We start from the raw sequence: 144,179 nt of genomic DNA on the forward strand, positions 1-144,179 counted from the left end.
TATGTACTTGAAACGCTGTTTCAAGATGTAATTTGATAGAAAAACCAATTTTGAATAGTCGTTCAGCGCCAAAAATAAGGGCAATTTTTAACGAATAGAGAAGAGCTCGGGAAAGTTCGCGAAAATTTCAATCTTCTTGATATAAGAATTATCAACGGCTATGTGGAACGAAGCAAAATTTAAAAATATTTTTTATTATGCAAAAAATATTACTGGACTACCAAGTAGTATTTTTTAGAAATATTTTTAAGCTATAAAATTGTGTACCACGATATTGTAGATTAGATTTCCCTTCAATTAAGTACTCGTTTTGTGAATTTACGTGATTTTAATTTTCTTGCTTTAGTAGATTCCTCGAAATTTCCAGAATATGCAAACAAATTTCCCGAAAAATCGTTTGAATGTTTATTAAAATGTATGCAAACGTTTTTGAAATAGATAGATTGAAAAACGAACTTAATATTTTGTACAGAGACGAACAATTTCGTAATTTAGAAGTTAAAAAACCGGTAGAAATATTATACAAAGAATAAATGGTATTTTCGGAAACATACAAATTGTTTTGTCTAGTTTTAACAATTCCTGCAACAAGTGTCTGGGTAGAAAGAATATTTTCGAATCTTAAGCGCATTAAGACTTACTTAAGAAATACGATGACACATGAGCGCTTGAACAACTTTTAGTGATAGCGATAGAAAAGTCTTATTGCTGATCCCCAATTTTATGGAGATTATAAGTAAATTTGCAAATTTAAAAGACCGACGAATAGACCTGTTTTAGAAAAGTAATGTAATTTTGGAAATTGATGTTTACAGTTTTCTTTCTTTTAAATTATTTTTTAACTTATTTTTATGTGTAAAGTTTGATTGTCAAATTTTGTTAGTGAAAATTACATTAGCACACAGTAAGATTTTCTAGGCTCTTGTTTTAAAAATACGTACGCTTCTAACATAGTTATTAAGTTATTTACTTATCAAATAGGGCACCAATTTTGACAATAATAATTGAATATTGAATATTTTGTTTGCATGGCTACCATGATTATTTACCTATCTTATACTAAAATCTTATTGACACATATTTTTTGTACTACATATTAATTTAGCGTAGGTGTCAAAAATTTTATCCACTTTTCAAATTGTTTGATACACAGTTACGAAGTCATTCTTATATTCTTACATTCGCGAATGTTTTTTTACGCTCCATTATTGAATACAAAAACGATAGTAGATCCTAGAAGTAACAATAACTATTTTGAGACAAAATAAAAAATGTTGTAATACAAATAACTGTTCCATAATTCCATTGTAGTATTTTAAGAAAGGAACATTATACTTCTAGCGAATTTTTCTTTCTAAGTTCAGCCTTCGGAGACGTGGGGTTGCTTATATCACCCTCTATTCTCCTCAAGCAGCAAATCTTGCCCCTGAAAGCACGCAACCACCTATACCCAGCGACTGCTGCACGAGATTATCCGGAAATTATGCTCGTAAACTTTTTTATTTCGAATGACAGACTGTCGTGTCCGCGCCGTTTCTGTCGGGGAAAAGAATTCTTTTATGTTCTCTGTTATGTATGTATGTTTTGTTGTATTTCCCCTTTTTAATAAGATTTGTACGTGTGCTAGCTTATGACATTTTTTCGTTCCCGCGTAATGAATAGGTACGTTCACTCTAGGGACGATGAATATTAAAAACTGTCACAGTTTTTCTTTGTAGAAAAAGGCATGAGAAACGTGCATAGCGTGGCTGAAGGCCCTGAAAGGCGAAATGGAAAATCAGCATTACTTTTCCCCCAGGACGGGTCTGAGATGGAGAGTATTGTTTCTTTTCAGGAATGCTTTATGGAGCAGACAAAACGTATGAAATAATATAAATTATGTTACAAAAAAATTAATTTAACATGACACGCAAACCCTGATCGAAATTTTAATAAATCTATCATTTATTAAACACAACAGAAAAATAAATACAGTATGTATATATTTTTTGAGGTAAAATGCTCAAGGTAGACATATAGAGGATATCCCGAAATCGACAACTCCTTATAGTGAGTCGTTTTTGAGAGAAATTTTTAAACCTATCCAAAATAAAACAATAAAATTATAAACTGAATATCATTATTCTATTGTGAAACTATTGGTCAAAATATAATTTCCAAATATTAGTTCGCATCATTCCAAACTGAAGGGAATGAAGAATTTGGCTAAATTTTGCTTTAAAAGTTTTACATGTATATACTTTTAAGATACAAGTGTAAAAAGCCATTCTTTATAAAAGCTGCCAAAGTGTCTTACCTTTTAATCTTCCATCGTGCAAATTGTTATAAGAAATGGTCATGGAAATGACATTACCATTAAAAATTTTAAACAGTCAAATACTAAGAAAATAATATTGTAAATACACTGATGTAATTTGTGTCATTTGGCTGCTCCTATAAGTTGCAATTCAAATAAAATTTTACTCAGAAAGCCAGCTATAAGGAAGCAATATCAGTACCATTTCCCCTGCTTATACAGGGTGTTTTTGAATGGAGTAGCATAAATGATACCAGTGAATCTACATTTTAAAAGAACACGATCTGCAAAAAATCGCCTTAATAAAATGTTCACCCCTGAAGAGATATGGGCCATCAAAGTTTCCAAAAAAATTATGAAAATTGGCTGAAATTTGAAAACCGAACGAGGTACAAATAACAAATTTTTTACAGGTTGTTTACTAACACAGATGCGAGTATTCAACTATTTTTCGAAAATTTTAACCCCTCGAAAGGGGTTGAAAAAACCACCCCTCAAGCCATTTTTTGCCATAACTTTTATATTTCGTAAAAACTCGATATCCAAAAATACGCATTAGATAAACTGGTTCTTTTAGAAACTTTTACATCTAGCAATTTTCCTTTAAAACTTTTCGTTTATTAATAAAAAATAAAATGTATCACCATTCACCTCACACCGTATATGATTGCAATCAATCAAAGAAAAACTAAGTGTGCTGCTGTCATGCCAGTTGTCACAATTAACTCTTCTGTAAGTTGTCACTGTTATCAACTAAATACTTTTTTTTACTTAAACAAAAATTATGCCAAATTTTACTAATGATGAATATGTGGACATGCTACAAGTGTATTTTGAATGTCGCAAAAACTGTGCTGCGGCAACAAGAGCGTATAATGAGAGATATCCAAATCGTCAAGTTCCCCACAGACAAACTTTTTCGGCGGTAGAACGAAGACTTCGGAAAACTGGAAAAATACAGCCGCATATTGAGAGCACCGGCCGAAGACCTACTGTTCGTACTATTTATCTTGGGGATGCAGTACTTGAAGATTTGACGAAAATCGTCAGACTAGTACGAGGAAAACAGCAATGCACTCAAATGTGTCCCACAGTGTTGTTTCGAATATTGTCCATGATAATCCTTTTCACCACCGGCCAGTTCAAGCTCTACTTGAACCAGACATGCATAAGCGAGTTGTTTTTTGCTAATCGTATCTTAATATTCTAAGAAATAATTTGAATTTTGCCTCAAAGATACTTTTCACAGATGATGCAACTTTTCAAAGACATGGTTTAACCAATATGCACAATCTTCATTCCTGGGCTCATGAAAATCCTCACGAAGTATCTATGACAACATTTCAACATAATTTTAGTTTAAACATTTGGGCAGGAATTGTAGAAAATGTGCTTGTCGGCCCTTTTGTTTTACCTCATCGACTTGGTGCTGTTGAATATTTGCAGTTCTTAAATGAGCATCTACCACCACTTCTGGAGGAAGTACCATTAAATGTACGTCAGGCCATGTGGTACATGCATGACGGGGCTCCTGCTCACAGCACTGTAGTAGTTAGGCGGTGGCTTAATTTAAATTACCCGAATCGTTGGATAGGTCGCGGCAATGAGGCACCTATCTCTTGGCCTGCACGTTCTCCCGATCTAACGCCCATGGATTTTTTCTTTTGGGGACATATAAAAAGTATTGTTTATGCGACCCCAGTTGACAGTGTTGAAGAGCTACAGGAAAGAATATTCGCGGCGGCTGATGAGATTCGCAACAATCCCATAATTTTTGCTCGAGTCCGTAACAACTTTGATAAACGTGTTAGGTTGTGTTTAGAAAGAAATGGCAATTATTTTGAAAATGTCCTTTAACTAAGTTTTTTGTTTTTTCTCTTTTTGATAATAAATTATTTCTTAGTTTCGTTTTCATTGTACTTCTATTTAATAAAAGTTTCTGCGACATTCAAACAGTTATTTGTGCAACTACTGTAAAGAGTGTGTATTTGTTGTACGATGCATGAAGTTTGCAGCTCGAGACGAAGTTGAGAGCTGCAATCATGTTAAGTGCAACAAATATGCTTTTTGCACATGTTGCACGCAACATTTTTTCTACGATTGTTTTTATTTCAAATTTTATTTAACAGTATTTTACATAATATTAAAATTTTAACTGACAACTGGAAATTAATTGCGCAAATTGTCAATGTCAGACGTTAGGTACTTATGGATATGCTTAGATTAAACTTGTAATCAATATTTTTTTTGTACTACTGTAAAAAAAGTTAAACTTTTGGCACAGTAGGTAGTGCAATAAGTAGTAAATTTTGCACGATCGTAGAAAAAAACACTTGTAGCATGTCCACATATTCATCATTAGTAAAATTTGGCATAATTCTTGTTAATTTACACCCAAAAAGTATTTAGCTGATAACAGTGACAACTTACAGAAGAGTTAATTGTGACAACTGGCATGACAGCAGCACACTTAGTTTTTCTTTGATTGATTGCAATCATATACGGTGTGAGGTGAATGGTAATACATTTTATTTTTTTATTAATAAACGAAAAGTTTTAAAGGAAAATTGCTAGAGAGGTAAAAGTTTCTAAAAGAACCAGTTTATCTAATGCGTATTTTTGGATATCGAGTTTTTACGAAATATAAAAGTTATGGCAAAAAATGGCTTGAGGGGTGGTTATTTCAACCCCTTTCGGGGGGTTAAAATTTTCGAAAAATAGTTGAAAACTCGCATCTTATTAGTAGACAACCTGTAAAAAATTTGTTATTTGTACCTCGTTCGGTTTTCAAATTACAGCCAATTTTTATAATTTTTTTTGAAACTTTGATGGCCCATATCTCTCCAGGGGTGAACATTTTACTAAGGCGATTTTTTGCAGATCGTATTCTTTTGAAATGTAGATTCACTGGTATCATTTATGCTACTCCATTAAAAAACACCTTGTATACTGTCACTTTTGCATTCCAGAATGTTTTCCCTCCACTCTTGAATATAAAGGCCATACTTCACAAGCTAGAACCAAAAGTAACTATTAGAAGCTCTCATTTAAAGGAGTGTATACCATTTATCCGTCTATGTTTATGGAAACTTTTTCTCCTATTTTGTTACAAGGGGAGAATCCGACTGTAAAATATTAAAAGCTAAATTCGGAACTTCCTGTGCGAAACGGCAACTTATAGAGCCCAATAAATAGACCAAACAATTTATTAAAGAAATAATTTATTATTGAGAAGATTACAAACATCCTTGCTTTAGAAAATTGTACTTATTGCTGCTAATATTCCAGTTACCATCCATGGTATAACCCTCCATAGCCTCCATATCCGTGGTAGCTGTGAGAAAAGTACGGATAGTACCCATATCCATGCCCCGAGCCATAATAACCATGCCCGCCATAACCTTTATAGTAGAGAGGACTGTAGTAGTATGAGCTGTAATATGACGGGTAATGGCCGTAGCCATGTCCGTAGCCGTGACCGTAGCCGTGGCCGTAGCCCAGTCCGCCGTAGCCCAATCCGTATATGCCACGTTTAGTTGTCTTTTTCGCTTCGGGGGCAATCGCGTTTTCTTCTTCCTCCTCTGCGAAAGCCAGAACGACGATGGAGATCAACACTATCTGTGGAAATTTCCATCGGTTAATAGTTTTTCTAGTATTACCAAAATAAAGAAATAATGTTTTTTTAAAACGATGTTTATAAAAAGGAATAACAAGTTGGCTACGCCACTGGTAAAATATTTCGATATTGAAGCCAAGATAAAATGTTTAAAGCCATTAGTTTTCGAGGTACAGGTTGTTGAAGTTTAAAAAATATGTCGTATTTATTTAAATATATCCGAAGATGTTAAACAAAATTATTGAATTGATAAATCTTCCAACCGACGCGACGGAGACACTAAATTCCTAAATTTCGACGTCACTAACTGTTTTTGAAATTAGATATCGGCATTTAAGATAAAATGTATCTTCTATTTTACTCGAAAAAAAGCTATTTTCTTAATTTTGAAGTAAGTCAAATAAACCTCACTCATAACCCATTTAAAAAAAATATATGTAGAAATTTTCTGTTTGAAATATAATTTTAAATACATAATGTAACCGTAAAATGTTAAATAAAATCATTGCATATTTTTTTTAGTTTCTAAGCAATAATTCCTTTAAAACAGAAAATAAGAGAGCTGATAGTGGACAAATAAAAATAATATAATTAAATATTGTCTGTAAAATAATCAATTAATAACATATTTAGTTGTTTTCCATAATAAAATAATGCTTTGTTTTTTTTCACAGCCTAAAAATATTTAAAATGAAATCCAAAAAGATTAAAACATTTCCTATCATTCTATTTGAAAAACATTTAAATTCTAAATAAAAATTACTTTATTTATTCAAATGTAAAAAAATACTACTACTATTTTTATTTAAAGATAAAATATATTTTTTTAATTAGTTGTCATTCTTCATTATGAGAAAAGTAATTCAACTTTATCTTTTTTATTATATTACAGACACTAACATATATTTTTTAAAGTTCTGTTATTTTACTAATAAAATTTGAGTTTTGATATTATTCTCATATGGGCCATACTAATATATACACTTAAATTCGATTAAATAAAATTATTTCAATAATCTATTTTTATCACATGTATACGAAGAAAATCCACAGAAGTCACTTTACACACCACCACTCACCATGTATTTGAAAAACCTCATGGTGGTACGACTAACTAAGTACTAATTTTTAACTTAACTATATCGTTATGACTGACAGTTCCAGTCGTTCCTGCGGTATATATAGATGGACGGTTATATGCAAAAACAAAAGATGCAGATCCCCAACCACCCTGTCAAGGTTTGAGGAAATTACAAAATCAGCTTAGCCACGGTTATAGTTCGAGAGCAACTGTCCGAGTAAGCCGTAATAGTGAGCCAGAGTGATGAAGACCATAATTTTCTGTAATGTAAGTAATTATATTTTTTGTAATTTGAAGTTATAGTTTTCTCAGGTATGTTAAAATCAGTCAAATATCCTGGCACAAGAGCTAAGAGCTAGAGAATAAAGAAAAGGACCTTTGAGAAATTTATCGCTTTTAAAAAAACGGAATATACTTACAAAATATACCAGTTTACAGTTAACCTAGGAAAATAGAGTTTTACTATGTGAAGTTTTTGCACTGAACAATATATACAATTTTTTTATTTACGCGTAGAAATAATTCTGTTATCCACCAAAAATTGATAAAGAAAAGTTGGTTCTTTTGTCATAGAGTCATTTCTATAACTGGAATTGTATCCAAAATATTTAGATTAACATAAAATAATAATCATAAGCACTAAAGTGTAGAAAATAAAAAATGAAATAATTTTCTTATTTTATAACCCTTGTGTCAAAAGGACCAATCAAGGATTGGTTTTGTGAAGCTATTTTCTCCTAACCAAAAAATTATAAATAAATAAATAAATAAATAAATAAATAAAAAATAACATAGAGACTACTTATAGTATAATTATTTTTGTATTATCTTGTGTAACTTCCGGATAATTATAATTTGAAAAAAACCTGTTTTTTCAATAAAATCCAGGTTATAAAGAGCTTTAACTAATATATTTGCGACCATAAATAATATATTATTATGTATTTAACTCTGAAAATCTTCCTTTAAGTAAAGTTGCAAAATATTTTTTTACTGAATTCGGCTTTTGCATTTATCTTGGATGAAAAAAAAAAAGGAATTTTTTCCGAATTATTAAAATTCTAATCCAGTATTGTCGGAAAAATTAAGGAGGATAGGTAACATTAGCACAGGTTGCCAGATGACATGAATAATATAATAAATGCAATTGTCACCCCATTGCGCCCGGACTATAAAATTAAGGTTAAATCGAAGGAAGTTTTACTTATTTCCATTGTTCCTCACCGTTGTACTGACATGTACTTCGCGTGCGGTAGCTAAAATAATTATAGAGTTCTTGAGCTATTTCTTAATTTCATTTTTTTATTTTCGAATATACCTAGTCATTGACAGTATTCACGATTAATAGGCATTTTGCAATTTACTAATTGCCTACTAATTTACATGTGGACAACAACTATAAAAGTTACATGGTTTCTAAAGACGTAATTGGTTTAAAATTGAATTGTCAGAGGAGTAATTTTCCTGCAAGTCATTTATATCCGCTGAAATTGATATTTGTGTACAACATTGACTTTCTTTGGCAAACGATACACAATTTTAACAGACATAGTCACAGTTTTGATAAGTTTGGAAAAGTTAAAGTCAGAGTTTCAAGAAATCTTCATTACGCTATTAATACAATACAGTTTAACTACGAAGTTGCGAAATCACAGTCAAATGGGGACCATCATGCTAATTACTTAATAAATACATTGTGGTGATGTCCCATTTTAGGAATTCCGAATAGTATTTCGAAGTAATTATACTACTCGTAAATTCTAGTCCAAAATGACCAACTACTTCATATTTCTTTTATTCTGATCAGAAATATCCATTCTTCAATTCACGATACATTGCCACAACATCGTTAATTGTTTTCAGCATCCGTTGTACGACCCTGACATTAATTTTTTCCCTAATAATGAAAATTATAATTAAGACGTTCCTCACATTGTGTTTTCCCAACTTTTTTTATCGCAATAAAGGGTATTGTTATGGGCTACGAATGAGTAATCACCATAATATGCACAGCCTTCTATTATTAACCGTGTCAGAATTAATGAAAAGTCTAGGTTCGTTTTAGGACAATTGTCTTAAGAAACGTCGTGCTGTAATGATAATTGACAGGTTGCTTATACTTATTCGTTTGTAATTAATTTTTTGTCGACATTTTTTATGGTTGCATAGGTATGAAATTGCTTTGAAGACATCTAAATTGAAATTTATAATCTACAGACAGGATATCAGAAGTTAACAAAAAATGAATATGGACAAATTCAAATTATAATAAGTTACAATATTTATTTTTTTAAGCACTTATTTGCCTTTTTTTGGGATCCTCGAAGTTGAGATACGAGTAGAACAAATTTTAAATATTAATTTAAGAGGGCCACATTTGTACAGAAGATTTTTTTTGCCTAATACTGCAAGGAAAAGTGTCCAAAATCTAAATAAAATCAATCGTGAATTTTGAAAATTGAAATAAACCCTTCAAGGGTATTAAAGAATAATTTTTGTTAACACAGTAAAAAATACAAGAACTAATAATAAAACATATGTATTTTTAAAGTTTCTATTTAGTACGTATATTATATTGTAATGACACTAATTTCAGATAAACCTTTACACAGTATACGGATTTAATTTTGTAAGAAAAAATCAACTTTCAACTTTAAATACACTGTGAAATCCATCTATCTCCATCTATAGCTGATTGCAATATACACAATGATATCTAAAATATTAAAGACCACGTGATCAAAATTTACCTATACAGGGTGATTCAGTCATAGTGTCATTAATTTTAAGGGAAAATAGTGAAAAATGAGTGAAATACGCGATTAAAACCTGCATATTTTATATGTATATTGATTGTATACCCTGTATATTTTACCGCAAGAATATATCGTCAGTAGTAATGATATGTACCATATAGACGACTTTTACAACTTATCGACTTTTCAAACTTTTCCCATCGGCATTAATATTTATAGCTAAGTGATCACACACATTAGTTGCTAAAATCTACCACAGTAGAGTGTATTCTAGAAAATATGAAGCAAAACTACGACTTTTACGGTTATTTCACATCCAATATTATGATATACAAAATAGTAGGATTTTGGAGACCTGACGAAGATATGAAATTCAAGAAATTATATAACTGTTACACCGCCTTCTGTACCTTAGCTTGGATGGCATTTTTATTATCCGAAATAATCTACATTACTAACAACAGAAAAAATGTTCAGGAAATTACAGCTGCTTTATATGTGACAGGAACATTCACCATTGACTTTATACAAATGATTTTCACTTACAAGAACATGAATCACTTGAAAATATTAATGAAAGAAATGAACAGGACCCTGTTCCAAGTAAAATGCAGAGAACATTATCGTATTGCTGAAAATACCAAAAGGACATATAATGTATTATTTAAATCATGTCTCTATCTGGCACTTCTGACTGCTGTTTTCGTTATGATTGTGCCATTAGTCGGGAAAGAAAGAGCAACTTCTATAAAAGGATGGTTTCCTTACGACTGGACTAAACCTCTGTATTTCGCTTTAACTTATATTTTTCAAAATTTGGTTTTTATCTGGAATGCGTTAATATGCTCAAATTTTGCTACGTTTACCTCAGCTTTGCTGATGCAAGTTGGCCTGCAGTGTGACCTGCTTTGCTGTACATTAGATTCTTTGGATGATTTCTATACTGAAGACGACGTTCTGTATGAAATTAGTCTGGAAAATAAGAAAAAATTGAGGAAAGATGAAGAAAGATTCTCCGAAGCCATGACAAAAAATTTAGTGGTATGCATAGAGCATCATAGGCAAATCATGAGGTATGTTTCTGTGTAGAATTTTATGTTTATTATTTTTTTCTATAAAGTTATGATAGTAAAATACATTTATTGAGCTCTATCATAGAAAAAAATTTAATATTCAGAAAAAAAAACACTTACTACATATAATTAAAAATAAAACTGCAATAATTTAGGGATTTTAGTTTTAATCACCGTTTTGCAGATAATTTATGAAAACATATAATTAATTCGAATTAGCCAAGTACTCATAAAATAGCATAGGAGCTAATAACAAAACTGTGCAATTTTAGAAAAACTTTTGTCGGCTCCAAATTATAGATTAAATTTTGCTGGGAAAAACAGCTGCCTACTTCAAGTTAATAATTTAAAGAAATTGATATTCTATATCTACATTTGACTTCTCAAAGGCAATTACAAAGGCATTACCTAGTTTTCCACAAGCATTATTTATTTTATGTTTAAATTATGTGAAACACTACCAATAATTTGAATTTTCATTAAATCAGCGCTGAATTAAAAATGATATGCATGCTTTTATTTGATCTTCATACGAAAAATTTTTAGGATTTACGATTTATTTAAATGCTTACAATTCTAATGACTAATTTTATATTTTTCTATACTTGATGGGTTTCATAGTAGTCCTACGACAAATATTTAGTAATAGTAAAACATTAGTTTTATTAAGTTGGAAGAAACCTATGATGACTGAAATGATATTTTCTTCCGCATGTTTGGCAATAAATCACTATTAATTCTAAAATTGTTCGTCGAATGAAATCATATACATGGTGTTTATGACTTGGGAATCTACTTTTAAAAGGAGGTAGACCCTGATAAAAGAAGCCGATAGAAGAATATTACTTTGTACACGGTGTACAATTTTGTAATTAAAATTATGTTGCCAAGCCGTCAGACGCGACAACATTTATGATTTCTTGACGAATAAGTCAACTTCTAATATAATGTATCATGTGAGAATACAATGTGTTATTCCCTCTCGACTTCAGCAGTTCTCAACATGTTCGCATTTGTTTGTCAAGTAAGATCTACGTTGTTAAACTTTTTTTAGTTGTCTTTAGAAAATTATTTCCAAAGGTTTGTAAAACCCGGTATATTATTTAATAGCGAACACCGAATATGCTAAAAGCACATTAGATACAACTTTCCCAACATTTTTATTATTATAATAGTACTGGCACAAAGAATTACTTTGTACCTACTGCCAGAGAGTAACCTACTAATCTGTACTATGAAGGCGTGACTAGGCAAAATAACCTTTATAACTAATGTACCCATAGAAATACGTGCTTACAAGGTGTGTTATACCATTTAGTGGACTGTTTTCAGCATCTAGAAAAATCAAGGGATATAAAATACTTTAAATGAAATTACAAAGTGCCACTTCTATGTTTTTTGTTTTGTTTTAAAAAACGCATGACTGAAGAATAATGTAGGCGTTTCGTAAGAAACTGTTTTTTAATTAGGCGTTACAATTTAAATACAAATCATTACATTTAATAAATTGTTCCAGAGTTACCAAAAATATAGAACAAATATGTGGAACTTCTATATTTATCCTTTTCATTGGAGGTACGCTGATTTTGTGTTCTTCGTTATTCCAACTATCTGTGGTGAGTAGATCTTGATATGTTTATGAAAATTCAACTAAAGAATCCTTTATTTTTTTTAATCTTAAAAACTCCAACTTATAATTAGACATTGACATTCAGAGATTTAAAGTGCAATGTTTTTTCGGGTTATTATACCGTGGCCTATATACCTGGCCATCACCAATTACACAATTACATTGCACATCCTTAGTCATAATCAGGAGTCTTTGACCCTTTGTTGTCCTCGGGCTGGGATCTATGGAGATAGACCCGTCCCGATTTTTATTTCAGTTCTTGTTAGTTCTAAAACCGCTATGGACGGAACCACTCCTCAGATGATGGTGGTTCTCTTGGATGCCCTGCAGTGGCTTCTGTATTTGGTCGTATCCAGTGTTTCTAAACGTTTTGCCGTTCTTCATTAACGGCATCATCACTGGCGAATTTGGAAATGCTTCGCCGTTACCTTAGTGGAGTAACATATACTGAAATGAATGTCAGAGAGGACCAAGGGCTTCTGATAACAGGTTCAACAAGGGTAGGGCAAAGATAAAGATTCCTACCTAAACCTAAGAAAGCGTAATGTAATTATGTAACTGGCGACGACCAGGTACCTAAGCCACGCGTAGCAATCTGAAATATTATCGTACCTTAAATATCAGCACTGACCGTGAAGACTTTAAAACCACTACACCATTGTATAAATTAATGTTTCTTTTATTAGGTTAAAGTTGGTAGCGTTGAGTCCGTCATGCTCCTATTGTATTTAATCTGTATGATTGTTGATCAACTCTGCTATAGCTGGTTTGGAAATGAAGTAATATGCAAGGTAAACGTTATTTATTACCATTAAATGTTTTTTCCATGATAAAAATTGACATTAACAATTTCAAAGTTGCAACAAATGAAAGATTAATGTAAGGGATAACTTTTGATGTAATTGTATTATTTTTTCTCTATTTATTAAGAAAAAAGTTCAATCGTATAACGAAAAAATATAACATTAATTGTAACTGAAGTGCGTTATATAGCGATGTGTATTTTTTATTTCTCATTTTTTTTAGTGCAAGACTTTTAGTTAGACAAAAATAACTCAAGGATTTATTTAATTTTTAAATTTAAAATAACTTTTAACAATACAATACATATTATATCGCGTGTAAAAAACCGAATTCTTAATAACTTTGTCCGTGATTTTTAGAGTTCGTTAATATTACAGTCGGCTTATAAAACACCCTGGGTGGATTGTAACATCAAATTCCGAAAAATATTGTTACAGTTCATGACTCAAACTTGTCAGCCGATCAGCATACTCACAGGAGGCCTGTTCACAATGTCTGTGCAGGTTTTCGTATCTGTAAGTTGAAAGATACTTAGCTAATTAGTAAAATATATTAAAAACTTTAGTTGTCCTGTATGTCAAGTTGTCCCAAGTAGAAGTTATAGCGGTTTAGTAACAACACCTCAGAATTAGCCAAATTAGTCCTGTAACATCCTGTATATTTATATAATCGTTTGCTTATTTGTTACAGATAATGCGAACAGCTTATTCGTATTTCACACTGCTCAAAAATATTCAATGAGGCCTTAGGAAGAACCAAAAATCACCAAGGAAATATAGTGCAGCTATTTTATTCACAATAACAATATTCATGTAGTTTAAACTGTATTTAACACATGTCAAAAATGTTAATTAGCAACGTTTCGAAGTCATCCGATTATTTTTTTTCTATAAACATTTCACAATACTGCTTTTATAGCAATCATACTGCTTTGAAACCATCATCAGTAGAACTGACTCAGACCGCTAAAGTAGGAATGAATTGACTTTATTGATTTTCGAACGCAAGTAGTGTGGATACTTTTGGTCAGTAACACAAAACCAACTTACCACAATTTCAGCCCATTTCACCGAGCCCATATAAATACCGTACGGGGCCCTTTAAATCCTCTGGTATCAAAGAAATCTAGTATATATAGTATCTTGCTAAAACAAAATTGAATAAAATTTGGAAACGTTCTTTTTCCATGCTGGTCGATTTTTACCATGAAAATTTAATAATGTTGTTATTTCTATACTCCACACATTGTTATTAATTATTAGTTATTACAGTTATCTGCGACTTTTTAACGGAACAACCCTGACATAATTTTAATAATCTATCCGTGATTATCATTGTTAGAATGATATCGTATATAGCTTTCAACGGGGATTTCAGCAGAAAGCAACTCAACAAGTAGGTACACTGAAATATCGCTTCCAAACAGACGCTTACAGCGAAATCAGCGGTTTTGTAGCTAATCAACTCCTCCACAAGCCTCTGGCGTGCATCACTGCAAAATATCGATCACGAAATCTGCATGCCCTATATTGGATATGTTGATATAATTAAAATTCCTCTGCGAAATTGTTCCGCGAAACTTACGAGCTACTGAACATAGCACGAGAAAACTTTGAGGAAATTCTGCAGATTTCTCAGAAATAAGTTTAAAGTAACAAAATAAGTCTAAGCGTGACAAAATATTGTCTGCAATTATTTATTTGTGGCGTTTTCAGTTACTCTTTGTATTTGAGTATTTCTTTCTTAAAATTTTTTCTTAAATAAATAACCTCTTGTTGATTTGAATATTTAGTTTTGTCTAACCAAAAAGATTTAACAATGACGAAGATTACTTGATTATAACTTATGATAAACTATATAGATCTTTGAATTCCTGAATATTTCAACATGGTTTTGTTGAAAAAACATCTACGGTGACAGCAGTTTATATTGACAAACGTAAAGCATTCAACTATAGATCTGAAATGAAAATCAGAAGTAATAACTTCTGTTGTTGCTAAATATATCAACAACTATCTATGACGACCGACGCTAACAACCAAATCTTCACCTGATGCTTTTTTTAAAATAAAAGATATCTTCGAGTTTGTTTTTGTTAAAAAACTGCTACTGTTAAACAATATGTCATCACACGTGATAGAGAAATACTATTATAAGTTCGTGACTCACTCAAACGCTCGTTCGTCAAATATGTACTAATTTATTTATGAGATACTTAATCATAAACTACTGTTGGCGAACTACTTAAATCGCTATTCACGTGATACCATGCTCCAAGCGAACCGATTTTAGTTCAAGACAATATCGTATCTCCTGGTCTTTATATCATATATACTGCTTTCCGAGCAAATCAAGCTATTGAAGACCACCCTGACAAGCGGTCCGTAGTCGGTCATAGGTATCTGTCAGTTCCCGTATACTAACCACACCTCTTCTTCAAATAGTCCACAAGACCAGTAACACGTGTTAGCTGATGGTAGCCACCGACATCGTTTGTAAGGAAGTCAGAATTGTAGAGTGGACTTTGGAGCAAAATATGCAGCAAAACTATGATTTTTCTAGTTATTTTAGACCCAGCATTATAATGTTGAAAATATTCGGATTTTGGAGGCCCGAGAGAAATATGAAATTCAAGGGAATATACAACTGCTACACGGCACTCTGTTCCTTAATTTGGATGGCATTTTTATTATCGCAAATAATCTACATTATTAATAATTGGAATGATGTCCAAGAAGTTACAGCTGCTTTATCCGTAACAGTGACATTCACCATTATCTTGATACAAATGATGTTCTTTTACAAGAACACGAATTACTTGAAAATACTAATAAAAGAAATGAATAGACCCCTATTTCAGGTGAAATGCCAAAAACATTATCATATTGCTAAAAATACCGAAAGGATGTATAAATTAATGTTTAAATCTTGTCTTTACTTGTCAGTACTAACTGATGTCTTAGTTACAGTTGTACCATTGATGGGGAAGGAAAAGAAATCTTCGATAAAAGGATGGTTCCCGTACGACTATACTAAGCCTTTGTACTTTATTTTAACCTATATATTCCAAAATTTAGTTTTTATATGGAACACATTCGTAAACTTGAGTATTTTTATGATAATTTTAGCTTTGTTGATTCAAGTTGGGCTGCAGTGTGATCTGCTTTGCTGTACGTTAGATTCTTTGGACGATTTCTGTACGAAAGATAATGTCCTGTATGAAATCGGTTTGGAGGATAAGTTAAAATTGAGGAAAGATAGAGAAAGATTTTCGGAAGAAATGACAAAAAATTTGGTGATATGCGTAGAGCTTCATAGGCAAGTCATAAGGTATGTTTTCTTTTTTTTAATTCAATTCCATATTTAAAGGTTTTCACTTTTTTTAAAGTACAAATTCAATTTTCAGGAAAAATTTGTATATACTTTTTTGTACATTGAAAAAATCCTCATCATTAGTTTCTATAAGTGCACATATGTATAATTCTGTTAAAAATATTACCAAATGGCTACTAAAATTTTCAAACTTCTGCCCTCTTCAAAAAACAGCTTTTAATGGCGGTGCAATATTTGTTATCTTCTAACTTCATGTTTATAATACGAGAGAGGACTTGCTAAATAATATAGCCACTACCCTCAACATTAGATTGAGGCTACTTATAATAAATAATCCCTAATCTACCTTTATTTTATAATAAAAATGAAAACAGTCGAATCTTCCACCTCAAAAAAAAAGACAGTAACTTAAGAAAATGTATTAGAGAAGAGGTAATGAGATTTTAAAGCAGCAAAAATTTAGCAAACCCGTTTAGATGTATGAATTGCTTTTACCAATCCAGTTCCAACGCTTCAAATGAATTGTTTCCTTTTAATTGTGTATTTTTTAATTGGTAGGTAGCTCTTATACTTTTTACTTTGCTTTAAAAAGATGTTAAGGTAATTCAATTTAATTGTAAAAGGTTTCCTAAAATTCTTATCAGATGAAGTTATGTATGCTTTTTGACACCAAGTATCATCTACGTGTTAAAAAATACAAACTAGTATTTACCTAATAATTGTCAATTAATTAATATTGCAAAAAAATATTTCATATCCTTGTTTCTAACAGCTTTTGGCAAAGAATCATGATCTTTTTTAAATGAAATTAATAGATATCTAATATTGAAATTTTGAAATCGTAATGTTAGAAGTTTGATAAAATCTGCGTAGATTAATATGAATTATTTTATTTTATCTTCTAATATTTTTACATAGTTCTAGTTTTCTTTACCCAAATATATTTTCTATGTTTAAATTTACTCATTAATATCAATTATTACAATAATATAAGTGATTTCATTTTTATTCAAATATTAAAACCAGTTCAGTTTAATTGATATTAAAAGCTCTCTTTGATATACATATAGGAAAAAGGTAAATTTCAAATAAACGTTTGAAATTTTGATGATCCTGATTTCACAGTTGTTTGTACTAGATAAAGTTTGTCGTTTATAAGTGCAGTTTTATGAAAAAAAGTATTACATGTGAAACGTTGCTGAAATCGGTTTAAAATAAATCTTTAACGATGGTGATATTGGAAAATAGTTTAATATGAGGACATTATATATAATTTGAATACGGACCGGCAACTACAATCACTAGGTGAAACTTTTTACATTTATTATTAATAATATGATGCAGGGAATTTAACTACCCAATACATTCTGCTGCAAGTATGAAATAAAGTTACCACTTTTTAAACTCCACAACCAACATTATAATATTAAAGCTAATAAGATTTTGTGACCCACATAAATACGTAAAATTTAAAAATATATATTTTCTTGCTCTATGTCGAAGGTATTAAGCTAACTCAAACAAAATTTTCTAAAAAATATTATCAAAAGAAGTCAAACGTTCTTTGATACCAGAAATCTATGCAAAAGATATATAACCCCACATACAAGACTCATAACCAACCGTTGATTTTGCAGGAAACAACTATTCTTTGGATTACATGCCAAAACTGGCATCGAATTACACGACCAACAACTAGTAAAGAGCTAGTAATAAATAATTNAATACGGACCGGCAACTACAATCACTAGGTGAAACTTTTTACATTTATTATTAATAATATGATGCAGGGAATTTAACTACCCAATACATTCTGCTGCAAGTATGAAATAAAGTTACCACTTTTTAAACTCCACAACCAACATTATAATATTAAAGCTAATAAGATTTTGTGACCCACATAAATACGTAAAATTTAAAAATATATATTTTCTTGCTCTATGTCGAAGGTATTAAGCTAACTCAAACAAAATTTTCTAAAAAATATTATCAAAAGAAGTCAAACGTTCTTTGATACCAGAAATCTATGTAAAAGATATATAACCCCACATACAAGACTCATAACCAACCGTTGATTTTGCAGGAAACAACTATTCTGTGGATTACATGCCAAAACTGGCATCGAATTACACGACCAACAACTAGTAAAGAGCTAGTAATAAATAATTATCCAAAATAAAAACTAAAAATGATGTCTAAATATAATTAACGTATCAAGGTACTAGATATACTGAAATTATTAAATAATATTTTTCATTCAAAGAAATATCTTGTATCTAATAATACAATCACCTCACCTTTGAAAAGATCTCCCAGTTAAAGCAACTACTACAAAGAGATCTTTTTGTTTCCACAGTTTGGATGGAATTAATGAACATTAATGGGACAAATTTACTTTTATAAAAAATTACATTTTGAAATGATATTCAATATTTGTTTGAATTAGCTTAATATCGTTAAGATAGAGTTAAAACAGTAGTAAAGCAAACAATAGAATATATATTTTTCAAAATATTTTTCAAAAAAAAAGTATCACTGCTATACAACTTCGCTTAGTTTGGGTAGCAGTTTGGTTTGCAGACTTGACAGTTGTCAATTTTCGTGTTGGTTGGTAGTATTTCTAATTGTAAGTCACATTAATGGCATTCATCCAGAAATGACCTTCATCATAGACACAGTAGTGGAATTTATAAAAGACTCGTAAGACAAAAATCAAGGACACAATTAACAGATTTCAAACCTTTCACCAGTACAATATACACAACGAATGTAAATACTTACCAGAGCAAAAGAAGAGAAGGATATGTCCCTCGAAATGTCAAGAAAAACTGAAAAATATTGCTGATGTTCATCGTCAACAAAAACACAGTGACCAAGGAGTAACTATATGATGAACAAGTTAAATAGGTTTTTATTTCAAGTAAAATGTCAATACTCTTCAAAATAAGTTTTTATCTGGACTGGAATGATTGCAAGTAGCTCTTGTTGCCTTTTCTAGCAATAAATATATAATTATGGCGAAATGATATAGGACTATAAAAAAAAACCTTCAAATTATGTTGTACTAACCTATATTTCCCAAACCTTTGTGTTTACTGATCCAGGTTGGTGTCCAATGCTGCATGCTTTGCTATGCTTTGAATTACTTGGATTACTGTACTAAAAATGAGGTGCTTACTTTGAAAAATATGTTGGAGTAAAAAATGCATTGAAAGGTGCTGAAACTATGTCAGAAATCGACAATTTATTACGTTAATTTGAGAAAAATGGATATGCTAAAAAATTGAATTAGGTCCATAAATTTTGCACTTTGTTCATGTTTTGTGTTGTCATAAACTCTTTTTAAGCTAGAAAAAAAGATCTTTTACTTAATATATTTATTGATTTAATTAATAGAAATTATTTCAGGGTTATCAAGGATGTAGAACGAATTAATGGAACCGGTATATTTATTCTTTTTGTTGGAGGAGGACTGATTTTGTGTTCTTCCTTATTCTCAGTATCTGTTGTGAGTAAAACATATTAGTCCAAACTAGTTTTAATTTAGTTTATACCTTCACAAACAAAATTTCATTATAGATTAAAATCTCAGTACCTTTCCACTTTCAAATTTTAAAATACATTTACGAACAAATTATAATATTTCTTTTAACTTTTAGGTTAAGATTGGAAGCTTAGAATTCATCATGCTACTATTTTATTTAATCTGCATGCTTATCGAACAATTCTTTTATTGTTGGTTCGGCAATGAAATAATATTCAAGGTAATTCTAGCTGGTACCACTTTTAGCTCTGAGCAGATCGCTTTCTTTAAAGTAATTTGAAGAAAATGTATTGCTTGATGATGAAAGATTCCGTGATGAAAATAAGACAATTTAGACCAACTTATACAAAAGTCAACATCTACTAAGATGTATATATAAATTTTAATTATACTTTTTCTAAAAAACAATACAGTGCATTAAAACTTAGAACAAGTAAATTTTGAAGGATGCTAAATATATAAATGTTATTAGGAATATGTGATCAAGTCTCTAGTTTTAAGTTATCGGCGTATTTTAAAAACATTCTAAAAGCAGCGAATCACGTTAATTTATCTATTAATTTTTCATTTTAGAGTTCTTTAATTCTACAATCGGCTTTCAATACACCTTGGGTAAGCTGTAACGTCAAGTTTCAGAAAATCCTGTTGGTATTCATGCTGAAAACTTCTAAACCGATCAGTATACTCACTGGAGGACTATTCACAATGTCTGTGCCGGTTTTCGTATCAGTAAGTGCCTTTAATTGAAAAAATAGTTAACACAAAACAAAACGAATTCCTTAATTTGTTACAAGGTAAAAATTAAGATGTGGAAAGAAAAAATATTTCATATGTGGTAAAACGTTACTGTGATGGTTGAATGATTTCAGGGCTGGTTGCCACGTCGTCGATTTACAACTCTTGACGTTTCGAGAAACATATCGTTCTCTTCTTCAGAAGTTAATCTGAACCGACGTGGCAACCAGAAATGTAACCGCGAATGAAAAGCCTATTCCTATTTCCAAAATGTTCAGTGGCGATGCATAATTTTTTTTATTCCAACACCCTGTATTTCGAAATTAAAGCGATCAGTGACACGCATTCATATGAAACTTTTTACTTAAATTAAATTGTTCTATTACCTGGTCAGACATTTTCTAAATTCAGACTATTCCGTTTAATACTGTCACTATGTTTTTACTTATCCATTTTTTACTTTTCGTAGATACTGCGAACGACTTACTCTTACTTTACCCTGCTCAAGAATATTCAGTAAAACCGTGTGATTGACTGGAAATGTATCTCATCAATGTAAATGTCAACAAAGAAAAACGTAATTTCATTTCGACTTATAGTAGCACGCTTTACTATCTGCAAATACTTCACATTATTTTACATTGTTTCAGTGAATTAACGAGTGCTAAAATAGACTGATATAATGCAATTTTAGTTGTAGTTTTATTGTATTACTTAAATAAATTAGAATCAGAGCATCTATGGCGTTGTTGATATTCTGTGTTTATTTTTTTTTCCTTTAATATAGCTAAGCAATAAAAAATACGAAAAGTCACAAAGTTGAAAGTGTTAAAATTATATTTAGTTTAAATTCAATCAAATACTCTAGTTTTAAGTGCACAAATGATTTATGTCAAATGTAGCACCCATATACAGGGGATTCTTTAAGCCGTAGCTTTTCTTTTAACACTGAGTACAGTAGAACTCAAAAAAGTAAGTTTTCATATAATTCTTTTTCGAAAATTAAATTTCCGTTGGAAATGTGTTCAATATAAATGCAGCAATTTTTCATAGCACAGATTTCTCGAAAATTATTTATTGCATAGTAAGTAAAACGTCACCAGCCGCAAGACGAAAATGGAACATTCTGAAATAAAGAATATTATCAGCACATAAGATTCGCAATTTTATCAGACATAATCTAACCATGAAATTTAAATATTGTATTTAAAAATGCATTTCATGATTATTATAATTAATGAACCTTAGAGCGGTACACTGTAAAAAAATCGGTGTGAGTGAAAGCAATAAAGGTTCGGAGTGAATTCGTTGAGTGAAATTATTGAGTAAATTTTCACTTAATATTGGGCATTTTGATAATTTTACTCATTTGTGATCATATTCAAACTAAATCTGAGTACTTTCACTCAAATATAGGTACTGCTTAAACAAATTCTTTAAGTAATCTCGTATTTGGTGCACTTGTACCTAAATCAGAGTAATTACTGTGTGATCCCACCCTTTTTCATATCCAGATGCATTGTCTTTGTCTATTCCCGTCGTCACATTAGGTTATCTCGTGACCGTAGCGTGGTGGATGGCGGTATAGCGTATGGTGTGCTTTGGAGTTCGACAAGTATCGATACATCTGATTATTCTAGTGAAAATTGTATTTAAATGCAGTGATTTAATTACAATAATTAAAGACAATATATTAAGTCTCGATTAATTTTTGGTTAAATAAACGGATAGTTCAATTGTTATTTATAATAGCGTATTTGTAACGTACAATATAGAATATGGCAATTTATTTATCCGATCAGTGAACCAATCGAGACTAAAACAAATCTGTGTTGAAACCGCCATGACTGTTTAGTGGTTTATGACAATGATATTTAAATTAAAATTTCAAGAAAATATAAAGTGATGCAAAACCATTCCAAACGTAAATAATATGGAATCATTTATTAAGTAAATTGTATACATTAGTCGACCTATTTTCAATAACATGGTTGTTACACAAAAATTATACAAATTTAAATTACAAAAAATATCGATTTTCATCTCTTAACTTCGATGGATAATATATAGTACTATCAAAGAAAAATGTAGATTTGAGACATTAATTTTACAATATCTCTCCTAATTCGAAAGTTCANGTTTTATTGTATTACTTAAATAAATTAGAATGAAATCATCTATGGCGTTGTTGATATTCTGTGTTTATTTTATTTTTTCCTTTAATATAGCTAAGCACTAAAAAATACGAAAAGTCACAAGCGATATTTACTTTAAATTCAATTAAACATCCCAGTCTTAAGTGTAAAAATGATTTATGTAGTACACAAATTTAACAAATTAGTTGCAAAAGTCCACTATTCATTGTATATCTTAACAGATTCCATTTCTTTTTAAACTAATTGCGCCAATCGAAAGAACGGGAAATTTTACATGAAAAATGTATATAAAGTTATTTTCTGAAATGAAAACTGTAGGTTGTAGAATTTTTTTAAATCGTACGAAAATGTAAAGCGTCGGGACTTGCGCGCAGGACTCGACTCCACTAATTTTACTAATTCCACAAAAATTTAAATGAAAGGGGAATCTTATAGCTAACAAGTTATCATGATTTTAAAATCGAAAAAAGATATTTACAGGAATAGTGTATAAATAAAGTTAGTAGCGGTAGAATTTTCTACAAAATTAATTAAAGATCTGATATTTTTTTCATTTTCAAGATAAAAATCTAATTGTAAAACATTCAGAGATTACTCTTGAAAAAGCATTTAAAACAGTGAGTAATATAAAAAAATTCTTAAAATTTTAAATCGAAAAATACAACGCTGGAAATATTCAATAATTTAAAAAAGGGCAAATTTGATTTTTTAGGTCACGTTGCAATGTCCAATAACTTTAGTTCAAAATATGATATTGCAACTTTACAGGAGCATTTTTTGAAGCCGTACTTTAAGATGGACCATTTTGTTTTATTTAAAACAGTGAATTTATAATAAAATTTAAAGAAAAACAAACAAATTTTGTTCTAAAACGATGAAATTTGTTATTAAATAAACGTTAATAAAGTAAAAAACATTTTTTTTGCTTGTTTAACCAATATATTTTCAAACTATGATCTTAAAAAAGTATAATCAACGAAAAAAAATGTTTTTTGTTACTGTAATATTGTATAAAATACTTACACTGATTCAAGAGAATGAAAATTGAATATTGTTATTTTTATATATTTCTATTTTTAATATGCAAATACTTTTCTCATATTTAATAAATTTTTTAATTAAGAATCCCATATATTGACTTTTTGCAGAACTCTGAACGTCATACCCAAATTCAATGATCTGAAAAATCCTAAAAATATAAATATTAGTAAAATTGCTTTAAAAAAATGTAACTTTTAAATAAATTGTTTATAAAAGTTGGTCATATTGGATCAGCCATTTTGAATTTTCATTTTCTGATATAATATTCTCGTTCAGCGACTTCGAAAACCCCTATAATATCAATTGGATTAAAATTGCTTTGAACATTGTAATTTTTTAATAAATTGTTTTAAAAAAGTCGGCCATATTGGATCAGCCATTTTGAATTTTTATTTGTCAACATTATATTCTTATTCAGGATTTGGTATTCAGTTGGTTTGAAATTTTTTGATTTATTTAAAATAATCTTTGAAAACCATTTTTTATTGTTTAAACAATTAAATAATAATTAGCGTACAAATATAAGTTTATAACTTTTTTCTATAAGCCATTTCAAGGCGATTGCAAAAGGTTTTATGAAAATTCAAGGCTCTGCTAATTATTCCGAAGTAATGCATATTTTTAAGCTACCTTTACTCCATCTACTATATTATCAGAATATAAGATTCACAATTATAGACATAACCCAACAATTTTGACATGCAATTTAAATATCGTTAATCGTATCGTATTTAAAGATACAATTCATGATTACGTTGATTAGACAACAATTACAAGTTATGTCATTTAGAGCGATACACTGTAAAAAAATTGGTGTGAGTGGAAGCAATAAATGTTCAGAGTGAATTCATTGAATGAAATTATTGAGCAAATTTTCATTTAATATTGGGCATTGTGATAATTTTACTCATTTGTGATCATATTTAAACTAAAACTGAGTACTTTCACTCAAATATAGATAGATACTTCTTAAATAAATTCTTCACGTAAACTCGTATTTGGTGCACTTGTACCTAAATCAGAGTAAATGTCCTCATTACTGAGTGATCCCACCCTTTTTCATATCCAGATGCATTGTCTTTGTCTGTTCCCATTATCCCATTTAGGTTATCTCGTGACCGTGGTGTGGTGGATGGCAGTATGGCGTATGGTGTGCTTGGGAGTTGGACAAGTATCGGTTTATGTGGTTATTCCAGTGAAAATTGTATTTAAAAGCAGTGATTTAATTACAATAATTAAAGACAATATATTAAGTCTCGATTAATATTTGGTTAAATAAACGGTTAGTTCAATTGTTATTTATAATAGCGTATTTGTAACGTACAATATAGATTAGGCAATTTATTTATCCGATCAGTAAACCAATCGAGACTCTAAAACAAATCTGTGTTGAAACCACCATGACTGTTTAGTGGTTTATAATAATGATATTTAAATTAAAATTTCAAGAAAATATAAAGTGGTGCAAAACCATTCCAAACGTTAATAATATGGAAGCATTTATTAAGTAAATTGTATATATTAGTAGACCTAATTTCAATAACATGGTTGTTACACAAAAATTATACAAATTTAAATTACAGAAAATATCGATTTTCATCTCTTAACTTCGATGGATAATATATAGTACTATCAAAGAAAAATGTAAATTTGAGACATTAATTTTACAATATCTCTCCTAATTCGAAAGTTCATCATTTGCAGAACACGCTGTATAGCATCTAACAAATTTGTATATCCTAATTAATCGTTTATGAGTGATTTATTTTTGCACTCAATATTTAGTTAATTAAAATTAAGTCTGAGTAAAAATGACTCAATAATTGTTAAAATTTAAATCATATTAGAGAAAAACTCTAAATTGGTTTATATACTCAGAATAGAGTCAAAAGTCACTCAATTGATACTTAGCAGTAATTCGGATTTGAGTAAAACTCATTCATTTCTGATGCAATAGTTTCACTCAGTCAGATGTGGACAGAAATTGATACATTATTGAGTAAAATTGAGTGAAATTTGAGTGAAATTTTTTTACAGTGTAAGTTGAAGAAGTGGCGCTCCGTTTTCACGTTTCCGTTCATAATAGTTTACTAATAACCCCACCATTTCTTCAGCCCCACCCGATAAAGGTTTCACATTTAATGCTTCCCACGAAAAGAACTATTTGTACGCCTTCAGTATTCCACACAAAAATCACAGGGAGCTGCTATCGAAAGTAATGACAACGTCAAATACCTGTCAACAGTCTTTCGATTAATTTTAATGATATCTTGTTAATCATTAGTTTTATAAGCTAAGCTAGTTTATCAAACCATTGGCATTGGTTTTATAAGCTACACTATCACCTAACGCAAATTGTGGTAAACTTAAAACAATAGAATTTCCTATGTTGACGAGAGTTAAGACGTACAGGGCAGGTATTTAGAAACTATTATATCGGCTGCACTTGACTACTAATTGTGACGTCATTGCAAACTTATCGTAAATAGGTTTTACCTTGCATAATTTTCGAAATATTTATAAATATTTAAAATGTCTGTGTGACTTTTTGGATCAGAATATTGAATGTTATAATAATAATGTAGGAAAATATAATTTATGCTTTCTTAACATTAATTGAGTGTAATTGATAGTCCATACGTTGCCTGTCATAGTCTATTAATATGAGTTTTCTTTAAATAATAAAAATGTGTACGAATGACATTCAATTCTCTGTATAGGACGGATTCTGTTATTTGTACACGTTGTCAATATTAAAAAAAAATTCTGTAACAGATCGTAACCGCTTCCTAACTAATGGTTGATTGAAAGCGTTGATACAATAATTAAGAGCCTTGAATTATTAGATGAATAACTGGTTGCGTATAACAGAACATTCTTCTTCTTTGTCTTTTAAATTTAAAATTTTCAATTAAGGAGGATCGGAGGGAAAATTCAGCCAATTTCGTATTAATGAAATATATTATGTTTGCAATGCGAAATAAAATTCTGTGAATTATTCTCGAACTATCTATCGATTTGTTTTTGTTTTTTATTAATGCCAAAAATTAGAATATTTAACATAGATTCTCATGGGAAATGCTATGATGCATTAAAATCGAATTATGAATGAAAAAATGCAAATAGTATTTTTAAATTTATTAAATAAACGTTTCGATACATAAATTAGTCATTAGAAATGGATTAATTTGCATTTTTGTAATTCAATTTGGAATGATATAATAAAATGGGAAACTTCCAAATGAAGTATGTTTTTTGAAATCTTCTTTTATTTATAAAGTACGATCAACTTTCAATTCAAGAAGTAAAGAATACAGCAGCATATGAATAATGAAATATTTATACTTTGCATCACAATCTTATGTATTTAGATAAACTATGATATTTTTAATATTATTTTTCATTTTAAAATTAACATGTGCCTAAAAATTCATAGTAAAACACACCTTACACTTCTTGTTTCAATATAAGTGTGTTTATGCCCTTTTTCGTCCTATTTTTGCCCTAAAATTGGCCGTCCACTCAAGTTTGGACATCAGATTCGTGTTCAGCACCCAAAAATACATGGAAAATCTATAAGGTTAAAATCGGGATAGAGTCGGTATTCTTCATGTTGTGGTGGTATTAAGATAACTGCATATTCAATATAGTCCTGCGATTACAAAAAATCTAAATGATGACATTTTTTACTCTTCAAATTTGGTTTGAGCACATCAAAATACCGGGGCTATATGAAACAGATTTAAAATACTTTATATACTAAAGATATTATTAACGATTAGGACATCCTTTACAATGTGAATGACATATGTTAAATTAAGCTTTCATCCAGGTAGTTATTAAAGACAATTCAATACAACCATTAATTAATCAATCAATACAGAAAACTAAAACTGTGTCAGTCTTATGCGTTCCAAGACAGCAAGATGAACATGACATCCAATGTAACCATTAACTAATCAATCATTACAGACAACTAAACTGCGTCAGTTTTATACGTTGCAAGACATGAAAAAGAACAAAACTTTCGACTATACTCAACTTATGGCCCATACCATCAAAATATATAAGTTTTTAGGATTTTGGAGACCTGATCCAGACATGAAACACAAGAATTTATATCACTGCTACACCGCCTTCTGGTTGAGTTTGTCACTCATTTTTATATCGTCACAAGTAATTTATATGTACAACAGCAGGAAGAGCTTGAAAGAAGTTTTAGCTGCTCTATACATAACATTAACATTTGCCTCGATTTTAGCAAGACAGTTAACTACCTACAAGAGCATGAATGAATTCAAAGAAATAATAAAGGAGTTGAACAGGCCTCTGTTTCAAGTTAAGTGCCAGAAGCACTATGAAATCGCCGACAAGACAACTCGGAACCAGAGATTATTGTATAACATTTGCCTATTCCTAGGCTTAAGTACTGATATCTTTGCAGCTATTTTTCCGCTGTTGGCAAACGAAAAAGTAATCCTAGCAAAAGCTTGGTTCCCATACGACTGGACCAAACCTTTCAACTATTTTATGACTTATATTTTCCAGAACGCCGTATTAATTTGGCATACCTTAGTGTGTTATTCTGGTGATATGTCTACATTTACCTTATTATTACACATTGGCATACAATGCGATATACTCTGCTACACTCTGAACCATTTGGATGATTTTTACTTTAAGGATGGGATGCTGCATGAAATCACTCCGAGAGATAAATTAGAGTTCAGAAAGGACATGGAGAAATTCTCTCAAGCTATGGCTAAGAATTTAGTTGTATGCGTACGACATCATACAGAGATTATAAAGTAAGAATTTCTTATTGTTTTTCACTTAAAATGTACTGTACTCTATTTATTTTAATGGTGTTGAGCTAATACAAATAAATTCAGAAAAATTCCTTGAAAATCATGTCAAATACAGGCAAGCAATGTTCTTCGAGACTTTAATACGACAGTATTATTTTATAAAATTTTATAAATCACTAAGCATTCTTGAAATATTAAAGATATTTTTTTATTTAAATACACATACGTCGAAAATCATGTGTTCTNCACCATTTCTTCAGCCCCACCCGATAAAGGTTTCACATTTAATGCTTCCCACGAAAAGAAATATTTGTACGCCTTCAATATTCCACACAAAAATCACAGGAAGCTGCTATCGAAAGTAATGACAACGTCAAATACCTGTCAACAGTCTTTCGATTAATTTTAATGATATCTTGTTAACCATTAGTTTTGTAAGGTAAGCTAGTTTATCAAACCATTGGCATTGGTTTTATAAGCTACACTATCACCTAACGCAAATTGTGGTAAACTTAAAACAATAAAATTTCCTAGGTTGACGAGAGTTAACACGGTACAGGGCAGGAATTTAGAAACTATTATATCGGCTGCACTTTACTACTAATTGTGACGTCATTGCAAACTTAGCGTAAATAGGTTTTACCTTGCATAATTTTCGAAATATTTATAAATATTTAAAATGTCCTTAGACTTTTTGGATCAGAATATTGAATGTTATAATAATAATGTAGGAAAATATAATTTATGCTTTCTTAACATTAATTGAGTGTAATTGATAGTCCATACGTTGCCTGTCATAGTCTATTAATATGAGTTTTCTTTAAATAATAAAAATGTGTACGAATGACATTCAATTCTCTGTATAGGACGGATTCTGTTATTTGTACACGTTGTCAATATTAAAAAAAAATTCTGTAACAGATCGTAACCGCTTCCTAACTAATGGTTGATTGAAAGCGTTGATACAATAATTAAGAGCCTTGAATTATTAGATGAATAACTGGTTGCGTATAACAGAACATTCTTCTTCTTTGTCTTTTAAATTTAAAATTTTCAATTAAGGAGGATCGGAGGGAAAATTCAGCCAATTTCGTATTAATGAAATATATTATGTTTGCAATGCGAAATAAAATTCTGTGAATTATTCTCGAACTATCTATCGATTTGTTTTTGTTTTTTATTAATGCCAAAAATTAGAATATTTAACATAGATTCTCATGGGAAATGCTATGATGCATTAAAATCGAATTATGAATGAAAAAATGCAAATAGTATTTTTAAATTTATTAAATAAACGTTTCGATACATAAATTAGTCATTAGAAATGGATTAATTTGCATTTTTGTAATTCAATTTGGAATGATATAATAAAATGGGAAACTTCCAAATGAAGTATGTTTTTTGAAATCTTCTTTTATTTATAAAGTACGATCAACTTTCAATTCAAGAAGTAAAGAATACAGCAGCATATGAATAATGAAATATTTATACTTTGCATCACAATCTTATGTATTTAGATAAACTATGATATTTTTAATATTATTTTTCATTTTAAAATTAACATGTGCCTAAAAATTCATAGTAAAACACACCTTACACTTCTTGTTTCAATATAAGTGTGTTTATGCCCTTTTTCGTCCTATTTTTGCCCTAAAATTGGCCGTCCACTCAAGTTTGGACATCAGATTCGTGTTCAGCACCCAAAAATACATGGAAAATCTATAAGGTTAAAATCGGGATAGAGTCGGTATTCTTCATGTTGTGGTGGTATTAAGATAACTGCATATTCAATATAGTCCTGCGATTACAAAAAATCTAAATGATGACATTTTTTACTCTTCAAATTTGGTTTGAGCACATCAAAATACCGGGGCTATATGAAACAGATTTAAAATACTTTATATACTAAAGATATTATTAACGATTAGGACATCCTTTACAATGTGAATGACATATGTTAAATTAAGCTTTCATCCAGGTAGTTATTAAAGACAATTCAATACAACCATTAATTAATCAATCAATACAGAAAACTAAAACTGTGTCAGTCTTATGCGTTCCAAGACAGCAAGATGAACATGACATCCAATGTAACCATTAACTAATCAATCATTACAGACAACTAAACTGCGTCAGTTTTATACGTTGCAAGACATGAAAAAGAACAAAACTTTCGACTATACTCAACTTATGGCCCATACCATCAAAATATATAAGTTTTTAGGATTTTGGAGACCTGATCCAGACATGAAACACAAGAATTTATATCACTGCTACACCGCCTTCTGGTTGAGTTTGTCACTCATTTTTATATCGTCACAAGTAATTTATATGTACAACAGCAGGAAGAGCTTGAAAGAAGTTTTAGCTGCTCTATACATAACCTTAACGTTTGTCTCGATTTTAGCAAGACAGTTAACTACCTACCAGAGCATGAATGAATTGAAAGAAATAATAAAGGATTTGAACAGGCCTCTGTTTCAAGTTAAGTGCCAGAAGCACTATGAAATCGCCGACAAGACAACTCGGAACCAGAGATTATTGTATAACATTTGCCTATTCCTAGGCTTAAGTACTGATATCTTTGCAGCTATTTTTCCGCTATTGGCAAACGAAAAAGTAATCCTAGCAAAAGCTTGGTTCCCATACGACTGGACCAAACCTTTCAACTATTTTATGACTTATATTTTCCAGAACGCCGTATTAATTTGGCATACCTTAGTGTGTTATTCTGGTGATATGTCTACATTTACCTTATTATTACACATTGGCATACAATGCGATATACTCTGCTACACTCTGAACCATTTGGATGATTTTTACTTTAAGGATGGGATGCTGCATGAAATCACTCCGAGAGATAAATTAGAGTTCAGAAAGGACATGGAGAAATTCTCTCAAGCTATGGCTAAGAATTTAGTTGTATGCGTGCGACATCATAGAGAGATTATAAAGTAAGAATTTCTTATTGTTTTTCACTTAAAATGTACTGTACTCTATTTATTTTAATGGTGTTGAGCTAATACAAATAAATTCAGAAAAATTCCTTGAAAATCATGTCAAATACAGGCAAGCAATGTTCTTCGAGACTTTAATACGACAGTACTATTTTATAAAATTTTATAAATCACTAAGCATTCTTGAAATATTAAAGATATTTTTTTATTTAAATACACATACGTCGAAAATCATGTGTTCTTCAACCATGGTTTATATAAACTCCTTATTTTTACATGGCGAATATCTCGCTTTAGCATTTCCTCGTCGAACACACTCTATGAGCAAAAGTGACAATTTTTTTCTTGTAACCAGTGGTATTTTCGACAATAAATAATTAAATAATTCTTTCAGGTTCGCCAAAGACATACAACGAATTAAAGAAGTTGACATATTTATTCTTTTTGCAAGTAGAGCTTTAATTTTATGTACCTGTTTGTTTCAACTGTCAATGGTAAGCATCTGCACTTAATAAGTTCATAAACTTTTGTTACTTTTATTTATTTTCATTTCAGGTTCAGTTTGGTTCAGTAGAATCCATGATGTTGCTGTTCTTTTCAATGTGCATGCTTACTGAGCAATTTGTGTTCTGCTGGTTTGGAAGTGACATAATATACAAGGTAATTCATACATTTTTATACATTAGTTATTAGTTTAAAAAAAAAACAATAATTCAGAATATTTTTAATTCATTAATTTCCTCTTTAGGGTTCCTTAATTCTGCAGGCAGCTTACAATACGCCCTGGACAGACTGCAACAACAGATTTCGTAAAATTCTGTTGCAATTTATGACACAAGCGTGTTGTCCACTTAATATTCCAGTAGGGGGGTTGTTTGTAATGTCTCTACCTATTTTCATATCAGTAAGTAAAGAAGATGTGAAATTTATTAAAATAAATTCCATGTAAGTTTATCTTCGATATTGAAATTTATTTCAAAACATTTCACTCTCCAACATGTATTTATTTATTTATTAAACAGACCCACAAAAAATGGGCTGGATCAGACCATGGTATTTTTATCCGTTGAATCCGAATCTAAAGTCCCGAGTCAGTTCATATTTTGATCCTAAAATTAAGACACTTCTCTAGAAAACGGAAAGTAATTAGTTATTGGAAAAATATTGGAATTCATGGTCGTATTGTACCCCTGTGTGTGACGATGTATAACTATGAAACTCTGAGGTATTGAGTCTGCAGTCTTGCTGTAACTCCGTAATCTCTTAACCTGAGACATGCAACTCCTGAGACAGAAGCATACATATTTGTGTTACAAAGTTATTAATACTTCCTTGACTGTACAGTGAGTGTGAAATTTACAAATCAAAATAGTTCAAATAACAATTTAAGGGGTTATATCGTTCGGAGTTATAGAGCTATGGGGTTACGTGCAATAAAGCCATTAATTCCATTTTTTTCCAAGCGCTGACTACCCCACTCGCACAGTGGGGCAGAATCCCAAAAAGCTGGCCAAAAATCAAAATCTTTAAAAATCGATCTAAAATTTGTTACTGGGGGGTTTTGGGGTCGCTGATAACGAATTTGGAGTCAGAATTACAAAATTCAATGTGGAGGATTTAATATAGCCATATCAGAAGTAGAAATATTTTGTAAATAGGGATTTTCCGAGTAGATTAAGAATTAAAAGATTATGAAATACAAAATGTCACATTTATCAAGCATGAAAAAGATGTAAAAATGACAAATGACATATTAGACTGTTCATATATTTCGTTAAATAAGTATCCGGAGTAATTTATTTGAATCCCGTGAAAAAGTTGTAATATAAAATTCCAGTTTTTTCTTAAAAGAAAAGAATCATCATCAGATGAAAAATCTTCATTTGTAGCATCCGTCGAATCTTCTGAAGTTGAGACAATTTCGTCTTTATCTGCAATCTTCCCATGTCTTCATTTTACTACATTTTACAAAAACATATACTAAAAGTTGTTAGGCACTTATAGGCAGCTGATTTTTTTTAGTTTACAGATAATTGTTTTGTCTTTTTTGTCCAATAAGTTAAATGACAGAATTCTGCAGAATTATTAAACTTTTGTTTTCAAAACTAAATTATTATTTCATTTTATAACGTAAAATCCACATAAGTTTGGTAGCCAATGACTATTTTTTGTAAAAATATTGAGTATTTTAACCTACATATTCATAATCTACATACATTTATGAGTTGATTCCATTTTGTTAGAGATAAATCGGTGAACTCTATGAAATTTTATAACCACTTAAACACAACTATTATTTCTGTTCCTACGCGCGAGCCAGGTGTTGCTCGAGCAGCGGTAAGGTGGCCATATTCCTGGCCGAGAAATAGTGAAATTTCTGGCGTTTTTAGGTAATGAAATCTTTAAAAGTAAAACGTGTAGAACAAAAGTACGCATAAAAATAAAATCCTTGATGTTTTATTTATTCATTGTTACCATTTAAATTTACCCAAATAAAATAATAACTAAAAAAAAGCGTTTGTAAAACATGCGTTTGCTGTTATTCTAACCCCACATTTTAAGAATTATTTTCACGTACTTATAAATAAAAGTAAACAATTTTATATGTAGGACTAAGCAAGTAAATGTTATAGGAATATTTACATGTGGAATTATATATAAAAAAGTTTGTATTTTCGTAGATTTCAGTACCTAAAACATTGATGGTTTGATTGTTTTTTGCACCTGGTTATTCGTTTTACTGCGGCGTCTTTGAAAATAACCAGATGGCATGACATAACATTCCTATTATCTGATAAGCTTTAGATTATTCAGTTATTAAATGTTTGAAATTATTTGTCTTTGCGGAAAACACTATTTAAAGAATATGGGGCCCTTAGAAGCAGGTATACGGAATTTGACCCTAATAGTAATGGATTCTGAGATTTGGGATATTACTCTAGCCAATCCAACAGTAAAAAATTCCGAATGAGAAACTTTATTTTTTGACTTTTGGCCAGCTTTTTGGGATTCTGCCCCACTATGAGTCGATTTGAAATCTCGAAAACCACTTTCTAGAGAGGTTTCCAGACGTTAGGAACAAAACGCGACGGTCCAACTCACTTTTTTTATGGCGCTGTGTTATTAAATTTATTATATTTTTTAGGTGCTCCAGACAGCTTACTCTTTTTTGACACTACTTCATTCAATTCAGTAGAAACAAAAAGCATTTGAAGATTAACCGGAACGATGATATTACAAAGAGCAAGATTTAATTTAATTCACAATAGCACATTTTAAGTATTATCAATTATATTCTGCTTTAGTATAAACGACACAAATAAATTTAACATGTCAGACAATTGAAACAATAAACACAGAAGCATATATATTTGTTTCGATTTTGCATGTGATGCCAAGCCACTAGATTCTAATGTTTTCCAGTGAGTCAAAAGAGAAAAGCTATTTTAAGTGTGTGCCGACATGAAACAGCAAAGGGCGTTCTTTGTCCAAATAAACATGTGTTAAAAAGCGTGTGTTTTTAAATTTCTCAAGTCTGATTTAAAATGCTCATACTAAAACATATATTACAAGTAATCAGAAAAATAAGTATATTTTATTAATAAGTGTGCTGGGGTAAATCTACTACGGAATAATTACCTTCAATGTGATTATTACAATATAACTAAAATTGAATTTAGTCGTAGGTACTTAGGGCTCAAATTAAAAAAGGGATAAATTTAATATAATATGTAAATTGAATAAACATCTTTAAGAATGTACAAGAGTGTAAAGCAGTATAAATGAAGGCAACTGATTATCAATCTAAGTATTGATATTAGCAAGGTTTAGCAGAGCTTAAAAGAGCACAATATAGAACTTTTAGGCCAGAAATATTCATAATTTGATGATGATGGTTTTAGAGGTCTAAAGTTAATATAAAGCTGCGATAATAAATTAATGGCACAATTTTGACTCGGAACTGTAGGTTTTGGGTCTATGAAAATCTCACTGAATAAAGTGACTCTAAATTAAAAATGAAACTAAATGTTTACAAGCCCTAAACTTGAGAACTAGAATATATCTCGAACGTAAACGCAACGGTTTGACATTGTTCATTGCAAATGAACTTTTAAAACTACTGTCTCCTTTAACAAATTATAAAGAACCTCGCACGAGGTTATACTATTCCATTTTTTGATATAACTAACTTAATGTTTCCATGTGCTCCATGTTTTATTAAATCCTCGCCATAAATTTCCATACAACACAATACAGACCAGAAATAAAAAAAGTATCTCCACTACATATTTCGCCGGCTGTTTTTACTACTTTTCCAAACACCCTGTATACCTCACTAATTCAATTAAAACCGTATTCTTAAATGGAGTTTTGTTTGCTCCTCCAAAATTTATGCTTTATTAGGGACGCGAGTAGAAATCAGTTTTGATTAATTTTTTGTATCGTTAGGATTAAATAAAAATATATTCTGGTACAACGTCTCGCTCTCTCTTAATTGAAACGGAGCTAATTTATCAGTCGTACCTACAGATAAAAATGTTAATGAACAACTGACCATAATTTAAATTTCGTATTTTATTATTTCACTGATCTGAAAGAAAGATCAATGACCTCTTTCTTCACCCGTCATTCCTATCCAGCAATGGTTTTTGGCAATACCATATATGTCCTGTTATTCACATTTACCTTATAAAGTAAATGTTCCATCACAGATAAAGATTTCAATTGTTCACATAATTTTCCAGACGATCGTTGTAGTTTGCGGTAATCCAAGTCAGCACTTTATAAATCTTTTTGTATATGTACTTAATTTTTTACTTTATTTAATGCATATTGGTACAAAATTAAAATGCCTGTTTATCACCTAAAAGTTAATATTCATTCTTCGAGTATTGCAATCTATTTTTAAATTAATTTTTGTTGTTTTCTTCTAAATTAATTACTTGTAGTGTACTTAAAAGTTTGAGTTGTGAACATTTGATAACGTAACGATAAGAAAGAAACGTAAACATCAACATATCGCATAGAAAAGCTGACATTTCAGGAAGAAAGTTACAAAATTACCTAACATACTACAAAATCTCTATAAGCGAAAAACTGAAAACTAAAATAAATGTACCAATTCAAGTCGTGACATATTCGACAATTCTCGTTTCGCCGAATTAACGTTGGTCATTTGTTTTGTGACTGCCTAGCGCCCTGTTGTCATGTAACAGAAGTATTAATATTGCAGTTCACCTTAATTAGTCAATGTTACAGATTGCGTTTTATGAACGTATTAACAATAATTTGATAAGCAACATTGTGTAACAAAAGAAAACTTCTTCCGAGTTTGTTTGTACTGCATTTTCTATTTTCCGAGCTTAGAATAACAAATACTCCTTGTCGTAAATCTTTTTAGGCTTTGGTGGAGTAATGTCAAAGATGTAACTTCGGCTTTTGGTCGGATATATTCTGGTAAAATGACAATCGGAAAATTTGTTATTTAATAACAGCTATCAATGACGGCAAACGTTAACAACCAAGACTATTTTAAAATATCTCTCCAAGTGTGGTTTTCATTAAAAAACTACAAGGGTTGAACAAAACATCGTATATCACACGTGAGAGAGAAATGTCATTATAAGTAAGTGAGAATTTGCCACACTCAGTTAAGTGTTCGTGCGTCAAATATTTCACTTGCTTATAATGACTTATTCCACTAACTTGTACTTATATAATGTACTATTTTATTTACGACTTAACGATTACCCACATAAAACGCTAGCCACAAGACGTTCGTAATGGGTTACATCTGTCTGTTTCCACATACTAACCACACCTCTTCTTCAAATAGTCCATAATAGCAGTAATACGCGCTCATCGGTAGCTGATGATAGAGACTGGCACCGGTTGTAAGGAAGCCAGAATTGTAGAGTGGATTCCAGAACAAACTATGCAGCAAAACTACGATTTTTCTAGTTATTTTAGACCCAGTATTATAATTTTGAAAATATTGGGATTTTGGAGGCCCGAGAGAAATATGAAATTCAAGGGAATATACAACTGCTACACCGCCCTCTGCTCTTTAATTTGGGTGCAATTTTTACTATCGCAAATAATCTACATTATTAATAATAGGAATGATGTCCAAGAAGTTACAGCTGTTTTATCCGTAACAGTGACATTCACCATTAACTTGATACAAATGATGTTCTTTTACAAGAACACGAATTACTTGAAAATACTAATAAAAGAAATGAATAGACCGCTATTTCAAGTGAAATGCCAAAAACATTATCATATTGCTAAAAATACCGAAAGAATGTATAAATTAATGTTTAAATCTTGTCTTTACTTGGCAATACTAACTGATGCCTTGGTTACAGTTGTGCCATTGATGGGGAAGGAAAAGAAGTCTTCAATAAAAGGATGGTTCCCGTACGATTATACTAAGCCTTTGTACTTTATTTTAACCTATATTTTCCAAAAGTTAGTTTTTATATGGAACACATTCATATGTTTGAATACTGCTATGACAATTATAGGTTTGTTGACTCAATTTGGGCTGCAGTGTGATCTACTTTGCTGTACGTTAGATTCTTTGGATGATTTCTATACGGAAGGCAATGTCCTGTATGAAATCAGTTTGGAAGATAAGTTAAAACTGACAAAAGATAGAGAAAGATTCTCGATAGAAATGACAAAAAATTTGGTGATATGCGTAGAGCATCATCGGCAAATCATAAGGTACAATTTACGCTAAGCTAATTCAATTTAATTGTAAAAGTTTTCCTAACTGACTACATGGCAACCAGCTCGGAAATCGATTAGCCAAAACTGTTGCTGTTGTAATATTCTGAATAAAGCTTTTCCAAATGGAAGAATTTTTAAGTATCTCTCTTAGTAACGACAATTTTTTATATTAATTTGAGCAAAAATGGAAAAAGTAAAAAAAATTAGGTCCATAAATGTAATTTATACATGTTCTATGTTGTCATAATCTCGTTTTAAGCAAGAAAGTAAGAGCTTTTACTTAATATCTTTACCAATTTATTTCAGGGTTGTCAAGGATGTAGAACGAATCAGTGGAACTGGTTTATTTATTCTTTTTGTTGGAGGAGGGCTGATTTTGTGTTCATCCTTATTCCCATTATCTGTTGTGAATAGTTTTTCCATATAACTATGAAACGGTTTGAATTAAAAACTTCTTTTGATATTTAATATATGCAGAGACCGATGGATAAAAAGTAAGACGATTTTCTCCTATGAAGATGAAGAAAATCGTTTGAGATGGTTCTTTTAATTGAAATTTTAATTATACCTTTTCTAAAAAACAATACAACGCATTAAAATTTGAAAAAAGTAAGTAAAATATGTCAATGTTATTAGTTTTTTATCATCTGCCAGAGGTTGTTAGCTGGGATCTTATTCATTCATGGGATCATTATATGAAAAAAAAAAATACTGTCAAAACTAATTTAAAACGCAATATCATTCCAAATTCTGTTGAAAACAGATTTTCGAAACTTTAAAGACTTATTGAAACGCACGATATAATGATGTCCATTTTGTATTTTTTATATGACTGCCTTTTTCAGTGTGAGATTTTTATTAGGCAAAACTGGCAAAAGGTCGCAAAATACCCAAAAAGTAAAGAGGCATCACTAGTAATTTTCAAATATTTTCCATACCTACTTGTAATTTTAAATCATGTTCGTTATTCAATGAATTTGGTTTCAAATTAGTAATTTGGAAAAAATCAATAAGAAAAACTATAGTAAACAAATGTAACAAAACTAAAACTATGGTTTTGAAACCAAATTAATTGAATAACACATATACATGAGTACTAAATAATAAAATTATTTGAAACGCTAATTCCATTTCAAAGTTATAAGAAAATTTGATATAAAATACTCTCTTCAACCAAAGGAGTATCTGGTCGAGTCTCTAGTCTTACATTGTTGGCGTATTTTGAAAACATTCTATATACAAGGGATCCCAATAATTTATTTATAATTTTTCATTTTAGAGTTCGTTAATTCTACAATCGGCTTTCAATACACCTTGGATAGGCTGTAACGTCAAGTTCCAGAAAATCATGTTGTTGTACATGATGAAAACTTCTAAACCGATGAGTATACTCACAGGAGGACTGTTCACAATGTCTGTGCCGGTTTTCGTCTCAGTAAGTGCCTTTAATTGAAAAAAATAGTTAACACAAAATAAATGCCTGGTTGCTGAGTACCCACAGTAATTTTACTTTGAAACTGGGTTTACTGTGCAATGAAGTCAGACTCAAGTCAATCTGAAATTTTGAAAACCGCTTTCTAGAGGACTCTCTTGATGTCAGCGAGTCAAAGTACTGTACGATACACTAATCTGGTCTATGTACAGATACACAAAATATACTGAATTTTACTGCTTACAGAATTAAACGATTAGTTTGTTCTCTTGACCCATTGATTTTAAATAGTGTGTCAAATAAAAAATTACCATAATCGTAGAACAAATGAATGTAGACATTATATACAATTTGTTACAAATACGAGACGTCTGTTTTTTTTTTGCTAGAAATGCATCGGCGAATGTAAAGCCTACTTGTATTTCTAAAATCTTCAGTGGCGACGACATTCTGAAGCTTCCAGTGGTGTTAACTCCCCGTGCTTTCGCCACTGGTTGACGTATTTATTAAATCTTAACGAATTTTTATTTCTAATTAAATAAATAAATAGATGAACGAAGGTTTATCAGGCTGCGTCAAATGATCTCTTCCCAGAGGTATTTCAGTAAATGTATTACATTTATTTTTTTTATTTTAACACCCTGTATTTCAAAATTAAAGAGTTCTATGACATACATTCATATGAAACTTTTTGCTTAAACTAATTTGTCTTATTACCTGGTAAAATATATCAAAATTTGAATCATCCATTCAGGTTTGTCCCGTTTAAAACTGTCACTTTGTATTTACTTATCCATATATTTATTTTTTGTAGACACTGCGAACGGCTTACTCTTACTTTACCCTGCTCCAGAATATTCAGTGAAAAAGTGTGAAAATCACATCGATGGAAATATGAACTAACAACAGTAGCTAATTTAAATTCGATTTATAATAACACGCTTTACTATCTGCAAATATTTCACATTATTCTATATTGCTTTAGTAAATTAACGAGTATTAAAATAAAAACAAAACATAAAACACACCACAGAAATGAGACAACCCCCAAATCCAAAGCCAAAGGCTTGTGCGGAAGGGGGCTACACTTGAAAAAACGCGGACAAACACCCATTATCCATCGACATTGCCAGTGCCGACACCGGGGATCGAACCCGGACCAGAGTAGGAAGCCTAGCCGAGAAATGCTTGCCACCGCACTCTCGACCGACTGCGCTACCGTGGCGAAAATAGAGTGACAATGTAATTTTAGTTGTAGACTTATTGTATTACGTAAATAAATTAGAAAGAGAGCATCTACCTATATCATTGTTGATATTCTTTGTTTATTTTCCTTTCTTTTAGGAAAACTAAAGTACAAAAGTTTACAAAGCTGAAAGAGCTGAAATGATATTTAATTTATGTCAAATGTAGCATCCATATACTGGGCATTTTTTAAGCCTGAACTTTCCTTTTAAACCTACAGTAAAACACAAAAAAAAGTAAAAACAATTTTAGTAACATTTCTTTGAAAAATAAATTTCCGTTAAAATGTGTTCAGTGTGTAATGAAACAATTTTTCACAGTATAGTCACTATAAGCTGACAATTTATTGTAAGTTTGTTATTGAAATTACAAAAAATTTTTAATACAAAAGTTTTAACTTTTTTATGAATTTTTATTATTAAAAAAAAACTATTAGTACCTATTAGAAAAAAACAATTGAATAATGGAAATCACGAAGTTAAAGAAAAAAATGTTTTTAATGCGACACCCTATATATTAGTGCATACTTAGCTTCGTTAAATTTTTCTCTTTTCAAAAATATATATAATATGTTACTGTTTGACTCAGGACTTTTCGACAATTTAAAACAATTTTTGAAAAAACAGTAAATTTATCTTCGATACTTAAAATTTAATTCAAAACATCTCAGTCTCCAACATGTATTTATTTATTTATTGAACAGCCCCGCAATAAATGGGCTAGATCAGACCATGGTATTTTTTCCCGTTGAATCCGAATCTAAAGTCCCGAGTTAGTTCATATTTTGATCCTAACATTAAGACACTTCTCTAGAAAGTGGAAAGTAATCAATTATTGGAAAAACATTGGAATTCATGGTCATATTGTACCACTGAGTGTGTGACGATGTATAACTATGAAACTCTGAGGTATTGAGTCTGTAGTCTTGCTGTAACTCCGTAATCTCTTAACCCGAGACATGAAAACTCCTATAGACAGCATACATATTTATGTTACAAAGTTATTAATACTTCCTTAACTGTAGGTACAGTCAGTGATTGTAAAGTATTGCAATCAAAATAGTTCAAATAACAATTTACGGGGTTATAGCGTTCGGGGTTATAGAGCTATGGGATTACGTGCAATGAGGTCATTAATTCCATTTTTTCCAAGCGCTCACTACCCCAGTTGGTTTGAAATCTCGAAAACCACTTTCTAGAGAAGTTTCTAGACGTTAGGAACAAAACTGACTTTTTTATAGCGCCGTGTTATTAAATCATTTATTATATTTTTTAAGTGCTGCAGACAGCTTACTCTTGTTTGACTACTTCATTCAATTCAGTAGAAACAAAAACAGCTGAAAATTAACTAGATCACAATAGCACATTTTGAGTATTGCCTATTATACTCTGCTTTAGTAAATGTATAAACGACACAAATAAATTAAACATGTCAGACAATTGAAACAATAAACACAGAAGCATTATATATTGTTAAGTTTGTGTCGATATGAAACAGCAAAGGGGATTGTTTGTCCAAATAAACATGTGTTAAAAGGATGTGTTTTTAGATTTCTCAAGTCTGATTTAAAATGCTTAGAAAAATAAATATCCTAGCATAGTGACGAAATAATATTACCGCAGTATAAATAAAGGCAAGTCTCTATCAATCTCAATACGAGTATTAGCAAGGTTTAGCAGTGCTTAAAAGAGCACAACATAGAACTTTTAGGCAAGATTATATAATTTAAAGGATAATGATGATATGAGAGGTATAAAGTTATGCTGTAGGGAAATTTTCTGAAAAATATATTTTATGACGAAGCTACTTTTATAACCAATAGTACAGTTTTGACTTAGAACTGTTGGTTTTGGCCTTATGAAAATTTACCTGAAGAAAATGACTATATAATAAAAATGAAACTAAATGTTTAGGGGCCCCAATCCTGATAACTCTTAAAAATATAATATTTAGATATATAGGTAAGTTTTGAACAAAAAGGATTACAAGCCACGTGACCAGTAATTTCGTTTTGGAACAGTAATTTTATTTCCTTCAAGTTGGCGTTTAAATTTCGGTAACATTAAAAATTATTAAAACAGTAAGATCACGATTACATTAAAATCAGCGATCGCTTTATTTCGAGCGTAAACGCAGCGGTTTGCCATTATTCATTGTAAACGAATCATTAATAATCACGCTCTTGAACAATGAAATAATTTTTTTATTATCTTTTAAAACTACTGTCTCCTTTAACAAATTATAAAGAACCTAGCATGATTATTTATTAAATCCTCGCCATAAATCTACGTACAATACAAGCCAGACCAAAAATAAAAAATTGTATCTCCACTGCATATTTCGCCGGTTGGAAATAGGCATAAATTAGTACCGACGGAAATAAGTTATATATCGCACTAATTCAATTAAAATCGAATTCTTAAATGGAGTTTTGTATGCTCCTCCAAAATGTATGCTTTATTAGGGATGCGAGTAGAAACCAGCATTCAAAGTTTTGATTAATTTTTTGTTTCGTTAGGATTAAATAAAAATAAACAGAACAGCTGATACCATAATTTAAATTTCGTATTTTATTATTTGACTGATCTGAAAGGAAGATCAACGACCTCTTCCTTCACGCGCCATTCCTATCCAGCAATGGTTTTCGGCAATACCATATATGTCCTGTTATTCACGTTTATCTTATAAAGTAAATGTTCCACCATAGATAAAGATTTCAATTGTTCACATAATTTTCGAGACGATCGTTGTAGTTTGCGGTAAACCAAGTCAGCACTTTGTAAATCTTTCTGTATATGTAGGAACTTTTTAACTTTATTTAATGCATATTGGTACAAAATTAAAATGTGTGTTTATCAACTAAAAGTTAATATTCATTATTCGAGTATTGCAATCTATTTTTAAATTAATTTTTATTGTGCTGTAGTTAGCCATTATGTCTTTTCTACAGAGCCTTTATGAATGTTTACACACCACGTGACCATTGTTAAGAACAGTAATTTTAATTCCTTCACGGTGGCAAATAAATTTCGGTTAAAACAATAAGATCAAGATTACATTAAAATACAATATTCTGTTTCATAGGTTGTGACTGATAAAATATTTCACGAGAGTGATGTACCCCGTATAATATATTTGTTGTTATTGATAATGTAATGCTTAGATCATAATAATAAATGTTATGAAGCTTAGAGATAAAAATAATACTAGAGTCAGCTTTTTAAATGAAAATATAAACTCTTTGCAAATCTTAACATTTTAATTGTAATATTGTCACGAAGTGAATAAAGCTTGTTCTTACAAACAACATACTTTGAGTTAATTATTTGATATATAATTTCACAAGTAAAACTCGAGATGAATCATTAATATTGACGCCAAGATGTATGGGATTTTCGTTACTAGTAGGTACCAATGTTGGGTTGCCTAAAATCGACAGTCACGTGGCTTGTAAACATTTATGAAGGCTCTCTAAATAAACCAGTGAAATAGTCACTTTTGGGTTTTGAGTTATCAGTTTTCTTTCTAAATTAATTACTTGTACTGTACTTAAAAGTTTCAGTTGTGGACATTTGATAAAGTACTAACATACCGCATAGAAAATCTCTTAAACCGATAAACTGAACACTAAAATAAATGTACCAATTGAGGTCGTGACATATTCGGCCATTCTCGTTTCGCCGAATTATCGTTGGTCATTTATTTTGTGACTGCCTTCACATAAGAGAAGTATTAATATTGTAGTTCACCTTAATTAGTCAATGTTACAGATTGCGTTTTATGAACTTATTAACAATAATTTGATAACCAACATTGTATAAAAAATGCGCCAAGCCCCAGCTAGCAAAATAGTTCTATAAATTTAGAGTAATACGAGTTTTAGATTCTGTTAATGTTTTATAGTTGTATCTAGAACACTGAATTGTTGCATTAAAGTGGCACATGAGACTATTTTGCCTTCAGAAACTGAATTGTTTTATAAATTTGTGGCAAGAACGTTCTTAGAGCATAATTTATAGAGCATTTATAAAATAACTGCTAATATAGCCCTATAAGTGTGTACAGTAACACAATTTTACAGCAACGGTGCTTATAGAATTAAATAATTGTAAAACCGATGCAAAATTGTGCCTTATAGAATTATACCATCTCTTGTGACACTATTATAAAATTATTCCGTAATGTCGCTTATAGTTTCTTTAGAGAACTATTGTTACCATTCTGCTGCGGATAACAAATTACAGATATGGAAGCTGCTATCGAACTTAAGAGAAAAAGCTCTTTAAGGCAATTATAGATAATAATAATACAGTTGTTATAAAATTATTATAGAGCAAATAAGTAATACAAGCCTTTTTGTTCCATAAAAACGCTATATAGAACTATCATACCATATAGGTAACCATACTTTATTTGACGCCATGTTGCAAGTGTTTATTTTGATGTGTTGGGTGTACGAATTTTGTGCAACATATCTTGTTGAAAATAATAACACTATTATACCTACATATAAAAATTATTTTCTTGAGAAAATGTTAATACGTGAAAATAATAACGTTAAAAATTATTTGCTTAATATATACATTTTTTTTAAATTACCAATTTTAATCCCTTATTTATGAACTTCTTTAAATAAGGGATTAAAATTGGTATAATACATTGACTTTTTCAATCTATTTTTGAATGTAAACTTGATTTATATTGACGTATTTTTTTTTTAAATGTCATTACATATATCAAGCAAGTAAATAATTTTTAACGTTATCATATTGAAGCTTAATTATTTTGGCGTATTAACATTTTCTCAAGAAAATAATTTATCTATGTAGATATAGATACTAGGCCCCCATCTAACAAGACCTGCCTGTAAAAGGACGAAATATTTTGATCAAAGCATAACGGGGAAATATGTATAATATGGTCGTGACGTATAGAAATTATCTGATTGCTGAAAGATAATTTCATTACGATAGATGAGACTTATTTGATTACTAATAGAAATTGATTTTTCCTTATAGAAATTTAGTAACATATTTAATTTCGACCACTCCAAACCTTACTCTTTTACACTTCTAGATGCTGAAGTTAAATAATTTTATTAGCTTTATTAAACAAGATTAAAATAATTGAAATTACCACAATACAATTTTTTCAACCTACTGTTAGAATAGAATAGTTTCAAGAAAATCCCAATAAAACAAAAAAAAACAAATATGAACAGTGAACACGCCTCAAATAAATTATAACTAGAACTTATTTTCGATATTGTGGATATTAAATGGCATAGATCTGTTATAGTAGCTGCTTACGATGCATATTTGCTTTATAATCATTGCAATCGACACAAAAATGTCATATTAGTGAGAATCCATATTGAAAGTACAAAATAAAGCCTTTCTTTCTGTCGCCATATTGTGAAGAAAGAAAAAAATCATAATTAAAAATATATACAATATAATTAGGTGATATGAAATGATATCAATAATATGCTAAATTCATCAATTTAGAAAACATTTTTTTTTTATTAAATTTCCAGCATCGTAGGAAATATAAGGTAAACTGGGTGCGCGTAAAAAAATTACCATTATGTACCAGATATTTCACGATAAAGCTTTTTCCGCATTAAAATGTACCGCTCCATGATGGACTCTATACAAACCAACTAAGCAATTCTTAATGACATGAGTACTCTTATGCAGGTTGATTAGGTCCATGTTGGTATTATTTCTGACATGTACAGCGTTGTGATGCGATACAGAAACATTTTGTTTTTAAAAGATACAATTAAACGATTTTAAAGTTCTCTAAATAGAATACCATGCAACACAAATTGTATAACGAAATAATGTGCGCTGCTAAAGAATAATTATATAAGAGTTTTTTGTTAGTACTATTCAAGAATTCTAAGACGGCATTTTAGAACTGCTTTGTAACTGTGTTATAAAAATTCTTTAAGACCTGTGAGAACGTTTATTCAACAACTCTATAAATATTTGCTGCAGACCTTACAGAACAGTTTAAAGAATAAAAAAGTTCTATAGAACGGCGCCCATTTTTATGGTATAAGTGTTGTAAGAACGTTTTGAAATTGTTCTTAGAACAAACATTGCTCTATAAAATTTGCTCTGGAAACGTTCTTACGATTTTTATAGAACATGAAATTGTTAGCTGGGAGAAAACGTCTTCCGAGTTTGTTTGTACTGCATTTTCTATTTTCCAAGCTTAGAATAACAAATACTCCTTGCCGTAAATCTCTTTAGGTTTTGGTGGAAGTAATGTCAAAGATGTAACTTCGGCTTCTGGTAGAATATATTCTGATAAAATGAAAATCAGAAAATTTGTTATTTAACAACAACAACCAAGACTATTTTAAAATATCTCTCCAAGTCTGGTTTTCATTAAAAATCTGCAAGTGTTGAGCAAAACATCGTATATCACACGTAAGAGAGAAATGCCATAAGTATGTGAGACAGTCAAATATCTTACTTGCTTATTTCACTAACTTGAACTTATATAATGTACTATTTTATTTATCACTTAATGATTACCCACATAAAACGCTAGTCACGAGGCGTCATGTCACCCTGACAAGCTACCATTCGTAATGGGTCACATCTGCCAGTTTCCACATACTAACCACACCTCTTCTTCAAACAGTCCATAATAGCAGTAAGGTACGCGTTCATCGGTAGCTGATGATAGAGACTAACATCGGTCGTAAGGAAGTCAAAATTGTAGAGTCGATGCTAGAACAAAATATGCAGCAGAACTACGATTTTTCTAGTTATTTTAGACCCAGCATTATAATGTTGAAACTCTTCGGATTTTGGAGGCCCGACAGAAATATGAAATTCAAGGGAATATACAACTGCTACACGTGCCTCTGCTCCTCAATTTGGGTGGCATTTTTATTATCGCAGATAATCTACATTATTAATAATAGGAATGATGTCCAAGAAATTACAGCTGCTTTATCCGTAACAGTGACATTCACCGTTGACTTGATAGTAATGATGTTCACTTACAAGAACATGAATTGCTTGAAAATACTGATAAAAGAAATGAATAGGCCCCTGTTTCAAGTGAAATGCCAAAAACATTATCATATCGCTAAAAATACCGAAAGGATGTATAAATTAATGTTTAAATCTTGTCTTTACTTGGCAACACTAACTGATGTCTTCGTTATGGTTGTGCCATTGATGGGGAAGGAAAAGATGTCTTCGGTAAAAGGATGGTTCCCGTACGACTATACTAAGCCTTTGTATTTTATTTTATCCTATATTTTCCAAAAATTAGTTTTTATATGGAACACATTCATATCTTTTAATATTGGTATGATAATTTTAGCTTTATTGATTCAAGTTGGGCTGCAGTGTGATTTGCTTTGCTGTACGTTAGATTCTTTGGACGATTTTTATACGGAAGGTAATGTCCTTTATGAAATCAGTTTGGAGGATAAGTTAAAACTGACAAAAGATAGAGAAATATTCTCGAAAGAAATGATAAAAAATTTGGTGATATGCATAAAGCATCATAGGCAAATCCTAAGGTACGTTTTAAATGTTAAGCTAATGATTGTAAAAGTTTTCCTAAAATTCTTATTAAATGAAGTTATAATGATTTTTGAAACCAAGTATCCCCGTGCTAAAAAATTACTCATAGGCAAGCTAGTATTTAATAATTGCTTAAAAAATAAATAATCGTTAATGAAGTGTAAAAAAATATTTCATATTCTTGATTCTAACAACTATTAGCATTAATTATTATTTTGTGAGCTCTTTTTAAAATTAAATTAATGGATATCTAGTTTTAATACTTTAAAATAATAATAAAATCAGTTCAGTTTAATTGATGTTCCAAGTTTTCTTTGACATACATGTAGGAAAACGGTACATTTCAAATAAACGTTTGAAATTTTAATGAGCTTGATTTCACAGATGTCCGTACTAGTTAAAGCGTTGAGTGAGGAAATAATTCTCAGTCAACAATTAAAGTTAATCGTTTATAAATGCAGTTTTATGAAAAAAAGTTCAGTGTTACATGTGAAACGTTGCTGAAATTGGCTTAGAATAAATCTTTAATCGTGGTGATAATGGAAAATAGTTTAATTTAAGGATATTATATACGGGGTGTTTCAATTAAAACCTCCTACTGGAAAATATCGGAATTAAAAAAAATAGCAACGACAAAAATTTTTTATATTAATTTAAGGAAAAATGGGAAACTAAAAAGTAAAATTAAATCCATAAATTTTGCTATCTGTACTTCTTTCATGTTGTCATAAACTCGTTTTAAGCAAGAAAGAAGAGCTTTTACTTAATCATTACCAATTTATTTAATAGAAATTATTTCAGGGTTGTCAAGGATGTAGAGCGAATTAGTGGAACTGGTTTATTTATTCTTTTTGTTGGAGGAGGGCTGATTTTGTGTTCATCCTTATTCCCATTATCTATTGTGAGTAGACAATCACGCAGTTTATTCAGTAAATTCAACGTTTTGAAAAGACAAATGCATTTGTAGCTTCTAGTCCAAACTATGTATAAGTTTATATAAAGATTTATACCTTCACAAATAAAATTTCATTAGAGATTAAAATCTCAGCATTTTTAAATCCTCCTGTTGCATTTAGAAACGAATTGTAATACTTATTTTAACTTTTAGGTTGAGATTGGAAGCATAGAATTCATCATGCTACTTTTTTATTTAATCTGCATGCTGGTCGAACAATTCTGTTATTGTTGGTTCGGCAATGAAATAATCTTCAAGGTAATTCTGGTTAGTTTGCTACACGTTTCTTAAAAATAATAGATAAAGATATATTGATTTGATACATTGACTATGAAAGACTAGAAGCAATAGTTTTTCCACATAACTATGAAACGGTTTGAATTAAAAACTACTTTTGATATACATCTATATACAGAGTACCTACTTTTGAAAAATATTTAATAAATTCAGAGACCGATGGAACAAAAATAAAACGATTTTCTCCTATGAAGATCAAGAAATTGTTTGAAGTGGTTCTTTTACTTAAATGAAAGTTTAATTCCACCTTTTCTAAAAAACAATTAAACACATTAAAATTTGAAACAAATAAGTAAAATATATCGATGTTATTAATTTTTTGTCATCTGCCAGAGGATGCTAGCTGGGATCTTATCTAGTGACATTATATGAAAGAAAATACTGTCAAAACTAATTTAAAACGCAATATCATTCTAAGTTCTGTTGAAAACAGATTTTCGAAACTTCAAAGACTTATTGAATGATGGCCATTTTGTATTTTTTTATTTGACTGCCTTTTTCAGTGTGAGATTTCTTATTGGCAAAACTGGCAAACGGTCGCAAAAAAATAATGAGGCATCACTAGTGATTTTCAAATATTTTCCATACTTGTAATTTTAAATGAAATTGGTAATTTTGAAAAATCAACAAGAAAAACTATAGTAAACAAATGTAACAAGACTAAAACTATGGTTTTGAAACCAAATTAATTGAATAACACATATACTGAGTACTAAATAATAAAATTATTTGGAACGCTAATACCATTTCAAAGTTATAAGAAAATTCGATATAAATTACTCTCTTCAACCAAAGGAGTATGTGGCCGTGCCTCTAGTCGTACATTGTTGGCGTATTTTGAAAACATCCTATATATAAGGGATAGCATTAATTTATATTTTTCATTTTAGAGTTCCTTAATTCTACAATCGGCTTTCAATACACCTTGGATAGGCTGTAACGTCAAGTTCCAGAAAATCCTGTTGGTGTTCATGATGAATACTAAACCGATGAGTATACTCACTGGAGGACTGTTCACAATGTCTGTGCCGGTTTTCGTCTCAGTAAGTGCCTTTAATTGAAAAAATAGTTAAAACAAAATGAATGCCTGGTTGCTAAGTACCTACAGAAATTTTACTTTGAAACTGGGTTTCTGTGCAATGAAGTCAGACTCTAGACAATATAAAATTTTGAAAACAGCATTCTAGAGTACTCTCTTGCTGTCAGCGGGTCAAAGTACTGTACGATACACTGATCTGGTCTACGGCCATGTCCACTTTTTTATGTACAGATACACAAAATATACTCTTGACAGATTGTTTTTAAATCGTGTGTGAAATAAAAAATTACCATAACTGTAGAACGAATAGATTTAGAAATTATATACAATTTGTTACAAATATGAGACTCCTGTTTTTTTGCTAGAAATGCAATGGTGAATGTAAAGCCTACTCGTATTTCTAAACTCTTCAGTGGTGACGACATTCTAAATCTTCCAGTGGTGTTAACTCCCCCTGTTTCCGCCACTGGTTGACGTATTTATTAAGTCTTAACGAATTTTTATTTCTAATTAAATAAATAAATAGGTGAACGATGATTCATCAGGCTGCGTCAAGTGATCTCTTCGCAGAGATATTTCAGTAAATGTATTATATTTATTTTTTTTATTTTAACACCCTGTATTTCAAAACTAAAGGGGTCTACGACATACATTCATATGAAACTTTTTGCTTAAACTAATTTGTTCTATTACCTGGTGAAATTTTCCTATCAAAATTTGGAACATCCATTCAGATTATCCCGTTTAAAACTGTCACTTTGTATTACTTATTATTATTACTCATCCATTTATTTATTTTTTGTAGATACTGCGAACGGCTTACTCTTACTTTACCCTGCTCCAGAATATTCAGTGAAACAGTGTGAAAATCATATCGCTTTAATTTAGATTCGATTTATAATAGCGCACTTTACTATCTGCAAATATTTCACATTCTTCTATATTGCTGTAGTAAATTAACAAGTGCTAAAATAGAGTGACAATGTAATTTTAGTTGTAGTCTTATTGCATTATTTAAATAAATTAGATAGAGAGCATCTATATCATTGTTGATATTCTTTGTTTATTTTCCTTTCTTTTGGGAACACTAAGCATGTACAATACAAAAGTTTACAAAGCTGAAAGAGCTGAAATGATATTTAATTTAGGTATGTCAAATGTAGTACCCATATACTGGGCATTTTTTAAGCCGGAGTTTTCCTTTTAAACCTACAGTAAAAGTCAAAAAGTAAAAACAATTTTAATAATTTTAGTCACATTTCTTTGAAAATTAAATTTCTGTTAAAAATATGTTCCGTGTGTAATGAAACAATTTCGCATAGTGCATATGTATGATTATTTGTTCCATAGTGGAAAAAGAAGTCACCATCTGCAGGACAAAATCGCAAAAGAAAATGTTAGGTATACAATTGTGATGGTAGGATAGCATTTTACTGACAATCTCTGTATTACCTGTAAATTAATCATCTTAATAATCATACGGAAGTTACCGGTATAAGACAAAAAGCTGCAAAACGCGATTGCTTTACTATAATAACGTAATTAATTACTCAAAAGTTATGGAACTTTTATTATTAGTATAAGAACTGAATCATAAAACTTTTCACCAACTATGAATTTGAATTATTTAAGTGATTCATCAACAGTTCAGTAAATACAATGCTTCCAAACAAAAACTTGTATTGAAATTAGAGATTTTCATAAACACAACTTCCTTACGAGTTAATTATTGCAATATACCTATCATGAAATTTCCCTGCATGTGTTTAGACAAGATAGGTAATAACAGTTCCTTCACGATTTTCTTCTGCAGAACTTTGAAGCTATCAAACACTGAGAGAACTTGCTGGGGATCTATAAAAAAATTACAACATAAATCCTCAAATACCTAATAAAATGCAAATCATCATTAATATTAACGAAAGAATGCTTTTCAGAAACTTTTAAATTTTCTAAATAGATGTACCTACACAAATACAAATTCAAGAACAAAATCCAAACTTTTCAGAAACAAGTTTTTACTACTTTTTGTTAATATTTTCAAATAATATTTCAAGAAAACTGCAACTTATATTCCTATATACCTATATATACTGCTCAAAAAAAGATTAGAGATATTTTATTAAATTGAAACTTCTTTGTTGCAATGTTTTTACGATAAGTTTGCAGTGACGTCACAGTATGAAATGGTACAGTGTTTCCAGGTTGCAATTTTCTGGGATATTTAAAAAAATTAATTTTTAATATCGAATCCAATTTATTAAAATTTTAGCCTAGAACTAAGGATTATGAAGAATTTTTAAATAATTTGAGAAACAATCAAAACTGTGCAATGTGATTAGTGCAGTTAATATTTTCTGAAGTTCTTCAAGAAAACAATAGTAGGAATACAAAACAATATACAGGGTGTTTGGGATACCGGGTTTTCGGGCATGCCCTTCTCAACTAAACTAATGACGTCCACGTACCACTTCCGGTTATACCGGAAGTCGCCATCAATTTGCTTATTTTAAAAGGAACACCCTATATATTATTGCAATTTTGGATTCTACGTGTTATTTTAGGTGGACTTTTATGAAGTTTCCCTATTTCTAAAATTAACCGTTTTCGAGATATTTAAGTTTTTTCAAAAAAATGGAGAGAAACAGTGACTAGCTTCAAACCATGTGTATTTTATAGTAAGAAAGATAAAGCAACAATATTTATAGAGAGGATAGCTAGACCCCTAAGCATTCCATCCATACTTTCAAAGTGGCTTAATTGCATACAGGATGCTAGAAATTTAATGCCGAGTTTAGTTAACACAATTTTATTCTCTTTCGAACGGTATCAGGGTTCACTATACCTATCTCTTCTAGTTTTTAAGTTATCTACTATTTTTTGTGGAATCACCTAAAATCATGTAACTTCTTGCGAGGATAACTGGAATTTTTAGTAAAAATTGAAAACAAACTTTACCTTATATACTTTTAGGAATATGTCTAAATAGGTATTTAAAATGTCCCTAGACTTTTTGGAGCGGTATATTCAATATAGTTAAGAATTTAAAACTTCAGTAATATAGAAAAATATAATTTTATGCTTTTTAATATTAACTGAGTGTAATTGATAATCCATATGTTGCCTGTCATAGTCGATTAATATGAGTTTTCTTTAAATAATAAAAATGTGTACGAATGACATTCAATTCTCTGTATAGGACGGATTCTATTATTTGTACGCGTTTACAATATTAAACAATTTTCTGTAATAGATCGTAACCGCTTCTAATTAACGGTTGATTGAAAGCGTTGATAAACATAAGAGCTTTGAATTCAAATTAGATGCATATCTGGTTGCATATAATAGAATCTTTTTATCCTTTTCTCATTTTAAAATTTTCACTTAATAGAACCTGTTAATTGTTACATACTTTTTGCCAGATAAAAATTAATCTTTGGGTAATTCATATCGTCAACGATTTGATTTATTTGTTATATCTTCAAATAACTAATATTCACGTAATGTCCGAAGAAATTTATTTGCGCCATACCTACTTTTAGTATCTCCTTTGCCTATTGGATATCTTGTGAAAAATTTTATTAAAAAACCCTAAAATAATTAGATTTTATATTTAAGTTTTTAACATGCTTTGAAGTTCAAAATAATCCATAAAATATTATCAAATGATAATGAAAACTTCTAAATGGCTGCTGAGTCATATACTTAGGAAAATTAATCCATGTTAGCTACAAATATTAAAGAAAGAAGTGATATATCTAACTATGGAATAGACAAAAACAATTCAAATTTGAACTGTCAATCCTTAAAAAAGAAATGTTAACTTAATTGAAGTGGGTGGACATGTATTTGATTTGTTTTTCTTTTCACTGTATTTTTGATTAGGTAAAATTTGTTTAATAAAAAGAAATGTTGAGTGATTCTTTTGGCGCAAGGGGCAAAATACCCAATAAACAGAAAAAGAGAGCTAATATTATTCGTAGTTAAAAAAAAAAGTCTTTCTGACACATTAATATGTAATAGATTTAAAATTAAAAATTAAATTACAAATTTTTACATGAAAGATGTTATTAACGCTTAGGACATCCTTTACAATGCAACAGTGCTGTCAACGACACATGTTAGATTAGGCTTTCCTCCACGTAATTATTACAGACATCCAATGTAACCATTAACTAATCAATCATTACAGACAACTAAACTGCGTCAGTTTTATACGTTGCAAGACATGAAAAAGAACAAAACTTTCGACTATTCTCAACTTATGGCCCATATCTTCAAAATATATAAGATATTAGGATTTTGGAGACCAGACCCAGACATGAAACACAAGAATTTATACCACTGCTACACCGCCTTCTGGTTAAGTTTGTCAATCACATTTATGTCGTCACAAGTAATTTATATGTACAACAACAGGAAGAGCCTGAAAGAAGTTTTAGCTGCTCTGTACATAACATTAACATTTGTCTCGATTTTAGCAAGACAGTTAACTACCTATAAGGCCATGAATGAATTAAAGGAAATAATAAAGCAGTTGAACAGGCCTCTGTTTCAAGTTAAATGCCAGAAGCACTACGAGATCGCCGAGGAAACAAATCGGAACCAGAGATTACTGTATAACATATGCCTATTCCTAGGCGTCAGTACCGATATCTTCGCAGCTCTTTTTCCGCTGTTCTCGAAAGAAAAAGTAATCCTAGCAAAAGCTTGGTTCCCATACGACTGGACCAAACCTTTCAACTATTTTATGACATATATTTTCCAGAACGCCGTATTAATTTGGCATACTTTTGTGTGCTACTCTATTGATATATTTACATTCATCTTACTCGTACAAATTGGCATACAATGCGATATACTCTGCTACACTCTGAACCATTTGGATGATTTTTACTTTAAAGATGGGATACTGCATGAAATTAGTCTGAGAGATAAATTAGAGCTAAGAAAGGATATGGAGAAATTCTCTAAAGCTATGGTTAAGAATTTAGTTGTGTGTGTACAGCATCATAGAGAGATTATAAAGTAAGAATTTTTTATTGTTTTCCGCTTAAAATGTACTGCATTCTTTTTATCTTAATGGTGTTGAGTTAAACCAAATAAACTCATTTTCTTTGAAAACAAAAGAGTAAGCTTGCAAGATATTTAAATATGTTTTTTAGAACACAAGATTCTTGTGCGACTAGCATTGATTATGTACAGTATTATAGCTAGTAACTAATAATTTATAATTAGAAAACATATCTGATATATTGACCATTAAATAATAAATTTAATTTTTTTCTGAATGTTTTGTGTTTTATATATTATTTTGTTCCAACTTTTATTAGTTCCATTTAGAATGAGATCACTCGAAAAGGCAATGCTCAAAATGCAGAAATACTTAGGGTCTATCTACAAGTGTATAGGTATATGAAGAACATTTTTAACAATGTTTTGAATTGTAAAATATGAGTTTATTGGAAATAATGTATATAGGTTTGTAATATATAAAGAGCGTTATACAAGGCAATGATACATGAGCTTATACGTCTACTGAATACTGGCTAGATTTGCATCTTGCGTGACGATCTTCGGCTTATGTTCAGACTTTGCTTGATTAGTACTGCTATCTTAGCTATTGTTCAGTGTGGTTACTTATCGTCTTAGTTCGAATTTAGATGTATTTGGAAAACTTTTTATTCCCCAAAATTCGAAATTGAGGCGGTTTTTCTGGACGTTTTGCGCAATTACTTTTGCCGAGGCTTCTCTCGCATAAGGCTCAGATGGCTTCGTAACTCAGAATCTAAAGTTGAGTGAAAATCAAAATTCATTTGAGACTTTATATTTGAAATATTATATTATAAAATTTTATGAATCATTAAGCATTCTTGAAATATCAATTTTTATTTAAATATCCATTTATCGAAAACAATGCGTTTTTCAACCTTGGTTTGTATAAACCTTTTTGCTTATATTTATTTATATAGCGAATGTCTCGTTAAATGACTTGTATTTTCTCGTGAGCCACCCTGTATATATAAAAGTGGTAATTTCTTTCTTTTAACCAACGGCGCATCCACCAAATAATTAAAATTTGTTTCAGGCTCGCCAAAGACATACAACGAATTAAAGAAATTGGTATATTTGTTCTTTTTGCAAGTGGAGCTTTGGTGTTATGTACCTGTTTGTTTCAACTGTCTATGGTAAGCATCTGCACTTAATAAATTCATTGTTTATTTTTACTTTTTCATTTTAGGTTCAGTTTGGTTCAGTAGAATCCATGATGTTGCTGTTCTTTTCAATTTGCATGCTTACTGAGCAATTCTTGTACTGCTGGTTTGGCAGTGACGTAATATACAAAGTAATTCATACTTTTCTATACATTAATTTAGCATTCTCTACAAATAATCCACAAAATAAACAATAATTCACAATAATAATTTTTTTTCTTAAACTATTTGATATTATTTATTTGTTTTGCTTTAGAAACTATTTATTATTTTTTTTTTTTTGATTCAAGATTTCCTCTTTTAGGGTTCCTTAATTTTACAGGCAGCTTACAATACGCCCTGGACAGATTGCAACAGCAAATTTCGGAAAATTCTATTGCAACTTACGACACAAGCGTGTTGTCCACTTAATATTCTAGCAGGGGGATTGTTTATAATGTCTGTGCCTGTTTTCATATCGGTTAGTAAAGGAGCTGATAAATTTATTAAATACCATGTAATTTTAACATCGATACTCAAATTTAGTGATTACAAAGAATATTACTCTCCAATATGTATTTATTTATTCATTAAACAGAGCCACAAAAAAATGGACTGGACCATATCAGTATTAAATATATTCCATTGTATAGTCCCGGGTCATTTCGTATTTTGACCATAGCATATACTTAGATACTTCTCTAGAAAGCGGTTTTCGAGATTTTAAACTGACTTGAGTAGTCAGTTATTGGAAAAACATTGGAATTCATGACCCTATTGCACCATAACCACGAAACTCTAAGGACTTCTGTAGACCCATGATCTGGAGCATACAGATTTGTATTAATGAAATCATTAATTGCAATGTTTTTCCAATTGCTGCTCCAGTCGATTTGAAATCTCGAAAATCGCTTTGATAGGAATATTCTTGATGTTAGGGTCAATCAATACACAACTGTCCAGCTCATTTTTTTTATAGGACTGTGCTATTAAATCATTTATTATATATTTTTAGGTGCTACAGACATCTTACTCATATTTAACGCTACTTCATTCAATTCAGTAGAAATAATAACCCGCTGAAAATAAACCGAATTGATAATATTACACAACACAACAAGATTTAATTTAGTTGAAAATGGCACATGTTAAAAATTACAAGTATTCTGCTTCAGCAAATGAATAAACGATACAAATGTCAGACAATTGAAACAATAAATACAAAAGCATTTATATTTGTTTCGATTTTGCATGCGAGGTCCAGCTACTAAATTCCAATGATTTCCAGTGTCAAAAGAGAAAAGCTATTTTAAGTTTTGGCTGATATGAAACAGCAGATAAAAGTATTTATAGATTTTTCAAGTCTTTCATTTAAATGAGCTCATATTAACATACATTACACGTAATTGGAAAAATAAATAGAAAAACATATTATACCTATTATTAAGTGTGATGGGGTAAATTTAGTGCGAAATAATTACCAAAGTAGACATTGATAAATGCTATAATACATACTAATCATATGGCGTTCTACGGGTGAATGAATGGGAAACCCTAAAATATCCAAAATGATTTTAAAGTATGTAAATATTGATTTTTGTATTATTGATATTACTAGAACTTCGTAAAAATCCGTTAAAAATAGGCACATATTCCTCACTAACAATGATTTTTTAGATTAACTTTTAAAACTACTGTCTCCATTAACAAATTAAAAAGTACCTAATACGAGATTTTGTTATTCTATTTTTGGATATAATTAACTAATTTCTTCCATGTGCTCCCGCTTTATTAAATCCTCGCCATAAATTTCCATACAACACAACACAGACCAGAAATAAAAAAAGTATCTCCACTGCATATTTCGCCTGCTGGAAATGGAATAGGCATAAATTAGTACCGCGCTGTTCCACCGGAAATAAGAGTTATATATCTCACTAATTCAATTAAAACCGTATTCTTAAATGGAGTTTTGTTTGCTCCTCCAAAATTTATGCTTTATTAGGGACGCGAGTAGAAACCAGCATTCAAAGTTTTGATTAATTTTTTGTTTCGTTAGGATTAAATAAAAATATATTTTGGTACAACGTCTCGCTCTCCTAATTGAAACGATGCCAATTTATCATCCATAAAGTCCTACAAACAAAAATGTTAATGATCGACTGCTCCCTTAATTTAAATTTCGTATTTTATGAATCAAACATTCTTTTTTTTTGTAATATATACAGTGAATCTATGGTATTTATGTGTATCATGACCTATTCGTTTTCAAAGCACATACCAAGAATAAAATCACTTACTCTGAGAAACAATTTGCTTCCAATTTTGCAAGATAGCTTTGTTGCAAATAATGTACATAATCAGTTTACTATAATAAAATTATTTGTATACATTTAAGTTCGAATTAATACTAATAACGAGAAAGCGTGATTCTGAAATAACTGCGTTCCTTGACGGCAACTTCGATATCAAAAATACAGCTGCCTCACCAGAGACGGCTTTAAATTCGTTTAAACTTACATGTGAAATTTTTTTTCAATTTAAAACGTAATGTTTTGGAGCATCAGTTGCTTGATAAAACTTCCCCATTTTCATATCTTTACTTCTTCAATTCTTCTAAGGTTTATAGGAAATATGTGGCCTCATCCTGCCCCATCCATTATGAAAACAGTAAAAGTAGTCGAAAAGTATTTTTTTATTCTGTTCCACAGTATATTTCAGGATTGTACATCATTATCCACAATTTACAATTCTAAAACTAATTTAATAATTCAACCTAACACGAATTAGTAATTCAAAATGTCATTGATTAAAAATAATTTGAAATCCGTGCCCTGCTCCTTGACCCCCTGAATAGGTACCCACCCCGTAGCCTCCATAGTGTCTTGGATAGAAGTAAAGGTTTTCCGGAGGTTTCACCAATACTGTTTGGAGATCCCTAGTTATCAATATGGGCACGTAAATATGATGGATATGAGCTGGTATGAAGGAATGGTGGCGGACTTGACCTAAAACAATGTTACAAACGATAAATCTTCAAAAGTTATTTGAATTCATCAAACAATGACTGATCAGAACATCACATCTCTTTAATTAATGAAGCCCTATTTATATTAAACAGTATCATCAGATTTTCAAGACAGAAGGCAAGGCTAATAGCAATAAGAACAGATGTTTTACATCTCTGTATGAGAAAAGTTTATCATCATCAATTGTTCCCAACAAAACTACACAAAAAATTGATAGCGAATCAATTTATTAGGGATTAAATCTCAGGTAGAGAAGACAAAGCAGTACAGTACAGCTCTAACAAAATTTTGGTAGTACTTTATTGGAAGAATAAACGTTTACAATTCTGGTAGCCTAACAAAGAGTACACCAAAAGAGCACCAAAGTGCAAATGAAAATTCCTTTGCGTGGCTTAATCAAAAAATTTCAAAAATACTGTCTCTAATATTAAGATGGGAAGGTTGAAGAGAGGACTGATAACTCAGGCTGAAAGTACCAATATTTAACAATGTTAGGTAAACTTTCAGGATGGTAGGAAATATATGCATCTCTAAATTAACAACTTAAATTATTAAGTAAAAGTGCTACCTGTTTTATCGAGCACTCCGTGGTGCGGGGAAACGACCATAACCGCAACAATTTGTTGAAAATAAAGGTCACAGTATTTGAGACGTGATCGCTATTAATAGGTGTTTAATTTATTAATGTTCTTGTGTAACAAAAAACGTAGGTGATTGACAACCACAAATTAACATAAATTTCGCATTTACGACCAGAGTGATTGATTGTTGAGTTATTTTGTGGCTGCTGTTACGGATCGTAAAACATGTGCACTGCTATGTACGTGGGAGAATAAATAGAAGTTGATGTTTTTGCATTAAAAAATATTTAAAAAATTAGGGCCTCATTTCATTTCTAGTCAATATTGCACTTTAATATTTTTTTAATTAAAGTAGGTACATATGAACCGTGGAGATCTCCAGAATATAACTTTGTTGCAACAGACTTAAATCCATTATATTTACCATTCTCTTATGCTTCAAAGTGACACAATTTATTTATTTCCATTCATTCTAATACCATAAACTTACTCTACCTGGCACCCATTCCTGTGTGTGACGCACTTTATTAACGCCGGAAGATATAGGATTATCCCCATCTTTATCAATATCTTCCTCTTCAGTTATTTTGCTCACAATGGGGACATGTTTGTGTTTTACAATTTCATTGGGAAAGGTGGCGTAGCCGAGTTCCAAAGGAGACCTTTTTACGGTAAGGCAGTGAGCTTGTAACACAACTTTACAAGAGAAAAATAGTAATAGCGATTTCTGAAACAAAAGTAGTGATAAATGTTTACTAAAAACAATAAAATTCAATTAATAATACATATCCGCCCCTTCACATAATTTGACTGATATTATGGTCCATATGGTTGAAGAACTAAAGATTTTTAGCTTAGGAGTAATATCCGTGTGGCAAGAATGACTGCACTTAGAGCTAAAGCATATCTAATTATCATAGAAAGGGTGTAAAGAAAAATGACCAACAAATTTTAAGGACATTGAGCTTACAAAAATAATGGGAATATCTCCCAAAGAACTTTATCGAAAATCTTGAAAGTTAATATGCTACGTTTTTCGTAATGTATTATGTTTTTGTGATATTTGATTTTTTATAGAAAAAAATACAAGAATATATATATTTTTCTTCCAAATATAACAAACAATCTTAAAACTTTGTCAGTTTCATCTTCCCCCCATTATTTTTGAGAGTTCTACATATTTACCCACAAAGTTTGGTGGTTCCTTTTGGTTACACCTTGTATAATACGAGTGGAATCCTGATTATTGGCAGGTCGACAAAATATGACTTCTTCAGAAACCGGATACTTTCCCGAAGGTTTTGGATGCACTGATTACAGACATGCTAACCTAAAGTTAACAAAAAACACGTTTTTTCGCTATATTTGAAGTTATATTACACCAAGAAGTAATTTTTTTAACTCATCATGGTATCTGAAAATGCCACACTTCTTCATAATCAATTTTGATTCGTTCCAAATATCGTCTATCTTCTCCGAAAAATCGTCTATTGAAAGTGGTTAGGAGTATTCGTCAATATTTGAAAATTAAGTTAAATTCCACTGTGCTTCAGGTTTCTGAAATTTTATTTAATCCATCCGCCATTTTGTAATGCTGTCTTCAAATTCATACTAAGCAACCCCGAAAATCTGAAAAACCATTGGAAATATGGGTGTTTGTAATTTCATTCATCTCTTTTTGATCGATTCAAAGTGGATTTTGAAGCAGAAGAGCAGTGTTTTCAGAGATGCCTAACGCATTTTGTGGAGAAAAGTTACCTCAAGGTGTAACATAACCCCAAATCGAGAAGAACGTCTTTTTTGCACTTAGGATATCTCAAAAGCTCAACTCAACTTCGGGTATAGAGCGTAAGAAACTTTCACAAAGTATGGCCCGGTTTCTGGTTTAATATTTTATAGGTCGGTGTAATCGGAGAAGTTGTCGAAATATGTCAATAATTATCTATTTACAACATGTTGAATGCATCGTATTATGCGATTATACAAAGTCATAATTCCAAGAGTTATATTCACTAGATTGTATCACAAACATTTTTAATATTTAACAACCTAATAATTCACAATGACAGTAAAAATTCGATGACATGAAAATATGTCTACTTAGATGTTTATAGAAGTGAATGGAGCAGAAACAAAATTAAATAAGGACTAAACGTAGTAATAATAAAAATTATAGGCAATTACTTTACTATGAGTGATACAATCATTACTGGCATTCCAGAAACCATCAGAGATACAGAGAAGCGTGTAAAATTTGATAACATTTCGCTTAGAAAATTTCTGTTTATTCGGATTTTATATAAAAATTTTACTGAAATAACTCTGCCACCCCATATTCTTATGGACATGTCAGCAACACTCAACCGAGTCATTGTTACAAATTTTCCCCTTTTTTGCTTTTGAAAATTATATATTAATTTGCCGCCTCTACACACAAATTCACCCCCTACCCTACAAATACGTTGGAAAAATAGTTTTCACGCTAAATTCACTTAAACGTCAATAGTTTTTAAAAAATAACCAAAATGTAGATGTTCACTATTTTTCTTTATCCCTTATGTAATCGTTCTCTTCAACGCAGAAAGGTCCAACCTACACAACAATACCAAAATCACTCCGATCGGACCAACCCTGCGCTCAGCGGTCGCGACCGAACATTTATTACTTTGAATGTTCATACTCTCCTATACTGATATTTTCATAACATCTAGCGTTACTTTCAATGATAGTAATAATAATAAAATTTTTTGTTCAGCATTTAGGTCTAGTTGCTTTTTAAGTAATAATTAATTGTCCTTCAAAGTACAATCTTCAAGTATCAAATTTTTAAACATGCCTATTTCTGTTCCCATTATAAAATTCCTGATTTTCCTACAATATTTCGAAAAATATGAAGTTATAACATTTGATTTATTTTACATTGAAATATGGACCATCCTATGAATCCCTAACAGAGTAGGAACAACTGACAAAAGTAATCTTGGAAACAGAACAATATTTTTTGAGAAAACTAAAGATTTAATTTAAAGGAAACTACTTATTTTCTACCATTACAGAAAAGCATTTCCCTCATAAATTTTTCCCTCCGCCACTGTAAGAAGCAAGCCGCCCGAAATAAGCACCTAAACCCAAAGACCTACATGCCCATACAGTGTGAGAAAATACAAACAATATCTTGCGTGAGCATGTTCTTTTACGCACAGTTATTGGGAGGATAACCATGGGAAGCAAGCGTGTGATTAAATCGGTAGCAATTAAAGAAAATAATAGGCCTTATTATATAAGTGTGGCTGTGTACCTGCAGAAAGGAGACCCACATATTACGACTGGATCCAAAGTTGCTTTGACACCACGTAGCCAACTTCTCGTATCGCACACAGACTTATTATAAATATTCAGATAAATCTATAAATGGATTATTAACCTGAATGTTGATCGGCGTTGCACAACTCGTTACAGAGCGAATACGAACCACGGCAACATTCTACTTTTTCACGAGCTAATCCAAATCGGAATATGCGTTTACTCAGTAAGAAAATGCTCTGGTGAATAATTACATTCATTAAAAGCGTACCCACTCGTATATTTATACTTCGAACAGGCATGGGATATCTAAATTACATTTACATGGAAATATAGAAGAGGAAAAACATTTTACTTTTGTATATAAGTACTTTTTATAGGTATATGTATAAATATTCATATTTTTTACAATTACGTTTCTCAGTATAAGATTAAACATACATATTTGCAAATACATTTAAATCAGTAGTAAATGTTGAAACATATCATAAATACCTTTAATACATTCTTCCGTTGAATATTTTTTTTTGATAAAAATTATTCAAGGTCAAACGCAATGACATTGAGCAGACTTTTCTTATTGAAAATTATTCATTACAACTACGCTTCAATAAGTAAAATCATTCAGGTATGTAATACTCTACTCGTCCACAATTACGAAAACACGAAACAAAAAATCAAAAAACAAATTTTAATAGATTGGAACACGTTTTGTATCAATAATATCAACCTGATTATATTCAGTTACTTTTACTATCGTACCTGTTCTTAAATACTTTCTAAAACGTATGTATTAATTTCATAAAATAATCAAAGTTTTTCTTACTATTTCTAAATCTATTGTTATTTATTTATCAATGTATGCTTTTCCTGGCTTATTTGAATTCGAACTCTACGCGCCTCGAGGCGTAGCAGTGCCACCAACACAAGTTCTAGTTTATCCACAAATCCCTACTGCAATTCCAGTCCAGCACAGCTGATCGCCGAAGGTGAAATTAAAGTTAACCTAACTTTAAATGTGTAATTAAACTTTTTTTAGTGTTGTTTTATATTAAAATTTAACTAAGGTAAAAAGAAAATCTTTCTATTTTCAGCTAATACTGAAGTTGTTTTATTATTCTCTTTCAGTTATGAATTTTATAAGCCGAATAGTGAGGAGGATACCTCAGGCGCCAACTTTGGTATCTAATATCGTTAAAAACAAACCCCTTCTGGATCTTAGCTCCTTCTTAAGCAACAGATTATCATGTCTCACAATACAAGGTAATTTATTTCCCATTTTTGTATGTATGAATAGTTAAATTGGGCTGTGACGAGGTGCACTCGTCAGTAGATTTATTTCTTGTTGCTCTTTTTTTAAATATCCAAAATTGACAAATTAAATTTTATAAATTTTATGTATTGTCAATGAATATTAATTGTCTTTGAGAAAAATAAGCTATATATGTAACATGCCTATCCCTATATGAGTAACTCTGTATATAAAATAAAAAATGTTACTGCTGCTGAGAAAGATATTTGTTAGATACAAAAAGATACAATTTCATAAAAAAAGAAAAGATAAGTAATACTTCGTAAAATAAAAATCAATATCTAAAGAGGCATTATTTTAACATTAGCAAACTAAAAGCAATCGTACTTAATTCCTTGTAAAATTAGGTAAAAATTAACAGTGAATTTCATATTTTATATGTTATCGCATAGAATATGAATCGATTAACATTTAAATATTGCTTGGCTCTATTATTAAATTCTATTTAGTAGTGTTTATTATGTACATATTGATCAAATTATGGCACCCTTAGTACACTTAGTTTCATTCAATACAGGGTTGTATACCTGGTTGCATATGAATAATGAAATTTATTTCATTTAATATTAGAATTGAATTTCGAATTGCCTGTATTATGTCCTCGTAGTTATTTTATAGGATTTCCTACCAAAAATCATCACCCTGACAACTTTTTATTTTCCCATAAAAGTTGTATGATGGTTTGAAGGTTTCAACAATTCGTTTTAGAAAAACATTTGCAATTTTTAAAAATATAAATATATGATGTTTGCTTCAATATTTTTTTGTTAAATGAAACTTAATGTATACCGATATTGTAGATATATTCCAATCTTCTTCTCAATTGAACTCTTTCATATTACTTCTACATATTAAATAGTAATGAAAGGAAATGGAGATCACTTGAATTAAATATTTCTGGACAATGTTCTACCTACAAGGTGTTGCAAACTCGTTTATAATCTTTTAGTTTTTGTTCAATGTAATTTTTTTTCAAATGATAAAGTTAATTAGGTATTGTGAGAACTTGACTTACCACCTTCAAACGATGACCACTTAAGAAAAAATTATGGTATGCACACTACAATGAAACAACTTGTATGTTATCAGTCTGTTTTTAATGCAATTTAATTTAAATTTGATAATAATAACATGACAAAGATAGAGTTGTACATAGAATGGAATATTTATATTATGCTGTAATTAATTAACGACATATTGTTAAAATCAGAAAAACTTACAAATATCAAAATTATTAAAAAATGCATAGTGCCTATTCTATTAAGAAAAAAAAACATAATTTGCCTCATATATGTGACGTTCAATTGTTTTTTTCTAAAGAACAAATTTTTGGAAAAAAAACAATATTTTCCTATACATTAATGGTAATTAATGGTAAAAAAGTTGTTGGTTTTTGCTTTAACTTAAACATGGTTTCTTAGCTAGTAACGTAACCCCCGTATTTTGAAACACTTAGTATATTGCTAACAGAAATTTCCGTTATAATATTATGCATGAAATAGACAGTCTTCAAAATGATTACAAGCCACGTGACCACTGAGCTTAGGCAACCAACATTGCACGGCCGGTACTGTCAATTAAAAATCCCTAGATATTAGCGTCACCAATATTAATGATTCTTTTACATTGAAGAATGTAAAACCATTATGTCTACGCTACAAATAATGCCATCGATGATTAATAGAATAAAATATTTTGTGTGGCGACATCTATAGGAATATCGTGGTACTACGAAAGACGAGACAGGATTTCAATTTATAATCTTAACTTATAAAGGTAATATTTGTATGTAACATCACTAAACAATTAGAGTATTTTAAGTTTTCATTCCTAAACGTCTTCATTACTAATTTTTTAAATATAATTTAAGGTAATTCTTCATCTGGAAAGTTTGAAAATGGCTCTAATATTTATATAAAACGTCGAAATCAATTTGATATTGATACGATATTTTTAATACTGATCGAAAATTATTTTTAACTGAATTCATTCAAGTGTTACATATAAAATGGCGTTAAATGTGTTAAATTTCTAAGTTAACTACATACCCGTACCGAATATATTTTTCTTCTCAAATGGTCAGTAAGCCGCAGACCAGGACTGATAATAACCGAACCAACGGCATAATAGAAAATTATGAATGGGGGGATTAAAAATCTCAATTTAGGAAAATCGTCAGGCTGCGTAAATACGATGAGACAGCACTTTTAAAGAATTGTGACAGTTCAATACAATACAGTCAAATGCAATAACTAAATCTGTAAGATTACGATCTGGCCACACCACAGTCCCATTGTCGAATTGTCATTCCGACTGGACATTGATCAGGGCCGTACTAGAAATATTGGGAGGGATATAATGTAGGATAAATTGTAAATGATTAAAAACACATACCTACTAGCTATGTTAACATAGTGCCTACCTAATTATTTCCCTAGAAACAGATACAACCATATCGTAACCTATAGACTTTACAGGAACAGTATTAATTACTTCTGGACTTACCCTACTCCATTTTTATTGTTCATTAAAAACCTAAAATGATGTTTTTGCAAATCTTTCGGATATCATAGAAGTAGAGATAGTGTCACTTCATTTGTGACATGTATACTAAATGTTGGTCTCCAACTTAAGCCCTACAGTCCTCATCAACAAAATATTCCGGCGCCTCCATTAAATGTCGCATCTTATATGATGTGCTCTAATTGTGGCCTTTTTTAATACATTGACAACATTCATTGGGAGTTCACTGGCTTGGTTGGACTTTATACAAGGGGCATATATACTAAACAATATTAAAATAAAGATACGTCTTATCTACAAAGGACAACTGTTAGGCTAAAACTCCTTTCTAGAGAGGACACTTTGTATTCTCGGCTTGGATCTTGACTGTCGACTTCTTCACTTGCACCTGTTTCTCTCGACACCTTCTATTTTTGCATATACAGGGTGTTTCAAAAGATATGTCGGAAAATTGAGGGTTTGATTCTTTGGCTTATTCTAAGATAAAAGTTTTTATTAAGATAGGTCCGCAAACGCACTATTTTCGAGATATAGGGTGTCAAATAAAAGATTGTTTTTTAGTTTTTTGACGATACCTATCTCGGGAACTCAGACGTAGATGAGAAGCCCATTACCGTAGGAGGAGACCATTTTCAACAACTGTTGTGATTTTTGTTGTTTATTCGCTTAGTTTTGAAATACATTTTTTATATCATGTTGCCACTTTCATGTTTTCCATCATAAACGTAATTTATATTGAAAACGATTCGTGTTAGAGCTTTTGATGGTGTGTACCTTTTTGTGTAGAATACATCAGCGGTTTAAAATATGCTTTCAAAATACCAATTTTCCCAGAGCTGTAAAAATTAGGAGCAAAAGAACCTCATGTAATCCTAAAATCTCCGCCAGTGTCACATGAATAAAAATTGAATTAGCGCTCAAATGTAGTTAATATTAATCATAATAAGGAAATCACACCTTTCATTTTCCGACACATGTTTTGAAACACCCTGTAATACTTAATTATCAAAACGGGAAAGAAGATGGTGGGAATTATTCAAACGTGTATAGTCATCAAGGTCGAGAAAGAAGCAGACCCGATTGAATGTTTATTTTGCAAATAATGCAAGCTCGCAATGAATTAAACAAGTTTAATCGATGCTTTGAAATTGTTGTGCATTTGTAATCGAGAAAAATTAGTTGTGAAAATAACACATGCTTCTGTCTCTGAGATAAATCATAATTGTGACAATGCTTTTTACAAAAAAAAAAGTTATTTTACGATTTATCTGCACCGCATTTCAAAACAAATCTCCCGATACGGCCCTGTGCCGATTCCTCCCACGCCGCACACTTCACCCTTTGGGGACCCGGGGCAGGTGACGCATCTTCGACGTGGACATTGTCCATCGACAGATGAATGCGCGCACCACAATGCAGCGTTCGCATTCACGCCGTATTACACCAGGAAATGGAAAATACGGGGTTGGATTACTCCCTGGACGCGGGGGGCCACACGCATTTTTGCGTAGGGCCGCGCCACCGTGGCCGCAGAATACGGCCGTGGAAGCGAGAGGATCCGAAAGGGGTTTACGCCAGTGCTTTGTCGCAAGTGGACTCCGTAAGCCTTGCGAATTTGTTACGGCCGGGCTTGGATTCCTGTGGGAATTTCTCATAACTGATTTACTTACATTATTAACATGGCCTGTCTCACTAGTACGCCGAAGTGCAATGCCTGCCAGGTGCCAACTTTAACTTTTTTTTCAATATAACCATATGGTTTTATGTTCATTATAATTTTTTTTTTGAGAAAAATAAAGGATACCATGTATAATAGTCATATGCTAAAGATCATATTTTTTGAGATATTTAGCTTTCAACCATTTTTTTTTGCCTAAATTGCCACTTAGACTTCGAAATTATCTCGGTTATACGAGCAGTTACCGAAATCTTTTTTTAGGCAAAGACTCTTCAGACTCTTCCAAAAGTAGGCCAGCGTTCTATAGGGCCGCAAGCAAGTGATGTTAAAGATGTCAACAAGAAAAATGAAAAATTTCGTAAAATTCAAATGCAACACCCTATATATTTTTATATCAAGGGATCGACAATTAAATTCTCCACACTGTTATAGTTTGCTCTATAGTTTATATAAAATATGGGGTTTATGAAATATTCCAATTTTTTTTTAATTCGTAGTCGGTGCCTATCAATTATGAGCATTTTAGTCCTCAGCAGTTATAGTTAAGTAAAGTGGACTATTCTAAGAAAAATGTCATAGTTGAAGTTCATAGCAACTATTTATTTTGCATCTCTAGAATGACCCTAATCATATTCTAGTGATGTAACGAATGCCAGTTTTTAAGCATGAGAACATCTGTCGTTGACATTCGCGAATGCGAATGCGAATACGAATATTCAGTTTTTAAATCTAGCGCCGTTTATCTATGATTCAAAATATGCCGCACGCGACGCACATAATATTTCCGGTGACAGCGGCGCTAGAGGCTAAAGAAATTAGCGTTGTTAAGTTGGTAGAACGGTATTTTTGTATGATTGGAATTTTGTTTTGTTTTCGCTACCGGCTCAGATGAGTTTGTGAATTGTGAGGTTAGACTGTTGTTAGTTATTTCTTAACATGAGTAAATCAACTTCTTGATTATAGAAATATATAATTGTTTTAAGTAAGTTTTGTAATTAAAAAGAAAAGAAATGAATACTTTTTTGTTTAATTTACCTAATATTGTTTTCACATTCTGTATTTTTCTTTCACGTTCATATCCGCAAAATATTCAAAGATATTTGCGAATGCGAATGTCATAAATCAATCGAATATTCGCGAATGCGAATGCGGATATTCGTTACATCACTATATATACCTATTATATGGGTGTCTCTTAAGAGTCTACAATAAGTCGATTTAACTAAACTCGCCTTATATTATAGGCTATTGATGATATCCAAAAAAACAGCGTTAAAAGGAACTATGAAGTTCAAGCAATTTTATTGCATGAATCGTTCAAAGGGTAATTTTAGATGAAAAAACTGCGGAGTGCTATTAAATTAGGGGGTGGAAATTGGAGATAGGGGTGAAAATTCACGTTTGCAGTTTTTTAAATATAGCACGAAAACGAAGCAAAATTTGGGTATAGTTCATAGGAAAAATTTTGAAGAGAATTGAATTTTTCCATCGAAATGGATTATTTAAAAAATTTAAAACAAAAATTTTGTGCAGAAAATCGTTAATAAACAATTTTGCAAAAGGCAAAAAAAAAGATTTTTTTAGTAGAAGTAGGCAAAGAAAATTGCTGTAAAAAAAAATAGATGAGATTCCCTACAAAATGACGCGTTTTCAAAAAGTTTTTTGACTAATATTAACTGTTATGACCGGTCAAACTTAAATATTTTTTAGATTTTCGTCGTGTTTAACATAAATTAGAGTCAAAAAAGGTAAAAAAAAAATCAAAAAATCTTATTTTTTTGCTTTTTTAAAAATTGTTTATTAACGATTTTGTGCATACAATTTTTCATTTAAATTTTTTAAATAAGCCATTTCGATGGGAAATTCAATTCTCTACAAAATTTTTCCAATGAACTATACCGAAATTTTGCTTCATTTTGGTGCTATATTTAAAAAACTACAAAAGTGCATTTTTACCCCTATCTTCAATTGCAAGACTAATTTAATAGCACTCCGCGGTTTTTTTATTTTTAGTTACCCTTCGAACAAGTCACGTGATGAAAATCCTTGAACCGAGAATAAAAACGTATAAGGGTAAATACGACGAAAATCTAAAACTGGCTAATTGTAAGTTTGAGCGGCCATATCTCAGTCAATTCACATCTAAAAATTCTGTAGTCTTTTTTGAATGAAATATTATCTACTTTTTTTATGAAGTAAAAAAAGTAAAAAAAAAATTTTTGCTTTTTTCAAATTATCTTTCAACGATTTTTTGCATAAAATTTTCCTTTTAAATTTTTTAAATAAGCCATTTCAATGGAAAATTCAATTCTCTAAATAATTTTTCCTATGAACTATAGCGAAATTTTGCTTCGTTTTCGAGCTACAATTAAAAAACTAAAAGGGGTGCATTTTCACCCCTATCTCCAATTTCCACTCTCTAATTTAATAGCACTCCACGGTTTTTTCATCTAAAATGACCATTTGAACGATTCATGTAATAAAATATCTTGAACGTCTTAGTTCCTTTTAAAATCCTATAATCAATAGCCTATTAGTTCAAAAATTGATAATAACGGATCTACAGGATGTCAAAGTTGAAAAAATAAATAACAATTTCTTTAATATCTTTCGACTGTTCTGAGCTAATTTCGTGAAATTTCATATCTGGGGGTTTTTTGAGATGAGAACTTCGAATTTATCAACGACGATTTCATTGTATCTTCTAGAGGGCGCCACAAACGACCATTAGGACGCATTTAAACTGCCAACATTTTTTTGTGCCACGGTGTATTTCACTTTTGGTTGGAAAAACATTTCCCCCAACTTTTCTATTTAAAAAAAGGTATACCTTCTTACTATCTCTAAACCCACCCATTTTCAACAAATCGGATCATGATTGTTACCGTAAAGCAGTGGCCTCGGCAGTGGCGTACTATTTTATTTAAAAAAATATGCCACCGATACCCTGTATCTCCGCCACTGGAACATCTAAATTTTAGGGAAAGGCCTCAGATTTTGAACGTTTACATAAATAGTTGCATGAGACAATTTCAAATGATTTCACTTACTAGTTTTTAAATTATTTAAAAAATTTAAAAATATTTTCTAAATTTTAACACCCTGTATCTTTTTAACGAAGTATCCTAGATAAAAACTTTGTACGAAAGACTCCCCTTAAAATTCATCAAAGGATACGAGGTTTCATTTTTGGTCAGCGTTTGTGAATCACCCTGTATAATAAATGTAACAAACACATTAAAAAATTAAAGTTGACGTCTGGCTAGCAAAAGTGGAACAACCTGTATACAATTCAGGATACGAGAACCACTTTACTTGCCAATACAAATGCTATTATAATATATTAAAATAAAATGAATTATTTCTATAAACAAATTATCGACCATTTTAGAGGACTTTTTTTTGTAATCCTTAGGGTTATGTCCTTTTCAACTCGGTCCTATATAATTACGCCGTAACTCCCAACTGGCTGTAAAATCCCCAACCTGATTTTCACATTTCGGCGTCGAAATTATTTAACTAGTCCGTGGGTTGGCCACGACACGGGCAAAGTTTTTTCAGGACAAATTCATTTGAACCCGAATCCCGAATAATATTATTCGGCAAAGAAATTATTTTAATCTTGGGTAATGTATGCGAAAAATATTTTGAGTTATAATTCCCTTTTTATTGAAAAATATGCAGATATCTAGTGGGCGACAAGCTGAATAAACATGAAGGAATTTCAGAGTTTTCCCGAAAACTGTATTCGGGTAAGAGCAGACAAAAGTTATTCGCATATCCGTTAATTAATGTAAGAATTTGTCTTTGAGGTTATCGCTACTGTAGAAATAGTCAGTATCAAAATTTCAAGGTGAAGGTTTCATCAAGAGAGATTATTAGAAAGTGTTTGCAGGCTATTTGGTGGTTTATAGTAACAACATGGATGTATAGATAAATAGATACATTCACATTATTGGGCACTTGAAAATCCACGAGAAAAGGGAAACTCACTGGAAGTGTTTCTGTTGATTGGCCAACAAATTCATCCGATTTAAATCTCCTAAATTATTTCTCAGAAGACCGAATAATCTTGTTTATATAGAAAATTCTGAAAAAGAACAACTTATTGCTAGGATTATGGGTGCTGTAGAAAATATTCGTGCTATTCCTGAAACTACCAGAGCCACTTCTGTTTTGAGAAGAGCTCAAACATGTATATAGGAATTGGGTGGACATTTTGAACAATTCTCGCAATAAAACAAAGAAACAACTTATTTTTACCTGATTTTTATTTAAATATACCTGATTTATTTAAATTTAGAATTACCCTAGCTCAGTTACGGTTGAGTTCAGGGCATATGTTTCCACTTGACAAGCAATGGCCGTCATGTCATGGGTAACATGTTTACGCGGAGAAAACGGTATCCTGTATCTTTTAACCCAATGTCGTGTATTTGTATTTCCAACTCTATTTTACGCTGAAATCCTAATAACCAGTAGGCCCTGCAAATCTATGTGCGCACAACAATATACCATTTATTTTAGCAATAAACGATGTGTTGCAAATTTTACAAAATATTATATCACAAGAGGTGATATACAATGCAACAATATGGTAAAATTTGGAATTCCCATACGTTTAAATTCAGGTCATATACAAACACTGGTCAGAGATTTCAGATCTGGTAAAAAAATTGCAAGATATCAGAGTTGACGTTCCATCGCACTGCATGTCGACTCCCGCTAATTCTGGCGGACTGCTTTTCGGTATGGTTCCGACATGTGGCCCCTCAGGATTTGACCGATTCATGTTGACTTGCCCCGCCGTTGAATCTGGCTGTTATTTCAGATTTATGTAAGGCGTGTTACAGTTTGAATTTCATGGCATTCCTGGCGTTTTTTGCCAGGAAAAATTCGAAACTGAGGTGAAATTTTGGTCATCCCGTGAGGGTCATTGGCGATCGTTCTACCAACAGCATGGGGCTCTCCTGATGTCATGTCGTCTGCTATGGCTTGGGATGTCTAAAGTTTAAAGCGATTTGTGGCTCTGTGGAGAGTTTCACCAATAGATTCGAAAATGGGTAATTTTGATTCCAAACAAAATCTACGTTATAGATATAAACACATTTTTAAGTATAATATTTTTTAAACTATTCGATTTTCTGTCAAATTTAATATAATCAATAAACATTATTTGTTAAACTATAATTTCCAAGGTAAGTATTCTAATTTCGTCCCAATTCTATACAGAATTTATGCTTGGTAAAATATGCTAGTCTTGAGGGATATGAGGCAAATAACGGAATATCCGGACATGCAAAAGAATTCTCATTACTACTAAATATCCGCTTCCTCGCTTCAAAATATCCACAGTGAGAAAACAGGAAATGAATCTGAAGTTTTCAACTGTCGCCATTTTCACGGACAGCTTAGCTTCAAAAAAAGATAATAGAAAAGTATAAGTGTCAAAGTTTTGATTGTATCATCGTAGTAAAAAAAATGTGAAAACTTTTTCATACGCTCACAAGATTCGATAGCAGCATGTGTTGATATAATTTCTTTTAGAAATACGATCACACAGTTTATATAGGTATACAACTTGATTAAATAAAAAAATTGTATTTAGTACCTACATGAAAATCTCGGTTTTAAAAATTTATGGGTGTGGGTTATATATAGATAGAACAGAAAAACATTATTTCTGTGTCAAATTTTAGAGAAATTTAACTAAATTTGTAATAAAAACAAAGCAAAATTAATAATAAAAAATAGTCAAAATAATAAAAAATAATTTAATTTAAAAAATGGTTTAAAGTAATAATAATGAAACTGTGCACATTATTTTTATTAACAAAACAAAAGTACAAAACATGTACATAGTTCTGTTTTTGAAATTTCAAAACATGTTTTGTTTAAAAGGATTTTAAAATAAATACGTTTTCAGCCTTAAAAAACCGAATTTCTATTTGTTACTCTTTTTTTCTGTTACAGAAAGACCGGTGTCGTTGCTTCAGATGCACAGGCGTGGGCCACACATCAAGAAGAAGAAAAAACGCCAGCCCCTTGACGGGAAACCGTTCATGAAGGGCGTAGTGCTAAAGACTTTGATCAAGAAACCGAAAAAACCCAATTCGGCCAATAGAAAGTGTGTTCTAGTTAAACTGTCCAACGGCAAAGAAATGGTCGCGTATATACCAGGCATAGGCCACAATCTACAGGTATAATATTATAAAATCATCATAAGAAAATAAGATTTATCGTGCAAAATGCAAAATTCTGTAATTTTATTAATTTTACTAGCCTAGATTTTACAAGAAGTGAATATTTTAGCTGACTTAAATTTTACAACAAAATGTTTTAAGTGTGATTTACAATGTAGCCTAGCTTAGCTCTTAATCATTTAAATGAACTAAAACCCAATTCCACTTGATTTTATAACCGAAATCTAACATCAAATCTGACCCAGAAAGCTTAGCTGACGCGGGAAGTTTTTTTAACTCAATATTGGGATGATGTATAAATTCGTAGCGTTTTTGGTTTCCATGAAAATAATGGGTTGGAAATTAATTGTTGGGCATATGTCAAAATAATTTTAATGACGCTCTTATTTAACTGAATAATCTTCAAGCTTGTAGGTAAATTTTGTACAGAGATTGGGTATATTATTTGCAAAAGAAAATTGAGTGCCAAGTGGAAACAGGCATTTTCGACATATTCGTTTGTTTGAATTCCATAGAAGATATTGAGGCATCGATGCTGCTAGCACTATTACCGTTTATGGAGAGAACGTCATTGGGGCAACACGAAAATGGTTTTCCAGTTTTAAAGAGTACCATTTTGACACGACACCTGACTGATGAATATCATGATGATCCATGTCAATCAATGTAGACATTGGCCAGTATAATGGATTGCGACCAATCGACCATAGTACGTGATTTGCGTTTCATGAGCAAAGTACCAAGGTTGAGTGTGTGGTTGCCTCATGATTTGAGCGAAACCACAAAAATCGCTGTGTCAACATTTGTACCTTGATGTCACTTAGCTCACCAACAACATGGACCGAATTCGTCTTAGATTGTTACTGATGAGAACACCATTCACATAAATTAATTGTACTTCTGGTGGGACAAAGAAGGTGTCCTGCCGAGGATTATTGAAAACAGCTTCGTCATGGTGAGGCCGCAATTCAAGAAAAAAGACCGGGAAAACATCATCGAGTAATTTTGCATCCTTACAACATCGACTTCATTCTGCTGACATCACAAAAGCTGGTATTCGAGAGCCTATTTGGAAGCTTAATCTATATCAGCCCTGTTCTCGTCACATGCTCCTCTCTGTCGAACAATCTTCAAGGAATCTCCTTTAATGAAGACGTCGCGTTTCGAGAAACAGTCACATCATTGGGATGTATTTTGTTTATTAAAAGTTTATTAATTTATTGTTGTTTAAACGAAATACATTTTGAATTAAAAAACCGCTACGAATTTTGCATTATTCCAACAAGTTGGCGTTTCTCTGACTGATTCTGTGACTTCGTTTCAGGAACACAATATTGTCCTCTGCAGGGTGGGAAGGGTGCCCGATTGTCCTGGTGTAAAAATTAAGTGTGTCAGGGGAAAGTACGATCTTGGTCATGTGATTGTAAATAGGAAGTGAAAATGTAATGAGTTTTTTTTTTTTAAATAAATTAGTGGTTATAGTAGCACCTCTCCTACAATAAAGTTATACGTGGTGTTTTGTGAATTAAAGTTTTCCTTTTAAAACTACAACTAAGCAGTAAGCAAATTTTTTAAGTAGCATTTTTTCGAAATTTCAAAGATGTTCAAATTGTTGTTCAAAAAGAAATTGAAGATAGGAACAAAACACGTAATGTGTAATGCTCATATCAATAAAATTTCTATAAAATTTATTTAATCAAAACAGTTTTAGGCCAGTCAATAGATAAAAAAAGGCATATCTTGATAAAAATACTAACAGCATACCACCTGCGCCGTCATTTAAAAGACAGGCCGTCGATATACTCTGATGTATTTTCGACTCGCAACTTTCATTAATTAATTATTAACATTTTAATTCAAAAAACAGTTCTTTTTTTAGTTTTTTGCTTATAAAACCAAAACTACTAAAGCAATCTCAATTCCGTAGTCAAAAGTCGTAGGAAATTAAATTTCGAAAAAAAATGAGAGCCCGAGCGATTCTATCGGTTGATTAGAACCGGAGAAAATCCGGAAAAACTGTAAAATTCGGCATAATTTAAAAAAAATCATAATTTTTTCATTTATGAAAATTAAGAGCTGAAATTTGGCACAGAAGTAGATAATTATATCAACTTTAGGTCTGCGAAAGGCAGGCGCTGTCGGACCATTAGTTTTTGCGCAATTGCAGTTTCAAATTTTTTATGCATTTTTTGCCAGGACTCTGCTTGCGTTAAAAATGGTCCGATTTTAATTCTAATACCGGTTTTCAAATCTAGAAGTAAAATACTATTGAACGTATATTTCAAGTTTTCATTAAAATGCAGCGAAATGCGTTTTCCCTCCTTCCCCCACTACACGCGCGCTCTTTTTATAGTATTTTACTTCTAGTTATGAAAACCGATATTAGAAATAAAATTGGACCATTTTTAACGCAGACTGCTGGCAAAAAAAATGCATAAAACATTTGAAATTACAATTGCGCAAAAACTAATTGTCCGATAGCGCCTGCCTTTTGCACACTTAAAGATATAATTATCTACTTTTCTGCCAAATTTCAGCTCTTAATCTTCATAAATGACAAAGTTATGATTTTTTTAAATTACGAATTTTCCGATTTTTCCGGATTTTCTCCGGTTCTAATCAACCGATCGAACCGCTCGACCTCTCATTTTCTTCGAAATTTAATTTCTTACAGCTTTTCCATTTACGGAATTGACATTGCTCTAGTAGTTTTGGTTTTATAAGCAAAAAACTAAAAAAAACGCATTTTTGCACTAAAATGTCAATAACAAATTAATTAATGAGAATTGCGAGTCGAAAATACATCAGAGTATATCTATGCTACGGACTGTCTTTTAAATGATGGTACAGGTGGTGTGCTGTTAGTATTTTTGTCACACAAAAAACCTATATTGACTTGCCTATTTAAAGACATCATAACGAGATTGATAAAACCATGGAACTAACTAAATCTTTCCCAAATAATCTCTTAACTGAACAAAAAGTAATGACAAAATATTAACACAAAAAAAAATTAACTGATATTAGTTTTTCTAAAAAGCGTAATAGAAATTTTTAACATTATTTTAATGAGTAAAATCGCTCCTTAATTTTTTTACTTGTAGTTTCCGGACATCCTTTATTGCATTCTTAAACCTAAAATTTAAAATTTAAAATATTGTAATATATAATTCTCACTCCTAATAACATCAATAAGTAAAAAACTGTTAGCAACCAACAATGGTTTAGTATGAGAAACTTGCCAAAATTTAAAACATTTTTCTATGCTTCCTAAAATCAATAATGCTTTATTGTCTTTTTTTTTCAAAATTCGAAATATATTTAATGTGAACGATAGCCAAATCTTTTAAATAGCATGGTACACAAAATAGCCCCAAGGAATACATTTTTACAGACAGATAATTATATAATAAACCGTTGTTTTCTTGGACACACTTCTTAAACCGGAAATTACCTGCCAACCGCTGATAATACATCCGAACTTCCCCACTTTTCGCAAGTCCTAACAAAAATAACTCCCGACGGGGATTGGGGAACTTCCGTTTTGTCTCTTAATCCTTTCCATTAAAAGTTTTAAGGCATTTCAGGAATTGTATAAAATTCAACTTTTCTACACCAGTTGTTCCTCAAATCGGATTTGTCACAAAACCAGTTGGTGTCTAGCAAAGAATACAGACCAAAAGCGATTTCAGAGAACCATGTTCTCCGCATTCACCGGCCTGCTAAGGGTTAATAACCGGATGTTTTTAAATATCGCTCTAAATTGTACATAAATAACAGTATACTTTTTTTAATTATCATTCTACACTAAGAAAACTTGTTAACGTGATAAAGCAGATTTGGAACTGCACAGGGCGAATCTTAAATGTGTATATATATATATTTTAAACAACGGTACAGTTTCTTGTGTAGAACAAGTATGTAGATCATGATTTTTTTGCGGAAAAATGTGGAATAAAAATTTTTTTTANTTGTTAGTTATTTCTTAACATGAGTAAATCAACTTCTTGATTATGAAAGATATAATTGTTTTAAGTAAGTTTTGTAATTAAAAAGAAAAGAAATGAATACTTTTTTGTTTAATTTACCTAATATTGTTTTCACATTCTGTATTTTTCTTTCACGTTCATATCCGCAAAATATTCAAAGATATTTGCGAATGCGAATGTCATAAATCAATCGAATATTCGCGAATGCGAATGCGGATATTCGTTACATCACTATATATACCTATTATATGGGTGTCTCTTAAGAGTCTACAATAAGTCGATTTAACTAAACTCGCCTTATATTATAGGCTATTGATGATATCCAAAAAAACAGCGTTAAAAGGAACTATGAAGTTCAAGCAATTTTATTGCATGAATCGTTCAAAGGGTAATTTTAGATGAAAAAACTGCGGAGTGCTATTAAATTAGGGGGTGGAAATTGGAGATAGGGGTGAAAATTCACGTTTGCAGTTTTTTAAATATAGCACGAAAACGAAGCAAAATTTGGGTATAGTTCATAGGAAAAATTTTGAAGAGAATTGAATTTTTCCATCGAAATGGATTATTTAAAAAATTTAAAACAAAAATTTTGTGCAGAAAATCGTTAATAAACAATTTTGCAAAAGGCAAAAAAAAAGATTTTTTTAGTAGAAGTAGGCAAAGAAAATTGCTGTAAAAAAAAATAGATGAGATTCCCTACAAAATGACGCGTTTTCAAAAAGTTTTTTGACTAATATTAACTGTTATGACCGGTCAAACTTAAATATTTTTTAGATTTTCGTCGTGTTTAACATAAATTAGAGTCAAAAAAGGTAAAAAAAAAATCAAAAAATCTTATTTTTTTGCTTTTTTAAAAATTGTTTATTAACGATTTTGTGCATACAATTTTTCATTTAAATTTTTTAAATAAGCCATTTCGATGGGAAATTCAATTCTCTACAAAATTTTTCCAATGAACTATACCGAAATTTTGCTTCATTTTGGTGCTATATTTAAAAAACTACAAAAGTGCATTTTTACCCCTATCTTCAATTGCAAGACTAATTTAATAGCACTCCGCGGTTTTTTTATTTTTAGTTACCCTTCGAACAAGTCACGTGATGAAAATCCTTGAACCGAGAATAAAAACGTATAAGGGTAAATACGACGAAAATCTAAAACTGGCTAATTGTAAGTTTGAGCGGCCATATCTCAGTCAATTCACATCTAAAAATTCTGTAGTCTTTTTTGAATGAAATATTATCTACTTTTTTTATGAAGTAAAAAAAGTAAAAAAAAAATTTTTGCTTTTTTCAAATTATCTTTCAACGATTTTTTGCATAAAATTTTCCTTTTAAATTTTTTAAATAAGCCATTTCAATGGAAAATTCAATTCTCTAAATAATTTTTCCTATGAACTATAGCGAAATTTTGCTTCGTTTTCGAGCTACAATTAAAAAACTAAAAGGGGTGCATTTTCACCCCTATCTCCAATTTCCACTCTCTAATTTAATAGCACTCCACGGTTTTTTCATCTAAAATGACCATTTGAACGATTCATGTAATAAAATATCTTGAACGTCTTAGTTCCTTTTAAAATCCTATAATCAATAGCCTATTAGTTCAAAAATTGATAATAACGGATCTACAGGATGTCAAAGTTGAAAAAATAAATAACAATTTCTTTAATATCTTTCGACTGTTCTGAGCTAATTTCGTGAAATTTCATATCTGGGGGTTTTTTGAGATGAGAACTTCGAATTTATCAACGACGATTTCATTGTATCTTCTAGAGGGCGCCACAAACGACCATTAGGACGCATTTAAACTGCCAACATTTTTTTGTGCCACGGTGTATTTCACTTTTGGTTGGAAAAACATTTCCCCCAACTTTTCTATTTAAAAAAAGGTATACCTTCTTACTATCTCTAAACCCACCCATTTTCAACAAATCGGATCATGATTGTTACCGTAAAGCAGTGGCCTCGGCAGTGGCGTACTATTTTATTTAAAAAAATATGCCACCGATACCCTGTATCTCCGCCACTGGAACATCTAAATTTTAGGGAAAGGCCTCAGATTTTGAACGTTTACATAAATAGTTGCATGAGACAATTTCAAATGATTTCACTTACTAGTTTTTAAATTATTTAAAAAATTTAAAAATATTTTCTAAATTTTAACACCCTGTATCTTTTTAACGAAGTATCCTAGATAAAAACTTTGTACGAAAGACTCCCCTTAAAATTCATCAAAGGATACGAGGTTTCATTTTTGGTCAGCGTTTGTGAATCACCCTGTATAATAAATGTAACAAACACATTAAAAAATTAAAGTTGACGTCTGGCTAGCAAAAGTGGAACAACCTGTATACAATTCAGGATACGAGAACCACTTTACTTGCCAATACAAATGCTATTATAATATATTAAAATAAAATGAATTATTTCTATAAACAAATTATCGACCATTTTAGAGGACTTTTTTTTGTAATCCTTAGGGTTATGTCCTTTTCAACTCGGTCCTATATAATTACGCCGTAACTCCCAACTGGCTGTAAAATCCCCAACCTGATTTTCACATTTCGGCGTCGAAATTATTTAACTAGTCCGTGGGTTGGCCACGACACGGGCAAAGTTTTTTCAGGACAAATTCATTTGAACCCGAATCCCGAATAATATTATTCGGCAAAGAAATTATTTTAATCTTGGGTAATGTATGCGAAAAATATTTTGAGTTATAATTCCCTTTTTATTGAAAAATATGCAGATATCTAGTGGGCGACAAGCTGAATAAACATGAAGGAATTTCAGAGTTTTCCCGAAAACTGTATTCGGGTAAGAGCAGACAAAAGTTATTCGCATATCCGTTAATTAATGTAAGAATTTGTCTTTGAGGTTATCGCTACTGTAGAAATAGTCAGTATCAAAATTTCAAGGTGAAGGTTTCATCAAGAGAGATTATTAGAAAGTGTTTGCAGGCTATTTGGTGGTTTATAGTAACAACATGGATGTATAGATAAATAGATACATTCACATTATTGGGCACTTGAAAATCCACGAGAAAAGGGAAACTCACTGGAAGTGTTTCTGTTGATTGGCCAACAAATTCATCCGATTTAAATCTCCTAAATTATTTCTCAGAAGACCGAATAATCTTGTTTATATAGAAAATTCTGAAAAAGAACAACTTATTGCTAGGATTATGGGTGCTGTAGAAAATATTCGTGCTATTCCTGAAACTACCAGAGCCACTTCTGTTTTGAGAAGAGCTCAAACATGTATATAGGAATTGGGTGGACATTTTGAACAATTCTCGCAATAAAACAAAGAAACAACTTATTTTTACCTGATTTTTATTTAAATATACCTGATTTATTTAAATTTAGAATTACCCTAGCTCAGTTACGGTTGAGTTCAGGGCATATGTTTCCACTTGACAAGCAATGGCCGTCATGTCATGGGTAACATGTTTACGCGGAGAAAACGGTATCCTGTATCTTTTAACCCAATGTCGTGTATTTGTATTTCCAACTCTATTTTACGCTGAAATCCTAATAACCAGTAGGCCCTGCAAATCTATGTGCGCACAACAATATACCATTTATTTTAGCAATAAACGATGTGTTGCAAATTTTACAAAATATTATATCACAAGAGGTGATATACAATGCAACAATATGGTAAAATTTGGAATTCCCATACGTTTAAATTCAGGTCATATACAAACACTGGTCAGAGATTTCAGATCTGGTAAAAAAATTGCAAGATATCAGAGTTGACGTTCCATCGCACTGCATGTCGACTCCCGCTAATTCTGGCGGACTGCTTTTCGGTATGGTTCCGACATGTGGCCCCTCAGGATTTGACCGATTCATGTTGACTTGCCCCGCCGTTGAATCTGGCTGTTATTTCAGATTTATGTAAGGCGTGTTACAGTTTGAATTTCATGGCATTCCTGGCGTTTTTTGCCAGGAAAAATTCGAAACTGAGGTGAAATTTTGGTCATCCCGTGAGGGTCATTGGCGATCGTTCTACCAACAGCATGGGGCTCTCCTGATGTCATGTCGTCTGCTATGGCTTGGGATGTCTAAAGTTTAAAGCGATTTGTGGCTCTGTGGAGAGTTTCACCAATAGATTCGAAAATGGGTAATTTTGATTCCAAACAAAATCTACGTTATAGATATAAACACATTTTTAAGTATAATATTTTTTAAACTATTCGATTTTCTGTCAAATTTAATATAATCAATAAACATTATTTGTTAAACTATAATTTCCAAGGTAAGTATTCTAATTTCGTCCCAATTCTATACAGAATTTATGCTTGGTAAAATATGCTAGTCTTGAGGGATATGAGGCAAATAACGGAATATCCGGACATGCAAAAGAATTCTCATTACTACTAAATATCCGCTTCCTCGCTTCAAAATATCCACAGTGAGAAAACAGGAAATGAATCTGAAGTTTTCAACTGTCGCCATTTTCACGGACAGCTTAGCTTCAAAAAAAGATAATAGAAAAGTATAAGTGTCAAAGTTTTGATTGTATCATCGTAGTAAAAAAAATGTGAAAACTTTTTCATACGCTCACAAGATTCGATAGCAGCATGTGTTGATATAATTTCTTTTAGAAATACGATCACACAGTTTATATAGGTATACAACTTGATTAAATAAAAAAATTGTATTTAGTACCTACATGAAAATCTCGGTTTTAAAAATTTATGGGTGTGGGTTATATATAGATAGAACAGAAAAACATTATTTCTGTGTCAAATTTTAGAGAAATTTAACTAAATTTGTAATAAAAACAAAGCAAAATTAATAATAAAAAATAGTCAAAATAATAAAAAATAATTTAATTTAAAAAATGGTTTAAAGTAATAATAATGAAACTGTGCACATTATTTTTATTAACAAAACAAAAGTACAAAACATGTACATAGTTCTGTTTTTGAAATTTCAAAACATGTTTTGTTTAAAAGGATTTTAAAATAAATACGTTTTCAGCCTTAAAAAACCGAATTTCTATTTGTTACTCTTTTTTTCTGTTACAGAAAGACCGGTGTCGTTGCTTCAGATGCACAGGCGTGGGCCACACATCAAGAAGAAGAAAAAACGCCAGCCCCTTGACGGGAAACCGTTCATGAAGGGCGTAGTGCTAAAGACTTTGATCAAGAAACCGAAAAAACCCAATTCGGCCAATAGAAAGTGTGTTCTAGTTAAACTGTCCAACGGCAAAGAAATGGTCGCGTATATACCAGGCATAGGCCACAATCTACAGGTATAATATTATAAAATCATCATAAGAAAATAGGATTTATCGGGCAAAAGTGCAAAAATCCGTAATTTTATTAATTATACTAGCCTAGATTTTACAAGAAGTGAATATTTTAGCTGACTTAAATTTAAAACAAAATGTTTTAAGTGTGATTTACAATGTAGCTTGGCCTAGCTTAGCTCTTAATCATTTAAATGAACTAAAACCCAATTCCACTTGATTTTATAACCGAAATCTAACATCAAATCTGACCCAGAAAGCTTAGCTGACACGGGAAGTTTTTTTAACTCAATATTGGGATGATGTATAAGTTCGTAGCGTTTTTGGTTTCCATGAAAATAATGGGTTGGAAATTAATTGTTGGGCATATGTCAAAATAATTTTAATGACGCTCTTATTTAACTGAATAATCTTCAAGCTTGTAGGTAAATTTTGTACAGAGATTGGGTATATTATTTGCAAAAGAAAATTGAGTGCCAAGTGGAAACAGGCATTTTCGACATATTCGTTTGTTTGAATTCCATAGAAGATATTGAGGCATCGATGCTGCTAGCACTATTACCGTTTATGGAGAGAACGTCATTGGGGCAACACGAAAATGGTTTTCCAGTTTTAAAGAGTACCATTTTGACACGACACCTGACTGATGAATATCATGATGATCCATGTCAATCAATGTAGACATTGGCCAGTATAATGGATTGCGACCAATCGACCATAGTACGTGATTTGCGTTTCATGAGCAAAGTACCAAGGTTGAGTGTGTGGTTGCTTCATGATTTGAGCGAAACCACAAAAATCGCTGTGTCAACATTTGTACCTTGATGTCACTTAGCTCACCAACAACATGGACCGAATTCGTCTTAGATTGTTACTGATGAGAACACCATTCACATAAATTAATTGTACTTCTGGTGGGACAAAGAAGGTGTCCTGCCGAGGATTATTGAAAACAGCTTCGTCATGGTGAGGCCGCAATTCAAGAAAAAAGACCGGGAAAACATCATCGAGTAATTTTGCATCCTTACAACATCGACTTCATTCTGCTGACATCACAAAAGCTGGTATTCGAGAGCCTATTTGGAAGCTTAATCTATATCAGCCCTGTTCTCGTCACATACTCCTCTCTGTCGAACAATCTTCAAGGAATCTCCTTTAATGAAGACGTCGCGTTTCGAGAAACAGTCACATCATTGGGATGTATTTTGTTTATTAAAAGTTTATTAATTTATTGTTGTTTAAACGAAATACATTTTGAATTAAAAAACCGCTACGAATTTTGCATTATTCCAACAAGTTGGCGTTTCTCTGACTGATTCTGTGACTTCGTTTCAGGAACACAATATTGTCCTCTGCAGGGTGGGAAGGGTGCCCGATTGTCCTGGTGTAAAAATTAAGTGTGTCAGGGGAAAGTACGATCTTGGTCATGTGATTGTAAATAGGAAGTGAAAATGTAATGAGTTTTTTTTTTTTAAATAAATTAGTGGTTATAGTAGCACCTCTCCTACAATAAAGTTATACGTGGTGTTTTGTGAATTAAAGTTTTCCTTTTAAAACTACAACTAAGCAGTAAGCAAATTTTTTAAGTAGCATTTTTTCGAAATTTCAAAGATGTTCAAATTGTTGTTCAAAAAGAAATTGAAGATAGGAACAAAACACGTAATGTGTAATGCTCATATCAATAAAATTTCTATAAAATTTATTTAATCAAAACAGTTTTAAGCCAGTCAATAGATAAAAAAAGGCATGTCTTGATAAAAATACTAACAGCATACCACCTGCGCCGTCATTTAAAAGACAGGCCGTCGATATACTCTGATGTATTTTCGACTCGCAACTTTCATTAATTAATTATTAACATTTTAATTCAAAAAACAAGGTTTTTTTTAGTTTTTTGCTTATAAAACCAAAACTACTAAAGCAATCTCAATTCCGTAAATGGAAAAGTCGTAAGAAATTAAATTTCGAAAAAAATGAGAGCCCGAGCGATTCTATCGCTTGATTAGAACCGGAGAAAATCCGGAAAAACTGTAAAATTCGGCATAATTTAAAAAAAATCATAATTTTGTCATTTATGAAAATTAAGAGCTGAAATTTGGCACAGAAGTAGATAATTATATCAACTTTAGGTCTGCAAAAGGCAGGCGCTGTCGGACCATTAGTTTTTGCGCAATTGCAGTTTCAAATTTTTTATGCATTTTTTGCCAGGACTCTTCTTGCGTTAAAAATGGTCCGATTTTAATTCTAATACCGGTTTTCAAATCTAGAAGTAAAATACTATTGAACGTATATTTCAAGTTTTCATTAAAATGCAGCGAAATGCGTTTTCCCTCCTTCCCCCACTACACGCGCGCTCTTTTTATAGTATTTTACTTCTAGTTATGAAAACCGATATTAGAAATAAAATTGGACCATTTTTAACGCAGACTGCTGGCAAAAAAAATGCATAAAACATTTGAAATTACAATTGCGCAAAAACTAATTGTCCGATAGCGCCTGCCTTTTGCACACTTAAAGATATAATTATCTACTTTTCTGCCAAATTTCAGCTCTTAATCTTCATAAATGACAAAGTTATGATTTTTTTAAATTACGAATTTTCCGATTTTTCCGGATTTTCTCCGGTTCTAATCAACCGATCGAACCGCTCGACCTCTCATTTTCTTCGAAATTTAATTTCTTACAGCTTTTCCATTTACGGAATTGACATTGCTCTAGTAGTTTTGGTTTTATAAGCAAAAAACTAAAAAAAACGCATTTTTGCACTAAAATGTCAATAACAAATTAATTAATGAGAATTGCGAGTCGAAAATACATCAGAGTATATCTATGCTACGGACTGTCCTTTAAATGATGGTACAGGTGGTGTGCTGTTAGTATTTTTGTCACACAAAAAACCTATATTGACTTGCCTATTTAAAGACATCATAACGAGATTGATAAAACCATGGAACTAACTAAATCTTTCCCAAATAATCTCTTAACTGAACAAAAAGTAATGACAAAATATTAACACAAAAAAAAATTAACTGATATTAGTTTTTCTAAAAAGCGTAATAGAAATTTTTAACATTATTTTAATGAGTAAAATCGCTCCTTAATTTTTTTACTTGTAGTTTCCGGACATCCTTTATTGCATTCTTAAACCTAAAATTTAAAATTTAAAATATTGTAATATATAATTCTCACTCCTAATAACATCAATAAGTAAAAAACTGTTAGCAACCAACAATGGTTTAGTATGAGAAACTTGCCAAAATTTAAAACATATTTCTATGCTTCCTAAAATCAATAATGCTTTATTGTCTTTTTTTTTCAAAATTCGAAATATATTTAATGTGAACGATAGCCAAATCTTTTAAATAGCATGGTACACAAAATAGCCCCAAGGAATACATTTTTACAGACAGATAATTATATAATAAACCGTTGTTTTCTTGGACACACTTCTTAAACCGGAAATTACCTGCCAACCGCTGATAATACATCCGAACTTCCCCACATTTCGCAAGTCCTAACAAAAATAACTCCCGACGGGGATTGGGGAACTTCCGTTTTGTCTCTTAATCCTTTCCATTAAAAGTTTTAAGGCATTTCAGGAATTGTATAAAATTCAACTTTTCTACACCAGTTGTTCCTCAAATCGGATTTGTCACAAAACGAGTTGGTGTCTAGCAAAGAATACAGACCAAAAGCGATTTCAGAGAACCATGTTCTCCGCATTCACCGGCCTGCTAAGGGTTAATAACCGGATGTTTTTAAATATCGCTCTAAATTGTACATAAATAACAGTATACTTTTTTAATTATCATTCTACACTAAGAAAACTTGTTAACGTGATAAAGCAGATTTGGAACTGCACAGGGCGAATCTTAAATGTGTATATATATATATTTTAAACAACGGTACAGTTTCTTGTGTAGAACAAGTATGTAGATCATGATTTTTTTGCGGAAAAATGTGGAATAAAAATTTTTTTTATAAATTCCGTGAAACATTTTTCTAGGCAATACGTTACACATCACACAATTTAATATTTCAAATTATCATAAACATATTTATGACCTCACGTTTCTATGCACGTAAATATTGAGTTTTTATGAGAGAGGGAGCACCTTACATAATGCAAAAAAACAACAAAAACCAAATTTGTACAACTTTTGCCATACTTCTATAAAATTTTTGTTTTTTTTTTTACAGTGTTTGTAAACTTACCAGCCCTAACAGCATAAAACAGGTTAATTTGGGATATTTATTATCCCCTTTGCATTATGGGCTATAAAATATTTTCGCCGCAAGTGCACTTTCATTGCACAGAAAATAAGCTTTTAATGTATTTCATTTCAGTATTCATGCAAACCGTGATATTAAATGCAATCTAATTCACAATAGAATAATGTAAAATTATATAGCACTCACACAAAACTATTGAATACAAAATTTAGGTAATTCAATTCGATATGAAAGCATACCTCAAAAATTTTTATTATAATTCAATTTTTTATTAAATTTACTTGTGAATTTAAAACACTCTGTACCTGTCTCCTTTACCATACATTTTTGGTATCACGTTTATAGAACTATTTTTCATTGTTTAAATTTCTATTCTGTTTTGTCATTTATATTGAAAATCCTAGAAATTAATCAGACCAAATTGAAATATTTTTAAGAATAAAAAATAAAAAATATCTGCATTGTCTTTCATTAAGATCTGAATAACAAACTATGAAGGAAACATAATGCTCAATTTTATTATTGTAAGGTCATACGTATAATTTTCCCATGTGTCTGCTCACTGACCTGAAAACTAACCTATGATGGGGTTAGTCATATAATAAATAAATCGATGCCAGGTCAAGTAGAAGCAACTTTTATTTCGACATTTGCACTGATTTGGTTGACTTTTGATGTTAGTTTTTCCTAGTAAGTAATCAAGTTATCCTATCCTATCTGTAACAAAATCGCAAGGATGATGGTACTGACCGAGATAGACTCATTTGCTGATAAGATTAGTTTTATAACTGAACCCCATTTTCTTCAGTAATGTACAGAGTATATTGGGAAACTGAAACTCTTTATTCCAAAAAGAAAGAACAAGTTGTAATACAACGTTATAAATATATTTTTGGCAATATTCGAATATATCTTTGAATGTTTTGGTTGAATAGTCATAAAATTGTGAAAAACTAAAAATATAAAACTAAAAATGTACGGTAAAAATTATTAACTGTAATTAAACCATAGCAGAAATTTAGCAAAAATGAACCAATAGACTTCGAGACTGTACGCAATTCACCAAATTAATGGGGGTAAGTCATCAATTTTTTATGCGGTATATAAATATGAGATAAGTAAATTTTTTATTAACAACATCTTTTAAAAGTCAAGGAAGTAGAAATTATATTATTTCTGAACTTCACACCAAGAAGCATTTTAGAAAAAAATGTTGATGGCTTACCCCATAATTTTTGAGAATTCTGTATAGCCTCGAAGTTTGTTGACTCATTGTTACACTCATTGTACCTAATTGTATCAAGTTATATTACTTAGTAAGTTTCTTACCTGACCTAGATTAACAAAATTCCGTATTTTTATTCATGCCAGTTCCGGGAAATAATATATCTAGGGACGGTGGATGATTTTTTATAGGTGTTTTCGAGTACAATGCCCTGAATTGCCTAAAAAAGACTAAAAAATATGCAAATACTGCTACCATAAACAAAAATCGCCCAAAGTGCCCCTATAAACTCTGCAAATAATAAACACCTAAAAAAATCAGCCAGGTTTCAAGAAACAGCAACTTTTACTGACTTTGGCCACTAGGATGAAGTTTATTATGTGTAATAAATGAAAGTCGGAGCTAATGCGCCATGCTTGTTGCAAATTCTCGAAATGTCCCGTTCGAATTTCGTAAATAATGCGGGAAGCGAATCCTTGCAGAAATCACACAAACCCTTTTTATGGCTGGCAGATGTCTGGGTGTATGTAGGTCAAAAGCTTTAAACGTATTTGCAAAAAGGATTAAGTTATGGTCAGTCACAGAGGCGGGTAAAAAAAAAGTAAAAATAAAGGTAGACATTCAACTCAAAATGAGCCAATGTATACGAAGAACTAATACCTATGTGCTATTTTATTTTGGGCGTAAAATAAAAACAAGAAAATCGCAGTTTCAACTTTGTTTCTAAGATGTTATTGAATGTAACCTCAAACTTAAATATTATATTTCTGATAGTTTCTTATAACTGTAAAATTAAAAATTGTTCTTTGTTGTTTGGAAACTTATTTATTTCATTATCTTTTTCTTGATACATAATAAAATATAAATTTACCACATTTCTGTTCTAAATTTACGGCAGTTTTTCACACAAAATAGAAGACCTCGGTAATAATTGTTTACAAGGTATTTTTGTCCGTGTGGAATAATGTTACTATCTTTTTCGTTCTTTAAATAGTATCCCTAAAAGGACTAAATTTAATATCAACAAAAAAAAGTAAATAAATAAAAAGTAATACCTACGTCCATGGCGTTACATGTGTACAGTTATTATTTACAAAGACATATCCATCATAACTCCTACAATGGACGTAAGTAAAGGCTAGTTTTGTGACATTTCGTGTCAGAACCCTTTCATAATGCGGATATTTGCAAAGGCTGACCCACAATGACAAGTAGGTAGGTAAGAGACATTCAACGTGGATGTAATAATCTGCGTAAGTCTTTCGCAGTTGCGGTGGCATTGTGGCTGAGGATTTTTTAATACCGCCATCAGTCATTCCCAACGGCTTTATTGGGACTGGACGACAATGTTCCACTTAATCATATATTAAAAGAAAATCTTTATATAATTGGATGGTGATCATGTACAGTTGTAAATAAGGGATATTTTTGTTACTGTTATTATAACATACCTACTTTTTTATTTCGTAAAATAAAAACAAATCTTAAAATTGTAGAATATAACTAAAATTGATACTTTTGAATAAATATTAAGTCACTAAAACTCTCCAAAGTTGACAGATAAATTTGAAGCAGTTGTATTGCTTCCAATTCTTTAGCAAATTTATTGAAATAATATTCTATTACAAATATCTATGAATACAGTGTCTTTTCGAATGTGGGACCTTAACTTGACAAGTTATAATACCAAAATAATGTTTTTCACAAAAAATAACCTAACATCCTCCCTGTTTAACATTTTAATAAACGTTTTTCGTTTGAGTTGTTTGAGTTTTTAGTGAGTTGATGGACATATTTTTACCAAATTGGCACACAGATACAATAATCATGAGCTTGTGTACGTGATTTTGTCATTGTCGAAGGTTTCTTCTCCATCTTTTTCAAGATCATAACACATATTGGATTGGATACTATTGGATACTAATATTTTAGAAGTTCATGAATATTACTTATAACGTATCATTTTGATATAAATAGGCACTTAGGAAGCTGTTAAAATAATTTTAAAACCCCTCTTTTAGAAACATCCTGTAGAAAAATATAGATCCAGATTTAGTAAATGTAAAAGGATTTTACTTTAATTGAATTTATCTTGGGTATTTTTTAAATAAATATCATTTTTTTTGCTACTTTCATCGTTTTTCAGATTATTCCACATATCGTTTCTTTATCTGTCAAATAACAATTGTTCTCCCAACAATTCTCATCAAATATAAAACATTTGGTGGGAATTAATGTTTTTGGTTTATTTTTCTATAAAAATGCATTTTTTTTAATGAGATAGGTAATCTAATATTATGCAAATATAGACAATGATTTTTTTTAAGGTCAAATACCTTGGAACCTAAGAAGTGCACTATTTTCTACGAAACCCTACTATAAAATAGTAAAAGTTGGTTCTCTTTTAAACCTTTATTGAATAATAAACCCATCAAATAGCCAACTTTTTGAGATTATTGCAAAAAATTAGAAAATAATACGAATTTTTATTAGCCATTGTACCATAAAACTTGAAGTCATAAAAAAATTATTTATTTAGTCCCATTTTCTGCGAATTATTTGGACTAGGTAGTGTCCCGCAAAATGCAGGACATGGTGCAAAGGGTACAATATTTTAATATAAATAAGGACTAATGAAATATTTGACCATCTTGATTTCCACAAAATAAATTTCAAAAATAATGTACTTATACTTATTGTTAGATGAGGTTTGATAAAAAATTGGACACGGTAAAAATTTATATTTCTTTGAAAAGAGTATCATACATAATTCCAAATTCAGGGTATAATATAACAAGATGTCAAAAATTGACAGAGAATTGTCCTTTAAAAAAATTCAAAATATCTTCTGAACAAATGAACATATTGACATGAAATTTTATGTGCACAGTACATGGATAAATGGCAGAGTTAAGTCTAAACTCAAACCAGTTACGTAAATATGAGATGTGTTGTTTACATTTCCTGAAAAGAATATTGTACACCACGATTTTTTTTTCTATATTATAGATATGTTAAAGTATACAACACAACTCAACAGATCAAGTGTCATTTTAACCGCAAGAGTAGATAAAGTAATAGTTCAACAGCAAGGGTAAATAAAGAATAATTTTTTTGTTAGGTAGGTATTTATTGATAACTTGTTTTTAATTTATATTTTCATTTGAATTAATGTAAACGTTAATCGTACAATTAACATTTCTAGAAATTTTTGTTCTTGAAACAGAACTTTTTTCATGTAACAAACATACAGACGTAGAACTGAAATAACTTCTGTCACTAAGTATGTATTTTCTTCGATACTTCAACCTTTATCTTCTGTATAAACTTCGGTCACTGAAGATGACTTTCACTCCCATATACCAACATTATTCAAGCTATTTGTTGGTTTTTAGAATAACACCCAAAACACTCACTCCACATTTTTTGTTCATAATGCAAAACGACCAAACTTGCTTACTTAGGGTGTCAGTAAGTAAGACGGTTATGACCGATTTTCAATTATAAACCTTAGAAGTTCGTAACTTGTATAATTCATTGGGCCCACCCAAATCTAAATTACTACCATTATTAAAGAAAGTATTTGTAGAAACTTCACCTTCAGGAACAGATAATTGTCGTCTGAAGCAAATCTTAAATTTTTCATGACATCATATGATTCCAATACTCCAAAAAGATTTGTAAACATCAATTAATTTATCTAACAATGTAATCACTTTGCTGTATCTGAAAGCATTACGAAACGTTATTTGATGGAGCAGACTCATCAGATGTATTACTTAAATGTCAGAATTATCGACTTATAGAAGTACCTACTTTTTACTTACGCCGTTGATCTTTAGGCTTTTCCACATCTGGAAGCATGTATATTCTTTTTCGTATATTTGGTACAATTTTTTGGGCAATAGTTTTCCCACGGTATCTATTATATCTTTTTTTCATGTCTGAAGTAAGTGTTTTTTGGAACTCTTCTCAAAAATGTGATTTTAAGTATAAGACCCGTTGATTTAATGAATATTATGGATATTACTATGAAAATCTTCCAGTTTATTCCATTAAACATAATATTATCTGTATAATTGTGCATAAAACTGAATCATCCTCTTCAGCAGACCAAGATTTGGATAGGGCCATGTCTTATTGGGTTCAGTGAGAGATTATTAAATCCTTTATTGCATATATTCCTAACAATTATTGTATGTCATTCTTACTATTAGCAATAACGTAAATATATTTTATTTGCAGCAAATGATACTGATATAAATCATTTATATTGATTTAAAGAAATACTCGTCAAATATAGGGCAGATATTGTAAATACAATAAAAGTTGTCTCCGACCTTATTTGGTAGATTTATTCCTACTTTCTAGTAGAATTTTCTTTCCAAACATTTTTTAAATAAAAGCTACTTAGAACCGACATAAACAGTAGATTAAAAAATATATTCTGCCAATAATATAATTTTCTTAGTATAGCATCATAACTTTGTAGTCAAAAACATCGATTTTTTTATTAGTTCTGTCAAATCTACCGCACACATTTCTGACAGACAGCCGTTTTTATTGCTTCCCCGTCAAACAGTTAGGTATCCCACACACTCACAAGTGAACAGTTAGAAAAGCCCCTAAATCCCTTACGAACAAGTTGAGATGAATAACCGGCAGACATCGTATCTTTATACGTCTTTATTCCGAACGTGAATAGAAAACGACCACAAAGCGATTCCCAAGCATCGAGAGAGGGCCTCTAATGAAAAGAAGGAACCGCAAACTGGCGGTGTTGACACCGTATTTGCCCTAGATTATGAAGAAATGTGTGGGAGATTAGCACCAACCCTTCCAGCGCGTGGCACCTGGCCTTCAAAGGATAGCAACAATGGCCGCGTTGTCCAGTTTACAGTTATAGCTACCGGGGGTTGTAAAATTCTGCCGTTCGTCGGTTTTTACGGCGTTACTTGCAGATTTCGCTGAGCAATTTGTGATGTCCAGCGATGTGAAATTTGGGAGAATGCGAGATCATAACTCATTTTGATAACCATTTTGAATGGGTAGAGGACAGGTTTGAGTCTTCAAATTTGCAGCATGACTGTTAATTTTGTTTATATTAAAGAACTGCCTTACAAGGACCCGAATATGATTCTTGATTTTCATTTTTTAACTGCTGTAAATAAGAAGTGGATCTTATTTGTGGAAGGGCGAAACGGGCGGTGACTATGATACGCCTTCATTATAGCCATCCTTCTCTATCGCATGGATTTCTATGGCTTACTTTATCGCTCTCACTTAACTTGTGATAGACCATCGGCGCTTTCCTACACTGTATATGGTGTGTTTAAAATATGATGCCAAACTAGAATAAGGCATAGACCTGAACAGTCGTTTTGGTAGTGAACTATTGCCACCGTATAACTAAGCGTTTTTACTAAGCGTTCTTTCGACAAATTTATGATAAAGCTGGCATTGAATATCTCCTACTTTAGTGTGGCACTATATTTTAGAAGCATCCTGTATACAGTACGCGCCTAAAGTATGGAATAAATTCAGTAAAAACGAAACAAATTTTTTTTGAGAAAAATCCTCGAACAGGTCGATTTTTAATTTAAAAAATACATATTTTAGCATAAAAGGCGATTTTCAACCGTCATTTGTTTTCGAGTAATGACGTCATCGACATTTTTTTTTAAATAGCAACCATCTATTTTTTTCTTGATTCTGAAAGATCGTTTCATTGTCGATCCGACAGTATTAAAATGTTGCCATCTTACATAGGAAAGTTTTCGAGTAAATGACGATTGAATGTTAGAAAACGTAAATTTTATTCATTAAAAAAATAACAATTCCTATGTCAAACAAATACAATTCATTAAGTTTTGTACCTAAATTAAGTGTTCGAATTGCCACCCACCGACTTCTTGACAGTAGTAAAGTATGTATAGAAATTCTTCTTGCACATTATGAATTATTTCTGGGGTAACTCTGTATTTAATCTATAATACAATTTTGGAGTTCTTCTAAATTATGTGGTCTATTAACGTACACTTTGGACTTTAAGTAGCCCTATAAGAAATAGTCCAGGGGTGTAAGATCTGGGGATCTCGTGGGCCATTCTATCGGTTCTCGTCTGCCGATCTACCTCCTAGGAAAACAATTGTCTAGAAAATCTCGAACAGGGCACGCATAGTGCGGAGGTGCACCGTCTTGCTAAAACCATATGGTGTTATCAGGAATATCAGGGTCATTATCGTTAGGAAAAATTACTGCAATCGCTGGATCAAGGTCATTTTGTAAAAACTCTAAATATCTTTCTCCTGTAAGGGTTCGTTCAAAGAAGAAAGGCCCTACTATTCTGTTGTCAACTATTCCAGCGCACACATTTAATTTTAGTCGATGTTGGGTATGTGTCTCTGCCATCCAATGAGGATTTTCCCGACTCCAATACCTGCAATTTTGACGGTTCACTATACCATTGAGACAAAACGTGGCCTCATCTGAAAAAAGTATTTGCCGGTGTAAATCTCTATTTACTTGACATAAATCCATCATAATTGCACAAAAGTGTAAGCGACGGTCGGGATCGTCTTCATTGAGTTCCTGCACAAGTTGAATTTTGTAGGGATGATATTTTTCCTGCCTCAGGATACGTAGCACTGTGGTCTGACTAATTTCATTGTTTAATGCAACCAATCGTGAAGTATTATGAGGATTATCTACCACACTTATCAAAATGTTCTGTTTGCATGTGATCTTCACTAACGCTTGGACGTCCAGGTTTTGGAATATCTACAACATTGCCAGTTTATCTAAATTTAGATTATATCTAACTGACTGTTGATTGGCTGATATGGCGATCTGGATGTTTTTCATTAAATAAATCACAAACTTCCTGCTGCGTTCTTATCCCCGCGTCCGATAAGAATTAAAATTTCAATTCTTTGTGTGACAGTTAAATGTGCCATAATACTTTAAATTCAACAGTAATTTTTATATCGCTTACAATACTTAGAAAGTCGGTATGACAGTGACACTTTGTAAAGATTTACACCTACGTAATCCATAAAAAAACTTCAGGCATTTCGAAAATCTAAATTTGTAAACGTTTTTGCTTTATTTTAATTGACTTGGGTTTTCTAACATTCAATCGTCATTTACACGAAAACTTTTCTGTGTAAGTTGGCAACATTTTAATATTATCGGATCGACAATGAAACGATCTTTCAGAATCAAGAACAAAAATAGGGGGTTGCTATTTAAAAAAAATGTCGATGACGTCATTACTCGAAAACAAATGACCGTTGAAAGTCGCCTTTTATGCTAAAATATGTATTTTTTAAATTAAAAATCGACCTGTTCACGAATTTTTCACAAAAAAAATTTGTGTTCATTTTTACTGAATTTATTCCATACTTTAGGCGCGTAGTGTATAATATCGATTCTAGTCATTAAACTTTTCTTTCTGATGCTAAATATAGGCATAACAATAAACCATACCCAAGCGTAATAGAGATTTTTGATTAATTACAAAACCTAAAGTTTGAATGATATTAATATCAGCTTCCAACAAATTACAGTCGTTTTCAATAATAATTTCACTACATATTTTCAAGACCCCTGGAAGTAGAAGGCATTTAGAGTGACGAGCAATATTTGACAGATCAATCATAAAATAAAAAAAATGTAGCGGTCCCAAGCAGAAACTTTGGGGAACACCAGTTATTAAGGAAATTTTCAAGTTATTGGGGTATTGTTTTAAAACCAAACTGAAAATGTTTAAGAGCGTTTTTAAAATAATAGCACAACTTTTTAATACATAGGGTGTTAATGATAAGTTTTGCCAAAATTTAATGGCGTATTCTACCGATGAAAATAATCAACTTTTGCCCTATACAAATTTTTGATAGGAAGCTTACCTATGGAGATACAGGGTGTCAAAAGTTTCAAATATTTATATGATTTTTCATGTAACTGCACTGGCAATAAATATTTAGTAAACATTTGGGGGATGATATTTTTTTAGTAGGGACTATTTTTTCATGGATAAATAATAATAATGATAAATAGCAACGTAGGTACCTACTTAAGTATCTTCTTATTTGATTTCCTAATTATCTAAAGACTAGTAAATTTTACAAATACTTTATTGCCACAAATTGAGTGTGCATTTTAAAAATATTTAAAATTATTTAAAAAACCAGTGGCGTACGATTTTTTTTCAAAAAGGGTCCCCTACTCCCCCAATAGCTACGCCACTGGAATGTATTTTGGAATAAGTTATCCATGAAACAATAGTCCCCTACTAAAAAAATGTCATCCACCAAATTTTATCACTAGTCAATTTTCGAGTAGAATTTTTCACAAAACATTTTATAATTAATAATTTTAAATAAGGCCATATTTAAATATGTGAACTAATATAAAAAGTCCGGCATGTGCAGGAGGCCTATTATTATTTTAAAAATTTATTATGACTAGTATAAGTGGCATATATACACAAAACAAAACTACACCTGAAAGTCAATAAAATAATAATAGAGAAACATGAAATAGAAAAAATAAAATAGACATAATTTAACATTGTTTTATATCTAATATGTTAAAGAAAATAGAAAGCTTCGAAGTTGCAAATGGAATTAGAAATAATTTTCAAATGACAATAAGTGTAGTTTCTTTAAAAAAAAAGGATGTTTGGAATTTAATGACAGAAATTTTCAAAATCCAGAAGTCTGCAACTTCTGGCGCCAAATCTATAAAATGGAATTATTCGTAGCTGATCAGTTATTGTTCAAAGAACTGTCGTTAAATTTTTATGATAGTTATACAATTTTTGGATACTACAAAATCTCACTGGAATAAATCTGACTCGTTACTTATTCATTTTAGAATCCGGTGCCTTCTAGACACACCAGGACATCCAAGAAGCCGATTATTATTGGCCACAAAGGGAGTTTTACAACTTTCGCCATAAAATATTACAATATTACATAAACCCCGAACGGTAAAGGGTTGAAAAAGAATTTATAAGCTCCGTAGGAAAGCGTGTCCAGTGCAGCTAATACCATCGACGAAATATTGTCCTTTGAGGATTAAGAGGTAGTCCTCTGCAATTAAATGCTACCGGGTGACGTAGAAGTAGATTTTCCAAGAAGGTAATGCAACATTTATCATTTTCCTGGTAGTTTCCTCTCTTTATGTATTTTTAATTACAAAATCAGAAGATTAAGGATTATCTGAATATTTCTTATGATGTCAAATATTTCTTATGATGTCAAATAATTCCATTATGACCGTTTTATTAGTCTGTGTGAATTAGTTGAGAGCGGTTAAGTTATAAAGTCATTATTTTGGAGGGAAACCGAATTTCAAATTTGCATAAGAAATACTAACCCTTCTAATAATCCTGGCTAATAGTATAATTAAAGGATAGAGATCCAGTTTACAACTGATCATATTACACAAATATTTTCATTTCATACTTACATAATGTCGAAACTAGGAATATTTTTAATAGTTGCAGGCAAAACTTTAACTTTAACAATGTTTCTAATAGAATTTTCTACTAGTTCTGTCAATGATGTCAATACATAGCACACGTAATATTGTCAAGATGAACAAAGAATCTGAAACAGCAATGAAGAAAAATTCAATGAAATCTTGTGCTTGTAGACTGTTTTCCTAACACAAATTTCTTGTTAAAACTTCCTGTTGGCTTAGAGAATGACAAAGGGTTACTTCTACCTACACCCAACACTTGTTAGGTAATTCTATTCAATAAAAATGAGCCACTAGGTCAATATCGGGACTTGTTTATTGCTCTCTAGTAACACTACTGTTTGGCCATAAATCTGAAAGGGTTAAATAAAGTAATTGACTTGCAGGCAAAAGTGTGTCGGGCAATTCAAAGAAACTAGATATGCAAATTAATGTAGCCTACATTTTGATGCTTATTTTGAAAAGTAAAGGTACAGGAAAATTAAAATACTTGTTCATGCTTTAATGGCAAATTCTACGTCACAAATCAAGTTGTACAACATAAACATGAATCAGGAAACGCTTTAGAGTTGCAGGGTGTAAAAATTTAGGGAAAAAAATGATTTCCCTTGCAAAAAATCAGCTCAAGTAATTTTATTTAAAGTTATGCGTATCATACCGGTTTATTATATGGTATATAGGGACATAATTCCACGGGTGGACTATTCATTTTTGCTCCATTTTTTTTTCTCAAAAATTTTCTTAGAATTTGACTCGCTACGATATTTTTTCTTCACAATCATGTCAGGGTACTTACAAAATAATTATCATTCTCATAATCAGATTATTTATAAATGAAATAAGCTATTATTTAAATACATTTCCTTAATGGTTTATCGCAACTCGAGACTCCGAATATATTCATTATCGAAAATTAGGCGTTCCCGGACGTATGTTTATAAGAACTTATATTGATTTAAGACTGAATTCGCTATTAAATTTTGTTATATTCTTTATATTAAAGATATAAAAAAACTTATGATTACGATGAAAGTGCATCTTTAGTCATATTGTAGAGTTCGAATATTTCCACTAATTGTGTTGCAAAGTAACATAATCTTAATAAATTCTCTAATAGATTTCGTGTAATAAAGGATGTCCTAAAATTCACGCAAGAAATAATTTTTATAGAAAACGGAGGTTTTTAATTAAAAATGATCATGTCACTTTTTTTACATTGGCAACACTTTACCGCACAAATGGCGCAAAATTCAAATCTTGCGTAAATTTTGGGACACCCGATATTAAGCTAATAGTGAAAATTAACCCAACATTTTATAAAATGAAGTTATATAGGGTGTTCAAAATTAATAAAAAGTAATTATATTTCAAAAAACAATTGAGCACAACCATATAAATAATACTTCATTTTATTCGTGGGTAATTATTATTAGCATTATTTAAAAAATTAAATTGTCTGTACAATTACACCATTGTATTTAACAAGGTTGGCCAAACTTTAATGGCGAGTTTTACATCAGAAATTAGTAAAGAATTTCCTATGCGTTGTATACAGGGTGATTCACTTCTCATGATTAGGACTTTAACTATCGATAGATTTCGTCAAAATAATGTTATTTTGAAGTATACACTTTTTCTTCCAAAGGCTTTCTTTTAGAGATATAAGATCTTGAAAAAAATATTTTTTTGGTTCTTATTTATTTTTTCTTAAACTATGAAAGCCATTTGTTTTATATTTAATATGAACTGTAAACGAATGAAACGCTCTATCGATTTTACAAATTATTGTGAAAGTAGGTCAATCATGGGCGTCCGTAAGGGGATCTGAGTGCCCCTGTTTTGAATATAATTTCTACGCAACTGAAAATTTTTCAAAATGAATATATTTTTTTACATTGCGGTTTATTTTTAAATGAAATGCTTGGTTTTTGAGAAAATTGGCTTCTTATGGATTCATTACATGTGAAATGGTTAAGTTTTTCAAAGTAATACAGAATAAAATATTTAATATTGCGGAACAAACAGAAATGACAATTTAATAATGCAACGTAAAATCATTGACTGAGGAAATATGTCAAAATACGTATAAACAATTGTTTTTCTAAGAATCACCTTCAAGGAACATGTGATTCTTTTTTTTCAAAAATCTGTGCCACCTACAACAGTTTCTTTAAGTAATAAAATAAAAAAGATAGTTTTAGATGTCACTTTAATATATTATTAACACATTACTGATGTATTCTGGACCCCTTCTTAATCGTAAATTTAAATAGTGTCGTACATACTTTAATTATTATCTTGTTTACCTAATTGTAATGAATCCATAAGAAGCCATTTTTCTCAAAAACCAAGCATTTCATTTAAAATTAGTAAGAGACCTTTTTGCTTTACAATAAACCGCAGTGTAAAAAAATATATTAATTTTGAGAAATTTCCAGTGGCGTAGAAATTATATTAAAAATAGGGATTATCAGAGCCCCATACGGACGACTATGATTGATCTATTTTCACAATAATTTATAAAATCCATAGAACTTATTCAAAAGCTTATATCACTAAAAGGAAGCCTTTGGAAAAAAGAGTGTATACTTCAAAATGACATTATTTTGATGAGATCTATCTATGATTAAAGTCCTAATCATAAAAAGTGAATCACCCTGTATATTTTTTAATAACTTAATAATATCTAAGTTTGCTGAACAAATAACTTCACGAACAAGCTGATAAATAATTATGTATTTAAGAATTGAAATTATCGATCAGTGAAAATTCTAGCCATAATACATTAATTCATATACATTTATTTGCATTTTAATTTTAAGATCTGACTAAGAAATAAATGGAAATTTTGTCAAATACAAGTTTTTATGGTTTTCAGTCTTTTTAGGTGAATTTTAATTATTTCTCCATACTTCTTACTGCAGGATTTTGCAGAATTTTATTCTCTCAGAAATAACTGATTATCTAAAAGCTATTCAATGTATGGATTAATTCGACTGCCAAACTTATATGGGATGTTCCTTAGTCAAAATTAACACAAAAAGTTAAAATGAACCGCGGGTCAATTCACACCCCTTGAAGATGGAAAATACCACCGTTATAAGAAACTTAAAAGAGACCGCCATTATTTTATTACACAAACAAAAATGTGTTTCTAATTACTCTGTGATTTGGATTCTTAAAAATAACTCTTGAAAAAATTTGCAACGTTGTCTTTTTTTCAGTTGACCCTGTATACCTACAGTTTACTTCACTGAATCCCTTGAATACGGACCAAATTTCCTTAAACGGGGAATTACGTATCACCCTGTACACCATCCCTCGAGCTTGTAGGGGCGCAAATAGATTTGTCCAAGACTAGGTCAAAATGTGCCAATGTGTGTCAACCCCTTACATTCATTCTGAGTCATTCACTTGCGATAGACGCTGCCACCCCAGCAAATAACTCCAAAAATGGGAAGATATTAAGTGGGCCAACCCTTCCGCTTCCGCAAATCTCGACATGTGCGGCCGAATGTGTGGGTGGATTGTTGCGGCACCCCTGCCCGGTTATTTCATTTAGTCAGAATTTAGACGTTTCTCCGATATAATATTAACAGTTGAACCATTTATCACTCTAACGGTTCCCATATTTGTTTTCGGAAGGCGAAATGTCTCTTTTTGTTATCACAGAACCACAAAAATTGCCCTTGAAAGTGTGTTCATTTTACAAGGCGTTTTGCAAATAAATATCAAAATTGTTTGGGTTGAAATATGAGATATTTTTTTATATATCTACGTGTTTCTCAGTTTTCAAATTGGAAAGCAATAACTAAGGAATATAAATTTGATAGTCGTTTTCTGTATTTTTTTTTTAGTAAAACAAATCACAGTTATGTCGAATGTTAATAAAATATTTTTTTTTATTTTAAAGTTTAAGCGTAAAGAGGAATGTAGGTAATATTTTTCTCCAATTCTACAGGATTCGCATAACATTAACCTCATTATTTTTTAAACCTATCTAAAAAAAAATGGTAAAGACGCTCCATTTAATGAAGCGTAGGTTTTGCATTTTTTTACGGAGACGATCACTCGTAAACTGGTCCTAACAATAGCGATTTAGTTGATCGCGTACGATTTACTCATAATTTACATCGCTATGCCATGGAATCCCTGGGAGACCATTAGGCCATTTCAAAGCCCTCTTTATACTTTATTACATCAATAATTTTTTAAAACGGTCCCGCCGCTCCACCCTACTACAAGCAACCACTTTTCCACAAGCGCAATAAAAAAGAACATTTTTTACCTGTCATAAAGCTAGAAAGTTTCGACGGGCTCATAAAAAGATTTGCATATTCCTCTATTGTGAATTCTTACGGCATCGGAGTTGGCCTAGACCACCTCGGGGATGTTCCCGGGATTAACAGTGCTTCGGTTTTGTCTAGTTTTGGCTTGCTTGGGACAAGTTTTGTCTATGAGGCGTGCCTAACCCTTGCCTCTGACATTCAGAAATGTGCAATTTTGTAGAATCTGATAAGCCCATGTAAATTTCGAGTTAACCGGCGATGGGCTTATCCAGTGCCAAAAGGCTTAGTAATTACCTTAAAGGTATTTGGCGTTTTGTTGTCGTAGGACCCGCAGATAAACAGTGAAACTCTTTTTCTTAAATTTGAAGTGACAGGTAAGGGAGGCGGGTTTGTTAAATCCGCAGGTAAACAATTGCGAAATCAAATGTCTCTGTTGTCCAAAAATATTCTGTTTTAGATCAGATTTAAAGGAACCATCCAAAATTCAAATTTTTAATAATATGGCACTTATCGCCATTAAAATTATCGCAATATCAAAGCGGCAAAAAAGTGTTTGGCCACCAATGATTGATCCAGAAACCAAATTATTACGATTTATTACCAAAGCAGGAAGTAATATTTTTGTAGCTCTAATAACATTTTTGGAGCTGATTTCGTCACTATTTTTAAAGTAACAGGTTGCTGACAACTGTATAAGAAGCTGCTATGTCGCAATAGTAAATATTCCTTTTTGAGTGAACAACAACATACGTCGTTCTTTTTTGAACACTAATTTAATTTGACCTAGTTCAAGCTGAAACTAATTATGACATTGTCTTCAAAATATTCCATTTGTTATGTACTTCAAGGTAAATGTTTTAATTTTATAATGGCACTTTGACGTCATAAATTTTCAAACGTATTACACTACAGGGTGTTTCTAAAATAGGGTTCCAACCTTCTGTTGCGTTTATAACCCATTAAAATAAGCAAAAAAGTTCCTATTAACATGTGCCCTAAAACGCACCCTTAGGAAATTATATGCCCTTAAAAGGGCTCAAACAAAACTGTTTTCTTCTGTTATTGACAAAACGGTCGCAAATAAATAGAAAAAAATTTATGGGTCTTACATAACTTTTTACGTTAAATAACATTTTTCGACATGCAAATCACATGCGTCCCATTTAAGTTGGTGAAGGGGGTTTTCAGCCCGTAATTTTTTTATTTTTTTTACAATTTTCTCTAGACTTAACAATTTTACGTAAAAAATATTATCTTTGCCCAAATCGATATTTCCCATGGTTTTCGAGTAAATTGAGTTTGAAAATTTTAATCCCATTATTTGCTATTTCACATTTAGCTATTGTCTGCAGTAGTAATTAGTTCTTTAATTAGTAAGTGTAATTCTAAATTTAAATAGTCTTAGTTTATGTCCTAAATTATTTATTAAATGATCGGATCCTTCATAACTGCAATTTATTTGAAAAAAAAAAAAACAGTTTTGTTTGAGCCCTTTTAAGGGCATATAACTTCCTAAGGGTGCGTTTTAGGGCACATGTTAATAGGAACTTTTTGGCTTATTTTAATAAGTTATAAACGCAGCAGAAGTTTGGAACCCTATTTTAGAAACACCCTGTATATTGGCAAGACTATGAAAAATTTTCGTGACATCTACTTCGATTTTTATTACCATTTAGACCAATCGTATATTATGTGAATATTTATTTAAAATTATTTATTTTTACGTAAAATGACTTACTTTTGCCAATTCACAAAGAGATAGCGAAGTTAGAAAATGGTAATTTGTCCACTTCAGAGTAATTTTGGTCACGTTTGGGTAACATATTTTTCGTCTGTTCCTTTAATGTGTTCTGTGGTTATGAGTTATACAATCACCCGGTTGAGTCCCATTTACTGTTATTTTTCACCGTATTGGGGATATTACTTTAAAGAGACATTTCAGTGAAATCTACTACTTAATAGAAACTTTTAAGAACATTCAAAACAATTTTCAAATCGGAGAGTAGTCTCTATGATTTGGGGTGGGTCTATAATGCTGCTTACTTCATATGACAAATATAAAGTAATTCTGTTGGACTGCAGTTCAAAACCGACAAACTATTTTTTTGTTCAATGAGGTATGTTTGGTCTCATTCTCCGCACGAATCCTAGTTATAGGTTACAATGAGTTTGATGTTAATATTTATCACTACATGTATACGTTGGGAAATGACTAAAGTTTTAATTTATTTTAAAATACAGGATGTCCGGAAACAAATGGGACATACTTCGAAGGTATCTTTCTTGCATGACAATAAACCAAGTACAGAATGTCTCAAACTCGATAGTATGGACCTCCTGTGAATATACAAAACATTTAAATAAAATTTGGGACACGTGTTAAGTGGGATGAGGTAAGCTCCATTTTCAATCAAAAGTATTATCTTTGGGATTTGATAGAAACGAATAATTACGTCATCAATTTATTTTTTCCAGAAACATACCCAAATTTTTTTCCTGCTAAAAAGCTCTCTTTTTTCTAATAAACTTTTATTAGAGAAATTTTTCTCTATTACTTCCCTTTTAAAAGTTGTAAGCAATATCGTCCTAAAGAGTCTCAAAAGGAATACCATCCAAAAATCACATTAGCGGTGGAAGGATCATAGAACTTTTATAAGATTGGAGCCAACCTTGTGACGAAATGCAGATGCATTTTCTATTCGGAAAAATCAAATAATTGACCGAAGGTTAATACAGCTAGACTGTTACAGTATTTCGAACAAAATGCACGAGATTCTATACGGCAGGCTAGCCGAGAATTGAATTTCGATAAATCAGCCGTTCAACGAATTTTTAAGACCAATGGGTATCATGACTACAAAATTCAGAGTATTTGCCTGAGCGTTGCAAACAGACTTAATTTTATAGCTCAAATTGTATTACCTAAATGTAGAAACCGTTAATCAGAACCTTTTTGGGCACATTCTTTGGACGGACGAAAGTCGGTTTGTCAGTAATGGTTTGCCAAACAAGCGCAATGAACACTACTGGTCCATTGAAAATCTCCACATTGTAAATCCAGTCCAAACCAAGGCCATTTTGGAGTAAATATATGGTGCGGCATCATCGGTAGGCATTTAATTGGGCCTTATTTTTATATATATACATTGAACAGCGTGAGTTACTTAAATTGCCTACAAGAAGAACTTCCTGCACTTCTGGAGAATATGCCTTTGCAGCTATGGAGAAACCTATGGTTTCAGCACGACGGGGTTCCATCCCACAAGGCCAGGATTGTGTAGCAATATTTAGATAACACTTTCCTAGAAATATGGATTGAGCTTAATGGACCTATTCGGTAACCCGGAAAATCACCAGATCTAACCTCCCTCGATTTTTTTATGGGACGGGTTTAAAAAATAAGGTTTACAAAACACCTTCACGAGATATTAATCATTTGAAAGAAAAAATCACAAACGTTTGTAATGAGTTAAACGGCGAAATGTTAATAAACGCAGCCCACAAAGAAGTCAGCCGAAGATTGAATATGTGTCTTGAAATGAGAGGATATATAAAGAATAGATTGTAATATGTATGTAGTATGAAAGCGTTTTTTATTTAAATATTTTGTATTGTCACAGTCCAGGCCCATACTATCGAGTTTGAGACGTCCTGCACAATGTTACTTCCTAAAAAGATAACAGATCTTGCAGACTTTTTATTTATTTTTGTCTAATTTTGCCAACATTTTAACAACGAGTTCTACGTCACAAATTAACGAAAAATGTTCCTATAATCATTATCCGGAAACCGGAAACTTCTTTGTTGAGATATGGGGTGTTAAAAATCTCGAAAAATTTCGATTGTTTTTTTTTAATAACAAGAAAATGGATGAAGAGTCTTCGTTCAAATTTGGTGCGAGGCATTAATTTCTTATTCGCGAATACATCTACAATCCACGTATATTTTTATATGTGCTATCTATATTTTATAATATACTATACAGGGTGATTCATTAACAATGAGAAAATCGCAAGGAATTGGCGCTAATATGCCGCATCCGAAAGTTGATAGTTTCCGAAATACAGGGTGTTGAAAGTTAAAACTTTAAATCGTTTTTTTGCGATTATTCTGAAAATATTCTAGGAACTTGAAAATTTGTGAAACTATATTTTTTTAAGCGACGAATAAGATGCGTGTTGTAATTTCAGCGTTGCTCATAGAGGACGCCACTTACGACCAATTTTACCGAAAATTTAGTTAATAACTTTTTACTCTGCATGTCTAATTTGAAACTTGATTCAAAACCTGAAAGAGCAATCATTTTTCCATTAATTATGTATTTCGGCATCTCGATCCGTTTTCAAGAAAAAATTAAAAGCGAAACAAACCAAGTGTTTCTTCATGTTATTACAACAATTAACAATAAAACAAATGAAGTAGGTATGTAATAATGATTTAAACTAATTATTCGAAGAATCCAACGTTGACACTGATACACTTTACACAACGTTTTCTGAGAGATCTGCGAGTTTGAAACAACATATTGGGATTGCGTTTAACTTCACTGTCGTATTCGCGCAAATATTCCTGCTCGATCGACGGATTTAAATCCTCTTGATTTTTGCATTTGGGGTTTTCTTAAGTCATTAGTTTATTCCACTCCCGTTGAAAATGTTGATGACCTGAGGAATCGAATTATAGTCGGCTGTGAGACAATAAGAAATATACCAGGAATATTTGCGCGAATACGACAATCAATGAGGCGAAGAGTTGAATCTTGTGTCACGTCTGAGGGAGGTCATTTTGAACATTTGTTGTAGCTTTGCGCCTTTTCAAAATTTTATTAGTGTTATTTTCTGTTATTGTTCTGGTTTAATGTTATTGTATTAGATAGTTCTTGANAGCTCTCTTTTTTCTAATAAACTTTTATTAGAGAAATTTTTCTCTATTACTTCCCTTTTAAAAGTTGTAAGCAATATCGTCCTAAAGAGTCTCAAAAGGAATACCACCCAAAAATCACATTAGCGGTGGAAGGATCATAGAACCTTTACAAGATTGGAGCCAATCTTGTGACGAAATGCAGATGCATTTTCTATTCGGAAAAATCAAATAATTGACCGAAGGTTAAAACAGCTAGACTGTTACAGTATTTCGAACAAAATCCACGAGATTCTATACGGCAGTCTAGGCCGCGAATTGAATTTGGATAAATCAGCCGTTCAATGAATTTTAAAGACCAATGGGTATCATGATTACAAAAAAGGAAAAACTTATGGTTTCAGCACGACGGGGCTCCACACCCATAAGACCAGGATTGTGTAGCAATATTTAGATAACACTTTTCCAGAAAAATGGATTTTTTATGGAATGCAGAGTAAAAAAGACTATCTAACTGTGATACTGCTGTTTTTATTAATGCAATACACGGCCAACTAGTGTTCGCCTGAAGGTGTATCGAATTTGATGAAACTTAGTTATAAAACATTTGAGGAGATGTTGAATACGAAATCTGTTTTTTGGAAAAGATTTAGATAGTTTTTTTCCCCACATTCTAAAAAAAAATTTTGAAATCGTTCAAAAATAAAGAAATTACAGGCTTGTATCACATTTACGCACGACACCCTGTATATAGAAATATCAGTATTTTTTTTTATTAAAATGTATTATACAGCTTGTACAATTGGCGCTTCCCAGAATATATCGAGAAAGAGACTAGTGTTTATCTCAAGACAACAAAATCTTAAGTTTGCCCGATGCCGTTGCCCTCTTGCAAAAACCACGTGCCGTCTCTTAACATCTCCAGAAACCGTGCTAATAAAAATTTACAACCCACCCCATTGCACCTCCATAAAAAACGCTTAAAAATTGCAAACGTTTTTGACATGCCGCATCAGTCGGTCAGGTAGGACTCAGAACGGTATATGACGTGTAACGGTACTAGCCACAATCCCTTACTTGTGCAGAATGTCCAGTAGCAGGGCTGTGGTGGTGGAAAAATCCCTGCGAATCTTCAACCCCATTGGCGAATTCTTCAGTAGTGCCTCAAGCCAAGTGACATCTCGTATAAATGCGATATGGGCTGTGTGATAAGCCATTACTATTTGGAAGTGTAGTGAGTGCGGTTGGAGGAAATTTTCATTTTGATCCGACTTTGGATTAGCAGAAATTGAAAATGGTAAGTAAAACTTCACAGAAACTAAAAAAATCACATATACTTTCACCAAAATTGATATTTCCCACTGCAACTTTTTCATCAACAGTAAAAGAATATGATGAAAGCAACATGTAGGAATTGAAATGAGTTTTCTCATAAGAAACCGAAAGGACCGAAAAAATAGTATAGTTCTATTCACTTTCAATCAAAATTAGAACAGAATTAGAACCAAGAAATAAATTATTAAAAGTAAGCTACTTTTATTAGCCACATCATCAATGATGATTGAAAATAGTAAAAAAGCAAGGTGATACCTATAGTCGCTATCTAGATTTTATATTTTACTAAAAATGTCTACAAATTTAATTCCCTTTCGGTTATTTTTCGAAAACAACATCATTTTCGTTCATTTATTCATTTACATAGAAAAGCAGGAATGAAACATAATTATTTTAATAATTCTATCATTTTAGAAAATTTTGATAATTTACCAGAATGTAAATGAAATACTTTACCAAACTTTAACAGTGGATTCTACGTCACAAATCAATTATAATCGCACACAAATCTGCCAACCAGTGGCGTAAATACAGGAAAGCACCGCCTTTAAAAACTCCAGAATTTCGACGCCATTAAATATTTTGGAAATTGGATTGGTGCATTTTATTTCGTGCGATAAGAAAGAGGATATCTTTCATTTTATTCAAGTAACCAGACAATGCTCAATTATTATTTTCTTGAATTTAAAGTATTCATACGACGTACTTGAATAAATCGAAAATAATTCAATTACTATTCGTATCACAACAAAAAATTGTTTGAAATATAATTCTAACTACAACGTAATTATGAAAAAATCCAAAGAAATCATTAGTGTGGGAATTTTTTATTTTCTGAAGGACGTACATTCTACTTCTGAAAATTTATTTTTAACAAATAATTCCTATATTTTTTTATAAGACAAATAATTTTGGAGTTACGATTTTCAACCAGATAGACTTAAAAATAAAATTTAAAAATAGGTAAATTCAAAGTGGTCCGTCTTTTCGAATATAATTGAAGATATTCTTTTTTTTGAAATACCAACTAAAATTATACTTATTTGCCTCCACATCTACTGTTACGTAATTAGCCCAAGTTTCATCAATGTGCCTCAACCGTCTTAAGAGGTATTTAAATAATTATAATATACTTTTTTAATTTCAACACTATCTAGAAAACGAAACATTTCCTTTCAAGTGTTTACAAGAACTTTTTTATTGATTAGTCACGTAAAATCCTTTATTAAAATTTGGCAGTATATCATGAACAACCTGAATAATAGAATAAGACCATCATTATTATTATTTCTGAAATTAATTAATTATTTAAATATTTTGTTCACAATTTTCTGTTTCGTGTTTCACGTGATTTTGTTTGTATGCATGCGTACTGCTAAAGTGCAACATAATTTTGAAGTCAAAGTTCAAATATTCCAAGCCAGCATTGGAAAAAATCTCATTTGTTAGTTGTAATTCAGAAAAGTTCACCCTGAATATTTTTTCTTCTATTTCATAGACATACTGACAGATATTGAAAGTATATGAACCAGTAACAAAGCAATATATTTAATTTTTTGTTACACTTTTCGCAATTTATGAGTTTACAATGAAATTTTGATTTTTCAACGAACTTTGCAATGTTATTTTAGCAATAAGAAGAATTACAGTCAATTAGACTCAGTTTGGTTGGTATTAGTGGCATTATGACCATATTAAAATTTTATAAAACAACGAAAACCCAGATCCTAAATGAATTGTTAACTGTCAAAAATTCCCCCTGTATATGTCGTTGAAAAAACATAATTTTCAATAATTGTAAAACAGGTTTGGCTTCGCTTATGTAGTTATTTAACTAATGAAAAAATTAGAACCTAATTTAAATTAGGAGAACTTCCTATGGATGGTGAAAAAAGTTTTCTCATTATGACAAAAGTTTTGTATACATATATTAAGTCGTGACTATTAATATTGAAATGAACTGGTTAAAAAAAATGATCTGCCAGAATTTATGCGATTCAAAATCGACCAAAAGTCCCCCATGTCCAACAAGCTTGCAACTTCCAAGTGTGTAATTGTGTAAAACTACATTTAACTTGTTTTTTTTTGTAGATGAACACAATAAGACCAGTAGTCACCACATACCTACCCTTAATCTTACCTATGACGCCAAACCACAACCAACAGCCTGAAAACCGCGATCCGCCAGTTCTAGACCTATGCACCAGGAAGCGACCCTTGACCCCGGAATATTACATTGACCCCAAGCGGATAAAAACACCACCATGTGCCGTCAGTCCCCAATCCGTATTTTCCGACAGCTCGGAAGTCTCCAGCACAGACATAAACTCAAATTGCACCAAGCTAAAGTCTGTCCGACCCTTCAAGGCGTACCCCAAGGACCCGTTGTCCATGGCTTTGATCGGAACGACCACTGATATCCTGAATAAGGATTCGTCAGAAGCCTATATAGAATTCAGGAACAGAATGATGTCCCAGGTGCAGAACGCCCAGGGCACCAATAAGAACATGAGGAGGACTCAGTCCAGCAAACATATTGCAGATCCTAGTTATTGGGAGAAGAGGAAGAAGAACAATGAAGCCGCGAAAAGATCCAGAGATGCTCGAAGAGCCAAAGAGGACGAAATCGCCATCAGGTGTGCCTTTTTGGAACAGGAGAATGTTCAGTTGAAATATCGACTTGCCGCAGCTGAGGCAGAGAGAAAAAGACTGTACGATATGGTTTATCATTAGTTATCTTTAGGGTAGCGTAAATATTATACAATTGTGATCTCATTCTTGTCATTAGGGTAGGTAATTAGTTTGTAAATATAGACTTTAGTACTTCATTTGGAAAATAGATATTTATATTTCTAGATTGCTGGTTTTATTTCTACGAAATTGGTCCTTAGCAAAGATCGAGGCACAGATCATTAAGATGAATTTATGGAATTTTTGAAATACCATAAAATCTTGATGTCTATATTTGTCAAATATATTTAAAAAGGGTTTATTTGAATTTTTTGTGAAAAATCTTTTCGTACCTTATAATAATTATACACTAAAGAAAATTATAGATATTATTTACCAAAAAAATATATAATTATTTTTTAATTTTGGAAGGGTTTTCTACAAACTTAATTAACAAAAATGTATCCTGAAATAAGCAAACTTATCAATGCCAAGATTAAATTACTTTTTTAATGTTTAATTTCTTGAGAAATGTACACTCTTTTTAGTAATGGATGATAATTACAGTAGTTGTTCAAACAATTTTTCGTGAAAAATATGTTTCTCTTTAGGTAAATTTTTATATCTTATATATTTCTTCATTTTAATTTTTTTATATTTTTACTACACTGTCAGAAATTTAGTAAGTTTTTTAAGCAAAAATAATTATAATCATTTTCTGAAGCAAAGCAAACACATATACAGGGTGTCTATTTAAGTTGGAACCATATGGAAAACTTTTCTATTATTGGTTTTATGAAAAAAAGTTATTCTTCATATACGAGGTATATCAGAAATTATGAATTTTGCTCAAGAGTAAAGTATCCTTATTTTTGACAATACAGAAGAATGTTATAAAGAAAAGTTATTTTGAATTAAAAAATTATTTTCAAATATGTAATTACAGTCATTTAGCATGAAGATTCAGGTTTTGTGATTATTTACGTTTTACATTATGAATTATTTGTATTATTATTATTATTATTATTAAATTGCAAGGTTGTTAATAAACATTAACAAATGGAAATGTTATCATATTTTTAACAGATAAGAGAGATTAATACAAATAATTTATAATGTAAAACGTAAATAATCACAAAACCTGAATCTTCATGCTAAATGGCTGTAATTGCATATTTGAAAATAACTTTTAATTCAAAATAACTTTTCTTCTGTATTGTCAAAAATAAAGGTACTTTACGCTTGAGCAAAATTCATAATTTCTGATATAGCTCGTATATGACTAGGAAATTTTGATAAGTAACTGAAGGTTGCATTTTAGATTTGACCATGCAGAACTTTTTATGAAGAATAACCTTTTTTCATGAAACCAATAATAAAAAAGTTTTCCATATGGTTCCAACTTAAGTACACACACTGTATACATAAACGTAGTAAAACCCACAAAGAAATGTTGGACCATTTTTGTGTGGGGTTTTGTATGTGGATGAATAAAAATTGCAATAATTTTATATTTCAAGTTTAAGGATAATAATACGGATAATAAAGAATATTACCTATATTATTAAATTTTGATTTATCACAGTTTTCGCAAAAAAAACCTGTAAAAAGTAATATATAATTCATTTTAAAATTAATAGTGAACAACGAATAAAGAAAATAATTTAAAAAAACAAAAAAATAGCTAAACAAGAAAAACTGAATACAATATTATTTTTTTTAAGTAGCTGAACCTGAAGTAACCAAATACTAGGAGACCCATTCATTTTCACAGGACAACTTTTATTATCAAACGTATTGATTTTACAGAATAATACCGACTGATACAGTCTACAAAATTAATCACTTTTTATTGTCCGTAAAAGCCGATATTTACATAAAGTATAAATAAGATAGGTTCCAAAACAGTACCCTGTGGTACCCCATAATTTACTGTAGTAGTTCCATTAAAATTATTACTTATCTTGACACACTGACCATGTTCTCCAATGTGTCCAATAAATTTCCATGATCTACTGTATCAAATATATACTTGCACATTTAATATCCTCTGAAAAATGGACTATACCCGCCTATGGGTGGCATATTTTGCACAGCAAAAGAAGCCTACGACCCGGTCCCCAAGTTTTTAAAGTCATAAAAAGCAAAAGCAAAAAATCGTAAAAAATAATATTGGAAATTCCTCGAAATATTTACACAAAAATTTTCGTCAATGCAAATTTCATGTTAAAGCACCCATAAATCCAGGTATGCAAAACGGTACTCTCTCTATCTCTCTCTGGGCTAGGTAACGGTGCACCCTCGCAAAACTACCCCAGAAATTGTGCCAAATGACGAAAGAGTGGGTGGTACTCTAGTGTTCACTTCTGGAAGTGCTTTGGCCACACCTATCGTCCTTGGCCTGTCGTAGTGGCTATTATTGCAAAATTTTCGATCAGTTTTGCGGAATCTCCAAAAGGGCTGTTTAGTCTCCTGCCTCCTGAAAACCTTCGGCAACAGAAAGAAGTTTCAGTGTTTTGTTTTTCTTCAAGGTACGTAATTTTTATTAGTTTACAGATGCTGAAATAACCAATTCTAGAACCGATCCTTGAAAATTTGGTTTATTATCTGTTCTAAATGGCAATTACTAGGGTTCACCAAGAATTAATATTGAAGAAATACATCACTTTAATATAATAATCAAGTATTTAGAAAAAACTTGTAGCGATGTAAAAAAAGTTTTGATATTAATTCAATAAAATAATGCTGTTTCTTTGCTAATTCATTTTAAATTAGATTCAAATCAAATGTTTTCTTGTTTTTATATGATTTACTTTTTAGCATATAAAATTATTTCTCTTTCTGTCACCTTTTGCCTGCATATAGATGTATTTTGAAATGACAATGGAATACTCAAGTTAAAAAAGTTATAGATGTCATTGAAATACTGGTGTGTTATATTTTTCCTAGGTATGTTTTGTGGAAACGCTTTACTGATAATCATTAAAAGTCCTCGCTAAAACAGTAAAACATTGAATTCAGTTTTTAATAAAGACAATATACAAAGTGTAACTAAATGCTGGGTCAAGTTTTAAAGATATATTTTACAAATTAATGCTTTGTTTTCAAAAATTGGTTAAAAACTATTATTTCAAGTTGCACAATGCAATTGTGGAAAGCCATGTAAATAATATTTTACTTCATTCATGGATAACGTGATCACTTGAATTATTATTAATATGATTAATTCAAATTAAATTAATTTAGCTTTAATTACCTATAAAAGATGTTAATGATTTACTCTGTCAGACATTAGTGGTCAATTCTATGTCACAAATCATTAAAAATGTTCCCTTAAACATGTATCCAGAAACACTTTGTTTTCTCAATACAAGGTATTGAAATTTGAGAAAAATGTATCCACTTTTATTCAGATATGCAGCTTGGGCAACATTCTGCCATTTTTCATTGATTTGTAACGTAGAATCAACCATTAAAGTATGGCAGAGCATATCATTAACATCCTGTATATAGGTATGATGTTTTACTACTCGTATTTATCTCGAAAACAGTACATACAAAAGACATGCACACAATAACATGTTTTTGTAAAGCCTTTAATATTCTATCATAATTAGTAAGGCTAAGTACACACTGGTTCCTAGACAATCAGACAAATAACAAAATCATCAAATTTTTAAAATCACTTCAGCCGTATTGAAATTTAAAAAAACACAAATAATGTATTAACACACAGTACCTTTGAAAACAAATTCTTTTTGATCGTGTTTATAGGAACATTATTATTCAGATGTGGTGTAGATGATGATGAAGGTTTGTATAGCATTTTAGTTACACTCTGTATAAACAAGGAGTTTTAGCTGATGAAACTTTTTTTATTCCTTTTTCCTCGATATTCAATATTCTCAATATTCCTCAATATTACATAATTAAATGTAATTATATCTATATGTGTGCAAAATAATTATTAAATACTAGTTTGCAAACCATGAAACAGTTAATAAAAATTCTATTTAAGGAAATTATGATTCTTTTATTAAAAAAAACTTTTTTCAGATGCACTCCATTGGGCCTGCCGCTTATAATTCGTTGTTAGTAAGCAACAGACCAACTCCAAAATCATTCAATCTGGATCACGATCCCCCAGTCCTGGACTTATGCGTGAAGAAAAAAGGTGAACCTCCATGCTACACCTTAAACTACCCCAGCCCAAAACATTCCCCTGTATATGATAAACCTCTGCACCACTCCCGTATGCCTAGAAACATGTCTGAATGTTCAGAAGACTCAGAGACCTCCAAGTCTCCCTTGGTAATTGACAACAACTGCCCTAGAAACAGTCCAAAGGTACCAAGACCATTCAAAGCGTTTCCAAAAAACCCGCTAGCTTTCACTTTAAATGTTTTCGCGAAAATTGACCCCTTACGAACAGAATCTCCTGGGGGGACAGAACCCAGTTACGAGGAATTCAGGAGAAAGATGTTAGAAAAAGTTGAAGATAATAAAGGGACAAATATGAATATGAGGAGGTATCAGAATCTAGACGAGAGACACGCCGACCCTTCGTATTTAGAGAGGAGGAAGAAGAACAACGAGGCCGCGAAAAAATCAAGGGAGGCCAGGAAGGCCAGGGAGGACGAAATTACTATAAGGTGCGCTTTCTTGGAGCAGGAAAATATTAGACTTAAAGCTAATTTGGCTTCAGTGGAAATGGACGTAGAAAGATTAAAAAGTTTGATATTCAGAAGATAGTGTGTTATATATTTACTTTTTTGAACGCTTGTGTGTAAATCTGTATATTCGTATCATTGTGATTGTCCTGCCAAATTTAATATATTTAATTTAAATATGCATAGAGAAGTGAAATTAAATGATGAAAGTACATTTTTTTGCAAATATTTTATACGTAAAAATGTGTATGTAATGTCACCAATTTAAAATATACTACCTATGTCACTCCGTAATAATTGTTTTTTATTTCTTTATATTACATTATATAAAAATACTTTACCATAACATAGACCATATAAACGTAAAACGTTTTATTTAAAACTGTAATAGGTAGATAAGCTTTGTAAATTGCACATAATGTTAATAAATCTGTTAATTTCCTAACCGTTAAAAAATTGGCCCAACGTTTCTGAGTTTTCGAAAAAATTCAAAAAACAGGTAAAAATTCACAAAAAAACGTCATTTACGATCGACGAAAGTTATAAAAAGTCAAATTATTCTACCAGCTCACTAGACATATAATTTTTCACTCGTTTAATTCCAATTTATCATCATAGAGTCAGACAAATTGGCCCAATTTCATTCAAAAACAGAAAATAGATCAAAAACTCCATTTTCATGGCATAATTCGTGTTGCAGAGTTCTGAATCCATGTTTTTGTCCATCCACCAATTTATGAATTCATACATTTTTCCATCCATCCACCTGCACCACCTATAAAACCCACCCATCCACCCATCTATCCATCTACTTTTCGTGCTGAGAGATGAGATAACAGCCTAGAAGATTGAGAATGCAATAAAACTTGTAGAATACTCTACTTTCTAAACAAAAGAAAACGATATCTACAAATCATTCTTATTTTTGTTGCTATAACGTGTTCTCTTTTCTTCAAAGGATCTATGCAAAGGGTTACGCTTTCGTTTAGTCCCTCTATTTTTCGTTTCTCTTTTCTCTTTTTAATGCGTATTCATACATGAACGACTGGATAGAAAGATGTATGAATTCATAAATAGGTGGGTGGATAAAAAGATGGATCCAGAACTCTGCAACACGAATTATGCCATGGAAATGGCATTTTGATTTATTTTCTGTTTTTCAATGAAATTGGACCAGCTTGTCTGACTCTATGATGATAAATTGGAATTAAACGAGTGAAAAATCATACGTCTAGTGAGCTGGTAGAATAATTTGATTTTTTATAACTTTCGTCGATCGTAAATGACGTTTTTTGTAAATTTTGACCAGTTTTTTTAATTTTCCCGAAAACTCAGACCCGTTGAGCCAAATCTGAAGGCAGATTCGGATTCAGCGGAAAAAAAATACATGGAAATACATGGGTCTGAATACCAGATCCGATACTTTTTTTGTGGGGCTGTGTAATTAATAAAAATTAAATTTGTTAAGATACATTTAATAAAATGAAACACATACACACATAGTTTTTTCTAACTTTTAATTTAAAAATTATATGTTTAATTTTAAACCATTGTTAGGTATCATCTAACCACATCTTTCGATGGCTACACAGTGCAGTATTTGGTCTGAAGATGGCTGCATTCCTGAAATGTATGTAAAAAAATTATAATAAAACTATAACTGCTTTAATATCCGATGTCCGAAGAAAGGAAAATACATAAAGCTTAATTGTATACATATATATAAAAATTAATTTGTGCTTTTTGGATAAAGATATATCTCTTAATATATTTGTCTTCCCTATATATTATTTTCTAAAACTTTTAGCAATTCATAGTACCTAATAAAATTGTATAATCCAATTTACAGATAATCGGATTTACTTATATTACCTGAGAAATCTTAAGAAATTTAATATTGCACAACTAGTATAAGACCATTAGGGAATATAAAGTAGGGTCACCAATATATTTATTAAAATTCATGACCTGTGTTTACAATGTTTCAACTCAACAAAAGTAATATAAAAAGAAATGAATTATACTTATTAGAAAACGTGTCAGTGAAAAAATAGTACAATCAAATTTTGATTCCTACAATTTATTTTTCACCGTAACTTCTGATAACATCTCTCTCTTAATTTCTTCAAAAGATTTCAGTACCACAATGAACAAAATGAATTCAAACAAATTCACAACAACCGTTTCAGAATTATGAAATATGGTTGCTGGTCCTTTCCAGTGTACAAATATGTAAAGAAAGGATTACTTATAATATGCTAGAGAATTTTCCAAGAAAGATACCTTAAAAGTGTGCCTTCTTTTAAACAAAATTTGGCAGTGTTCTCGGAAGAACCAACAATCCTTTGAATTTGCAAACTTGTCCTCAATCGACCATTTTTGTCGTTAATTGCATATTTAGTGTTTGGAAAACGTTAGCTTAGAGAAAATTTACTTTTACCTCTCTCTATCCCATCCTAACCTAACCTTAATACAAAAACCAAAAAATTCGTACAATATTATTAAATTTCTCAAAGGCGGCAAAAATAATTTTGTGAATGTAAAAAAGATTTTTGAAATTTAACTTTAAATTGTCGAATCTTCTTTATTACCATTTGATGAAATTCTAACAGGTTTTTCGTGTACAAATATTCTATATTCGGGAATTTTAACGAATATGTGGATAAAAAGTTATTATTTTATTAAATATGTACATATATTAGCTGTACAGGGTGATTTAACATTAATAGGAAAGGACAGGAAAAAAATTTATATCCCGAAGCGATCTCGAGAGAGTGTTAAAATCTGTAAAACATTTGACATTTTCTAAAATATCTCTGATGGTGCTTGCTGTAGAACTTGGATTAATGGCTTATTCAATTGAAGAGAAATCACTCGTTGACGTATTTTTATATATGAGTTGCTACGTTATTTTGCAGTATGAAAAGAGGTTGTTTGTTTCTTTGTGTATATCTTGACTAAATTCAGTCCAAATCCTTTTAATCCTGAACATATTAGATATTAGATAAAATTGGTTAAACACAACAACAGATACGTTACAGGCTCATCCAATTGTCCTAATATAATAATACTCCCAAAGGGTTTGTAATATCTTTTACAGGTAATAACTAGTACGTGAAAGGACAATTATCCTGGGAAAATCTCAAATTAAGTAAGAATTAAAATGCTGTAACATATGTATATAATTGTAAAGTTCTCAGAAGAAAGTATATTTTGGGTTCCCAAAATTCAATAGTTCGTTTTGTTTCAGTTATTCCAGAAACGCCATTTTGTCATACACTTCTTTTTTTCCCATACTATCTTGTATAGTCCGTTGGAATAAAATGATTATTATTATTATATTATTTTATTAATTTTTAGTTATTCTCATTCTGATATTAACTTATTACGTATGTACAGGGGCTAAAATGATTGGCTATACTCTAGTGCTTACAGTTTGAAGTGATTCAGCTTTAGTTTTTAATTGTCTACCCAATTTTATTTTCTTGCAAGATATCTAAAATTGGTCCCACCATTATAATAGAGCATTACAGTTATACAACAGTCTGTTCTTGAGTAATTATAGCTAAAGATTTCGTGACATCAAGTTATTTTTTAAGTAATTATAGTATAATTATAATTATATTATTAATTCACATTTGTCCACAAATAAAATGCATATACAAAAGAATTTGATTGAATGAACAATTTTGGAAACTTAAAATGAATTAATTCATTAATTCATTAATTTTGTACACTTTGTATATGTAAGGTACAGTTGTTAGGCAATAATTTTTGAAAAATACCTTGATTTAAAAAATTAAAAGAAAAAAGTGTCTTACAAAATATGTACTACTGTATTATTGTGACATTGTGCAAAAAAAAATGTCACAAATGTAGTCATATAAAAAAGAAATGTTTTCATACAATTCCATAAAAAATGTATTACTTTTATCTCTATTAAAATTAATATTATTGCCCTATGAATTATATAGGTAATTTATATCAACCTCTCTGTTTGTGATAGAAAGCATATATTTTAAAAATATTTACTGAAACGTATTTTACCATAATGGTGTTTCTGTTTGAAATTATTTAAAGATTTTTTCAAATGTTGAGCTAGATCTGTCCTTGACATACGTAGTGACAATTGTTTCTTGTATATGTGACTTTTAGATCTATATTATACATATTAACTTTCGTTTTGTCACATATGCAGATGTGTTAAGTGTTGTTCTTAGTAGCTGTACGTATCATAGTTGTGAATAATTTTACAAAACAAACTACAATACATAGATTTCCTTGAAAAAATCTGGACGGTATGTATGCGGTGAGCAAAATTTCTTGTTTATTGGAACTGCAAAAGTTAATTTGTAAAGATTTACAAAAACTTTAGACTTTACAGATATTTTGAAAAACCAAGGAAGTTTGAGATTTTCTATATCAATTATAGTCAACATTTCTAATATTTTTTCCATTTTAAAAATGGAATTAGGTATCTACATCTATGTAAAATTATAAAAACTTCTAAATAATCTCTGAGCTTTTATTACAATCTCTAACTAGATATCACATTAATATTCTAAAATCACAGACAATTAAATAAGTATTCTTTATAGACATTATTATCCTTTTTTTCTTAATTTTTTGGGTATTTTATGTCCTGTAAAAAATTTAAAAATTAGTGAAATAAACTAAACACCAAAAAGATCAATCAAGGGTTATTTTTATGGAAATAGTTTTGCCCAACCAAAAAATCTCACACTGAAAAAAACAGACAAATACACCTCACTTTATATCGCGCACTTTGAAAAGTTGTTAACGTTTTGAAAATTTATCTGTTTTTGTCTTCTAAACTCAGTTTGACTTTTCGTTTTAGTTACTTCATCAGTTTATATTTGTTTACTTTTTTCTAGTAAAAATATCATACGATGCTTATTCTATTATTATTTACCTAAATATTTTAGAATGCTCCTTTAGCGGTATTATTTTCCTTTTCCAAAATTTTTACCGAAACCCATAGAATTATATGACTGTTTTCCCAAGCATGATCCCAGATTTGGATTTAGAATTTTAGATTCCTCAAATTATCGTTTTTTAATGAGTTTTGTGTTCATCTATTCTAATATTCACAGATCGAGAAGTCTCTCCAACTTAATGTTTACAAATTCACAGGATATGCTATAAATGCAATCTTTTTAATTTTGATTATCACTATTTGGGCGCCTCTTTGACAATAAACTCTGCAAAGTACCTATTACTCGTCTGAAAACTGTTGACTGATCGTTTTGGCGCAAATTTTAAATTATTTTTGGCAAAATACCCAAAAAAATAAAGAACGAAACGAAAACTATGTCATAAACTGCAGACAAAATTATTATCCTGTTATCTATTTAATAACTGTCGTTCCAACGTTTTTGCTTCCATCTCTAAATCAACCAATTTAGCTCTTATCTGATCATTTTCCCGTTCAAGAAACGCACACCTTATGGCAATTTCATCCTCCATGACCCTCCTCGCTTCCCTAGACTTCCTAGCCGCTTCGTTGTTCTTCCTCCTCTTCAAATCTTTCTTATCATCTTCGTAAGCTCTACCTCTACGCTTGGCGGAAACTGTTTTGAACTGAGAAAGCACTTTTTCCCTAAATTCTTCATAGGCCTCAGTCGAAGAATAGTTTTTATTCTGTGATGGTATAAGTGGACAAGGAAACGGGTATGCGGTGAACGGCCTACTAGAGTTGGTCGACGATAGTGATTCGGAAATGACCGTTTTTGGCGTGGATAGTCTAGAAAAAGTTTCTCTGTTGGGACTGGATGTTATGGGAAATCGAGATTGAAATGTTTCCGATTGTGAGACAGGTAGAGTCCGTAAATATGAAGGAAATGTTGCGTTGTTAGCGATATGAGAAAGGGAATAACCATTAAATGGAGAAGAACAGTATGGTGGATGGTAATTTATATTATTTCCTGTAAGGCTTGGTGGGGTTGGTCTTAATAATGTCAAGTGAGAACTAAAACTGTAATTATATTGTGGAAAACAAGAAGTTCCGGGATATATTGTACCAGGAAAAGCATGGAAAAGTCGAATCCTTTGAGGATCCGAGAGCAGCTCCATCTGCAGAAGAAATAAATCAATATTTTCTATAATTTTACTTTATCAAAGTATGTAAATAAAAGCTAAAAGTACGTTAAGTTAGACCAAATTATAAACTCATTCAATTATGACTCATTCAATTCTGGAATGAAATATTTATACCGGGTGATTCAGTTTGATATTCGCGGCCTCGTATCTCTTTTGTTTTATCAGATAGTTATAACAAACCCTATATATTTTTATATCGCCGCTCAAACTCTGTCAAAGGACATTGTTAGATCGTCTCCATGGTAACATATGTTAAAATTGCTATAGTTAACTGTTTTTGTTCAATATTTTTTTATCAATTCTGGAAGATATTGTTTTCTGCATTTAGCTATACGAGTATAAAGAAGTCTATAGTTTCATTAGAAATATTGCTAGAAAAACATAAAAAAAGATTAACCCTACTTTCAGTAGCTTTATTCTGAAAAATGATAGCCAGCTGCGGAAGCAATTGAATTTGACTTTTCTAAATAACGGTTTTTCAAAATAATTGACATTTTGTACCTACCTAGAACTTTTAAAACCTGCTTTAAAAACTTTGATTTGTTTGGATATTTACAAAGTTATTCTAATTATTTAACGAGCGTTCAAATAAAAACGTGGTCAAGTTGGTTCTGAAAATTTGGACGTAGGGCGTAGCGTATAGCAAATGAACTTAAACATCATCTGTCAAAGCGCTATATCGCCGCTATCAATTTGAATATTTTCGTTTTAAAAAGCGTTTAAAATGGTGTTTTCTCAAGAACAAAAAGTGTTTATCATAGAGTCCTACTTTAGAAATGGACGCAAGATTGATGGAATATGGAAGTATTCTATTGAGGAATGTTTCATAGAATTTCAAAATCAATTTCCCGGCGTTGTTGAGTACAAAATTTTTCAAAGTGCAGTTCAGCGTTGTGTTAATGTTTTTCGTGNAAAAAAAGTTTGAAAGCTTGAGAGCCCTTCTATATGTGATTACATTTTCAAGTATCTAAGGGCCTTGGTTTTCGCTGTGCAAAATTTTGAAAATTTGCAAATTTTTTTCAAAATCTGGATTGCAAAATTATTATGCAAAATCTATCTAACCGATTTTGATGAAATTTGGTGTGATAATTCTACATAACATGAAGTTTTTTTTATGCGCATAGACAAATTTTCATTTCTAGTGATATTTGAAATCCAAAAAGTCAAAAAACTCCGTGGATATACGATTCACCTAAATATGGCTTTTTGAAACAGATACAGTCTGGACTATAAGCTGTTTCATCACTATAGAGGATTTTTTTTAGTATTGTCTTATTAAGCTATCCTTTTAATAAATTCAAAGCTGTTGTTGTTTGATCATAATGAAACAATAAAGGAAATATTTTCTCGGAAGGTTTACTACATTATTGTTGATTTAATATTTTTACTAAACTAAAATAAAATGACTTTTTAGATTAGAAAGTATAAAAAAAATCTATTACCCTTTATCTGCGTGTAAATGTAAAGTTAGTCACTTTTAATATTTTCTTTAAAAGGAAATACGAAATCATTTATTTATTACAATAATGTATGAATATATACACAATTATTGTACATAAATTCCTGACCTAATCCAGGTCAATAAAGAGACCAAGACCATTAACTAAATATTTAAATGAAATAATAACACTTCACTCGACAAATGCCATCTCTTCTATGTAAGTGTAACAATAATAAGTAACAGTAAAGAGTGCATTTTTACTATTTCAGCAACTGACCATACAATTATCTGCATGGTAATGGTACGTTTTGTATTAAATTTACTGTACTAAAAATTGCTAACGCGACTTATGACCAATTATTCTACATAAGAAATAAAATTGTAAAATTGTGCTAAAATAATTCATACCTTGAACTTGCAAAAACAAACTTAGGTTACACAGATAGAAGCGCTCCTTACTAAAGCACCAGACTGAGTGTACTGTCCCCAAATTCACAAATACACAATTTATAATACAATTTTGTAAATACACAGCAGATTATTCCAGCTTTGCACAACTCATTTTATTATTACCCCTAATAAGATTTATTTTTGATAACAATGACATAAATGGTTTGTTTACGGTTTTAGTGGTATATCCTGGCGAGCGGTCCTTTTTTCGCAATCATTACCTGAATGCAGCGTCCCGGACTCTTTGATGTATCAATTGGCAAATTGGGGCAACAATTGCACAAAAGGGATAATCTGTAAACAGTGGGTTGCTTTGAATGAGGGCCGAGAGTGTCGATCTTCACTGGCTTGCTCTAGTAAGCTGTGATGGATGGATATTTTTATCGTTGGTTGAAGTTCATTGTTTTTAAGAGTACAACAATTTTGGGGTAATGAATTATTTTCTTATGGATAAAAGTTCATTTGCTGCATTAATCTGTCAATCAGTGGCGGAGATGCTGGGAGATACCTTCTATTAGATTCTCAGATTGTCGACGCCACTGGATATTCTCGTAATTGGATAAGCGAATTTAATTCCGTTTGGCACTTCTAAGAAGAAAAAAATATTGATAAAATAAAGTAAGTGAGTAAAAACTATTAATTTTACACATAAACATTATAGAAATTATTTGTTAGAAATTAAATTTTAAATACAACGTAGTAACCCCTAAAATTCTAGAATGGAACTGAAATTCCATTTCCCACGGACTTTCACTTTTTTTCTGATATTTTACATACTTATCATGCATTCGCCGCTGAATGAAACTTCATTTAAATATATTCTACCCTTGAGAATATGCGGAGGGTCAAAGTTCGTTGCTTTTTCCGTTTCCCTCCAGTCTCAAAACTTCGTTGAAATCAGTTTCTGCATCCTAAAAAACAGTTTTATTGGGATCCGATTCTGTTAGTTTTACTCGATAACCTCTTTTATTGGTACAAATAAAAAAACTTACTAATCTGGACTAATCCGAAATGCATTTGATGTTATTGCCCGACCGAATATCGAGCTCTGTTACGTAATAACTATTGCTGCCTGGAATTTTCATTTCGATTCTGTTTAATATTAATGTCGCTCCCAATGATGGCATTCAGATCACATTTATGTGATGAATTAATTCTCTGATAATATTAGATTTCCGCGCATTAATTTTGATTAACTGCATCGAAATGCCACAAAATTTGTGACAGGAATTTTGATTATTAGCATTATTAGTGGAGATGTCTCATTGTAGTCGGATTGGCTAGGCCCGTTGACGAGCATCGCTGAGGGACCGATGCGCCAAGGGGTGCGTTTCCAAGGGTCGCTATCAGAAGAAAAATATGGAAAATTAGGAAAAATTGAACTGGTGAAAATTCATCACAAGTACAGAGAGTGTGTAGCTGAGACTGTGCACAAATTACGTGGAATTTACGGTAGAAGGAACGCCCCGATTGAAATAACTGAAATTAGTCGACAAATTTTAACAAACAGATTCGGTTGCAGGCAATAAAAAACAGCCCGGCCTCGTACTGGCCGTTCAGACAAAAATATTGCTACCGTGAGTGATAGTGTGTCGGAAATTCATGTAATCTCAGTACGCCGTCGGTCACTGCAATTAAACATTTTAAAAATGTACAACGCAGCGGATTTTAACAAAATATCTGCATCTGCATCCATTCCAGAACAACTAACCCAGGAGTTAAAATTATTTAATGCGCGGGACATTCGTTGATTGGATGTTGAAGAATCATCAAGTAGACGGTAATTTTACTAAAAAAATCATCTTTAGCGACGAAGAGCATTTCCATCTTAGTGGGTACATGAACAAGTAAAACTGTTAAATTTGGAGAAGAGAAAATGTTCGGGTCATTCAAGAACGACCACTGTATAGGCAATGAGTGTGGGTGATTCTTTTTTGTAATGAATTTTCGCAATTTTCTCTCGCTCGTGCGCCCTATAGCGCTCCATTTTTTCTAACCACAACGTGTTTATTACAACATGTGGTCCTGCAAAATGCTGTCAACTCTTCGGAATGAAAATAGCGCACAATTCAAATTCTGCGTTACTTTTGGGACACCCTTTATTTACTAAAATATCTAACATCCTAAATTTCGTAATTTTGTCCTAAAAATAGATACAAAATATAGTGTTACTCATGGACAGAATTGAAACGAGGTAAATAGAGATAGAATATAGTGGACGATTTGTTTATCTTTAGAACTCAATTGTGCCAGTAATACCAATTAAGAAACTCCAATAACTAATCCTTTTCCAACATTTAATATGCATGAGATAACTCTAAATGGATTTAAAAAAATTTTGAGTCGAAATAAATAAATAAATAAAAACAAAATAGGCACTTTGGAAAACGATCCTGCTTAGTTAAAAATACTTTGGAACATTTTGCTTTCAAAATATGCCTCATCCCAAATCTCGAATATTTTCAATTATTGTCAAATTTCCATTCACGTGGTCGTAAGATTATAAATACAATTATTATACAGAAAAGTTTCCTCGGAAGGGTATTTTTTGTATGCAGTGAAATAAAAAATTGTTTACCCAGACAAATTCTTTCAAAATTTCTTAGAATCAGCCCACGTTCACTTTCTAACGTCTTAAAAAATGTATCTATTTTCGGTTGACCCTATAATGGCATTACTAAGGCCATTTTTATTGATGCAAATAAAAAACTTTTTAATATCTGCTAATCTAAAGTACAGTTTATGGTTAGGATAGCCCCTTTTTCTGCAATCATTATTGCCTGGAACTTTCAGTTAACCTATATTGAAAAAAGTAACATTCTTGAACAGCATTTTGTTAATTTATTATGTAGATGTATTTGAGCAACCCTAAAAAGAAAAGAGTAATTATGATTGTACAGGGTGTTGATAAAGTTGTCGATAATATGGGACTATTGTGAGGATACAAAAAATTTAAATAAAATTTGGGACACCCATTTAACACCAGTTGATGAAGTTAAATCACTATTCCGACCATATTTTGTACGAAAGTTGGGAACTGTAGCTGCCAAACCTACACTATTTTTAAAATATGCTCAACAGTGATAACGCGTTGTCGTTTCGTGTGGCGGTCCATTTTTAATAACCCTGAAATGTCAGTTGTCACGCTGTCTTTTTTTCGACGGCAACAATGTACAGCACAAATGGCGTAAAATTCAAATCTTACGTGAATTTTGGGACACCCGATACATTTATTTACAATGTACAAATAAAATAGTGCAGTATCGAAATCTGTACAGTGCAAATTCTGTTTGAAAATAACAATGGTGTTATTACAACGATTATGTCTTTATGATAGAAAAAACGGGTAGTTGTTTACCTTTGATAAAATTCTTCTTTAAAGTGTCACAAACTAATCGAATCGAAACTGCATAAGCGAGTGCACCAGCAATGCATATTGAATCATAGCAAGAGATATATTAGCGAAGTCAACAGCGTTGGTAAGTGCAATTTTACCATTAAAATCGAAAGCAGAACGATTAAATTATTTTTCAGAACTGAAAAATCCTCATTATGAAGAAAAATCCTTCACAAGAAATCAATGCAAATTCAGATACGACTCTAAATATTTCTCAAGGGCGTGCAAATGTAATACAATGCAATTCAAGTGATATGATTTTCAAAATCAATCACGACTGCTCACAGTCTGGTTGCCATGCATACGACTCAACAAGTACTGATTCTGATGTAGAAAAGAGAATTAGAATCAAGGCCACCAGGTTTTCCAAAGCTTACCCTAAGAGGTATTTTCCAAATAAACTAACCAGTTCTAAAAACCCTCTACTGGATCAAGCTGATGAAGGTGAGGAGATTTTAACGAAGAGAAGATTGATTGTTTGCGGTGGTGAAGGATTATCATCATCAAATTCAAACAAAGAAGAGATAAATACCAGATACCTAGAAAGTATGTGTCACCAGGATCATGTAACACAAACCAAATGTTTGAATTCAAACTATGCCCATATGAATAAAAGCGTAGAAAAACATTTTATAGACGTTTGCCAAACACATTCGTCTAACAAAATTCAGAGTCAGGTTTGTTCGTATTCGAATTGTGTTGAAATATTTTCATCATCCGATACATATGATTCAGAAGAAAGCATTTCAGAACTGTCTGAGGACCCACTACGTTTTGATTATCATCAAAACCGTCAACCGTGTACTAAAACAGATCCTAGTATAAAGAAATCTGAAGGCCCTGGTAATGGAAAAACCAACACAAATGATGAAATATCTCCATTGAAACCTGCCAGGCCATTCAGATATTATCCAGAAGACCCTCTAGCGTTGACCATTGGATTTGACACCGCCAAAATTACCATCAATGACGGAAGGCCAGAAAACTACGATGAATTTAGAGGAAGAATGCTTGGTAGCAAGCACTTGAACAAATCTAGCATAAACAAGAATATGAGAAGGTTCCACTCTTCCTATACGTCTAATAAATCGTATCGGGAAAAGAGAAACAAGAACAACATGGCTGCCAAGCGATCTAGAGATGCAAGGAGGGCCAAGGAAGACGAGCTTGCTATTAGATGCGCCTATCTGGAACAGGAAAATATGTTTTTGAAAAGAAAGGTAGCGCAGATGGAGGAAGAAAGACAGAGGTTAAAAATGTAATGGGATATAATCGCCAAATAACAACTGGAAATGTTGGGCATACCACTTACAACTTTTCTAACATATTTTTTTATTAAAATGCTCGTATGAAGCAATTTCGTTGTTTTTCTTTAATTTTCAGGACATTTTTATGTTTTAATTATTTAGTTATGGTTTGCATTTACATAAATTTAAAATTACTGCAATTTTTCTAACACATGTGAAATTAAATCTAATAGCGCTATTCAAAATGAAGTACCTGCAGTCCACAAATAGTTGTGCCATCTGATGGATGGGAGCAAAATTAGTAAGCGGTAGGATACAAGTAGGTGTCTATACCTTTAAACGGTAAATAACGATCATTTCTCACAGATGGCGAAGTATACGCGAAACGAGGGTGACTGTAATTTATTTATCTAGCAGGAAACTTTCTATTGCATATTGATCAGTGCACCATCTAGAGGATTATATATTTATATCGACGCAGATAAAATCTCTTTTACAGTAATCTAGATACTTATTGAACTTGTTTAGGTTACTGAATAAGAGATGGGAGTGAGTGTAGTGTTTTCAAAATATTGTGGAGCTAGATCCAATTCCAGTGCGTTTATTTATAGTTATAAAGATTACAATTGAATTTTGAAATTTTATCTTCTTTTACTTGTTAAAATTTTAATTTAACTGGCCAGGAACAAGGGGAGTGCCTTTTGTTATAAATCGACAAAGAATGCAACAAAAACATCTCATTTGTTTTTGGACCGCAAAGTGGTAAAATAAGGAACAAAAAATTTTACATTTTAATTCGTTTACTTACCTGAGTCTATATATTTTCTGTTAATGTGAGCAACAAAGAGAATATAATAGAATAGTTTATTAAAACGTATGTTTCATTTAAAAGTCGAAAGAAATGACTATTGGGCGTTAAATATTTAAAAAAAATTCAATATTTTAAGATTTTTCCTAAACAATACAGGGGTATGTATGTTCTCGTACTTGAAATAGGACCGATGGTGGGCTCCGTTTCTTCAATACTCAAAAGATTGACAAAAAATTTAAAAATAAACATGTACTGTGCATCTTTCTCGTTACTATTTAAATATATCTTGGCATATATTCTATAGTACAATAAGTATAATTAAAAATTATTTCATTTAGGTAGCTAAAAATCAATCTAATTTTTACTTTTATTTATTACCATATCTATTACTGTTTTCAATGTACCTACATTGTTCTGATCAGCATAAATAATTCGTAACGACATTCTATTATATTCAGTGATTCACAGCGACTATTATTATTTTCAACCTCACTCAAAATAACAATATTCATAACTGTTCAACTCTGGAATGAAATATATTAGGTGAATCAGAAAGAATAACATTAACAAGTGAAACCTTGGACAAACATATTTTAACTACTACCATAAACGAAGTGCGGTGGATAAAAAGGGGACTTTTTTTTGAAAATTTTAAAATTCTAAATTTCTTAATTAATAGTTAGGTCAAGTCACCGAACAATCTGTTTTATGAAGCAAAGAAAAAGTAAATGGTGCATTAAATGAATATATTAGGCTTCAAAGTTTAATGAATTTTTAGTTTGGTTACAAGTTCATTGCAAAAAGTATAAGAAACACTATATGTACCTATAATACGTCTAAAAACATAACAAGTTTTCGGAGAAACAGGCGATATTGCATTTTGAAGAGTGTCAGAAACATAGCAAAATTGATTTTAAATGTTTAACATAAATGGCATATAAATGATTCAGCAAGTTTTATAAACGGTTTTTAGTTATTAAAACTATAATAAAATTTTCATAGCAATAAACTTAAAATATATAACACAGTATAGAAGTTCTGTCGTAAGATACTATTATTGTGTAATCGTGACTTCACATCTTCATATAGGGATATGCAAATCTACAACAAACTAAAACCAGTAAAGTTAAAGGAAGTAGATGCTTCTGATGAGTGGTTTTCAAGTAGGTACACACTTTTACATTTAAGTGCCGATACTCTTTTGAAAAGAAACAAATTCATTTATTTACATAATCTGTTGATGCATTTTCTCTCATGGTTTTAAGAAATCATTAGTTTCAGCTTTGCATATGTTTAAACATCGTAGAATAGAATTAAGACAAAGGATTTAAACTTTATTGCTCCACAGATCTTTCAACCTCATAAAAAATAACAGCGGACGCCTCTGTTCGTGAGGATATGTAATATTTATAAACTGGCAAATGTCACGATAAATTATTACTCATAACACAAATATATTTTTCATTTCCTTTGTTGATTGTGTATTGAAGTGGATAAACAGAGTTTTTTTAACATAATGAACATTTACATGTTATTGTTGTTGAATTAATGCCGTCAACAATATGTACATTAATTACAAATCCATTTAAGCGTATCATTGGTGGTTTTAGTTAAATATTTTATTGATTTGGTGGAAGGTCAAGCCCTGTTGACAAGTATAGCTCACACGAATATTCTATATTTTAAAATCATTGAGTGCCCATATTAATATTTAGTTCAGGAATATTTACCAGTTACATCAAAAGAAAGGAAAAAAACGATAGAGTAGTGTCAAATATTTTTTGAACATGAAAGAAATCAAAAGTGAAGTGAAAAAACCACTTTCCAGTAAAATGCGATCCTGTACGAATTACTTTGCTCCCGATATCAATAATGCTGACAGGACTGACGTGCATAGGCAAAATTATTCCTATCGTCGCAATTCCAATGTATTTCCATACGTTAACCTTAAAAATAGTAAATGGAAACGCCTTACGATATTCATGAAGTCAATTTTGTACACTTAGGGAAAATATTTATACTTTAATGACGGTGTCCTTGAATATATTCTCTTAAGTGATAGAAACATTACCGGTTTTGGGGAGGTTTTCCGAGATACACGTATCATAATCATACGCCGGCCCTCTCCCGCACAACTCAAAGCGATTATACGATTATACTGATCACGAAATGTCTATCGTAACATACACACACATACTTCTTATTTAAATTAGTAATATTTATTCCCTATACACAACTAAATGTAGCAGAAAATTAAACCTACTAAGAAATGTTTGTTAATAACGTTTTGAATGTGAAATGGAATATATGCGTATGAATATAATGTTACACAGAAGTTAATGAATGGAACGAAACCCGTCTGGGAGTGCCTATAAACTTCTTAACATACATACAGGACCGTACTAAGAACGTTTCTGTTTACTTACTACCTTGAAGAAAATAACTAATAAAGCAATTTACTTGTTTAGAATTAAAATTTATGTTGATGTCTCAAATTGGATGCCAATCATTTTTAATTTTGCAATCTACATATCAAATGTTGGAAAAAAGTGGTTTTATGTGTTTCTTGACTGACATGTTCACCAACTTAAAATTATATTTTTCAATTCCTAATTTTCCAACTGTTAGTAAGTATAGTATTTATACAGGGTGTTCGGAAAGGTCGTGTTAAAAATGGAGGAGTGTACAAGTGAGCTCAAAACAGTTGTAGTACTTCATGCAAAATATTTTTTCCTATCGGGCTTCGTTGTGGAGTTATTCACCTTCAAAGAAGAAAGTTTGAAAAAAAAATTCCAATTATAACTTCTAAGTCGTTACCATGACAATAATGAAATTTGGGCAATTAAAGTGAGGGTTGCTTTCGCTGTACAGCAAGAATTAAACGCTCTCTCAAAGGTAATAATAAAGTATTTCATTAAAAACTAAGTTGTATAGAAAAAGACGTGTTGACGGGGTGAGTGTTCGTTAGAGAGTCCCTATGTGTGGAGTCGGTCGTAGGTATATGAGTACGCACCTGGTGGCCGGCGCCAGCCCGCTGTAGACCCTTCCTGGAACGCGGGTGCGTCCGGTGGCGTCCTGCTGGCGCTCTTGAAGTAATGCTTAAAAATGGGTCACTTGCGGCATGTGTACCCACTAAAATAAATCATGGTAATGTTCTTTTCCAAATTTAAACGGATATTCCATATGCCTCGATTATACAGGAGCAGACGAAATTATCCATCCAAATTTTTACATCTTTGACAGTGTTGCCAAATTTGACATTTTTCTTTCATAGTTCGATTTATCTCTTATTTTGTTAAAAAAAGGTATATCAGTCAATACATATCTTGTACCGTTTTTGAGAAAATCGAATTGTATTAACAACATGCATTATATCAAAAATGCAAAATTTAAAAAATTAAAAATTCACGAATTTTTTTTACCGTTAGCTTGGATACACCATTTTGAATTTTACAAATCTGATCTCGGATACGTAATCAGCGACCCCGAAAACCCCTTTATTGAAACCCCAATTTGGACGAATTTGGTTCAATTTAAAAATTTTGTCCGACATATTGGATTCGCCATCTTAAATTTTGAAATTCTCACTTCAAATTCATAATCAGCAACCCCAAAAACCTAAGTATAAGTAACCAACTTGACCTTGATCATAGGCCATCTAAAAAACAGTGAATCTTAAAGGTTTAAAGTGATATGCTCGATACATAAAATCACGAGTATTATGACATGTATCATTCATATCTCCAAAACCAAAACTGAATTCATCTTGGAACTTTCTCAGTAACACGTTCTTATCATATACAATAACTTGGCACAAAATGTTTAACGAATTACGAATTTGCCAAAATGAGCGATTTTTAGAGTCACTCTTTGGCAACTCTGTCAAAGATGTATAAATTTAATTGGATAATTTCGTCTGCTCATGTATAATCCAGACATATTGAATATCGGTTTACACTTGGAAATTAACATTATCATAAGTTACTTTAATTGCCTAAATTTCATTGTTGTCATCACGACTTAGAAGTTATAATTGGAATTTGTTTTCAAACTTCTTACTTTGAAGGCGAATAACTCCACAACGAAGTCCAATAGGAAACATTTTTTTATGAAGTACTACAACTACTTTGAGCTCGCCTGTATACCCCTCCATTTTTGACATGACCTTTCCGGACACCCTGTATATTTGGAGTGACTCATCGCTATCTCTTGGACTAGTAAGGAGGATGAAGTATACGGGGATCAAAAATCTATAGGCGTCTACAAGATATAGAAAATATGGAACAAAGATAATAAAACATAACATCTACTATTATTATAAAAAACACAGAGCCCCTATCAATTGCAATAGACAAAGATAGAAGATAGATCCACGTTCAGTGTAACTCAGTCTATAGACGATTATGGATCCTATCGAAGTATAAAGAGCGGCACATCATCAAATAATATTGAACCGTTATAAAAATAATTTTATATTTTATACGCTTTATGGTAATAGTGTTTTTATATTATGTCTGAGTCACTCTCTATAATTTCGACCGCGAAGTATAAGGAAGCGCCTCTACTGATGCTTGAATTGCAAAGCAGCTTACGGAGGCCTTTAGCTCTGCCGGCCTGCCAAATTACCAAATAGCCGTTCATGCGATTTGTGTTAAAATATAATAAAATACGTTGTTCTTGATTTTTATTTCCTTTAAGTATCCTGGAAAAAGGCTGTTTGCGGAATTCAGCTAAATATAACCAGTCCAACACTGGTTATGGTCCTTGACGTTTCGAGAAACATATCTTCTCTTCTTCAGAAGACACCCTCAAACTGACAATTGGCCAATTTCTTAAACGACTGAGTAAAAAACTTGCAAAAGCAACTTTTTTAAGTAAAAAAAGAACTGTAAGATATAAATGTTGTGCAGGATGATATAAAAAGTGCCCCGCATGATTGCGATTCAAATCTAACGATCTTCTCAAGTGGTTATGAATGCGAGCGGGCGCGTTAATAGCCATCTCGACGTGACATATGTTTGGATGCGGTTACCGATCCGACTTTTCTCCCTTCGTACAACCCATATATGATTATCACACCCTAGTAATAATCAAATCTAGTCGACCATACGTTCAGATGAGGGCCCCACCTATGGGAATGGGAAGGGGACTGCTAATTGTCGATAAATGCGACTAGTGAGTACGTTTTAGGTGGTGGCGGAAGCGAGGGGGCAGTTTTTTCCACGGGAAGTGTTTTTTTCCCGTCAATGAAAGTTGAGTATGAGTGCACTTTTCTTTTGGAAACATTTTTGTACAAACAGTTTACAATTTAAAATTGTCACAATACAATATTAAGGTTGTTGACGATTTTTAGTTTAAGTTGGCGATATTTTCTTCGTTCTCTCATTGAAGATGATCTACAGTTGACGTTACTTTAGAAAAGCGTTCACTATAGAGAGTTAGATTCAATTTAATAATAATAATAGGATATATTTTTCTTTTTAGATTAAAATTAAAATTCCAGGCGAAAATGTAAATAAAATTTTGAGGGTTGTTTTCGCTGTACACGCTCTCTCAACGGTAATAATAAACAATTTTATTGAAAACTAGTGTATAGAAAACTTGTGTATGAAAAGACGTGTTGACGGGGTGAGTGTTCGTTAGGGAGTGCCTGTGGTTGAAGTCGGTCGTAGGTAGCTTGGTAGTCGGTGGCAGAAGTCCCTGGTCCTGGCGCCACTCTGCAGGGGTCGGCTTCCAGGAACCCCGTGGTGCGTCCGGCGGCGTTCTTGACGTTGTACTTAAAAATGGGTCACTTGCAAGATGTGTACCCACAATTCCATGAAAAAACAAAAAAAAATTGAAATGACTACGTGTAAAAGTGACCCCTAATTTTTGTATTAATATTGATCAATGAACACCCTATACAATATGACAGTCGTATTATGAGACACCTCGTATGCCCTTTAATACCACCGATGTGCAAAAAAATAACTAATTGTAAGAAAATAATTATGTAAGAAAAACAAAAAATATTTCAAATAATACTAATCGAAAAACACCTTCCTGGTATATTAAAATCGCTTTAAAAGTGTTGCATTGTCTTTCTCTTTTTTCTAATAATCTGTGTGTCTAATTTTGGACAAAAAAGTATTTTGACAAAGAGGGATATACTTATAATTCACAATGTAAATTAAAATTACAAATATTTTCGGAGATACAACTTTTTTAGTCAGTCCATTTACATTTAATCTTGAGAATTACTATATGGAACGTATGCGAAACCTGCGCGTTGCTGGTTGCCGAAATGATCAACATTTCGCGAGTTACGGTTCTTAACAGAGTCGTATTCAGCTCACTCTCCCAATTTTCATTTCAGTCGGTCAGTCCTTTGTTACACATTCAACCAGCTGTTTCAAACTTTTGTTTTATACATTCTGCATAAACCGCGTTAGGTTATTAGCGAGTGTATTTATTTTTTTTTTAAAACACGGTGCTTCAATTTATAGATACACAAACCATTAACAGAAAAACAAGAAAAAAAATTTGGGTCAAATATTGTTTCACTAAATCCTAAAAAATCCTCGCATTTCGAAACGAACTTCCTCAAATTATACTCATATGATTTTTTTCTTTAGTCAAATTTTGAAAATTTTATTTAGTGATTTTTGTCTTCGAAATCTAATAACACCGCGATATTCCACACTATACAAAATCTCACCTCGTTCCAATTTTTATCGTGAGTTAGTCAATTTATTTTTAAATTTACTCGTATATAAAACAGAAAATGTAATAACTCCCGCTGTATCTTCATTTCCTTCGGTAATGTTATGTTTTATTCGCTTAATTGATGGTGAATTAATACTGAAAAAAAAAAACTAATTGACACTTGCACTAAATTATTTTAAACTTAAAAAAAATATCTAAAAGTTTTCCATAAACTAGATACTAAAAAATAATAGGATAGGCATATTATTTGTAATTTTGAGAAAGTTATAGTTCCCAAATATTTTTAGGGTATACTTAAAATTAAGCAGTTATTTTTAATCTTCGCCTTCGAAATTTCGTTTTTACTTCCACATATTTCCTTAACTTTTATATTTAGCATTACTATTTAGTGTTAATACTGTGTCGCATACACATTTTGTGTAAACATATTCATATTGGCATTAATAAACTGAGTCCGGTTCTGTTAATAACTCCGAATCTCCGAACTCTACAATCATCGTACTCGGCTGTTTCCCAACGTTAACGGGTTGACGTATTATGTCGATTTGTTATTTTCACGGACGGTGTTTTCCTTTTAAATATCTTTAGGGGTATTTAATCCCTATTGTTAGCGAACTAAGCGAATTTGTACGAGGTTAAAGAAATATTCCACTTGAACGAAAATAATTTTAATAATATTGAATCGTTGAATGATAGTGAATCGTTTTAGGTCATTTTTAAACATTATGTCGCCACAAGACATACATTTGGTTTCGTTAGTACCTACTTACTGCGTTTTAGATAACACGAAAAAGTTTAAAAAGAATTAAATTTGACACCTTGCATCTAGGTTAGGAAGCACTTTACGATTTATGTTCGTATGAACTTTTTTGTTCAAAATAAAGTTCTTTATCATCTGTTAAAGAGCACTTTAAAGTAAACAGCTGTATATTAAATAAGTTATATACAGAATATACAACTTTTACATTTTAATACATTTCGATGCCCTTAGTAACTGTACAACTGAATAAATATACGCCTATCTGCATTTAGATAGTAATAACCCACCCTTGAAGAAACAGCCCGTTAAAGCCAAAAAAAAAATACCCGGCACCGATTACATTAAATAAATTGACCCCAACCGACGCTCGAAATGTTTATTTAGTAATTATCGGGGTGGGTTTCCGAGTTAAACGTTTCAAGGGGGTCGAGGGCTCATGTTCGGACCCGCATAGGGGTCGAATCGCAGTTATTAAGGGCTGTCGGAGCGCGTGACCCGTATGAATCCACATGGCTTCACAGGGATGAATCGTATGATTTTTTGACGCGCGCTTGCTCGCTTGTATGGCTTTGTCGGAATGACCCTTGCTAATTCAGAAAGATGCCCTGGGGTGCGATGGACTAGTTGTGAAAGATTTTCCCACAAAGGAGGGTCGTGCGATTATTAAAGTGCCAAAAGATTGATAGAAGGCACGTGTAAAATGTAACCAATTTATTTTAACCATTTATTTATTGTAACCATTTCATTCTGCAATGTCTCAAATATTCTTTTAAATTACATTCTTAGATGTAATATATAACTTGAAAAATTATAACCTTTATTTTTTTACAATGCATTTGAAATGTATGGAAGGTAGGTATAGTTATTACGTCGAATATTTTCCTCAAAAAGTATTTGTGAGGTTATGTTTGAAAAAAGTTCTCAAACGCGTTGTAGATATTCTGAGGAGAAACACAAAACATCCTGTGAATATTTCTGACTACTTAGTCATCGATAAAACTGAACAACCTTTGAATCAATATATTTCTCAAATAAATCGACCCATTAGAAAGAAGACACGATTATCAACTTATGAATATTATTTAATTACAATGTAGAGGTTGCCCTTGAAATATATAGTTTATATTATGGACTATTAATAAATATTACGGCACTTGTAGTGAAATTAATTTGGTCTAAAAGCATAAGAATATTCATTACTTTTCCGAAAATGTGAATATTTCTTTTTGAAATAATCAATTATTATTATTATTTATTAATTCTTATTAGGTATTAGTTCACAGTAGATATAAGAGTTCATGAGACAATTTTGATAAATAGAAAGTGAAGAAAATTCTTTTAAAAATCAGAAAAGCTCAAAATTATAAGTATATGTAAAATATCTAATAAATATTCTTTTTTGGTAGCAAATATCTAGACATGTTAAAAAACAACCTCATATAGCATTTTAATTGGAATTTTATTAAAAACATGTAACGACGTCACAATATAATTCTAGAGCAACGTTGCCAAATATATATATTTCTTCAGTGAATATGTGAAATGAATGAATAAAAACCAAAATAATTTTATTAAGCAGATACAATTTGTTTCACAATTTAAAATGAAATCAGTTTTACTGGAAGAGAATTACAACCACTTAGTACGTCAAAATAATGAATGACTATGCAGTTCTTCAAAACAAATTATCACAGTCATAACCATTTCTTAAGCCTATTTTCTCGAAGCATCGCGATGGCTTGTATCACGCAAGTGCTATTATTCTTGAGAACATGTTTTTAAAGTAACTGAGGCAACTTAATCTAAAAGAAATACAAAGATACTTACATGTAAAACTTTTAAATGAAAATTGGCACGAATTGGTTAGAAGGACATAATTTGAAAATATTTAAAAAGATTGGCCATATTATAATTTTAAATATATGCAAATTGGGTGTTTTACGCAGAAATTAATTATTATTAATGACGTCATTCGCCCCTTGTGGTAAAAAAAAACATCAAATAAACATAAATTTCTTCATATTTTTTCTCGTGATAGAATATCCTGCAAGATGCTTTTTAACTTCCAAATTTACCTCCAAATTTACGACTTGTTTTTAATCACATCGTACTGTGTTTGTCCTACCTGAATTTTTCGTTCGTCTATTTGAAGACGCATTTCACACCGTTGAAATTCAAATAAATTCCAAGGTTATCCTCTCGATGAAATCTTGCTCATATTTGAATAATGATAAATTCTTGACGAAAATTCTTCAATATTTACATCGGACACGTTATTTTCATACGAGTTATGTGTATTTATTCTACGTTTGATGTAAAACAGAATATTTATCATCTGTAATCCACGTAGCAATAATTTCTATTGGTTTATTTTGGGTACTTTACGAGTGTTTTTATAAGCTGTCCCAAATTAATGGGTCATTAAATTTTACTTTAAAATAATTAAAATTCAATTTAGTGAATATATTAACAAATGATGTTTAAGAATATGGTACTACTATCAGCTATCAACAAATATAACAACATTCTCTACAATATTATAGAAATGTATTTTAATTGAAAAATATTGTGCGCCGAAATAAATATGTTCTAACAACTCATGCTATGAAAAAGTTTAGAATCTTCTATCGATTTTTATTTCTGTATACAGTAACTGTTATATTACCGAAATAATAATTAGTATTTTATTAAGTACCTGTACCTATTACCTATATAGAAATATGTTTCAGTTTTTTCAACTGAATCATTTGTTTTTATAAAGTTGTCAGGTAATATTTATTCATTATTAGAAATCAAATCAGTATAAGTGAAAACTAGGTTATTTCCTAAAAATTATATTTTACAATCTCAAAAATTATATAATTTTTGGACATAGGTATATTTCAATTATCATAAGGAAATGTCTTGTGTAAATCTTCGACTTTTGGACTAATCTTTATGACTATAATGAGGTGTATATATCAAACTAATAAGTAGCTGTTCATGACAGATAGCTAAACCTCATAAAACAATTTTTACCGGTGTGACATCTATTACATAACTTTTAAGTACTTAGTAAGTAAATTATGTCTTACAATTATTGTTTATCCACATAATTATGGAACATCCTGTGATAGATAGTTTTATTTAGTAGATAATTTCAATACTTTTAATAAAATAATGTAAATAGTTACAAATAAACAATATTTCTATTATGAATACAACTGAATTACTACAAAATAAACATGTGTTTTGGTAGTAGATTCTACGCCTGTTTTCCGGATGTTGTTTTTTTATTTCAAATATCTGGCCAGGAGGTTTTCAAACCAGTTCCGTAGCCCTCGCAGCGAGTCGCGGGCAATTTTGTTTTTATTCCCGTCGAACCCAGTTTAGCGGGTTTCGGATTTAATATTTTTCTGACTTTAATAACCAATAAATAAAACTGCTCGTTACTGGATCGTCAACTTTTGCCTCGTATGAGTATTCTTCCTAAGGTATGGAATCGCTATGCTGAAGATATTTGGTTGACAAAGTTTTGTCATAATTGTGTGTATACTTGACAGCAATAATGACATTATTTTTAGAACCCCTCCAATTGTCTTCAAAAGATTTAATTTAATGTATTTCGTGATATTTTTATCGCTCTGTGCATAAAAGAGACTGTCTACTACTATTGGCCGCTCTTGGTACCGCCTATACCAATGTAAATGTTATGAGCCTTCCATAAATATGACACGGCTTGTAGAAGAGAAGAACTACTAAACATGACAGAGCCAGATATAGAAGACAAATACTATGTCCTAAGTTTGCTAAAACTTGTAAAAATGTTCAAATCAAGTGGTAACTGTTAATAAAATATGCAGCAAAAAATATATCTCAAAAAAATCGTCCAAATCACACTTTTTATGGTTCGATGCATATTTATCTCTCTCGAATTTCTTCGCGAGATCAAATTAGATATGGCCCGGCGGAATATCTCTTTAGAACAAACCAATGGTTCAGCAATGATGTTAGTTTGGGACAAGGGAGGACCGAATTTGACAACTGACTGACAAAGACAAATAAAATGCAACATAACTTAGTTTCAAGGAGTTGGTGTAAACTTCTTAGGTAACCATTCAGGAATGTAGTCTCCGATATGGTTCAAAACTTTGGAAGAATAGATTCCTGATTAGCTTGAAACTGCACTTTGTTCGCAAGGTGAATATATCCATCAAGATGACAAGTAAATATTAAGGCCGATTTGGTGTAAACATGATGGTTGACTCCTGTTGNGTGTGTATACTTGACAGCAATAATGACATTATTTTTAGAACCGCTCCAATTGTCTTCAAAAGATTTAATTTAATGTATTTCGTGATATTTTTATCGCTCTGTGCATAAAAGAGACTGTCTACTACTATTGGCCGCTCTTGGTACCGCCTATACCAATGTAAATGTTATGAGCCTTCCATAAATATGACACGGCTTGTAGAAGAGAAGAACTACTAAACATGACAGAGCCAGATATAGAAGACAAATACTATGTCCTAAGTTTGCTAAAACTTGTAAAAATGTTCAAATCAAGTGGTAACTGTTAATAAAATATGCAGCAAAAAATATATCTCAAAAAAATCGTCCAAATCACACTTTTTATGGTTCGAAGCATATTTATCTCTCTCGAATTTCTTCGTGAGATCAAATTAGATATGGCCCGGCGGAATATATCTTTAGAACAAACCAATGGTTCAGCAATGATGTTAGTTTGGGACAAGGGAGGACCGAATTTGACAACTGACTGACAAAGACAAAGAAAATGCAACATAACTTAGTTTCAAGGAGTTGGTGTAAACTTCTTAGGTAACCATTCAGGAATGTAGTCTCCGATATGGTTCAAAACTTTGGAAGAATAGATTCCTGATTAGCTTGAAACTGCACTTTGTTCGCAAGGTGAATATATCCATCAAGATGACAAGTAAATATTAAGGCCGATTTGGTGTAAACATGATGGTTGACTCCTGTTGAAATGGGAGGAATAAAACTCAATAGGAAACCACACTATAGATCTTTTGGAAATAAGTGAGTAGGTTCGCATTGCCTAGCCAGGCCAAGCAAATTCCTGTGACCATTTTATCCACCTGATCCAATGACCCAAAAAAAGTTCAAGATAGTATGCGTCGTTTTCGATTTACAGAGTGTTTAAGTTTAAAATGAGAATTGATTTTTTATTCGTAAAACGAAAACCCCTTTTTAGACTTTGTTGAAACTTGGCAACTTTGTTTGTAATAGTAATACTCATTTTCTCACATAATTTAATTTGTCCTATTTTCCCCAGTGGCGTCACAACAAGATACCGGCTT

At 31.3% G+C, this 144,179-nt stretch overlaps 14 protein-coding genes across 16 annotated transcripts; 11 read left to right on the forward strand and 3 right to left on the reverse strand.

Moving 5' to 3' along the window:
* Window positions 1-5,535: 5,535 nt before the first annotated feature.
* On the reverse strand, window positions 5,536-7,096 carry LOC108903250 (keratin-associated protein 19-2-like). Its single transcript, XM_018705351.2, has 2 exons — window positions 6,992-7,096; window positions 5,536-5,914 (listed from the first exon to the last, which is right to left on the reverse strand). The coding sequence occupies exons 1-2, from the start codon at window positions 7,010-7,012 to the stop codon at window positions 5,585-5,587; spliced, it is 351 nt and encodes a 116-aa protein (XP_018560867.1). The 5' UTR covers window positions 7,013-7,096; the 3' UTR covers window positions 5,536-5,584.
* Window positions 7,097-7,180: 84 nt separating this feature from the next.
* LOC108903249 (odorant receptor 43a-like) lies at window positions 7,181-21,595 on the forward strand. Of its 2 annotated transcripts, none has more exons than XM_023457335.1 (5): window positions 7,181-7,260; window positions 19,998-20,097; window positions 20,249-20,353; window positions 20,707-20,862; window positions 21,338-21,583. In XM_023457335.1, coding segments are annotated over exons 1-5 (414 nt in total). In that variant the 5' UTR covers window positions 7,181-7,258; the 3' UTR covers window positions 21,389-21,583. The 2 variants fall into 2 exon arrangements, with proteins under 2 accessions (XP_023313103.1, XP_018560865.2); XM_018705349.2 differs by lacking the exon at window positions 7,181-7,260 and adding an exon at window positions 15,598-16,586 and having other exon boundaries at window positions 21,338-21,595.
* LOC108903220 (odorant receptor 49b-like) lies at window positions 10,017-14,118 on the forward strand. The gene is made up of 5 exons (XM_018705319.2): window positions 10,017-10,822; window positions 12,339-12,438; window positions 13,139-13,243; window positions 13,616-13,771; window positions 13,947-14,118. Exons 1-5 carry the CDS (start codon window positions 10,029-10,031, stop codon window positions 13,995-13,997), a joined length of 1,206 nt encoding a protein of 401 aa, XP_018560835.2. The 5' UTR covers window positions 10,017-10,028; the 3' UTR covers window positions 13,998-14,118.
* A 6,478-nt stretch (window positions 21,596-28,073) lies between the features above and the next one.
* LOC108903221 lies at window positions 28,074-28,877 on the forward strand. The gene has a single exon (XM_023457328.1). It carries the CDS (start codon window positions 28,074-28,076, stop codon window positions 28,875-28,877), a length of 804 nt encoding a protein of 267 aa, XP_023313096.1.
* A 2,150-nt stretch (window positions 28,878-31,027) lies between these two features.
* LOC108903223 (odorant receptor 49b-like) lies at window positions 31,028-35,026 on the forward strand. The gene is made up of 5 exons (XM_023457337.1): window positions 31,028-31,827; window positions 32,225-32,324; window positions 32,386-32,490; window positions 32,579-32,734; window positions 34,976-35,026. The coding sequence occupies exons 1-5, from the start codon at window positions 31,028-31,030 to the stop codon at window positions 35,024-35,026; spliced, it is 1,212 nt and encodes a 403-aa protein (XP_023313105.1).
* A 2,676-nt stretch (window positions 35,027-37,702) lies between these two features.
* Window positions 37,703-40,862, forward strand: LOC111693157 (odorant receptor 30a-like). Its single transcript, XM_023457329.1, has 4 exons — window positions 37,703-38,559; window positions 38,872-38,971; window positions 39,845-40,000; window positions 40,812-40,862. Exons 1-4 carry the CDS (start codon window positions 37,703-37,705, stop codon window positions 40,860-40,862), a joined length of 1,164 nt encoding a protein of 387 aa, XP_023313097.1.
* Window positions 40,863-47,937: 7,075 nt separating this feature from the next.
* On the forward strand, window positions 47,938-51,957 carry LOC111693159 (odorant receptor 49b-like). Its single transcript, XM_023457336.1, has 5 exons — window positions 47,938-48,794; window positions 49,600-49,699; window positions 49,907-50,011; window positions 50,941-51,093; window positions 51,895-51,957. The coding sequence occupies exons 1-5, from the start codon at window positions 47,938-47,940 to the stop codon at window positions 51,943-51,945; spliced, it is 1,266 nt and encodes a 421-aa protein (XP_023313104.1). The 3' UTR covers window positions 51,946-51,957.
* Window positions 51,958-55,317: 3,360 nt separating this feature from the next.
* On the forward strand, window positions 55,318-58,349 carry LOC108903224 (odorant receptor 94a-like). Its single transcript, XM_023457338.1, has 5 exons — window positions 55,318-56,117; window positions 57,178-57,277; window positions 57,331-57,435; window positions 57,609-57,764; window positions 58,299-58,349. Exons 1-5 carry the CDS (start codon window positions 55,318-55,320, stop codon window positions 58,347-58,349), a joined length of 1,212 nt encoding a protein of 403 aa, XP_023313106.1.
* A 1,621-nt stretch (window positions 58,350-59,970) lies between these two features.
* LOC108903254 lies at window positions 59,971-64,502 on the reverse strand. 2 transcript variants are annotated; one of them, XM_018705355.1, is made up of 3 exons: window positions 64,192-64,484; window positions 61,389-61,620; window positions 59,971-60,291 (listed from the first exon to the last, which is right to left on the reverse strand). In XM_018705355.1, exons 1-3 carry the CDS (start codon window positions 64,210-64,212, stop codon window positions 60,086-60,088), a joined length of 459 nt encoding a protein of 152 aa, XP_018560871.1. In that variant the 5' UTR covers window positions 64,213-64,484; the 3' UTR covers window positions 59,971-60,085. The 2 variants fall into 2 exon arrangements, with proteins under 2 accessions (XP_018560871.1, XP_018560872.1); XM_018705356.1 differs by having other exon boundaries at window positions 60,221-60,291; window positions 61,384-61,620; window positions 64,192-64,502.
* Window positions 64,503-65,168: 666 nt separating this feature from the next.
* On the forward strand, window positions 65,169-77,419 carry LOC108903252 (40S ribosomal protein S12, mitochondrial-like). The gene is made up of 4 exons (XM_018705353.2): window positions 65,169-65,263; window positions 65,325-65,459; window positions 75,683-75,909; window positions 77,237-77,419. The coding sequence occupies exons 2-4, from the start codon at window positions 65,327-65,329 to the stop codon at window positions 77,348-77,350; spliced, it is 474 nt and encodes a 157-aa protein (XP_018560869.2). The 5' UTR covers window positions 65,169-65,263; window positions 65,325-65,326; the 3' UTR covers window positions 77,351-77,419.
* Window positions 77,420-83,325: 5,906 nt separating this feature from the next.
* Window positions 83,326-86,680, forward strand: LOC108903225 (40S ribosomal protein S12, mitochondrial-like). The gene is made up of 4 exons (XM_023457330.1): window positions 83,326-83,343; window positions 83,597-83,802; window positions 84,892-85,165; window positions 86,498-86,680. Exons 1-4 carry the CDS (start codon window positions 83,326-83,328, stop codon window positions 86,609-86,611), a joined length of 612 nt encoding a protein of 203 aa, XP_023313098.1. The 3' UTR covers window positions 86,612-86,680.
* A 26,052-nt stretch (window positions 86,681-112,732) lies between these two features.
* Window positions 112,733-113,323, forward strand: LOC108903226 (protein giant-like). The gene has a single exon (XM_023457331.1). The coding sequence runs from the start codon at window positions 112,733-112,735 to the stop codon at window positions 113,321-113,323; it is 591 nt and encodes a 196-aa protein (XP_023313099.1).
* A 3,993-nt stretch (window positions 113,324-117,316) lies between these two features.
* Window positions 117,317-118,012, forward strand: LOC108903228 (D site-binding protein-like). The gene has a single exon (XM_018705326.1). The coding sequence runs from the start codon at window positions 117,317-117,319 to the stop codon at window positions 118,010-118,012; it is 696 nt and encodes a 231-aa protein (XP_018560842.1).
* A 5,282-nt stretch (window positions 118,013-123,294) lies between these two features.
* LOC108903229 (cell death specification protein 2-like) lies at window positions 123,295-124,023 on the reverse strand. Its single transcript, XM_018705327.1, has one exon. The coding sequence runs from the start codon at window positions 124,021-124,023 to the stop codon at window positions 123,295-123,297; it is 729 nt and encodes a 242-aa protein (XP_018560843.1).
* Window positions 124,024-144,179: the final 20,156 nt, after the last annotated feature.

Source organism: Anoplophora glabripennis, unplaced genomic scaffold (genome assembly GCF_000390285.2).
Source record: "Anoplophora glabripennis isolate ALB-LARVAE unplaced genomic scaffold, Agla_2.0 scaffold40, whole genome shotgun sequence".
Lineage (NCBI taxonomy): Eukaryota > Metazoa > Arthropoda > Insecta > Coleoptera > Cerambycidae > Anoplophora > Anoplophora glabripennis.

Bases quoted from the DNA above. Each gene is read 5' to 3' on its own strand.
- LOC108903250 (XM_018705351.2), bottom strand. From the start codon at position 7,012: ATGAGGTTTTTCAAATACATG. The intron at 5,915-6,991 runs GTGAGTGGTGGT...AAATTTCCACAG, and splicing joins TGAGGTTTTTCAAATACATG to ATAGTGTTGATCTCCATCGT.
- LOC108903220 (XM_018705319.2), top strand. From the start codon at position 10,029: ATGAAGCAAAACTACGACTTTTACGGTTATTTCACATCCAATATTATG. The intron at 12,439-13,138 runs GTGAGTAGATCT...TTCTTTTATTAG, and splicing joins CGTTATTCCAACTATCTGTG to GTTAAAGTTGGTAGCGTTGA. The intron at 13,772-13,946 runs GTAAGTTGAAAG...TATTTGTTACAG, and splicing joins CTGTGCAGGTTTTCGTATCT to ATAATGCGAACAGCTTATTC.
- LOC108903249 (XM_018705349.2), top strand. From the start codon at position 15,730: ATGGTAGCCACCGACATCGTTTGTAAGGAAGTCAGAATTGTAGAGTGG. The intron at 16,587-19,997 runs GTATGTTTTCTT...AAATTATTTCAG, and splicing joins CTTCATAGGCAAGTCATAAG to GGTTATCAAGGATGTAGAAC. The intron at 20,354-20,706 runs GTAATTCTAGCT...TTTTCATTTTAG, and splicing joins GCAATGAAATAATATTCAAG to AGTTCTTTAATTCTACAATC.
- LOC108903221 (XM_023457328.1), top strand. From the start codon at position 28,074: ATGAAAAAGAACAAAACTTTCGACTATACTCAACTTATGGCCCATACC.
- LOC108903223 (XM_023457337.1), top strand. From the start codon at position 31,028: ATGAAAAAGAACAAAACTTTCGACTATACTCAACTTATGGCCCATACC. The intron at 31,828-32,224 runs GTAAGAATTTCT...TAATTCTTTCAG, and splicing joins CATCATAGAGAGATTATAAA to GTTCGCCAAAGACATACAAC. The intron at 32,325-32,385 runs GTAAGCATCTGC...TTTTCATTTCAG, and splicing joins GTTTGTTTCAACTGTCAATG to GTTCAGTTTGGTTCAGTAGA.
- LOC111693157 (XM_023457329.1), top strand. From the start codon at position 37,703: ATGATAGAGACTGGCACCGGTTGTAAGGAAGCCAGAATTGTAGAGTGG. The intron at 38,560-38,871 runs GTACAATTTACG...AATTTATTTCAG, and splicing joins CATCATCGGCAAATCATAAG to GGTTGTCAAGGATGTAGAAC. The intron at 38,972-39,844 runs GTGAATAGTTTT...TTTTCATTTTAG, and splicing joins CCTTATTCCCATTATCTGTT to AGTTCGTTAATTCTACAATC.
- LOC111693159 (XM_023457336.1), top strand. From the start codon at position 47,938: ATGATAGAGACTAACATCGGTCGTAAGGAAGTCAAAATTGTAGAGTCG. The intron at 48,795-49,599 runs GTACGTTTTAAA...AAATTATTTCAG, and splicing joins CATCATAGGCAAATCCTAAG to GGTTGTCAAGGATGTAGAGC. The intron at 51,094-51,894 runs GTAAGTGCCTTT...TATTTTTTGTAG, and splicing joins CTGTGCCGGTTTTCGTCTCA to ATACTGCGAACGGCTTACTC.
- LOC108903224 (XM_023457338.1), top strand. From the start codon at position 55,318: ATGAAAAAGAACAAAACTTTCGACTATTCTCAACTTATGGCCCATATC. The intron at 56,118-57,177 runs GTAAGAATTTTT...AATTTGTTTCAG, and splicing joins CATCATAGAGAGATTATAAA to GCTCGCCAAAGACATACAAC. The intron at 57,436-57,608 runs GTAATTCATACT...TTCCTCTTTTAG, and splicing joins GCAGTGACGTAATATACAAA to GGTTCCTTAATTTTACAGGC.
- LOC108903254 (XM_018705355.1), bottom strand. From the start codon at position 64,212: ATGTGGGTCTCCTTTCTGCAG. The intron at 61,621-64,191 runs GTACACAGCCAC...CTTTTGTTTCAG, and splicing joins TGTGGGTCTCCTTTCTGCAG to AAATCGCTATTACTATTTTT. The intron at 60,292-61,388 runs GTAGAGTAAGTT...ACATTGTTTTAG, and splicing joins CACACAGGAATGGGTGCCAG to GTCAAGTCCGCCACCATTCC.
- LOC108903252 (XM_018705353.2), top strand. From the start codon at position 65,327: ATGAATTTTATAAGCCGAATAGTGAGGAGGATACCTCAGGCGCCAACT. The intron at 65,460-75,682 runs GTAATTTATTTC...TTTCTGTTACAG, and splicing joins ATCATGTCTCACAATACAAG to AAAGACCGGTGTCGTTGCTT. The intron at 75,910-77,236 runs GTATAATATTAT...ACTTCGTTTCAG, and splicing joins GCATAGGCCACAATCTACAG to GAACACAATATTGTCCTCTG.
- LOC108903225 (XM_023457330.1), top strand. The intron at 83,803-84,891 runs GTAAGGCGTGTT...ATACGTTTTCAG, and splicing joins GGCTGTTATTTCAGATTTAT to CCTTAAAAAACCGAATTTCT. The intron at 85,166-86,497 runs GTATAATATTAT...ACTTCGTTTCAG, and splicing joins GCATAGGCCACAATCTACAG to GAACACAATATTGTCCTCTG.
- LOC108903226 (XM_023457331.1), top strand. From the start codon at position 112,733: ATGACGCCAAACCACAACCAACAGCCTGAAAACCGCGATCCGCCAGTT.
- LOC108903228 (XM_018705326.1), top strand. From the start codon at position 117,317: ATGCACTCCATTGGGCCTGCCGCTTATAATTCGTTGTTAGTAAGCAAC.
- LOC108903229 (XM_018705327.1), bottom strand. From the start codon at position 124,023: ATGGAGCTGCTCTCGGATCCTCAAAGGATTCGACTTTTCCATGCTTTT.